A 142,747-nucleotide genomic window follows, 5' to 3' on the forward strand; every position below is an offset into this window, starting at 1 on the left:
CCTCGACGGCACCGCCGGGGCTGAGGGGAGCGGGCAGGAGCTGTAGGCTGGCCCTAGGGAACGGAGCGAAGCAGCTCAGCTAATCAGCCGGTGATATAATCGCTCCGTTTCTGGTCTCTAGAGGTTTCACTTAAGCACTAAATCCTGAGCCCTCCATGTGCGATTGTATTCCAGTCAGGTAACCGCCATCTTCCAGAGCCGGCAGCTGGGTTGGGCTGTCATGCACTGTCCTTAGGCGCTCACAGGGCACCTCACGGCACCTAGGTGAAGGCAGGATGGCAACAAATTAACTGTGGCAAAACTGCAGATACATACATTATTTCCTACCACTCAGGTGGAAAAAAAAAAAAAAAAAAAAAAGTCTGGGTCTGAAAGAAGGGATCAAGGTGTCCTGCTCTGAAGAAAAAAAACTGAGGCCTCAGCCCTCGAGCAGGCTGTGCCGGGATGGGCCCCTGCGCGCACGCAGGCCCGAGCAGCTACTGCTGACTGTAACTGGATCAGTGGAATGAGACTGAGGAAATATTTAGCGCTATGTCTGCTCGCGAATGCTTGTTTGCTTCCAGGATCGAATCCAAAAAACACAAAAGCAGCACTGTCAACATGAATCTTAGTTTAAAATAATAATTAAGAAACTGATAATACTTTCCAACACTTTTACATTCAAAGGCTTTTTCCGCAGATTTTTTTTGCCGTTCATTTGAACAACAGGCAAAGAGTCGGTTTCAGTTTTCACTCTGTTTTTGTGAAGCATTTGGACAATGCTGTTTTTTCACAACACCCCAGGTGAATTCTGAAATCCCCATTACAAAGCATTACGAAATATGAATGTTTGTAAAGATATCATTACCCATCTTGATCAAAATAATCAGAGATGTAAATTCATTTAATTCAGGGATGTACTCATCCCTTTTGTCACCAAAAAAAACCCCAACATCTGAATACAGGACAGTGGCAAGACCCTATATTGATTTTAGAAAGAAGTTTGTCTTTTTAAAAATCTTAGCTTCTGCAAATATTTTTCATGTAACATTATCAAATTATTTAATTTTAGTGAACCAAAAGTGGATAAATTAATAGTCGAAAAGCAGCTCATTTTGAAAACAAATACTGTCAAACTTGGAGACTCCATTCCATTATCCAGGCCCTCTCCATAAGTTGTGTATGTGCGAGTGCAACTGTGATCAAGGTTTCTGAATTTTAACAATCATAGCAGAAATGCCAGGAGGGATAAACAGATAAATATTTTTATGCAAGTGATTAGTGCACATGAATGGAGCCAGACTGAAAGAAATGGGATTTGAATCTCTATAGATAAGACAAAAATGCAGATACCATATTTTCGTACAGCTGCATGTTAGTCTGGAAAGACAGCTCCTGGATAGGAACAGATTTGCTAAGGACTGAATGGAAACTAAACTATTGGTAGAAGATGCCAGCTAATATTGCTAAGGTCCCCGCACCGAGAACTTGATGAGGCCACCTATGCATTTCTCTCACATCAACCAGATGAGATCAGAGACTGACTTCTGACTCCAGCTGACCTCAGCCAATTCGAACTGGCAACTTAGAGGCCCTGCGTCCTACAGCGTCCTTAAGTCAGACTATAAGAAATGCTAAACAATTGGAAGTTCATACCCTCACCATATTTTTTTTTTTTTAATTCCAGACTGCTAGATACCTAAAAGCCACTTCTCTCACATCCAAACATAGCATTTAAAGGTCAAGATGAAACACTCTTGTTTCCCATTTCAGAGGCTGACCTTTCCAAGGGCAGCAGCAGGAAAGGTTCACATACTCTCCTTCTTCCTCTGTTGAGGATTTTGGCTTTTGGAGCCTGCTCCTGCTGGACACCACAAGAGCTGAAGTCTAGCAGTTTTCTGGGCACAATGCAAGACACTTACTTAGTTTCATGAGACTTTTTTTATTCCTGAAAATAACAGACACCATGGTTGCTAATGTGCATGACTGCAGCTAGAGTGAGTGCTTCTTCACTGCTCCTCCATACAATTTGTGTTTGCAGCGCTGGCTACCTGGCAGCTATAGCGGCAGACATTTGTTACATCTATAAAGTTCAAACTTTTCTTGGTTTTTAATTGAAATTACACTCATCTACATTTCTTCAACTGCAACAGTTAAAGAAATTGTCTCTATGGGGAAATTAATCAGAACAGCTACTGCAGATTAAGCTCTCCTATAACTAAATATTTTGAAATAGCTCCTGTGTAGATGCTCGATCCCACAGTAAAAAGGAACATTATTCTGGAAGAATAATTTCAGTCAATTTCTGACCAAACAGATCAGTGGTATTTTTCCCTGTTGTGCTGATAAGTTATTATTTTTCTGTTCCTCATCCTAACACAGCTTAACAGCTAAGCTGTTGCCTCTAACAGGATTTTAGCCCTAACAATCTTCCTTTCTTCTTAACGCTTTTATATTGCTTCATCCGTTACTTTTTTCTCACCTAGCTGCTTTCTGACCTGAGCAAGTAATATACCTGTGAGACTCTAGCCATGCTCCTTTAGGCACTGAAGGAGGTCAGCTTTGGCACCGATTAGCCATCTGAATTTGGGGCACACTTGATACCTTAGTCAGAAATTATCTACTTAAAATCTGAATCAACAGCTAAACCCTTCAAACCTCCCTCTGCTTCTGTGGCTCCCTGTCTTGGTCTTGTAATACAGCTGCCCTGATGACTTTCCTGCTTGATTTAAGAGGCTTCAAGCCAGAGCAGATATGGTCACTGCTAAATCACTATAAAAATACTGATTAATCCATCCTGTGAGTTGGGAGGTATTATCCCTTTCGTACAAAAATAAAAGGGGCTGCCACCAGAGCTAAGGCACTTGCTTGGCACCACACAAGATGCACTTTTCAGTACCACAGTGAGAATTCAGAAGTTTTTAGCTCTTAGCCAGCCACAGATCTATACTGGCCCTTTCAGAAAGATGAAATCCCCTATTTACATAAAGAGTTTGTGTACAGCTGAACTCCAGTATGAAAGGTAAAAAATTGTGCTAAATAATAACTTCTCCTTCACAGCTCCAGTAACCATGGCAGAGTGAGAATACAGAGAATTATATTCAAGATGGCAGAAGCTGAGCAAATTCAAGTCCTTTGATATTGTGTGCTGTATCAGGCTAAATATTCTCACCCGTCAGCAGTTAGCTGCTCTTAGGCCAGACACTAGAAAAGGCCAGGCTGCTTCTGCCAGTGTGTCACACAGCCCCTTCTGAAAAAAAAGCAAAACAGTATTTTCCAGGATATTGCTCAGCAGCACCTTTTTTTTTTTTCTTTTTTGCTATTTTGTAACTACACTACAAACTTCTACAAAATTGTAACTCACCCCTTAAAGATTTCTGCCCCTTTCACTTGCTCCATCTCCTTTATGCAATCATTCCACTAAAGACAAGCAAGAGTTTGGGAGTCTAATCCAAAACTTGCCTTTCAGGAGTCTGGGTTTGCAGACTGGAGGACAGTAACAGAAGCTGACGTGCAAATCCCGCATTACTGTGGGCCATCAGACTTTGCGTACGTCTACCATGGAGATGTTCACCTGAATTTCTTTTCACCGGCTTCAGCGAATTCAAGAATTCCATTTTCAGCTAAAGTATAAGGAACAGACTACAGATACATGCCCTGACTGCAGCACATTTTCTGCTGATTTATTGACTGTGCATAAATACTACACTATAACTGTCATATTTCACCACAAAAAGAGAAAGCTGTATGCTCAGGAAAATAATTCAAGGCAACTCCAAGATTTTTCATCTGTTTTCCATGCACTTCAGAAAAAGAGGCCTATTAGCAAAGGGGCAGAGTCCAGCCAGCCTGATTTTCTCCCCCTCTCCCCAACACATGGGTTAACCCTTTGCTGTGCATGGTACAGAGTACCTTTCCTCTTTCTGCAAGGTTTTTATGTAAGCACAGCTAATACTGCCCATGGTCCAAAGGTGAAAGCCCGATCACTGCAACCTGCATAACAGCAGACAGTTTAATTTCTATTTTGCTTTAAAGATCATGAAAAGGGGATGAGGAAGTGATTGGTTGCCTAAGATGGTGGATCATTTTGCAATAATGGTAGATAAGCAAAATTCTGACAAAATGTCTCTGAGGAGACATAAAATGAATCCATGAAGCAGCACTTTGAACAGCAAAACAAGCTGGAAGAAATTTCCAGACAGGCAAGGCTTTCCATATGAGAGCTGGTTTCAAAGTCCAAGAGTCTCTCCAAAGAAGAAACAACATTCAGAATAAAAGTTTGAAAAACATTCTGGCTACTGAAAAAGAAACTGAAACCCTCTTGGTAAATTTAGCAAACTGGAGAATTGAGTTACTCTAAACGTAAAGACGAGAAAAAGACATTAAGATCATGCACATACCTATGCATATGCAGGGAGATACAAAACTGAAAGCGCGTGCTTCGGCTTAGTGCATCTTTGTGATCAAATGGCAAATAACGTCAGATTATTGGGGTAGGTCCCCCAGCCCCAAGACCCTATACGTCCCACCAAGTTCTCTCCACATAAAGATTTATCATCTCTCTCTTATAAATGCTGGGAGACAGCAGAGCTTGTTCTGGGGAGGAGGAGAAAGGAAAGGGAGAGGGATTTCTGTCTGAGACAGGAGAGACTTGCACCAGGCGGTCACAGCCACAGCAAGCGGGGGCTCACGGGCCGGGGATGCTCCAACCTGTAGGTGCGTTTGAATTGACAGCCAGCCAAGAACTGCGTGAAATTCCTTCTTACTTCCTTTTACTGGTCTTATGCTAAGTGTTGCTAAGCTGTACCTGGGAATCGGGCCAAATCAGCTTGGGATCTTTGGATGAAAGGCATTATAAAAAAAAAAATAAATCCAGAGTATTACCCATGTGGAAAGCAACAATATGAATTAAATGAACATGCAAAGTAGCAGGATTTGGATTTTATTACATTCTGCAAGGTAAAGTATAAAGACAGACTAAAAAATTGCCTCTTCTGAGGAAAACTACATCCTTCTGCCTGGGTTTCTGTGAGGAAGAGTCATAAACGCAGTGTATAGTTACCAGAACTGACACCTGAAAACACACATTTTTAAATAGACTGGAGCCAACAGGGACTGGTTAGGAAAATAATTTTCCTAGGCTAAGGTACACAGATTTGTGCCACTGAGTGAGAAGTTAACATTGCTTCATCTATTACCTATCAGCATTTATTTTATGACAAAGAATACTCTTGTAGGCTGGGGACCTGCTCTGAACTGACAGGATTCATCGTAAAGGGAAAGCCACGCTTGGCTGTTTCATTTCTGGGCACAGTTATGATTTTTTACTATATACGTGGCTTGCCTGCAAGAGAAATTCTCCCTTACAGAGTTAAGCTTTCTCTGTGGGAGATACTTTGATCTAACCTGACCGTGCACTCTACATCCTACTTGTGCCTGATCCAAAGCAGACCAGACCCTGATGCGAGTCTCAGGGAGCCTCAGCCCTCCAATTGCGGTTCTACAAGTCACTTTTCAGCCCTCGGCATCGTTTCACTCCACTTGGAACACCCACTGTCCTCTGATGGCATGGCACCTTGTGTCTCAAAAAAAAAAAAAAAAAAAAGCAAGTTAGGGACAGTCTCCAAAATATCGAGGGACACCAGTCCGTGGGAAGTTAACTCTGTGCTGAGAGCACCTAAAATCAAGCTACTGGTCCCAAACTGGAAATCTGATTATTATTTAGGGATGAATATTAACATTTCCGACATCACCTTAACAGATCATCATCACCTTACTGAAACTGAGCTCTTTCATGGCATCAGTACATTTATTTTATCATCATTTAGTTGCCAAAAAAACCCCAAAGCTACTACAGAAAACACTGTGCAATAAAAGTGTTGCATTTTACCGTAAGCATCCTTCACCAAATAATTTTTTTCCCCCCAAAGGAATCCAATACTTCATTCTAATGACTGTTCGTCATTGAAGACAGTTACAGAAGTGGACAGAATTATCTATCTGGAGCACAAGCTTTGGTGCCACGAGAGCTCTCGCTGGCTCTGCTACAGACCTTCACCAGCATCTTCCATAGGTACCCGGCCTTCCTTGGTTTCCCCAGCTGCACAAGGGCTTATTTTGTTGTTTTTACTATTTTTTCAAAACCACTCAAAACTGTGCCAAACCCTCACTAAGAGGCGAGAGAAATCAACCCTGCCCTGTAGTTCTCGCAAGCTAATTTCAGACATGATCTAATGAGTGGGTGGTAACAAGACAGCAAGGCGGGACAGGAGAGAAAGGCCCAAGCAGCACTGTTGAGCTTAGAAGGAAACTCAGCAAAAAGAAAGTGCATGGGAGAATAAATAAAAGATCCTTTCATTCTTCAATAATTTTTTTTTTCAGATAAATAATGAGGAAGAGGAAGCGAAGGCTTATCTCCCGAGATATCTAGTAGGTGTTTGGAAGAAACAAGTTTCCAGGAAGAGCTTAGGCAGGGACACAACCTCGTCTTGCGACACCAGCTCCCTGCGTAGTGGCATGAAAAAAGGAGATGGCAGGAGCAGACAGCGCAGTGCAGCAGCGTTGCCAGCAGCACAGACCAGATGGGAAATCCAAAGAACTGAGACACAGCAGCAAGCAAGAAATAGGTGTGCAGAGTCTTGAAGAGTCAGCTCAAATGCAACAGGGTAGGAAAAAAGGGCACAAGGTGGAAGAGCTATGTGACTTTGCCAGACTGAAAGGGCAGCAAGGTGTTCCCCGCAGATGCTTGCGCCTGGATCTGAAGACATTTGCATTTGCCTCTCAAATGGGGTATTTATGCCAGATAGGAACATAGAAATTTAAAATAAAAATGTGCTATCTCTTTTACTCCTCTGTCTCTTAAGATTTACACACGATAGAAGATATTGTGCTTATTCTGGACTAAGTAGAAAAAAAAAAATACTCCACTCTCTCTGGAGTTGCTATCTTTGTTCCTGTTTAGCGCTGCTGACCTTGCTCAGTACAGACTGAATTACTGAACTTCCTGATCTCTCAGGTCCCGATTTTGTCACTTCCTTGCACTCACTCGATTTTTGTGTATTAAGTTTGAAGGTTTGTTGGCAGCAAAGGAGAACTTCAAATCCAGACATTTCTCCTGTTTATTTGCTGTGTGCTCTTACCTAGTTTTGGATATGAATGCAACCTCAAACTGGAGAAGGTTACAACACCAAAGTTTTCTCTTCCTTTCAGAAGCTTTTGGCAATTTCCAAGAGCTGAAAGCTAATTATTTTGGCACAAAGAGGCACCAAAGAATCTTTTAACTATGGCATTCCTGTATAAGGTTTCCTTGACACTTTTGTCTGAGAAGAAAAAGAAAGAGAGGAGTAATAAAAAGCCCACATTTATCTTTTTTGAGATACAGAACAGCTTCACTACTAGAAGAAATTAAATAGACAAGAGCTCTTCAGGTTGGAAAAAAAGATAACTGCAGAGGGAAATGATAGCAGTCTATAAAATGCTGAATGGAGAAGGTAAATGCAGAATAATTGTTCACTTTCTCTTGCAGTACAAAAGCTGAGGGGGCATCCAACAAAGTCATTAAGCAGCAGGTTTAAAACAAACACACCCAAAAGGAAGTACTCTTTCATACCATCCATAATTGCATTGTGGCAGTCAGTGCCTCAGGAGGTTGTGGAGACTGAAAATGGATTTTAAAAGGCATTAAACAAATTCATGGGGGACAGTGTGATCAACGGCAAATAAACACTGTAGCTTAGGTGAAACTTCTGGGTTTTCAAACCCTTACCCAGCTGATTTCCCAAAGCTGGGAGGAGACACCAAGTCAAGATGATTTGGTATGTCGGTATGTGGCCTTTTTCTTCATCACTAAGCATCTGCCGCTGGCTGTTCCTGGAAACAGCGTGGCAGTTCCTGTTGTTCAGTGCTGAGCTACGAGACTGACTGTTGCACATCAGTAATGAGCAGTAAACGGTTCTCTGCATTCTTCTGCTCGGCTCTTCTCCATCTTCCAGCAGGCTTCCTCAAGGGCATGAGATGCTTCTGGCAGAGCTTCGCGATCCAACCCTCCTCTCCATTTTCCCTAGAGCAACCACACTTATAATTGTGCAGAGAGAGCATATTGCATTAGCTAGTGAAGTGCAAATCTCGGGTTAAAACAAGGAAAATTTTAATCTTATATTCCAGTATTGTAGCCTCTGTATCTCATATTCAAAGGGTTGAAAATGCAGCTGCCCTCCATTCTTGGTCAAAAAGCTCCCCAGTCCCCAATAATAATTTGGTATCTACAAAAAAGGAAGGACAAGGCAACCAAACAACTGCTCTCCATAGCCAAGTGAAAGTAACAATTTACCTCAGACAGCAAGGAAAAACAAACAAACAAAAAGAAAAACCAGAAACTCCACCCTGAAGTCACTCAGTTTCTTTTTAAAAGAATAGTAACTGCAATAAAAGATTTTATATGCAACATTTATAAAAGACAAGAATTTCCAATTATGATTATGCCCAGCCTTTTAAAAAAAAAAAAAAAAAAGGCTGTAATAACACCAATTCTCTTCCAAACAATTTCAGAACAGACTCAGAAACATTTTCAAACTTCAATTATTCCCTATTCAGCTAAACTCATTGTGTTTGCAAGGAAACACAGTTCAGTTTCCAACTGAACTGGGAGGTTGTGCCAGCTATTTCCCATGTCACAACACGCTCATTCGTCACCCCAACACTTCTCCAGCCTTGCGCAACGCACACTCTACAGCGTCCCCGAGCCAAGGACGGGCAGCTTGTCCCTCACCCTCCAGCAGCCCTACCCTCTCCTGCCGTCCCCTTCCATCTCCCTGCTGCAATCTCCCCTTTCCTCCCAAAACACACACGCACACACCTCCTGCTCCCTCATTTTACCATCCAGCAGCAAGGCAGAAAAAGAAAGAGCGGAGAACGCAGCAGAGAAGGCAGGAGGGAAAAAAGACACGGTGGGTGATCAGTGCTGGGCACAGACTCTACATATATAAAAGAAATGAAATAGGATTAAAAATTGAAGGGGGGAGACCACAAAAGCCTAGTGACGGTCTAGCACAGTGGAAATCTGTGATGAGCTACTGATGACTCAAGGCTTCCATAGCACTTGTACTCTCAGCTTTGGAGCACACTAAACAAAAAATATAAGGCAAGTGGTATATTTGTACTAAGGCAGGGGTGTGCCAAGTTGTTCAGCACCCCTGCTGATGTGGTTCTCCTGGGAAGAGAGTCACTGATACTGGCCTGTGCCCTTCACGGGTTAGTGTCTCAGTACCAGTGCTTTGGAGTTCCCTACTAAGAGCTCACAGCCCCTTTGCCCTTCTCCAGATGCTCAGCTCTCCTCAGTGCTCACACATGTTAAGGAACGCAGACAGGAGAGAAATGAAAACGGCGGGAGAATGGATGTATGGAAGTAAAATAAGGAAAAAACACTTTGAAAAGTAGTTGGGGAAAAAAAGTGTAGATCAGAAGGAAAACAAGCACAAAGAGAAGCATAGTTCTAACGAGGTTCCTGCTGTTCTTTAGGAAGAGCCACGATTACACAAAATGCATAACTTAATAAACTGAAACCATAAATTACCCTTTGATACACATAACAGGAGCTTACCTGCATCATGTCCCAGGCTACCACAGTCACCTGATAAAGCTAAAATCATCATAAAAATAGAAGTCAACTTTTTTGATTTAGAAATTAGTACCAAAGAAGGTATTTAACCATCAGACTACTTAAAAAAAAAAAAATCATAATAGTACATTACATCTCAGTGCATCAAGGCACAACACTTCAGAATGGTGGCAACAAAGGAAAAATTAGACTTAGCCTTCCAAAAAGAATTTCAGTGAAACACAGACATTTCAGTTAATGAGCTTTGACTGTGGGTATTTTAGCTCTAGGCAGCCTAGCCTGGTGCACTTTCAGCTTCATTCTCAGAGGTATCAATCACTTGAAACTCCAGATGAACTCAATAAGATCAGCAGCTGATGCTAGTCAGAGTCAGGCCCAGCGGTCCTGAAACGGTTAATCAAACAGAGGCATTAAAACATGTGAATCCACCAAGGTTTTCACAACCAGGGATTCATCTGTAATAAGACCAAGAGGGCAGCAGGACCCTAGATCCAAGGATACTCCCTGCCTGACTGGCAGAGCAATAAACAGAAAATAGAACAACTTTTGTTCTGATAGTGATATCCAAACATATTCTTTTCCATATGCAGCACTAGCTGCAACGTGCAGCACTGCTGCATGAAGAAGGGCCGTCCCTGGGCCTGGAGAGAGAGCAGGACAGCACCTGTAGCTGTGTGGGTTGCGGCTCCTGCAGAGAACGCAGCTATGGCCGGTGCATTCCTTGCTAATTAAATACAGTCCCCAGGCTGCCAGCCAATTACCCCTGCAACCCTCCCATGGCCACGTTTGCAAACCTCTGGTCAAATAAGGGATATGTGGCGAGCTTGGAAGGCAAGTAAACTCAAATTTAAAGCCTTGCTGCATACCAGATACAACCATAATATTTTTCTTACTCGTTTACTATTTTCAAGCAAAAGCAGCAAAGGATATCTGTCATCAAGCTGGGCTCTTACTTCCCATCTTGTGGAGCTGCAGCTCGCTTGCAGAGACTCAGAAAGCTGTCCGGTGGACGCTTCGCCTCTGGGCTCCAGGACCAGCACCTCCACAGCATGCCTGGCTACCGGGAGCTGGTGATGTGGCAAACAGGGAGGGCAATAAAATAAGGTAGGGCAGTGCCACAGCAATGCCACGGAAAACTGCTGTGCTCGCTGCAAGTATAACATGGAGACTCTTGCAGTCAATGCAACTCTTTGTAAAAGTACAAAATGAGAATGTTATCTTTTTCAAAGCTTTTCTTGAAACACTATACAGAGCTGCCTGTGTGCAAGCATTATACTCAGCTGCTCCTTTTCCCAGTAGATAGGCAAAAGAGTGCTATCTAATTTCATAGACCAGGTCTACACTATGCCTTCTGTCTCAAAATGGAGCTTTTCCCTAACACCACTAAAATAAAGCAAGCCCATCTAAGAAATGGGACTCTTTACGGACAATGGACTTTAGGGGTTTGCTAACTGTTCTTTCCTACTGAGGTTTATTTTCTCATCATAGCCTAATCGTTAGTTTTACAGAGGTACAGAACATACACATAACTCAGCAAGGCAGCTGGCAGTGGCCACATCCTGCCGCCTGCCAAAATCCACTTATGAGGATCTAAACAAGCTCGGTAAAAATCCTCATTTTGTGATTGCTCTCCAACCAAGAAAGCAGCTGGGAATGATTCTGTCACAACCAGGTCTTCCCACACACCCTGCTTTCATCTTACTTTTTATTCACAGGAACATGCAAATTTCCTGCGACATGGGCTGGAAATTGCTTCTGTTGCATTTCCAAAAGACATCGGAGGATTTCAGCATCAGTCACTGTGTCATGCAGGCCATAAAACAAATTTTAACAGACAATAGTGGAAAAAATCCTGAACCAATAACTAGCACGACAAACATACAGAGAAACTCAGTCCTCCCTCTGAAAACACTATTGTTTATTGCTGCCAAGGTCAATGAAACTATAAGCAAACTACTTTAGCAAACCCCACAGATTTCCGTATGCTGATACTTTGCATTGTTAGTTCTGAAGATATTTGAAGAACAGTTGAAATCAGAAGTAGGCAGGCCTCAAATAGAGCCGCTGAACAAAAACTCAGTGGGCTTGAGTGGCATCAAGGCCAACCTGCTGCTTCTCCAACAGATTCCCTTTCCTTTTGAATCCTGGGAGGGAGGGACAAACATGTCAATTTTCAGAGAACTCAGTGAAGAAAGTACGAATTTCTGGCCTCAAAGGCTCAGGACTACTTGCTACTCCCTCAAGGGGACCCAAACTTTATCCAGTGGCTTAAGCCATCCCAGATGTCCACCTCAAAATCCTGCAGAGCAAGGGAAGAAAGTCCAGTTAAACCCAAGTATTGCCAGACTGGAAGAAGCTCTCTGGACGAGTCCAGATCTGGTGTAGGATCATAACAAGTAAAACCCTTCTACCCAACCATAGTTATGGGCATGTCATACAGCTCTAGTAATAACTAAATTATTAGTTTGTGTGAAAGTCAAGCCTTTTGTATCTCAGCAAAAACTAAAGAGGGGAGCATAAACAACCAGCAAGACTGAGAAACAGTGATGCTTTCCTATTACTTGCATACTTGCCAATATTTTGGTTTAGTGACAAATATTAATCCCAACTGTTAAATAGTCATATAAACTAACTCACATCCAACATGCTTCACATGGTGTAAGTGTTTTATTCTCATCCACCGAGGGAGAAATCAAAGTCTAATCAGTAGGAGCCAAAGGCACTTTTGTCACTGAAAATCACCTTGACTGCTGTGTGCCTCCTTTTCTTCACCAGGAGGCATAATTTTGACTATGGATTACAAGTTTGATTTTTTGGGAAAAATTTTACACTTTCTGCCTTCTTAATTTAAATTAGGTGACATTTGCAGTCTGGTCTTAAATGACTTACACAGGGCAATACAGGGAACATAAGGCAGAAATGAGAGCAGAACTTCTATTTCCTTACTTACAGTCATGAGCTTTAACCACTCCTCAGTGCTGCCTCCCTTACTGAAATAGTAAAGTATAAATGCAGGCAGTTCCAGTTTTCAGATTATATGATCCCAGCCTTCCTCTTTTGTTGTTGCTCATTCATCCTTTTTATGTAACTGTTGCCTTAGCTGTGAAAACCATAAAGGTCAACTTGACACTAAACTCTATCATTGAGAAGAGTTATCAAAATTGTGGGCAAACCATAAAAGGTTGCCACCCATTTTCTTGATTTTTGGGAGAAAGCATGTTGGTAGTGTTATTCTAAACACAACTGCTCCAGTGGACTGCACTCCAAATACTTCTGCAATTGAATTTACTGCCTAAGATTGTGTGTGCAATAGGGGGAAGCTGTCAATAAATGGCACAGTCTTGCTAATGCCTGTATATAGGGCAGAAGTAAGGTCAGATAGCGGTGCTGTTGTTTTCAATAAATTCAGTGGATTTGATTTTTATCTCACATATTGCTATAATTTCAGTGGTATTACTTTATCGCCTTTTATCCTAATATAATCCAAAGTATCCCGATTGTACACTGTTTCTCTTAGTCAAAAATTTCTTGTGAGTGTAATAAGACTCCAGTGAATTTATCAGTATTACTAAAAAAAGTACAAAGAAACTAAAAGGAAGAATACACCAAGCGCAATATCTATGTTGTCTACACCAAACTGTGCTGTTAGCATTGTATTGGGGAAAGGAGCAACCCAAAGGCTGCATTAGGCCAGAAGTTTTATGAGGATCTGCGCTTCACTTATGCTGGAAAATCCTTTCCCATCAAAAGCCCACTTTTACTGTAATTAAATGCTTCAAGCAATCAATAATTTCGTCAAAATTTCATTTTAGGGGAAAAGCAAAAATTCTGAGAGCATCTGGTGTCTTGTTTCAAATATTTTCCCTTCAAAATAATTTTACTGTGACATGTAGCATAGTGCCTATAAATATGGTGTGTACCATACTGTAGTGCAATAGATTCTCAGTTAAAACAGACATTTCAATCTATCCATCGTGCCTTTATTTTCTGAACGCTGCACTCTTACCCCAAATAACAAACTAAACTTGACAAAACCAGCGAAAGAGATCTCTCCCTCCAGCGTTCATCGTGGAATTTCCTGGTTTTCTCCATTTCTCTCTGGAGCAAGGTGGGTGCAGTCCTGCAAGGACAACATGGCAGGAAGGCTGCTTTTGGGGCTCGCTCTCCATGAAGAGATTTGCAGCTCAGGCTCGCGTCACCTCGCTTTCCCCACGCTCGCTCCTGAGCTGGCACGCCGGCATCTTGCTGGGCTGCGCTCATCGGGCAGAGCTGAGGAGGAGGTGAAAAGCAGCATGTGGAAATGCAGTGGGAAGTCGAAGCGGGCCGTGCCGATTGCAGCGGGAGAGCTTGCGACGGCCGCGGCGTTGCGATGGCACAGCGGGCAGTTCCCACAGCAACCCGCCGCTCCCCGGCTCCTCTGCACAGGCAGCCCTGAGCTGGCAGAGCCTTGCTCTGAGCACGTCAGAAAATTTTGAGAGAAAGGTTACAAACTTCAAACAGAGATTATGCTCCAGCAGGGTTGCAGCTAAGCGTAAGTTAGCCAGCCTCCGCCTCCCCCCCCAAAAAACCCACCACCACTGAGCTGAGCCATCCCTTCCGCTGCACTCAGACTGCGTAGGCGGTGCAGGTCTGCGACTAAACCCCAGGGTACGCAGCAATTCTCCTGCCAGTCCCAGCAGACGCATGGGAGCTTCATCGCTCTCCTTGTCCCCACTGACGTTTTCACAAGTTTCAAAAGGGTGGTTATATCCGAGAGCTGGTCATCACACCAAAAAAAAGGAAATTAATTTTAAATAAATTTTGTTACGTTTGCTTTTCAGAATAAATGTAAATTTGCACCAGAACAACAAGCGATGTGGAAGGAGACTTACAAATGTGTTGGTACAAGCTTGCACATGAGGCAGTCACAGATGATTGATACGATGACTGATACTGTAATTTAGCTTTTTATGCAGTTTAAATGAGCACTCAATTCTGTACCCTTTAATCACAAAGTGGCATTTCATCTCATGAGTAGTCAGCTGTAGTTCAATAAAAGAAAGACTGCCCAACAGGAATAGGCAAAGTAGGCTGAGGCCTCCAAAAAAGCCCAGATCAAAAACATTATTTGAAAAATGAAATATTAATATGGGCAAGGCTTCCAACTAAATGTTTCCTTTGGTATTTGCTCAAGTGAATGTTATACCTCTAGTGGCAGTAGAAGTGAATTACTTAGCATAATGACTATGGAAAATTCAGACTACAGTTAAGTAGTTTCTACATCTTGGATATAGGTCTGTACTTACAAAAATGTGCATAATTTTTGAAAAATGAAATCTTAAATCCCCATGTCGGTAACTCACACTGCTCAAAGCCTGAAAGTCGAGCAAGACACAGGAGCAGGCCTTTCCAAGTTAAATACTGTAATTTGTCCAAATAAAATGACAGAAGGCAGGCTCACACCCAGTATTCGGATGCGCCCATGGCTTCTGCTGAAGTTACCAGGTATGTCCATTACCTCCCCTCAAAGGAAAGCTCGTTATAAAAATGCTAACGTACAGCTCGCCCCCGCAGGCACACAGGAAGGCAAACTGCATGCTCCAGCTGTGCGAGGAGACGCGCTGCTCTGGAGAGGGAGGCACACGGCAAGACTGGTTTCGGCTGCGACAGTGCCGGGAGTCTGTCTGTGGACACGTATCTCCTCCCAAATCCAGCTGTGTTGACAGCAGAGTCCTCCCCCAGCCTGCCCAGAGGCTGGCGAGCATTGCCCTGCAATAGGTTACCACCCCTCTGATCTGGATATACTTGTTTGAACACTCCCTAACCTCTTTCAGTGAAAATCAGCTGGGCCAGCAAACTCTTAGTACTTAAAATGTTAGGCCATGGTTGCACAGACATTTTTTCTTCCCTGCAAAGCAAGCTCCAGCTATTTCTACTCCCCAAATCTTCGGCTACGCTTTGTCTCTGCATCCCCCACCCCATGGGTCTATGCACTATTTTGTCTATTTTTATAAACCTAAGTCGTTGGAGGTTTTTTTTTAAGTTGGATTCCCCCCATGCCCCTGATTCACTTAACTAAATGTTACGGTCTGTGCCATCACAACAGAGGAGATGCCATGGGGTTGTCAAAAATGGCCAGGAGGTCCCTACATCAAATTTGTCTTCAGGATAAACGTCTTCAGGAAACCATGGTCTGATACTCCCTAATCCCCCTCTGAATTTGGCCTTTGGTAAACTACGTGACTTGAGTTATTTTACAGTCATCTCATCAGTGATCTCAATCTCTTGTTAGTGTCAACACTCTCCAAAATCCACCAAACTCAGTAGGATTTCCACAATCAAAGTTTTTTGGGGGCTGGGCCTTCATGTAAGTAATTTGGGATGTGGCTGTTGCTGAGTTGTGCCCTCCCATACACAGTTCAGAATATGCCCGGGTCACCATAATACCAGATGGAGAAATAAACTCTAACCACTGTGTGTGCAAATCGAGTACAGGTAGGATCTGTGCAGATGGTGTCCTCTTCAAGTCAGTGCACGTAGATTATCCGCACTGTAAACTTCGCAATCGTTGGTGGCAGCAAAGCCCAAATCCAGCAGCTTTTTGAATTTCCAGGTCAGAGATCAACTCCGGCCCAGCCGCCTCCCAGATCTCTCTTTTCTGCAGCGTGTTTGCAACATACCAAAGGCTGCACACACTAAGCACGAGACCATCTGCTTAGCAGCAACAACAGTTTCTTGTTCTCAACTTCTAGCCTTTTTGAATCCCTTGTCTTTGTCCTGCTGACCATAATAAGGAACGAGTTCAGCAGGAAGGACGAGTGGTTTCCAGAGTAATTCCCAGCAGAACTCCATGAGGGAGCCTGGAGCACGCCTTGGCGCCATGCTCAAGAAACAGAGCGTGCAATGTGGAGAGCCCTTCAGAGAGGGGCCAGGATCAGAAAGAGAAGGACAAACGGTACTTGCGGTCAGCTTTTAAAGACAAATCTAAATGTCAGGGTAGGCATTTGCTAACACGACAGCGAAGCCGTCAGTGAGGCTGCCCTGCCTCCCCGCTGTACAGCTCCACAAAGACTTAATAAGTTGCACACGTAGAACGCTTGAGCAGCAGAGGTGCAAAATGGATTGTATTAAGTGAAGCTTTTAATAAGATTTTGATAACAATGATTTTTATGTTAATCTCTAAAGAGTTTGCTTTTGTAACATTTAACTGATAAGCATATAATCTAGTTTTAATTTAATCTCTGCAGGTGTTTCCCAATGGTAAATGTTAAATTTTTATTGCTTCCTTAGGCAGTAATAATGGGACAAACGTCTGTAAGGCTCCTACTGTCCATTTGTATGCAGATAGCATCATATTTTATAATAGCTGTAAATCTGACAGGATAGCCTCTTACTTTTGAGATGACATTATAAATATGTGTCAACACTGAAGTAAACATCTTTGGAAGGAAAATGAAATAGAGATGTTATTAGAGGTCTAATGAAACAACCATAACTGCTTATTTATAAGAGATGTATGCACACATCCTTGAAAGAAGCAGAGCCCATGCTGGGTTTGCAGCTTTCTGATGAGCAGGACAATGGAGATTCTCAGCAGGGTCCTACAGACGACGCAGAAATAGATCCTACACTTCATAAAGATGATGACTGTCTATAAAACTCTAAATGTTTGCTCTCTCTGAGGTTTCTAAATGATTATAAATACCATGGTGTTTAAGACTCAATTATGGCTTCTTTCATACAGCTTCATGGAGCAAGGCATACGTCAGGAGCTCCCACATGAAGAACCGTAAGACACCAAGTACAAGGAAGTGAACCCTGATACCTGTCTGAAGTGTAATGCAAGTATACTTTGGGCAAAAGTCACTCAGTACAAGACCTGAGAGGGACTTGAATGATCGCTTAGATCTTACACTGGCCTTGTTCTCATGAAAGAGCATGCATGAAACCTGCCCTTGTTTACATTTATTATTTTAAAGACAGCTACGCTTTAGGCTATATTTTCCCCAAATCATTCTATCTTCTGCAGCAAATACGGCGCTCTGGCATGCTGTGCTCACCATGTCCACAGGCACATCTCAGGGACCCATTAGCACGGGCAGAGAGCTGAGCTAAAGGACTTCTAAGGTGGAACTGGCTTGCCTCCAGCCAGCGTGGAGCATGGGCAGAGAGCGCTCCAAGCTGTCTTTACTCTCCTGTATAGACATGCCCTGAAAGGGATTACACTTTAACAGAGGTGTAGATATTTCCTCAACGGTACTTAGATATGTGGCTCCCAAGGTCCACATTATTAGTCATAAAAACAAACAGTCTAATCTCTGACACAAAAAAATACATGCTAGTATGTTTAAGTCCCTAGGGACACGAAATGGGAATACAGCATGCTGCCACTGGGGGGTGGAAATTTGAAAAGCTGCCACATAAGCAACTCAAAAAAACCCTTTTACTGGTAAATTAAAGTTACAAGAACAGCTTGGACAGTTTAGGTTGAGCAATTCTTGCTTCTCTTATAAGTCAGAACATGTATGCTGCTTTAAGGTGGTAGTTTGAATGCAGTATTTTGTTTCTTTTGACAGCCCTTTAAAATGAAGAAAAGATCTTTTATGAAGATTTTTTTATAAATTGGTATTAATTAGAAAGAAAACTCAAATCATTTTCCACAGAAAGACAAAATGAAAACAACACAACATGGGTGTGAATGGAAATGCAGATACGTCACTTCATTTCCTGAGTTACTTTAAGTCAAAGAGGATCTCCTATGTTGTGCCATGGAGAAGGCAACTGTCAAGAAAAACAAAGTATCACATTAAGAATATTCACTATTAAAAATGAAATGCATTAAGAGCTATAGGTAAGACTCAGATACATAAAATGTTTAGCTCTCTCCTGTCTGTATGCTAGTTCTTTTCCTATCAGACTTTGTAAAAATACAATTTGTGTAACTGCTTCAGACTGAGGATTCATTAAAGGAGGCCCCCTCACAAAGTGTTTGCAGTCAGCCTCTCCAACTGCACCACGAGAACGTATGGGCCAATGTTACAGGCATACTGGGCTAGCAGTGGACGCAGAACCCAAGTGCCATACCCTCTGTATCTAAATACCACACAATGTCCTTATGTCATGGTAGATAAAGTGGAATTTTTTGCTAATCAAGTGTGAAAATTACAGGAATCAGGCATAATGCTGTGTTTCTCACAACTTCAGAAAATTTTCTCCATGATAAACGAGTTGAGAATCTCCCATATAAAGTATTTAAACAGATGGATAATCACCACAGCAACCAAAACCACGACAGAGTCATTCAGGAGCATTCCATATCTGCAGACTCCAGTCTCAGGTTTCGTGCTGCAAGGAGGCAATATTTTATGTAACAGAAGATTAGCCAATGCTTTTAGGTAACTTGCAGTGGTTTCTAAGGTAGGTAAAAAATCAGAGGACCAAATATTAGCTACAGGAACAGAATCTGTTTACACTTCAGGTCACACTTAAAGTGACCTGACAGACTTGTTGCAAATTCTGTACGGCATCTTATCTCTCTGCTCCTTTGCATCTGTACTTCTGGCTTCTTCTTCATCCACATTTTTCCCTCTCATCTTTTCCCTGCTCTACCAGCATCATAACAAGGACTGCAATCTTAATCTGCCTCTGATCCCAGAAATAATTAATTATTCAGGCAAAATAAAGTAGCCCAAGAAGGAGAAAGCAAAAGAAACAATAACCTAATGATAAAGGAGAGAACTTCCCACAGATCTGAGATAATTCTAGTCACTGCCACACATGACAGTAGTCTCCATCTCCCACATCGCAGATGAGCAGTCTACCCACAGTACACGGCACGTGGGCACACTCATATACATCCTCTCAATAATTTTTTCATCCACTTAAAAGCACCGAGCCTTGCTGGCAAGGCAGTGAGAAGAGCAGTAGGACTGTGCCAAGCCAGGCTTTGTGCATGCCCCGAACGAAAAAGCTCGGCACCAGTGAGTTTATCAAGCAGCTCTGTAATATTTTTGCATATGTCAGTGCCGGTTAAATAGTGATGGCACATATGTACCTTTAATAATGTCTGGGATGGGGCATAATCTCTCTCAAGGGCACATTATTGCACAATTGTCGGCGATGTGGGGCTTGTGCTCTCTGAAGCATCAGGCACTAGCAACAAGGACAGAGCACTGACTCCTACTTCTAAGCATACAAGTTTTCACAGTTAATTGGAGTTAACACAGGGCTTTTAAAAATAACAGAATAACCTAGAAACAAGCTGCAGTGATAGATGGGTGGAAGAGGAAGGAGACCAGCATGATTTCTGATTTTCAACAGGTGGCCAGTGGATGCAAACGTTATTAAATGTGTGATAGAAAAACCAAAGTTGAATCCTGGGAAACTTATAAAGGGAGACCTAAAACCTGCTTTTAGAGATTCTGAACTGTCTTTGTAAATGAGCTGGATGAACTGGAAAATATCAACTTGGCTAATTAATGTGCTTCTAAGTCTAGCCATTTTAAAGTATGTTTTCTCTAATTTGATCATTCTGTTTATTATTAATTTGACTATCTATGAAGCACGTCTATGTCTGCTGCTTCTCCTGAGACAGGTTTCCAAAATCAGGAACACCCTGCATTGGATTAATACTCAGTAAAAACAGTAATTTTCTGAATGTATCCTGAAGGCTGAAGTCTGATAGTCTGTTTAAAAACAAGAATTCCAGTTTATTTTTAAACATGTTAAACTCTATGAGCTGATTGACACTTGTCAAGAAAGAAAAAAAATACTTTACCAGTTTTCACTGCATACATTTTCAGAAATTCTGAAGATTCTAATTTCTATATAGAATTTAACTGTAATATTATGTAATTTGTGGCTGTAAGACTGAAACTGTTAATGAACTACTAGCAACTATTAGACCTGCAGAAGGTAGTATTTGGAAAAAGGTGAGGGCTAATACACACATCTTGGCTAAGTCACAAAATGGATTTTTTTTTTTAACGTCTTCCATGATTTTAAATAGACAAAATATGTTACTTCCTGTCCTGGATTGTTTCATGATGTTACTGTGAAATACTAATGGCTGCTGTGTTTATTTCACCATACAAGTGTGCTCGTTTCACTGGTGGGTAAAGCCTGGTAATGGGTAAAAGATTTTGCACTCCTGCTGACTCGATGGCTTAATATAAATCTTAATTATTCACCTGACTTGCAACAAAAATATTTTGCTGCATTAATAATCTTAAAGTTGGGGATGATCTTAGGTGGTGATTATGCTGCTGCATTTTTTTTTAATTATACAGGGCTTAAAAGCCCGAGTCAGGAAAAAAGCATGATAGTGGATACTGCATAAAATGAGCTGAAGTCCACAAATAGTTTAATTTAATAAAAACACATGAAGTAAATAAGAGGAATATAGAACGACGGTAACAGCAAGGGAGACAGTTTTCAGAGACCACATGCCCCATTTAAGCTGTACTGCTGTATGATTAAGAGGATCATGAATGTACATTCCACTCGTTACCAGTTTTATTCTGCAGTCAGACCAGGCGAGACACGCTGACCCTTCCTGCCGGAGGATTTTTAAGTGATCGGCAAGACCGCGGCGAGTTGGAGCTCCAGAGCCACATCTTAAGCAAACCTGAAGCCGGGTTTGGGAACCCGCATGCCAGGAAATTGAGCAGCCCCAAGGTCAACGGCAATGAGAGCCATGAGAGGAGCCCGGAACCCTTTCGGGAAGGGGTTACGCCTCAGAAACCATTAGATGAGGTAAATTATTCTTAAAAAACAACTTCCCGTACGAGAGGAAAGCCGGGCCGGTTGCAAAATCCCCCGCTTCCCGCCAGCGGGCCTCCCCTCGTTTTGCTGTCCAGGGAGCGCAGGCCGGCAGTGCTCCCCGCGCCCTCCCCACGGCGCCGGGATTCCCCAGAAGGGCGGCCCGGCCCGGCCCGGAGCTGGGCTGCCGGCTGGGGGAAGGCCCCTGCCACCTCCCCGCAGGGAGCGGGGAAGCGACCGAGGACCAAGGCCCTGAAGCCGAGGGCAGCCCGGACGCCTCACCGCTACCCGCCCGCCCGAGCCGACATGGCGGCGGGGAGGGAGGGGTTTGGTGGCGGGCGAGGGGCGGGGCCCCGTGACGTCTCGCGATGGCTGGCTGGCTGGCTGGCTGGCTGGCTGGCCGGCCGGCCGGCGGCGGGAGGGAGTCCGCCGCGATCCCGGCAGCCATAGCGACGACGCTACCTGCAGTGACGGGAGCAGGCGGGGGGGGGGGGGCGCGGACAAAGGGGGCGCCGCGCGAGCCCGCACCCAGCGGCCCCGGAGGGGGTGAGTTCGGGGCGGGGGGCGCCGCGCGACGCCCCCGGGCCAGGGCGCGGGCGGGAGGGGCGACACCCCCGCCCCGGGTTGTCAGGCGGCCCCGGGGCCGGGCAGCGAGGGGCCCTGGCAGGCCGGGCCTCCCCTCCCCTCCGGCGGGGAGCACGGGGCTTTTCCCCGGCGCCGGCAGCTCTCGCCGTGCCGGCTCGGGCGGGGGCGCTGGCGGAGCCCGGTGCCCGCGGTCCTTCCCCTCGGCGGGGCCGTGAGGAGGAGCGGGGCGGCAGCCGCGCTGCGAGGCCCCGGCGGCGCGGCGCCGCCTGCCCGGCCTGGCCTCTCGCACCCCGCGGGGCTCCTCGGCGGGGAGCGGGGCAGCCGGAGGCGGGCTGTCCCGCGGGGGCCGGGGCCGGGGGGTGAGTGCGGGCGGGCCGGCCGTCGGTGGGGACGGGGCTCGCTTGAACTTGCGGCGAGCTGTCGCTGGGGAAGCAGTGCGGGACGGTGCCGGTGCGAAGGTGCTGGCTGCGTTATCGTCACGGGCAAGGCAGGGCAGGGCGCAGGCTGTGGAGAGAGGCCGTTAGAGCGCAGATGCCTCAGCCTTTATCTCTGCTGCTCGTTGTCGGAGAACAAAGAGGATCAATTAAGTGTGTGCAGTTATTGCTGTTTCTCTGCCTTCAGTAGGTGCGCTTTGAGAGTCAAATTGGAATGCCTTTCTTCCCGTCATTCTCTGAGAGGAGTGTTTTTCTCAGTTAATTTGTGGCATCTTGGCATTTGAGCTGAGTATTTGAACCTGGTCTGAGACATGGAAAAAGGCCACGTAGCGCTAATGAGCACAATACACGTTTAAAAACCAGCCAGTTTAGTGCATTAAAACAACCTGAAAGTGACAAAATAGAGACTAAAGCAGATGTGCCCTTGAAAGTCTTCCATAGGATTCTTCTGAGCCGTATAGTGGAATGGATCAGAAGCAATGCACAGCTGTTATTTCATTTTTCCCTGCTTTTGCATGTCTCTTAGTTGCATTTGAATTTTTTTTTTGTTACTGTCACTTTTTCAGCATTTGAAAAAATAAAGGAAAAAAATAATGTGGTCCCAATAAATTTTGCCATCAGTATCAGCATGATATATGCCTGTTGTAGTCATCCATGCTAATAGGTAACGCTCTGAGACTATTTCATTTTACAGCATCCTGGAGACAGTTACTAATTACATTTCTCATCACCTCTGTAAAGAGGTAAACAGTAGCATATTTCGGCCCAGGCTTTGCAAAGTATCAGAGTAGTTCTGCCAGTTTAAATGTGACTATCCGCCTACTTAAATACTTTGCAGGATATGTGCCTTCATAGATTAGCAAATTGAGGTGAGGTTAACCAACTTGCTCAAGGTCATGGAGTGTCAGTGACAGAGTTAGCAATAATGGAATCCAGCCATCCTGGCTTCTGGGTCTGTGCTCTAATCATTGGATGACTCTCCCAAATAATTGCAGGTAGTTTAAACATTGGGTTGCGTAAGTGCACATTAAGGCCTTCAAAAACTTTGGGAGAAACAAAATGTTAATAGATCTGCTTCAGATCGTAGGCTGTATTTACATGTAGCTTAAAGTAATTGCTCAGCTTGACATAGGAGGGAATTTTGAAGAAGACTTTGTGGCTTGTTTTGTAAGTATGTGCTCAAAAGGCATCAGTTTTATTTTGTATATAGTGTAGAAAGGCTTATTGTGTAGATTTAGAGGGTAGATAATGAGATATAACAAAAATAGGTTACACTGTAATGAGACAGTTTTTAAAAGGAGAATGTGGACACTATGACTGTAAAGAGGTTATCTTCTGAATAAAGTGTTTACCAGATGACATTCTGTAGAGTTATTTGCAGGTGTTAGGAAAGAACCCAAACAAATGCATTTGGAAGCCATGGTGGTGAGGCTGTTGAGGGTTAAAATGGGAACAAAAAACTTCCTCACTTGATTGATTTTTTCAGCAGATACTTGTTAAGTAAAAACAAATCACAATCGGTGTTATTTCTGAGCCTAGAGAGAAGTTACGTTTCACTTTGTGTGTTTCTCTGTCGAGTTAAATTTATGAAGAAAGAGATTTCAAAGGAAACGCTGGCAGATCTGTGCTATTGTGACACCAGCAGTATATATTTAGTAACTTCAGGGAGGAAAGATCCTTATTGTGCTAAAAAAATATCAATGACAATTGTTTGTCTGGACTTCAAAGGGTGTTGGAAAGCAAGCTGGCATTGTTCAGGTGTTACGCTTTGGCCCGTGTCCTGTAATGAGCATTCTATTTGACAGATTCCTGCACCTGCGAGGAGTCTCATTGGCAGTACTAGGAGAAGCCCATCTGGGCAGTGTAGGTCACAGAATTGAGACCACAGATCTCGGTTTTGTACAGATTTGTTTGTGCTTATCTTTATGTTCTGCAAGTAATCATGGTGACTGTTGACTACAAAATGTAGTGATTGTGGTGAGAATCTGCTGCGCTGCAGTGCACAGTGTAGAGGAGCAGCAGCCAAGTTTCTTTTAAATGAACTGGCTGGGGTGTCGAAGGCAGCCAACTGCGTAGCCTTATTCTGAACATGAGTGCTGCTTTAGGGTTAATCTGTGCAGAGAAGTTGTAATGATACAGACTTTCTCTGTAAAATCTTTGCAGTTTCTGGCTGGCGAGTGCTGTATGAAAGGTGTGCTGTTACTAATACTAAACCATCAAATCTCCCCAGCATATGTATAGTTTATAATGCAGTCTTTGGGAAAAGTGCTTTTACTGATGTCACTTGGTGAGATATCCCAGCAAGGTGACTTCTAAGCCAAAATTATTGTCTCAAAAAGGATGCTGGTTGCTTGCGTAGAAATCCAGAAATTTATATCCTGAATGACACTGCTGTGTCAGCAAACGTGTCTACTATAGGCCTGGGTTTGCCAGATTTTACTTTTGCCAGTTTGGGCAGTAACTTCCTGCCTAGCCAAGTTAAATAAGAAAAGGAAGCAATAACGGGATATACTTTTTTAAGATTGGTGGCTTTCCACCTGCAAGTTGTGGAATCCTGGGAGGTTTGCACACTGTGTTTTCAATGGATGCGCAAGAAAAATGAGCCTGTTAATAGGCTTAGTGATCCATACCTCCACTAATGTTGTGATGAGTGGGTTTTTGGACACCTAAACGCTTGCCGCTGGCTGAGCTGAAGAAACTGGAGTTGTGGTATGACGCCAGGAATCAGAATGAAACAGTGCAGTGTTTAAATAAAAAACTGAAGCATCAAAATAATATTAATAATTGTAATAATATTTTAAATTTTTTATTAAATATGGTAACTTAAAAATATCTCACAGTAGTTTGCTATTGGTTGTATGGTAGTTTAAAACATTTATTAGGGAAAAAAAGCTTAAAGATTGCCTGTATTTCTGTTACGCATAATGTATGCAGTATACATATGTATGAGAACCAAAGATTCTCAGATATGGTTGCTGCATACTGCATCGAGCTAACTTTTGTAAAAAAAACAAACAAAAAAAACCCTTAATCTTCCACCTATGAGAAGTTTCAAAAGAAGTTATTTTGTATTTCTACAAGCTTGCAGTTTTTCCACATTAGCTCTTGATATATCTTAATATATTTGAATGGAACAATGAATGTCACTTTGCAGTAGTACATAAAGTTTTTGAAGAAATAATGCTTACACTTGCTGCACAAAGTGATTCCAGAGTTTAATTCTTCTGAAACAAAAGGGATTCACCAAAATTCTAAGAAGCACTTGGAACCCAAATTGCCACTTACAGAGCTATTTCTTTTTCTGGACTCTTCTTAATAAGGTAGCAGAACATCAACTTGGAACACTATCATTGGGGATTTGTTTTCAGAATATTATTAGTAGCATTTCAGTGAAGTGGAAACAAACCTGTGCTCTGAAAAGAAACTGGATCTTGGGGAAAGACATTCCAGTGAGAGCCATGAATATAAATTCTATAGGGATGATTTGCTATTTTAAAAAATAAATAAGTTTAAAAGCTTAGTTTGTGAATAAGAATCAGAACCTGTAAATCTGAAGATGACAGATATACTCTAGTAAACACCTAAACGTGTGTCATGTTGCAAGTATGAAACATGTATCTGGTGCTTGGACATGTGAACATCATGATGTTTAGAGAGCAAAAATAAGCATTTGGTTTTGATTGTTTGTAATGCTAGGGCTATTCGCTGCTAGAAGGTTCAGAAACTAGATTTCTTAAGGCAGAACCAAATCAGTTTATTAGACTGGAGAACAGCTGAAATGGACCTTGTTTTATAAAGCTTCGTTGGAAGTGGAAATGACAGCTAATGAGTCAGTAGGAACTTTTTGTTCTTTTAATATTTTCTACTATAGAATAAAGCTAAACCTCAAAGGACACCTTCAGTTTGATAATTAACCTATAGGAGCTGCAGTAAAATATGATGTTCTTGGGGGGAAAAATAAATGTAGCTGTTTCACTTTATTCTGTCTGTAGTGTGTAAAGTCAATGGTATGTGTGCTGAGGAGTCTGGCCTTATTTATTTTATGAATTATGTTTGGGATTGTTGCTTGGTCGGGTCATGGGTTCTGGTTTTAGTTCTGGAATGTCACTCAAAATAAAACAAAACTGTGGGGGTGGCAGAGGGAGAATTACAATGGTTATACTTTGGTTAGAGACAGTGGTGGTGGAAAACCTGTCTTATTTTTTAATGAAATAGTAAATCCCAAATCTATTTGGTATTATTCATCCCAGTTATTTTTCAATTCGTTGCCTGTAACTACCATGCAATTGTAACAAGAGTTTAGTTTAAACAAGGTGTGAAGGTGTTCCCCATTCTTTTGTTCTGAATCTCTGGGATTTGACATACCTCAGTGCCTGTGTGAGCAGATACCCAAGTTATTATACCTCATCCGGGAAGGTCACCACTGCAGAGAGATTCCTGCCTAAATGGTGACTACTGCTGCCTTACGTCTTTGTGCTTCCTCATTTCTGCTCTGTTTTTTCTCAAGTGTTAAGTGTCCTGAGGCAAGGATGGGATATCTTTTTGTTGTTGCTGTTTGGTTTGTATTGCAAAGACCCAGCATAAGCAACCCTAGTCATGGACTGGGACCCCAAAAGGCTGCCGTGATACACTGAAGAAGTGCTTATCCATTTATTTTATAGCAGTTTGTTAAATAGATGGAAACCCGATGCAAATATTTTTTCTATTTCCGTATTTTTGAAGGAAATTAAGTAAAGGTAGATTCATAACCAAGTATCACGTTTTATATTTTTACACGTTTGTTAACTGCCTCAGTTTAGTATAGACTTATGGAAATAATCTTCTTGCCTTTTCTCTTTTTTTTCCCCCTTTTTTCTTTTAGAATTGCCAAAATGCTTTGGAATTCTTAAACGATTCAAAAACTGAAGTCTCTGAGGATACAAAATCATAAGAACGCAAGAAGCAGCAAGGAGGATTCAGTGCCAATGCAGCAACAAAAAAGACAGCCAGAGTTAGTGGAAGGAAATCTTCCTGTTTTTGTTTTTCCTACAGAACTTATATTTTATGCAGATGACCAGTCAACACACAAGCAGGTGTTGACTCTATATAACCCCTATGAGTTTGCCTTAAAATTCAAAGGTGGGTTTCTTAGGTTAAGTTCTATTTAAGGGTTAGTTGGTGATCTTGAACAGTCCAATTATAATTCATGTAACAAATCATATTTGTGACAAAACCAAACTTGTGTCTTTACGTACATCTGTTGATGAAGTTGGTGAGATGTTAATTCATGATTTGTTACCACTACTGTCCTTTTCGTTGCAGTTCTTTGTACAACTCCAAATAAATATGCGGTGGTTGATGCTACTGGTGCGGTGAAGCCTCAGTGCTGTGTTGATATGTAAGTAAAAGTTGGTTGGTTGTTTTTTTTTTCTTATGTACAATATTTGATTATCTTAATTTCTTTTCTTATTTAAGAGGTAGTAAATGACAGCATGCATAGTATAAACTAAGTTAGATAAAGATATAATATTTTTCTAATCTCCTATATTCTTGTGGCTGTCTGGTCTTTGCTATTCTTTCACTCTAGGGCAGAGTTATTACAATATAGGAGATATTTCCTTCTTTAATTTTGTCTTTAGGCATAAATAAAATGCTAGTAAATGCATCCTGTAGTATAGTTTGTAAACCAGCAGTGAGAGTAATATGAGCCTCCTCTGAGTACTTTTGTATTAGAAATAACAAGAAAAGCAAGACACCCAGGGTTGGGATGTCTTTGTGAGAAATATTTGTTTGCAGATTGGCAAAATGAAAATGTATGCAGTTCTACTGAGCACACTTTCCTGGGCCATGTTTAATAAAGGTACTTTTGCCTGCCTTTCGCCCTGACTGCCTCTCTCGTTCTCAGATCTTCTCCTGTCAGGTCCCAACCCAGTGACAGAGAAAATAAGAAGGCCGGTTAAGTGACCACAATAATGTATAGGGTCTGTAGGCTGCTATAATTCAAAGTAGAGTAGCTGTATAAGCTAAAATAGACTGCCTTTTTTCATCTTCCATTTGCCACTGTGCTGATGTACAGATACAGCTGAAGAAAGTATGAAGTACCTAAAAGAGCAGACTGAGCTTTCTGAATAGAAATTTGCAAACTGGAAAACACCTTCTGGAATCTCTGGCTAACACATGGCCATATACAAAAAAACTCCGCTATTGAATGATCCATCTTTTGTCAGATAAATAATACTGTGCTTGGGGAATGGCTCTTTCCTGTAGACTGTTTTCCTTAGGTGTGATTTGGAAAATTCCAAGGACTCACCAAATAGAAAGGAAGTTTAAAACATGGAACTAAAAAGTTTCAGTGGGCAGTGGCAACAATCCTAAAAATGGAACAAAACAGGTCAGAATATACCAGTGTATCAGTGAGCTATTCCAGTCTTTAGTAGACATTTACACAAGCTTGATTACATTTGCTTAATCTTAAACAAATGTCTTCTATTAAATAAAGGAAAATAAGACATATGCATGTTTCCAAAGGAATTTTTTGTGCAGCAAAACCCCCATCCCATTCCAATGGTTGCTGTCTAAGGGCAGTGTTTACTGCTAGGATATGAGCAGTACTATGCAAGTATGGCCATTTGCCAGATAAACAGATATTCTACAGAGCTTCCAATTATGCAATGGTCTCTAAAAAGAAACAGGAGAATGTATCTGTTTATAAGGGTCTGCAGAAAAGATCTCTTTTCTTGGCAGCAGATGCATGTTCTCATAGCACAGTGTTATGTAAAGGTTCTGTTTAGGTTGGTAGTTAGTACCATGGTACTAAGAGTAGAAACAAAAATTTAAAAGGAAGTGTTAAAGGAAGAAATAAGAGTTGGCTCTGCTGTTCTGATATGCTGAGAGTTTTATGAATTAGGATTGGGGGGGGGGAGGGGGAAGCCTTTTGTTTTAGTGAAGGCAGTTGCCCAGCCAACACTCAGCTTGCTGAAAGCCTGTCATAAGCACACTCTTTTGCCTCTAAAGTGATGTAAAACTATGTACGTTCCTGCAGCCTTCTCCCGTGGGGGATGACTTAGTCTCTGTTTCCTTGTTGAACAGTCTGTTCAAACCAGATACCAGTTATAAGCACTGGCTGTGTGTTAATGATTTTAGAGATCTTGATGTGATATAGTTCCTTTAAATGAAGACTGAAACACAAAAATCTGTTTCTTGCAGCATTTTAATGTATATATTATCACGAAGATAGTTTTCTTGAAGCAATTTTAAGACTATTATCCTGTATTACTAAGGGTAGAATAATTTTTTTCCCCCTCAGGAGATGGCAACCTTCTTGAAGCCAAATCACTTATATGTAGGTATTTTTTCAGATTAGCTATAGTTATCTTAAAAATTTAGAATAGCCTTTCACAAAAAAAGTTTTCCACTTTGGAAAAATAATTAAAATCCGTATTAACCCTAAGAGCTGATATGACTTCAAAACCTAAATGTTATAGCTTTTTAATGCTAGGTATGTATTTTCATAATGAATCATAAATGCAGAGAGGAGGCAGTTGAGCAGAGCACTGCTCAGAGGTCTGTATTGCCTTTGATCAGTGTTATTTTAAAACTGTGCCTTTTGTAGGTCCCACATACAATTTTTCCCATGAAATGCCATAAAACTAGAAGGAATGCAACAACTATCACCCTGTCTTACTGTTGAAGCCATCTTGGTCAATGTATTCAAAACAGTAGAGCAACAGAGTGGTTACTGGACAGTGAGAAGGTTTACCAAGAAAATAACTGACTCTCTAGCTGTAACTCAGAGGATATGTCTACACTGCAGTCTGAGTTGTGATTGCAGCTTGTGTAGCTACACCCGGCATAGCTCTTGGTAGCTAGTGAAGTATCTGCAGCGTCATGCATTTCAATGCAGGCTATGAAACGTGCTGAAAGTAGCTAGACTGATGAGCAAAGCTCTGACAGCACAGAGCTCTGCTATTGATACCCAGATTTACTCACTGCAAGACAGGTGAGAAATGTTTATGTAGATACATAGCTGTCATTTTTACTGCACCGTTACAGGCTTGTAATGGTGGGCTTCTGATTTTGAAAATCCCTTTACATCTAGCTGACTCTTGTCCATAGAGGGAATGAGTTTTGCTTCTGAGAAAGTATAATTATAAAGTTTTGAGCCTGGTTTCCTCAAAAAGCTAGACTTTTGCCATCACCTGTCCAAGTATTTGGCAGTCCTACTTTTCTTTTTTCCTTCCCTGTCCACTCCAGTCCCCCTATGCCTTTTAAAATCATTGGCCAGCATCAAACTACTTTGATAAAGGAGGAGTCATCTTTCAGATAATTGACGTTTCATGAAAATTGGCAGCTAGGCCTCAGATTGAGGCAAAGGTGCGCCTGAGATAAAGAATTAACTGTTCTTTTTGGCCAGCCAATTGGAGCGTATATATTTGGGAACCAGAGCGAACATAAGGAGGGGAGAGAGAAGGCAAGATCAAATCTTCAAGAACATTGAGTGATGGAGGAGGTAATGGGGATCTGGACTATTGCAATGTGTAGGGGGAAAGAGGGAAAACGTTGGGATGTAGGATGTAATTCCACAGGAGACATGCTTCTTATTAGTTCCTCTGTTTGAAAATGTTGTTTTCCTCTGCAGTGTGATTCGTCACAGAGATGTTCGGGCTTCTTACTATGGTGTGATAGATAAATTCCGTCTACAAGTGTCTGAGCAGAGCCAGAGGAAAGCATTAGGGAAAAAGGAGATTATTGCTACTCTACTTCCATCTGCAAAGGAACAGCAACAACAAAAGGAAGAGGAGGAAAAACGAATAAAAGAACACCTGGCTGAAAGTGTCTTTTTTGAGCAGACTTTGTGTCAACCAGGTAGCTGAAATCTTTTACCCCTCCTGTCTTCTGAATCAGTTACAAGTAGCTCAAGTGACTAGAAAGACTAGACTAAAATAAATTTTAAAATAATTCTTTTTACTTACCTGTAAGACTGCTGTCTTTATCACTGAGGGGTGATAGTGTCCAAGAACCCAAACTATGGCTCTTCTGCTTATGGTGTCTTGATTAATCAAGACCCTTTGCTGCCCCACATTTGCATGTCATACCTTGGAGAGTACATCCTCTGTTCCTCTGGTGCAGAAGTTCTGTTACAGCCAATGGGAATTTATCTGCAAAAGGGTGGTAGCTGTTTTTTCCCTTGGGCTCTTTCAGAACATATGCCCCTTCTGAGTTTGTTCCAAACCCTTAATCCTCCATTTTCTGATGAGCAGGAAATATTGCCAAAACATCCTCTAAAGTGCTCCTTGTTCTGCGCCATCTCCTTTGTCTGTCTCACAAGTACAGCAAAGCACAGTTGCTAGCTGAAAACTCTTTGCACGTTTCATATGTGAGGAAGGGAATCAACAGTCTTGGGCAAAACCTGGACAGAACAGTTAAATTGTAGTGGTAGGGGGAGATATAAAAAGTATCAAGTTTTACGGGAACTGATTCTAAACTGATTCTTGACTTGACAGTCTACCTTCTTGTTACTTTTACTGATTTGTACTGTAATATTCTCGTCACTGTTTTATTTTTCATGAGGAGAACAAAAATCAATTCCAGAAAATAGATGAACCTGCTTGAGAGTGTTCCTCTTGTTAAAACCAAACCGTCTCACTATTTATACATAGTTTGTTGGCTGGTGAAACACCTTGTACTAAAAAAAACCCTCAAGATGGGTATTAGTAGGATACACGGTTAAAGCAAACCCACAAAGATCTCTGGGCTCACAGAACAAAATGTTACTATGACAGTTGTTCCGGTACAGAGGGTTTGAACCATCCTGAACCATCTGATACTGGTCTTAATCCAAATGCTGTTTCTCTGCTTAAAAACCTTGTTGACTACATTATATTGCTGGCTTACAGAAAAACAGTAAACAAAGCAACTACAGTCTTTGCATATAACCTGCAACCTAGAAATAACAGATCTATGGAATTAAAATAGGGCACATATTGCTAGTCACTGAGGATAGAAAAACTTAATAAAAAACATTGGCTAATTTCCAATGGGTCTTAAGAATTTGGTTAGAGGTATTCAACTAACATGTTAACAGCTCTTTTCAAAGATTACACAGTGTGCCTTTGAGTAGGTTCCAGCTGTTAAACTGCAGCGCAATAAAGAGTATGAAGGACAGTTCATCTATAGTTTGCGTTTCCTTGTTCTGGTGATATTGGACTGTCAGAGTGGTTCACTCTCATAGTTTTTAAAGTAAGATTCAAGTATTACTAATTTGTGGCATATAAACTGGTTCTGGCAGGTGCAGCCCTTGAATCCTCTCAAGAAAGAAGGGGAACTCCTCTGGCCCAAGAACCTGTGCTCTTGCTGTAGCCAAGTTTTGTTCTGGAGGTGTAAGCAGTTATCTGCCTGTGCAGCTCTTTTAGGTGTTCTTTCCGAATTGGTTACTAATCACTGCAGGAACATATCAAGGAATGGAGTCAGGATGCATTGAGGTGAAACCTCAAGCGTTGCTGAAACATCCAGCTGTCATGAGTGTGTATATATATAGCTACTGGGCCTGGCAGGCTCTGTTCCTCCAGAAGGGAGGGGTTTGGGAAGTCATGTGAAAACAAGTTCCAGCATCAGAACAGGCAGCAGCCTTCTCCACTGCAAAATGCAGAAGGTTTAGAAGGGTGGGTTTAAGAGTTGATTTCCACCCCCTCCAAACTCCAAAGGGAAAAGAAAATCTCAGGATATTGCAGCTCCAATGTACCACAAACATTTTTGCAGAATAGTTAACATTTATATTGGTTAGATGTTCCTTATAATTGGTACTATCTTGTTTTTCAGAAAACAGAACTGCCTCGTCGGGACCTAGTTTACTAACAGTCTTCCTAGGAATAGTGTGTATTGCAGCACTAATGCTACCTACATTGGGGGAAATGGAATCCCTGGTGCCTCTCTACCTCCATTTAAGTGTGAATCAAAAGTTAGTAGCTGCTTATGTTTTAGGTAAGTATTTTGGATTTTGTAAATGTTTTCTTGCAAATTCTGTGATTTGGGAAACTTCTCCTGTGTTTGCCAGTGGCTTCAGGAAACTTGATGGAGACAAAGCACCACAGTACATTTTGTTTTGCATCTCCATTCGCATTTTAACTCGCAGCCATAGTGATATCAGGGTAAATTAGTTATTGTAAGTATTTTAGACCAGATTTTAGTTGATACTTATTATATACAGGCCCCTGAATATTAATTTCACCTTCATTTGATGACTGGCCAACTGTAGTCGTCTGCCAACAAAACTGAATGGAATGTGCTGTTTCTTATTCTTACATTGAAATGGAGAGTTACTCTATTGCAGAACCAAGATCTCTCCTGTTGTTTTGTTTCTCTCTCCAACCCAGACGAGCTGGTCTGAAAGGCTCCATTCACTGCCTTCTCGATAAGCAGTTGAAATGTGTAGAAATACGTTGTTGTAAACCCTTCCTAACAGACCACTACCATGCACAGTTCTTCCTGATTTGTAACTTGCTCCTGAATTAGCAAGCATAGATAAAAGTTGTACATTTAATTTCTTATGACTATTTTTCTATAACTATTTCAGATTTGAAGAACAGTCACACTAAACTCAATTCTCCTGTCCCACTACCTGGCAGAAATGAGGATTTAAAGGAAACGAGCTAGGCAGCTTCAAACTGATAGCTAGAGGTGAGGTAGTGATGGGAAAAGATGCAAGTTCTTGATGGTTAATGCGCACCTCAGTTGACTGACTGACTCGTGCAAGTCAGTCTGCTGACATGGTTTGAAAACTCACTTGTCGCTCTTTGCCTGAGCCGATGGTGATGTATTTTCAGATCAGGACCTTGCAGTAATCCTTGCTTTGTTTTTATCCCTAGTGTTGAAAATTACTCCAGTTTCTGCTGGTGCCAACTATAGTACTAAACCATTTGACTTTATACATTTGCAACAACTTAACCTGTTTCTAGATTCACTATGAAGTTCTTACAGGTTTTGATTCCTTTGGTAGCAGCGGTTTTAGCGTTCATGAAAAGACTCTTCTGTGTGCAGCTCTTGCTCATGTAGAAGGTTGATTGCTCTTGAGAAGATGAAACCACTTTCTTCCACAATGCAGTACAACTGGATTGTGTAGCGTTGAGTTGAAAAGGGAGGTTGATGCCACACCAACTGGGCTATACGACATTTGAGAAGTATTTGCTTTACAGAAATGCGTTAAACCCTTTATTGCCGGAAGGTCCCGTAGAAGTGGTATAGGCTGTCCTGTGGCACCTTCCAGAAGCCTCTGTTATTACTCTGCGATGATTTAGATAATCCAAGCCAAGGCCCACAGCAGTTGGGGTAGTACTGATTATCTAAGCTAATACAGACCTTAAGAAATAGCTGAACTGTAATTCCTCTTTAATGGATAAATTGCTTATCTAATGGAAGGCAGCGTTACAACTCTGTTCTGTCACGCTTCTATCTTCAAAATCTTTATAAAGTAAATAAGTTAAATCAGTACGTAGTGGCAGGATAGTAAAATAGTCTCAAATTTCTTTATCTATGGTGAGATCTGTAGGCTTCAGCTAAGCTCTCTGCAGTGAAAGGCTGTTACATTAACATCATCTGAGCCTGCAAGAAAGTAAGATTGCCTAAGAACTGATAAATTACTATTTTGATGTTACGGAAGGCTGGAATTCAAGGAGCCCTAATGTTTTTCCGTATGCCTCTTCGCCTTGTGCAATATAACTCACAGCTAAGAACTGGCAGATTTGTACTTTTTCCTGTATCAGCACATAATTAAAGTGAACTTTTCAGTGTGTCACGAGTAGGTTTATTAGCCCCACACTTCCTGCTTTCATCTGTTTTTGATTGTTTTTAACCTCTATCAGAGCAGGGTTTTTTTTTTTCCCCTCTTTAAAGGTTACAACAAAGAGTCTGTAGAAAGCTCCCTATGCAGACTGACAAGGAAGCTTAACATCTTTGTCTAAAACTAGTCTTTGATCAGTTACTCTGCACAGAGCAGAAACAAAAATGTCTTGGGGCCTTCAGCTAATCTGCCTTACTGATGATTCAGCATTTGAATTACACTGCCCATAACTAGCCCCCATGAAAACTGGTGGCTTGTGTGCTACTGTTACGCTTACCCAAGTCAAAATCTCAATGTTAAGATTTTCCAGTAGTGAGATCAATAATTGTTTGGAGTATTTATAACTTCTTTGACATTTAGTTACTAGATATACTGCACTTCAGTGACTTTTTTTTTTTTTTTACACAGTTTTTGACTACATCAAAATTTGGAGCAATACTTCCAATATTTAAGTGAAGTGTATATATAAATTCATTCTGCATGTATTTATGCGCTTTTACCTTATTTTCTGGCCTGTGACAGGGTAAACTGTCTTTATTTTAAATGTTTTATTCGGTGAAATTAAAGCATTTAGTTCTTAATTCTTGTCTTTCAGGTCTCATCACCATGGTTATTTTGAGAACATGAACAATGAGTTAATAGGATGTCAAACACCTTACTGTATATTCACATCATGAATGTGGACTGCCTTTTACTCCCGTTTGGCTCATTAAGACGCTAGCAAAACTGTTCAGTGATTTAAGATACCTTCAGAAGTGTAATATATTTTAACTATGTATAATAAATGAAAGACTCAAAGCACTTTTCGGTGCTTCTGTAACAGACAGCTATGAAATGTTCGGTGATACCTGTGAAAATAATTTGAAAAACTTTTATATCTACGCCTACTGTAAAAAATCCTTATTAAAGCAACTTTTGTTATTTTTAGTCTATGTTCACATCAGTGCGTGATCACTATAAAAGCAAACTGTCTTATGTAAAATGTTCGTTTGGTTCGTGGTTGTACATGCTGAGGCTGGTGCATAACACTTCTGTATACATACCAGAAGGATGAGAGTCATGACTAATCACTGAAGCAAATGAAAAATTCCATCAGTGAAACTCTCAAATAAACCATGAATTTTAGGTGAAGAAGTAATCCTCAAATTCCTTACTTCATCATTACCAAGATATCGTTGAGTGCTCGTTTGCTTACCTGGGGAAATAATTTCTGCAACAGCCATTTTGTATCACAATTGTAGACAATAAAAACAAGTTCTGTAATCAGATCCTTTCATTTCTTAGGGATGCATGCAATATGTGAACTCAGTGGCATTAACAGAAGTTGAACTCACACTAATATAAAATTCACCATTTTTTCTATTTTAGAGACCAAAGTAAGTATAGCAACAAACACATTCCTCTACACCATCCCTTCCCACCCTCCCCAGCTCAGATAGGGGAATTCTTCTGTATCAGAAACTCCTGCTCAAATTCCAGTTTTATATTCTAGGTGGACATTTATCTTGTTTCATATAACGAGTATTTCCCTTCATTTGACATTTCATTGTTGAGGTGTTAAGTTTAAAAATATTTCTACTGAAGGGCCGCTATTACTGCACTTGATTCATACACACAAATCTTTGTTTTTAAAAAGTCTATACAATATGCTCTGATCTGTATAAAAAAACATTCTGGAAATTAAACCTTCTTTCCCCCTGCATGTTATGGGTCACTTTTCTGCTTATGCATGGAAATACAAAGAAACCATGCAGATAATTGTTGCTTAGAAAAAAAAAAAAAAGAGGGAGAAAGGTTAAATTCAAGTTGTTAATCACTGTACATTTTTTCTTATATATAATACAAGTAAGTCTTTAAAGGGCAATAAAGTGTTACTTTAGTTTGATTCTCAGAAGAACTGAGATTGTGTCATCTATCAGCGTCAGATGATAAAAGTCAAACATTAACATTCGTTAAAAAAAATAAATGTTACTAACTGGTTTGAGAACGCTGTGTTCCGGAGCCCGTGCTGCAGACACAGTGCTTGCCTCCAAACACGGAGATCGTGTTTGGGTCGCGGTGTTTTTCCTGCCACTGTAGAGCTGTATTCTTGTAGCTTCAGTGTTATTTTTAAGTACCTACACTGTTAATTCTGATTTTCATGAGGTGGTTTAACCTGCTTCTTGTTGAGGAAGGGCGAAGGAATCGAAGAGAAGTTAGATAAACCTGCCATGTGGTTTATTAGCCTGGCTGTTATGTATTAAGATATACATTTTATTGTGCCCAAGCTGATTAAGAAAAAAAACCAAACACAAAACCACCTTTTCCCCCCCATATCCTGGAGTTCCAGTCACGGGCCAGCATCGTGTTTTGCCAGGCACTTGCAGAAGTACAGAAGAGCGAGAATCCCACACGTAGGAACTCAGAGTCACTATAACCAAGTCTTAACACCTGCAGACGCCTTAGTCCGGCAGGACAGTGCACGCACGAGGCTTGGGAAGTGAGATTACAGGAAACAGAGACGCAGATCGCCAGCGTTCATTTTCAAGGAATTTAAAGAGAAGCGATTGGTTTAGAAAAACACCTTGACCAAAGAAATCAGTAACAAAAAGTTATCAGCAACTAAAAAGACTAAAACATTGGGCCATTTCTTTTTCAAGGGCGAGGAGCAATACACAGATAAAAAAAGATTAAATGCAGAGTGTAACTCAGCAGATGCAGATAAAACTGGTGCTTGGGCAAAACAAGTATGACAAATGTGAATTTTGACTTCTTTCTACTTCAGGGAGATTACAGCACGCTGTATAATCACAGTGTTGGGAAGACAAGACCCAAGGACAGTTTCAGTTCAGCCCTGTGAGGGGGAACATATCAAATCATGTTACAGCATGGTCACAGGGAGACACTAGTAAAATTTTACCGGGTGGATACGCAAGATTTGTAAGATATTTTCTGATGTGCATGTATATATGTATATATGCATGCACACACCTCAAGTACTTACTTGATAGGGTTACAGAAACACCGAATGCCTTGGGAAATAAGACCTGAGACAGTGAATATGCCTCCTCTTAAAAGACCAGGAAAAACAGTTAAGTGTTCACGTCATTTCCCATTCCTGACTCTTAACACAAACAAAACAGTCATTTCCTTGAAATGGAAAAGTATTTTCAGCAGACAGTTAGGAGGGTTTTAAAGATCATCCAGCAGAAACAATCATCTTGTTTACCCAGCACTTGCTATGGCACCGGTATCTCGAACAAGCAATGCTGGCAGGCAGGAAATGGGAGTGCTGCTGAGATCACTCTCATGAGCGTCACTCCTAGTAGCTATAGGCTTGGTCATGATCTGCTCTAGGTGTTTGCACTTGTCTGGATCAGAAAATGCTTAGACATCCCTATTTTCTCTAAAGGAGTGAATCACAGAATGCTTAAAACTACAACAGACCCAATATAACTGTTTCAGAGCTCCAGGGGCAGACGGGGCTTTCAGATAATCAGTTCATTTCACCAGGGATCGCAGCTGATGGAGGCCCCCGAGACCAGAGAGTGGGTCGAGCAGCCTCACGTGGAGATCACCTGGAAACAGATCCAGTCCCTGCAAAGGGAAACGCTGCTGCTGACATTTCTGAAAGCATGCCCCAGGAAGAAAACCAAGCGTGCTGTCAGATGGTAACAGTCACTGCTTTTATTTCAACAGCTTAACAGTGGCATTTGCAGCAGCTCCAAGAGAAGCCCATGCACAGAACTGTGCTTCAACAACGAAGCAGAGAAATCCTTCCTGGAATCAACTAGCTAAGAATTGTCAAAGTCAATTGTATGTTATTTCATTTTATGTTCACAAGTATCTGATAACCAACAAGCCTAAACCGGAAGAGGCTGCCGAATAGGTTTGGCAATAAGTCACCATATTTTAGTCCTCATTTGTATATTTAAGATACCTCGCTTTCCTTGTAACAGCTTTCCTTCTAAATGCCAAGTTCCATCACCCCTTTCCTTTGTCAGGAGTATGAATCTCGTACTTAAGACTTACATGCATTGGCAATCCATCCCATTGGTAGGGCAAGACTACAGAAGGGAACTTGCCCGAGCCTGTAAACCAGATCCAAGAATACTTTGTTTACAGGAAAGGAAGTTCTCAGGTGCCGAGTGATCTGCGTTTCATAGCACCTGTGGTGATCCAGGGCAACCTCAAAATTCAGGGACCAAACTGTATAGGAGGTCTTAAAAAACCCCAAAACCTTAAATCATCCTCACTGCCAGGAGGGAGGTTGAGTTCTCGGGTCAGAGCAGTTCAGGTACTTTGCCCTCTGACCTTGTACGAGACCCTCCTGGCCAAAAAAAGTAGTAGTAAGGGAACAGACGGCAATACAAAGCCTGCAGGGCTGAGTAATCCTGGTATTTGATCCTTCTGCCTCGCTGCGTGCTGAGATAGGGGCTGAGTGGCCATAGAAGAACAGGTTCTGTCCTATGTCCCTGTGAAAGAGGGCACTCGCCTCCTCACAGTAGTGCTAGAGAAGGCACCATCTCTCATTAGAGCTGGAGGAGAAACATCCGAAGTTAATGGTGCTGGCAATGGAGTCTATCTTCCCTGTAGGCATAGCTTGCTGCCTGAGGAAATTAAATTAAGACTGAAACTGTTGAAGGAGAGTGAAGTATGCTGTTGCCAGCAGCGTATCACTTGCTTAGTACTGCTGCACATAAACTAGTGAAGATTGGGAAACCATTGCTACACAGCCTAGCAAGAGCCATTTAAAGATAACGAATGTAGGAATGAAAGGAGTCTAGAGAACCTGCGTATCCTCAAAAAATGAGCACTGGAGGAATGAACGCAGGCAGGCGACACAGTGCGACAACTAAAGCCAAGTAAGGGGATACACTCACTTTTTGCTCTATTTTTGTCTTCTATAGAAGCTCTCTGCTGTATGCTGACTAGCTGTTTACTTTGGATAATGAACTGTAGCTAATGCCTGTCAGCTCTTGAAAATTTGCAAAGCTCTATAACCACGCTGACAATATAATGTGGAATTACATGCAGGCAAAGTAACGCACGCTGGTCTTTGAAACAGCAGAGACTCTGCAAAGGAGTATTTAAGCAAGAGCACAACCATGATTACAGCAGCACAATCAAAGCAATGGATGATCTCCTCACTATGAGGAAAAAGGCTAGTAAGAAGGCCCACCTGAGTAACTGGCTCCCTGTAATACCTCTGTTGTGGAGTATCAAGTCAGACACACGTAACTGCAGTCATCCTGATCCTAGCAGAACAAGAGATACTAAGAAGGAACAAAGATGACTGATAAAATGCATATCAAAGACATGGAATAAAAGAACCAAGAGTCTGTAATGGAACTTAAATCCATGTTTACAGTTTAAAAAAAAGAGGAATTAACAATACAATTTACAATAACAAAATACAATTTACAATAACAACATGAGAGCATTCTTCTCTAGGAAACTGCAGATACTCTAGGTGGCTTGAGGTATGAACATCAAGGGATTAGATGAGCATATGCTTTGACAAACAAGAAACCACCATCAGGAGACAAATAAAACTTTGCAGTGAGGCTCTGGAATCCCGTGTTCCATCAACATCACCAAACCCATTAGCGCCTTTCCCTCGGGAATCTGCCAGGAGTCTCCAAAAATCAAAACCTACTGCTGAAGTGAATGCACTTAAAATGAAAGGATCTTGATTTATTTTTAGCAGGAAGTTTCTCGCAGCGATTTCAGTGCCACACAGCCTGATTCAAGCTGGCTTGAAAGGCAACAGAATACATTATTTGCCACAAAAAAACAATACATAATACGCACATCATGGTTTTGATTTTTCTCCACACAAGGGGAAAAAGTAATAATGAGAACCACATAATCACGAGAACCAAAGATTAGTACCTTTGGCAAAAACTTCTCCCACTTGAGCAGCTCTTCCTACCTAAGCTGACATCCAGCAAAATATAAACATTTACATGCCATTATTAATCACAGAAGGAAATCTTAAATAACGAGCATTTTACAAGGCTCTTACGAAGCAAGTAAAAGAAGAGGAAACTAAAGTATTAGAAGAATTTTGACTCTGATAAATGCCAGACTTGTCTGAGGGATCTTCATGGGAACAGGGAAGTCTCACCAGTTCCTGGAGAGACACAGGGGAACCAGCATGAAGAGGCCATGTTTGGTTTTGGTTTAAATGCACTCAACTCCTCCTCCCTCTGAAATTTCTGTTCCTGAGCCAGCTGCTGGAAATCAAACGAGGTTGTTCTCCTTCAGTTGTGTATTTTGTTTTCCTCTCCTCTCTCATGCTGCTGCCACAAAACCCCAACAAGGGAAGGAATCTCTCCCTTCCAGCACGTACGCGGGGTCTGGGTCTTTTAGAGGTAGGGTAGCTGTCTGCTTGGAGCCCACTGTGACCGAGGAAAGGCATCTCCTGACCAAGACCTAGGCTGGCTCTCAACCGGGCTTGAGTTCATCATGCAGATGCCGAGATCAAACAAGGATGCTCAGTTTCAAAACCCTCATACCAAATACAGAGAAATGGGAAGACTCTACTGTTACAGGTAAAATCATGCAAGACATACCCTTACAAAACGGACACCAAATAAAAAACATGAGGTGACAATTTTTGCATCCAGTTATTGAAAAGGACTCTTGCAAGCCAAGCGCTCCTCTTTGGATCAGTAAGGTTTTAATTATTGTACTGTAGCTGTAAACATTCAATTACATTTACAAATATTTTAACTTGGTGCTTCCGGGAGAAGAGGGATCAACTTAAACTCCATCTGCCAGTTGGTGATGAGAAAGGTTGCTTAAAACAGGATATGAAGAGCTCACACATTTTAATTATGACTCCTGAAGCTCTCTATTTTAAGTAAATGAGTTACGACTCCAACATATGCAAGAACACAACAGCATAAAGTGAACATTTCTCAAATGACTACTGCTAAGAAACGCACAAGCTGTTCTCAAGCTGGAAGCTAGCTGATGGAGCTCCAGAGGTCACTCCCGCCTTTAGTCACTTCACTAGCAAATCATCTCACAATAGCAGGGCTGGACTCACAAATACAGCACTAATATTAGAACCACAATACACATTTATAAATCAAAATATCTCAGTCTCACCAGTACAAGACTTTGGAGACCTGTTTTGTTTGTACGAGCTGGCGATCATTTACACTCATTTTCTGAAGAAAGGTGGAAAGAACGAATTTCAGATGAAGTTCTCATACCAAGCTCAGGAGGACCGTGGGCAGCTGTTCAGCTGAGTATTCAGATCAACTGGCTTGCTGACAACACACAGAAGACCCTAGCAAGTTAATCCGGCTGATGCACAGGCTCATTTTTCCTGGCATTTGTACCTCTCTTCCAGCGTGAAGTATCTATTCCTCTGCTAAATGCAGTAACCACCGAAGCGCTCATTCCAAAAATACAGTCCCCCTGAGCACTGGCACGGTTATCAATGTTCCCTCAGCAACTATTTCATTCTGGAGAAGGTGGAAGGAAGAAAAACACCTACCAGTTGCAAGGAAGACGCACTGGCCCAAGACCCGATTTAACTGCCAACAAATCCTACCGGATAGTTTTCAACCAGACCCATCAAGTGCCGATCACAAGCATTGACTTTGGAAGGGTGCTATTCGGGAGTGGCAGAATCCCAGAGAGAAACAGCTGTATGCCCCAAAAGAGTTCCAGAATAAAAGAAGTTTATATATAATAATAGATACTTATATACTTTTTTAAATATATATATATGATCATAGTACTTCCAATATGGCCTGAGACAAGAAAGCTGCCCATTTCTTCTCGGAGGAAGACAAAGGCATAGACACTTGTAATATAAACTCAGATCAGTTACGGAACATTATATGCAATAGTCCCGCAACCGTGACACTTAATCAAGCAAAACTTCAATATTCGTTGTACATCAGTAAATGGGGAATTAGCAAAATAGAGGTAATACTAACAGCGTGAGTTACTATGCAAGTGCAGGGCTGATTATGTGCATTGTATAACACCCTAATTCCCTGAATTCAGACACACATTTTGCAGGATAATTTGGTTCCAAAATTTAGTATTTCATTTAAGTGGAAAAAAAACTATAGATGTCTCCTGACTCCAGGTGCAAACCTGCAGCTTCTTGATGGCATGGACGGACGAGAAATTGAGATGCCTTTTCCACAAGTTCAAAGTGATTTCTGTTTTGCAAAAGCAGGGAAAGGAACAACTGCAGATATGTAACTATTTCTCTCTCCTCCACCAGCATGAGTTGCCCTATTAAGGCAAACCACAAAGACTCCCCGCTTCCTCCCAAGAGGTAAGAGCCCCAGTGCTGTCCAACCAGCCAGCTGTAGCTTCTGTCTTCCAAACTATTTGACCACGACTTCCTCTAGGTATAAACTAGGGACACGTTTAGCTATCAAAGTCTTTTGAAAATGTTTGGGTTTATTCTTCGGTTTTCCTAGAGTTGTCACAGAACTTTAAGATAGCATTGCACTAGGAAAACAGAAAAGTCTGCTGCAGATTCTAAGGCCAACTTCAATGTAAACTAGACTGGGTGGAAGTGGGTTACAATAGACATTCTGATTTAAAAAGAAAAACGTTTAGTCACAGATGAAAACAAGAATATGGTTACCTCTCTAACAAAGTGCAGAAACAGCAAAACACATTTATTTTTCCATTTATTGGCACTTATTTGAAAAATAGCATAAATATTCCACAGAAAAGAGACAAGTTGACCCACACGCAACTATTAAACCCCTCTGCTGATGCATCTTTTAAAAAAGACTGAAAGAGACACCAGGAGGTTCATTCTTAATAAGCAAGATTTAAAAAAAAAAAAAAACAAAAACAAAAAAGGCTCGCCCTCACCGCAAAAGAGTGAACGCACAGCAACTCTTTGGCACATACCTGAAACTGCAAAAAGAAACTATGCCACATGAGACAGAGAGCAAACAGACATTAAACACAAGCTTGTCCATCTGCCACAGGGATGAAGGGCAGCCTGAATTTAAAAAGGAACTGCAATCAGTAAGTTGACTATTACAATAATTTAAGAGGAATGAAATCAGAAGTAAACCATGTCACCTCTTACTTGAACCGAGTAAAACTATTAAATACATTCTATTTTCTTTCTACAGTAAGGACATACGGAAACTGGTCATTGGTCCTCAGGTCACCAGGTCTTTGCACCCCAAGTTGTCCATTTCTAATTTTGATGGCTGCTGTCAATCAAAGCTTCATGCATGTGGATCTTTCACAGCAGAGTTCACAGTGGGCTTTTCTCCTACTTGAGGAAGTTTCCATACTTTTCTCACTTTATTACACATTACAAAGATTTAGTGTTTAAAAATAAAACATTTTGCTTCATTATTAACCTCTCTGGAGAGAAGGCATGAAACCACATAGTACAGACGGCTACACATGTACAAATGGGGACCCAGCTGGGGAAGTTCAGTTGCGTAACAGGAGTCAACAACCAAAATGAGGTTGCCACTGGAAAATCTGAAACAGCTGTCTATGGTGGGGTTTGCAGATTTTTCCTCTTGTTTGGGGAATTTCAGAGTTGAGATCAGGATGCCTCAACCCACTGACTTTTCAAATATAGTACAAGAATCCTGAAACATCTCAGATTACCAAATTCTAGGCTTCCAATCAGCATCTGAAGTTTTCAGCAGCAGAAATAACTCGATGCCATTGTTTAAGGAAGTGACATCAGGAGATTAAACACAGATTAAACATGTTTGATCGCCTCAGCCTGTAAAAAGGCATTCAAGATTCCTCACTGTATTTGTCCAAAAGTTATATATGACGATGAATACTGTCTGTTAAAATAATGCACTTCTGAAGTACTAAATACTAAAACCTCAGGATTTAATGTTTTGTTCCAAACATTATTACTATTTTTCCCTATTAGAAGACCTTTAACAGAGCATCTACCACTCTAATACATCATCTAAACGGGGAAGAAAAAAACCAAAACCACAATACAAAAACCCCAGAAGAATGTTCCACACCTAACTTGGATTTAGTCACAACAGCAGTCATGATCATGAGTAAAACCCAACATATAAATTTAAGTTGACAATTCACCAACTTGTTCTTTTGACATCTATTAGAACACAGAACTGATTAACAGCCAATCATAATAGAACACAAGAATCAATTCCCCCCCTAATATTCCCATTTTCATATGAACAACAAAAAATATAAATATCTGGCACTCGGGGAATAAAAACAAATTAGTAAGCTGCTTCATTGGTTTCAGACTGAGGACAAATGTGAAAGGTATCTGTTACTACATAAGCACCACTTTACATTAGTGAGGACACTGCCTGTTGGCTGATGGAAAGCAAAGTCTTCCACAAGCGGAATGTACATACAGTATTTGTTACTTATGCCAACAAGACAATATCCGTTGTAAATCCACAGCTTGCTTACTGATGTTAGCATCAAATATGTTTGCAATTCAAATGCTTACTGTATTTTAGTAAATGTCATACAAATCACTAGAAACGTGAATTCCTCCTCAAGGAACTATTCTGGAAGTTTTCTAGAAATAATGACATTTCTGGAAGTTCCTATGAGGAACAGAATCAGTTACACACAACAGAAAGTCTTATTGATATCCAGCCTGTTTCTTGGTGTCCATTAGCAGACTTCTGCTTCTCAATTAATAGGTAACTTAGCTGTAAGATCTACTGGTAAAAAAGGAGATCTGGAGTCAGAAAGTGAGACTGGAGAGTCTGTGTTGGTGCCGACTTCAGCTGGTGAGTCACAGGAAGAGCCTGCGCTGCTTCTGTTGTCATCAAGAGCATGTGACGACAGACTGAAAACAGAGTAACATCAGGATATGACAAATGAGGTACTCTTTCTGATAAGTTTCAAATACTAGCTTCCATTCATTATAAAGCCATTTTAAAAACAAATGTACATCTTTGAAGGAACAGTAAGCCTTACGATTTGAAATAAATCTGCAACTACGCACCTTGCAGTCACTTCCAAACAGACAGATAACATTCTGGCAATTCCCTCCTTCAGCTCACCCAGAAATGAGGTACCGATTAGAAGCATCGGGCTGAGCAATTCATTGCCAGCTTTACCCCATCTCCTACAAGGTCCTGGGCTAGCATATATCCAGAGGCCTCTTTTGTCAGGGGTCCTGGGCTAGCATATATCCAGAGGCCTCTCTTGTCAGGAGAGCCAATGATAAACTGTACATACTTCAGTTGTACCATTCGCTACATATTTCACAGGACACAAAATTATAACTATAGGTGATCTACCATCAGTGATAGCATCAAAGTGTTTTTAAAAAGGTAATTTTTAAGTCTCCTAAACCAAGATGCGGCAACTAAACCTGCACTGCTATGTCTACTATGAATAGGGTGTGCAAAAGGGTATGTTTTTAAAGTACCTTTAAAACATTTATTTTATTATTGCCACTGCAATGGGCTCAAAGCTTGTGCACAGCTATGTACATTGGCTGAGAGGCAAAAAGGACAAACGTACTGTGAACAATCCTGTCTTGACAGTTGTGTGGGCACACCCTACGTATTATTAACCTCTTGACTAAAATACTAAATCAAAATCCCTTGCTATTTCAAGTTGTTATGATTTTTTACGTAGTACTTTTTATCTCCTCCCAGCAGGGAGGGTCAGAGACTAATTTTCCTGTATGACTAAGAGCAAGGGGAAAAAAAAAAAAAAAAAAAAAAAGACAAAAACCCCCCAATCTGCCCACAAGCATTAGCATTCATATTTGATTGCAACTTGAAACTAGAGTCCAAAAATTGCCAGCCATGAGGTATCTTTTCCTAAACATGCTCAACTCCCATATACGTGAAGCATGTGAACAGTCAGTCCTAGAAATTGTAAAACTGTAGTGAATATTACCGTCTGTTTATTGTGATAACTTCAGTGCTTCAAAATTATGGGATGTCTGCATTAATAATAATAAAACCCCCCAACTTCAAGCATGATCATTGCTAGATGAAAAAAGACTTGTAGTGCTTCTGATGAAATCGATACAATAAATAGCACAGCATTTACCATCCCCCAAGGTCCGCCTGATGTGAAACTTCAGGGGTAAGCATGTTGGTGGATCCTTGGAATAATCTTTTTGGATGATCTTCTATCTCTGTTACACCTTTGATGAGAGAGAAGGAGTGATAAAAATTACTACTCATTTAAACTAAAATCTACTTTCAATGTACTTCTACAGAGCAAACAGAATAGAGGTTCAAACTTGTTACAATAGATTGTTATTTTATATGTAAAACATAGAAGTTTGACGCTGAAATTTTAAAGACATTTTAAATGAATTAGAATTTTAAAGAAATTTTGAAATTTCTTGGAAACATTTTAGTCCAAGCTTCAGAGAAATTTAGTGAGTTATGAACTGAGGTTTAGACACCAGATATTTATTCTTCAGTAGCGAAGAATAATCTTTTTGGTTCAGTTTATTCAGCAACCAGTTCACTGAGTAGCTCCACCAAAGCAGAGAAGCTGAGAATAAGGAAAGCTTGTTTTCCTCTTGCAATCAATAAAAACAAGGTCCAGGATTATTACTAAGCTTATATATTGGCTTTGATTTCCAAGTACACTAGAAGAAGAGAGGATAGATATATGCTTAAATAGGCTATGACAGAACTCAGATAAAAGTATTTTAAAAGCTGTCTCAAAGCCAGAAGTGTTCTGTTACAAAGGCGAAGCATGAAGATATAAAAACAGATGCAAAAAAATAACCAGGAGCTAAACTTGAAGAAAAATGTAGGAAGATAGAGAAACATTTTCCAATAAAGCTGTAAGGTGCCTGCCAGGTCTCTGCATCAGTTTTTGGTTTTGAAGGGTGATTTTAAACCTGCAGCACCTGTGCGCTTCAGTTAGCCAGGACTTTCAAAATTTTCTATTTGTGAAATACACCAATAGTTCTATTTCTTGTTTTGTTACGCAGGTTACATTAGTTTCTTATCAGATCTATATGATTACAGCAATGGAGAGGCATTAGAACAGAACAACTATTAGTTTTACGGAATAGTAAAAGCTAATTTATCTATTTGTCTGTTTTATCCCTACAAACAGTTCCATTTATTTGTAATGGTCATCTGTAATACCGTCTATTTCTAGTCACTCTTTGAAGTATCAGCCAATTGAACAGAATTATGAGGAAAGCTATATGACTTACCATAAAATTAACACATTAGCATATTAGCCAAAACCAAATACTGTACCTTTTCTTTTTATTGACCCAAGAACACTTGGTCGAATGCAGTTAATTGGACTCTGGCTTCTCCTGCTAAAAGAAGGCATATGCGATACTGATATCACCATTAATAAAGGAAGCCTGAAAACATGTAAAGAATCAAAAGATGTTCAGATAACAAACTACTAAGTGGAAAACACTAAGAAAAGAAGCATTAGAACAGCTTATCCAAAGTAAGTCCTTTTTGTTTTCCTGAAGACAGACCTTAACGGAAAAACTTTAAATCACATTATTTCACAGCTGGGGCAGTCTAAAAGCTCACATCTAGGCACTGACTAGATCTCAGTTGACAGGCAGTACCTTGCTGAACTGCTAGGGCCTAATAAAATTTAACTGTATGTCCACATCACTCGAACCAACATCCAATGCAGCTAAAACCAGAATCAGTAACAAACCCTAAATCTGTTTGTTTGGGTTTTTCTCCCCTTAGAATTCAATTCAATTACTTGAGATGTGATTAAGGGCAATATAGAGACTACACCGAGAAGACAGATGCCACAATGCAGCCTACTTTCCCCATGTTACGAGACAAAGATTTTAACAAATATTTTAGAGCACTGTAAAACCTAAAGTTTACATGAATATATAAAGTTGTATTTGTGATCAGAAATCAATTATCTATATAACAAATTCTGGTATTTCAAAAGCCTACTGTGAACAAGCTATGCCAATTTTCTATTATTGATATGATCTGGTACTTACCTTGAAAATCGCCTTGTTGGACTCGGGCTAGGACTTGGAGGTAATCCACTGCTACTCACCAAACTTTGCAAAGATGGTGAGAAACATTGCTGAGAGTAAAACAGTTTGCGTTATTTATGTATAAACACTGTATCACATCCATATGGTAACAACTGATCTTTATCACAGGTAAATAAGCAACCCACTATCAATTTAAGCAACCAGTCAATATGGCTGGGTATACTGAGATACCACTTTTTGTTACTGAGAAAAAAAATTTTAAAAAATTGGACAGATTCCATTTTCATGCAGAATACATGCAAGTTGACAAGGATTTATTTGACCATAATCCAGTTAAACAGACTACAGTTCATAAAATAAGAATGTACGCCCCTTCCTCTTATTCCAAGAGGAAGGCAAATAAAGAATAAGGTTTATTAGCCACAGATTAACAGTTGAACACTCCACAGAAATGCACATCCACAAGATGTGCAACTGCTAGCTGGTATTTTCTGGTTTGGGGTTTTAGAGTTTTTTTTCTTTACTCTCTAGTTTCTTGTTTGCAGCTGGGGTAGAAAGGAGCAGGTGGCTTAATCTTTTGCTACTAATTTGGTTGAATTTATTTAGCACTACTGAAGATAAAACCATTATTACCACATTTTGCTCACCTTCCCTATTCCTCTGGTAGGTGAAGGAGCTGGAGAAACTGGGACAAAGTCTACTTGCTTTGGTGATGATGATTTTTCAAAATCATTGTCGCTCTGTAAATAGTACATATAATTAATCTTATGAGCAAGTACCTTAACATGAAAAGGACTGATTGGTGTGGAATTGAGTAAGATTCCAAAGTTATCCGCCATCATATTAATAATTTTTAGGTACCCATTTATGAGCTTACGCTCAACAACAGCAACAAAAAAAGCCTTAAACATTACTTGGTGAGTATCAGAACATGGAAGAAAATTTGAACAGGCAGACATCCATGCAATTTTCTTTTGACGTACTAGCCCAAGGAACCCACATGTATCCTCGAACAACTGATAATTCTATGCCTTGTTAGTGTGAAAAATTGCTGATCAAAAGCAGTGATATACTAACACCTTAATTGTAGGTCAAACTATAAAAGAAAATGTTGACATGAGAGAGTCTCTAGTGTCCTGATACTGATAACAGAAACACAAATTAAAGCATGAATGCATTACCAGGCTCAAGCTCTCCTCCCATGAGTGGCTCATCTGCATTGCTACTTGCACTTCTCTATAAAGAAGAAAAGAAATGTATTGTCCCGAGCCCACAGAAGACTGCATTAAGTATTCTAGTTTGCCTTAATGCTTACCTTTCACGTACTGTTTCTCTGTTCATCAAATTCATTCCTTCTTCCTAAAAGATTAGCAGATGAAAAAATAAGACCAAAAAAAAAAAAAAAGCTTTGCTACAGCAAACCAGAAAAGCTCATTTCATTTCACTTTGGTATGTGGAAAATTTAATTCAACTCATTAAGCAACAATAACCTTAAGCTCTCACTACCTGAAAAGGAGTGAGGGGGAGAGGATGGGAAAGAGATGTAGCAAGACACACCATCACATAAGAAGTGCTTATGGGAGTTGGTTGTTTCTCAAGCAGCTTTTTTATTTTCATTACTTTCGAAGAGGTAGTTACAAAGCTGAACAATGATATTCTGCACATGCTAGAGTATCTTTAATCCTCAAAAGCACAGCTGGATTCTTACCTTATTCTATGGATTAGTAACTAACTAGACACTTGTCAGCATTTCATTTGCAATACAGTGCACTGTACACAATGAATTTGGGATTTAGTGGTTTTTTTTCTAAAACATCCATAAAATATTACTAAAATGGATCAAAGATGCAAAATTTAACTTGGTGTTAACGTTTAGTTGAAGTACAAACTTGACTGAATCTCCTTTTAGGTAGACACCATTCCTTAAAACTCACTGAATGCTATCCAGTCTGTTGAGTGAATGAGTAGATTCCCTAATTCAGTCCAGTTCAAGAATAAAAGTTCAACTAAATATCTTCACAATCTTCATCATATGCAGAAAGAGTCTTACTAACATAGTTCAACGGTGTGATTATTTGCTAAGATTTGAAAGAGATCAGAAATAAATCACACAGGTTCCCATCTGTGCCAGTAAGTATACAGGACATGGAATTTCAACTTGTGAATTTAATGATCAAACACAAATTAGGAAATGTCATTGTTCACTTTAATAAATGTATGGAACAATTATGAATACAGAGGTATTTTAAAAAAAAAAAAAGAATCATCAAACGTTACTTCATGTAATATAGCAACAGAGCCACAGTAGTTCATCCCCTTGCTCTCATCACATTTACATATTAATCCTAAGCTTTTTTTATATTGATAAAAACAGATCTACAACTGACTTGAATGCTTCAGGGTCTCTTTAAGCCAGTAAATTATTTACATAATGAAAGCAAGCAGTTATTTTCTTCAGGATTACTATGCATGCACCTGAAATATCTGAGGTGGGAAGCAGAAGTGCCTCCCATCACTCCAGACATCATACCCTGAAAATGCTGTCTGAAGCATTAAATTGTTTTCTTACTTTTCACCGTGTAAAAATCAAGCCTATCCATTGAAAACTAGCAAGCTAAAAAAATTATATATAAAAAAAAAATCAAGCCTTTTCAAGCCAATTTTATAAACATTCTACTGTCAAAAAGTCAACATTTAAAATGGCGGAGCCACAAGAGTTTGAGCTTGTTGATTTTAAAACTTGAGTCTTTAGACTGCGGTCTGTTGTCTGGTAGCAGTGCTATTTAAACCTACTCAGATATTTGCCACCCCCCCCCCCTTCCTAAGTGTTTGCTCTGGTGCCCTTCCCCCTCCGCTCATGCTGTGACAGCACAAGTACAGTGATCTGGATAAGAAAATTATACAGATGAAAAATAGCCTAGCCAGAAGAGTCAAAACTATTTTTTAGCCAGAGTGCTTCCTTATCCAGTTCATTTTCTGGCTGCACAAAAGTCTTGTGCCAACACAAGTTAAGGAACACTTTGTTATTGGCCCTGAATATTTATCCTGGCACTGCTGCCAAAAACTTGGTGAAACTTTACCCTAAGGGTTTACATTAAAGGTTTCCTTTATAAAAATATCCATTTGCAGATTTCTCTCTCTGCTCAAATCATCTTCTCACTATAAGATGCCTTCTACTTTATGAAATTTAGAACTCTGCAGACAAGAGACAGCCTTTACTTTTGAAAACACCTTGAAGCAATAGACTGCAGGAGAGTCTGTACTACAGTTTCAAAGTAAAATCTATAGCCATTTGAAGGACATTACACATTAACTGCAAAAAACCCAACCACCTATAAAAATTTTAAAATTTAAAAAAATTTAGAATCTATGCTTACCTGTTTGATTTGATGAAGACGGCTGCTAGGAATACGGATAGGAGATGATGGCACAAACTGCAAAACAAAGCCACATACAATTGAAACACACTTAGAAACTACAGGAGAAGGAAGGGAAAGATGCAGGAATGTTAGTAATCACTCTATAGTGCTATCCCAAACTAAAAAAAAAAAAAAGTACTTTAAAAAACCCAAACCATTTATAACATTCTCAGTATATATAAACTACATTAATTACTTGCAAGAACATGATAATGTGTATTTCCATATTATACTGCTTTGTATGCTCACAGATGCTAATTGATATTAGCATGGCTTTCACTTCACTTCCAGGCAACTAGAACTCACAGCCTTCTCTACAGAATGAAGCTGCTTTTAACTAGCACACTGCCACCCTTAATATATATGGCTGCATAAATATTTTCATTTAAGTGATCCAGAATATTTTCATTTAAGTGATCCAGAAGGCTCCCCATTAGATCCTTTAAAAATACAAAGCCAAAACAACACATTGTGCAAAAAGGTTTCTGGATTGTTGCTTGCCTATAAACAAGTATTTTGGCAGGTGAAAAAAAAAATCAGCTATTAGAAGGCTAACAAAGAGTTAAATACCTTCCTTATGGTTTCTCAAGAGGTTCACCAATTCGGGTGAAATCGGAGAGGATGTCACTAAAAATGGTCTTCTGTTAATTTTGTCAGTTTTGCATCAAGATCTCACTGGAATACTATGATCTAAAACTGCATACTCAAAATCAAGTAATTAAAAGTGATTATTTTCTCAAAATATAATTTCCTTTCATGTATTTACCATCCCTCAAATGTTTGACCCTCAGTTGACTTTTGTCATAACCCATTCAAGGATCAAAAATTCAAAGCTAAAGCTTTGAATAGAGGTTTAACTTCTCTGTAAGCTCACAAGCCCTCCAAAAAAGAAGGTGTCTTTTTAAAATGGATGTGTTCAACAATTAAGGTTTGTATTATTACTAAGTGTTTATATACTTTATGCAGTATGAGGCTTCATCCGCTTCAGAAAACATTACTAGAGCTCTTCAGTATGCTAAAGTTGGAGAACTAACAAACATTCAGTTAACCATTTATGGCACCATCTTCTAATCAGTGCCATGGAGAATGCAAAGATTTTGCTGCCTTACACAAAAGGTTATGGTAAGTTATCACAGACTATTAATGCTTCATATATCCAGAATCCTCCCTCTAAAAAACCAAACATCAAGACATCACGCCCTTCTTCTCACAAAAGATATTAGCCTATCAGACTCATACAGAGGATGTCTAACGTTTGTGGCAAAATTTAGTCATCATAATATATACTACTAAAGTCTAACGGCTATAATGTCTTGATTTGCTACTTCTTAAGTCCAGTTTAGGTCAGCTTTACTATTATACCAGGCTCCCAGAAATCCTGTGCACCTAATAAAAATTCCTCCAAGCTGTACCAGCCAATGCGGACGCTGATTCTCACACAGAGAAAAGGATTTGGACAATAGTATATTCCTGCCTATTCACTCTGTCACTCCACAGTAGAAACGCATTTGTTCCACTCATATTCTAATTTTATGACTGTGATCCACATACTTTAATGTTTGACATTAACAGAATATATACGAAACCAGTGGCTCGCAGGGTAAAATAAAAATTACATAAACGACAGTTAAGTGTTCCTCTGCAGGATCTAACGCACTAACTAAACCCACTAACTCTGAGGATCCTACATCTCGTCTCCAACAAGTCATGATCCTTGCTTTGTCAATGCTTAAAACTCACTTTTTCCCTGTTCGTAGTCCTTTGATTTAATTCTTGTGAAAAGAAGCCTCGGTCACTTTTAAAGGATACTTGCTAAAGCAGACGGAACCCATTTGTTAAAATTATGCTACTCGAATCCCCAATGTTTTAAGAGAGCACAAAGCTTAATAAGAAACATTACAAACTATTAGACTATCACATGGAGGAGAAACACCTTCCCCTTCCCCAGTATGTTAGATAATCTTTTTCACTGAAGGTGAAGTTTCAGAAGTGCTAGTCTAGCAGGCAGCACAGCCAAAGCAAGCAGTCGCCTGCCCCTGGGCCTCTGCCCTTCCATTGCCGTCCCTGCAGTGCCCCCTGCCTTCTGCCAGCACAAGCCTTTGTGGGGCCACACAGTGAACCGTAACAGGGAACTCAGCTGGCTTTAAAAAAGAAAGAAAAAATTAAAAATCAACTTTTGCTGAAATAGTACCTAAACATCTAACCACAGACTAAAATGCTTTGCTGAAACAACAAAACAAAACCCCCAACCACGCAAACAAAACAAAAAACACCAAAACATTTACTCAGTAGATGCCACTGATATCTTCTGGAAGGAAATAAACAGCGGATACTGAGCCTAGTTGACCCTTCCTTGTCAATTACATATAGTGTCAGAAAACTGCAGATTAAGAGCCAGCCAAAATGGCATAGCTGCCCCTGTAGTCATCATTATAAAAGAGCTGGAGTCTGAGACTTGGAGAAGCTACTCAAAAAAAGAAAAGATTTTAGAATTCAGCTGAGCAACTGGGACAACCACAACAGCCCTGAAGATGGAGCTAGATGGAGTGTGACCTTCAGTTATCAGAGCATTTTTAGCAACTCCCATTGTTCCCATGACAGTGACCACAACACAGATTAGACAAATACTAATCAATTTTTTCCCCACAAAGTTTAACAAAACATAAAATTTTAGCTGTATTTATAATAGTAAATTAACAACGTTTCAGTCACTTACTGAATCTTTTCACCCTCTTTATTAGAGCTGACACTGCAATAAAACTTGATTAGTTCTCCTAAATACAAAAAAGTGGTTTTTGAAGTACACTTTATCACCTACTTATTGTAAAATTTAATTGACCAAAACAAAGTAGATGTTACCTAGCTCCTTAGAATATCTCTAACATCATAAAATTACACTTAATTCTTTGCTATAGCAAGAATACCACGTGAGGTTGCTTAGGGTCCTTAATGCTGAAAGTTTAATTATTTTCACAAAATCATTTATCTATGGATGATCCTGGTTTAAGACCACAGAAGGATGAGATAATCTCTAAGCTCCTTTCCAATTCCATCCTCCCTGCCATCTTCAACAGAACCATAAACCAGACCATAATTCAAAGAAGTATTTCAAAGTGGACAAGGCACTGATCTAGCAGTCAATGGGCACTTGATTTTTAGCATAAGTAAAATTTCAACTGTATTTTGTCAGCACCTGGTCAGCCAGGAGTGAAGAAGAAAGTTAACTTTCAGGATGCTTTTTAATAACCTTAAAGTGAGGTGAAGGGTTAAGAACATCATCCCATAAAGATGGGAACACGGGTTCAGTCCAGAAGACTGCAACATCTGTTAGGGGCAGCCAGAAGAGCTAGCCCATCAGTGAACTAGCTCCTGCTTACCAGCAAGTTCTGGGCAATGCACCCTAAATTAGCATCTTTTTTGCCCAATGATTGAGGATCTTCAAGAAGTAAACACAATAAGCTGAGCTTTCACCTTTGTTTGTTTCTCCTTTCATCTGACCACAAGCGTAAACAAATTTACCCTAAGTTGCCACCCTAAAAACATATATGAAGAAAGAGACTGTTGTTTAAAGAAATGTTTACTGGGATATGTTCTATCAGGTTTTATATCCTAGCAGGAGAAAGGCTTTTCCACCAATCTTCCTAGACTTTTACATAAGTATCCCAGTTCTGTTACAGATGCAAACCTTTGCTGAAGTAGTTGTCTATCTTGATTTCAAAACAGTATTTTAGCTAAGGGGCATCAGTCAAGAAAACAGGAGAGCAGTATTCTTCAACCATTAACATTGGGCTAACAAATTCTTTCTAAAGCATCTTCAAATGGTAACTAAGAAAAACAGTATAACTGCTATTAGCATTACAGGGACTTTGTTTCCCATATTTCAAAGAAAATTGATACTGCTCCCCTCCCACCCCAACATAGCTTAATTTTTCCAAAACATTAATAATCAACTGAATGCAGCTGGATGTTATCCTGTGTCTACCTGTTTCTTAAGGCTGTCTTAGGGGAAAAGTTACGTTTCTGGTTATACATGAAAGTCTGACCAAAAGTCCTTTCGGTTAGAGGAAATAACTACCCCATGTACCCTAACCCTTTAAGCAAACCATGCTGTCTATGTGATCCTGTGCAGGTGTTCTAAATCAGTCAAAGTCACAGCCTTCTACCATAATTTGTAAGATATTAAAACACAAGATGTGCAGTATTTTCTCTGGGTTGAAGCACCACGGGTTTAGATTAATATTTTAAAAATTCAGATTTGGGGAGCTGTAATAACAGAAGTCTGACAAAAGTTGAAATTGCAAATGAGCATCTCTAAGAGATACGGAATCATTCATTCTGGAAGTCTCAAGATTCATGTTCTATCAGCCAGTTCTATCTTGTTATATCAGTTGTTGATTACAACAGTCTATTCTGTCATTACTATATAAAAGACAATATCAGAGCATCACTGCCCCCCCCTTTTTTTTAAACATCCGAAATGATTAACACATTGATTACTGAACAATACATCTCCGTAATTAGTTTTCTTTGCTAACTACGTTTCTTACTCTTAGAACATCTGCTTGCATTTTATAAACAAAGTTATGATCACAATGAAATATAAGTACCCTCCAAGGCCAAACGGTCTATAAATAACATTTCACTATAGCTACAGTGTATTAATGTCATAGTCTAGAGCCTTGTTTCTGAAAACATGTGGTATTAGTTTCACAGGCTACAATCTCATTTTCTTCTTTAATCCTGTTTGCACACTTCTGCTTTGGACCTAATGCAGTTGGTCTAATAGTTTTCTTACCAGACTATGACGATTCATAACTGTGGTACTGTTCCTGCGGGTTCGCAAAACGTTAGCCTGGAACACCTGTGAATTATCGCTGTGAAAAGAAACACTTGTCAAATGCAAAAGCCATTTCCTTCCTATCAAAAAGTACCTCTTAATATAAGCTCAGTTTCAAATGCTATGACAGCTATCATTTCAAGACAAAGCACTCGAGAGACAGGGATGTAAGAACTCTTCTAGCTTGTTGGCAGAGGGGAAACGAAATTTCTTTTCCCCCAAGTCCCAGCTACTTCAAGTAATGATTTTAATTAACCATATTGAGTCTTCAGAATAACTGAAAAATTGTTAAGGCTGATCATTTCTGTGGGAATTTATTATGTTTGGAATGGCTGCAGCTTGCATATTGCTTCAAACGTCATTCGACAGAACAAATTTGTAAATGGCATATAACCAGTAACTGAAACCAGCTTCAATGCCATAGATAACATAGAACAAAAAAAATACAGTATCTTGATAAATCTTATCACTACGAACATTTAATAAGTTCTGAACTTTTTTCCAGGAGAGATTAAATTAAACATACAGTAAAACCAGTTTTTAAAGCCTTAAGACTTTTGACCACAGTCACGCTTCTAACCAGGAAGCATCCATTTAAATAACACAGGATCAGTTATTTGATATAAAATGAGCTCCTTTCTCAAGGCAACTTTAGTTCTATTGATTCCTAAAGCAAATTTCACTGGTCATCACTAGTGTTATCAACAGCCATTGATCAGCACTTAATGAATGCAACTGCAGAAATCAAGTAGGTTTTATGGTCACTAGAATAAAAGTTTTGAGCTACAATCCTACAATCCCCATGCCTAAAAATCACCAAGCAACTGCACAGGCAAACAGATCCAAATGTAAAATTGTAATTAGATCCAAATTACAAGAAGTCACTGGGTTGTACCTTTTTGTTTCAGCTGCTAACTTGGGATGAACAAAAGCACTACACAAATACAATTTCTTAGAACTAATCTGACCAATAGTAATACCTTGTTCTAAAGACTGATAATCATAATGCACTTTCAAGACACATCACTATCAGAATCCTCCGGTTTAAAATACCCAGTTAGACACGCAAGTTTTAGATAGCTTTTATCTAGCTGTAAATAAAAAATAAAGAAAGCTTACACTGTGAAATAAAAGCCAATAGCAATTGGCATAAGAACTGTGCTTTTTGCCAAGAAGAATGCATTGACTCTTTCTCTAAAACGTCAAGTACAAATGACCAGACATCATTTACAGTTTTCAAAGAAGTTTCACTCAGTTTACACCTACAAGAGATCAAACAGTTGCCATTTGATAGGAGGTGGAACAGGAGAAATTTAAGGGATCCATGATGTGATGTTTAGAGATGAGATTTACTGGCTGAGGCCAACAGCTACAACTTCTTTTTAGTGTAAGTGTACTGGTTGGTATGCAAACACATCACAAACAGTACATCCTGAACGCCAGGGTTTGACTGGAGAAAACAGATTGGAATGATTCTGTAACACACTACCATCGGCTGAGTCCAATATTCAGGGCTAACTAGAAGAGAAGAGAGGGAGAGAAAATAAACCCTACAATATCCTTACATTTAATCTCCCTTGCAAAAAACACCAGAGCTGGTCAGATCTCAGACCTAGCTTTCACAGAAAATTCTCACAGTTCCCATTAAAAATCAATTTTAATTGGCATGAAAACAAGAATCAAAAGTTCTGTGAAAGGTAACTTCTGTGATCCAAAATATTCCACTTAAAAACGTTCTCTGGCTCTACGGTGACTCATTCTCCAAGCTCCTTACTAAATCTGTTAATGAAGAAGTCAAAACAGGAGGCAGAATAGAAAAAGCAAGCTGTTCAAGAGCAAGAGCTTTTGTTTCGGTTTACCCAACAAACCCATTCTGGGAAAAACTGAAGTTTCTTGCCAAGAGCTGCAATCTTCCAAAAACAGTATTCTGCTGGAAAATACCTAACTAACAGGCAAACCACTGCAACCACCTCAAATTATTTCAATGCCATTTCAGTTTCATTTGTATAAACACCTAATGTATAGTGTATGTACAGTTTCAAGGCAAGAGCTCAGGCTTACCATTCTACCTGCCCAAACCCTGAACTAAATAATTTGTTTACAGCATGGTTCTGGGATGCTTTTTTTTTTTTTTTTTTAAAAAGAGTCAAGGGTCTCACAGTTTGTAAGACAACTTATAAAAGGCTGAGAATATAAAAACTTCTCATCTCAGTTACATAATCAGTTTACCTGCTCAGAAATCTCCCAGAGGAACAACTGCCATTCACAACACTTCTATACTGCATGGAAGTGTAACCTGATAGTTGTTTCATTATGATTATGTAAAAGAATCACAATTATGTTTACTTAACATTAAATCGTGACTGAACAGGCAAAAATTAGTATTTCCTTTGAACTGTAATGTACTGTTAAGCATCTCATAAGATTTATGAGATTTGTTCGTCACTTGATATCTAGTACCTGACAGAAACATGAAGTTTAAGAAAACAAAACAGAAAGTACTTATCATGTATTATACTATGTATTATACTGTTATACATATATACTATATAGTAGTATAGGTATATATACTATATGTATTATACTATGTTTTATGAAGTTTATTGTCAATATGCTCTCCCAAATGGCAGACATACTACTAGTAGCAGCACATGGACCACCTTGAAGTTAGATAGTAGCCACACTACGTAGCAGGATTGGGGCATCTCCCAACTTCACGACAGCCCAGAGTAGGCAAGAAATAGCACTTTGAGTTACAAACTTACCCAAACACAAAACTATACAAGAGACCAGGCATATCTGAGAGCTTTCTCCCTTGCCCTTGCCTGGGACTGCCACTGTCTCTGCCCTGTCAGCTGAAGAGAGCTAGACCTGGAACACATGGCAAACATCCAACCTCCCTTGCAAAACCCCCTGCCACAGGCTGATAGCAATATCCAAGCAAAACTGTCTACACAACTCCTTGTGTTTCTCCCCGTATTACACACTAACAAAATTAGTATCATCCAGAAAAACTCCATGGCAACTGACACATTGTTTCACACTAACAGTAAAACTTATGTATCTTTCAAGGTCCCATGAAATGATCTTCTTCACCGAATTCACCCGATTGTTCTGAAAGCATTTACTGCTGTAAGCATACACAGCGCAGTGATTTTTTTTTTTTTTGGTCAAATTTGAACCATTACAGAAATCACAGAGATCGCTACTTTATCTATAATAACGGCTGCAACCTTGACGCTGTGTACTGTATGTTTCTCAGCTACACAACACACAGCAGACCTAGACGAAAACGCACAAAGCGTTTTAATAAAGCTACAGCCCGTCTACCTAGGCTTCCTTGCAACCCTCCGCACTTAGAGGGATATCTTGCCTAAATCCCTCCCGGCTTGGGACACCGGTCAGGAACCCACGCTTCCCCATACGCCCAAGGCGCCCCAAAACATCACCATCGCTTTGCGCTGCAGGACGGGCGGTGAGGAGCGCACCTCCCAGGCCGGCCTGGATAAACACGGAGCAGCCCCGGGGGCTACAACCAGGGCGGCCACGGACCCCGCTCCCGACACAGCGGCGGCCAAACCCCCACGTCCCGGCAGCCTGACCCGGGGCGGGCCCCGCTGCTGCCGGGGCTCCGGGGCCCGCCGCTGCCGCCGCGGGCCGGGCGGCCGGGCCGGGCCGCGCTCACCTGAGCCCGTGGATGAGGGGGGCGCTGTTCGATCTCCTCAGGCCGCCGCCGTCGCTCGGGGCCGCGGCGCTCCCCGGCGGCAGCTCCAGGTCCAGCTCCATTTTCTCCTGGGCCATCGCGGCAGCGGCGCCTCCGGCTCCTCCCGCTCCGCCGCGACGCCCATTCACTGCCGGCGGCCGCAGCGGCTCCTCATGCCGCCGCCCCCGGCCAGCCGCGGCGCGGCCGCCCCTACAGGCCCCGCGGGCGGCGCCGCAGGCAGAGTCCGGGGGCGCGCCGGGCCCGGCGAGGGGGGCGGCCCCAGCAGCGCCCCATGCCGGGGGCAGCCCGGGGGGCGGCCCCTTCCCCCACCCGCTCTCGCCGACGGACGAGCGCCCCGCGCGCGGCCCCGCTGCCCGCGCCGCTGCCGCCGCCGCCGCCGCCTCCGCAGGGGAGCGAGCGCCTCGGGCCGGACACCCCCCCGCGCCCGCCGCCGCCGCACAGCGCGCATGCGCCACAGAGAGCCCCCGCACGGCGGGCCCAAGTCGGTGGGCCCGCGGCGGCGAGGCGCATGCGCAGAGCGTTCCCGCGGCGGTCGGGAGTGAGGGTAGCGGCGGGGCTCTTTGCCGCCGGGCTTGCGGCCAGCCGGGCGTGTGGAGGGGAGCGGTCTCGGTGCTGCTGTTTCCGCCGAGCCCCTCAGGCGAGGACAACGAAAAGTCATTGGGAAGACATGAGGTGGGATGGAAAGGCACAGCCTCCGCCGCTGAGGTGAGGTGACCGAGGGGCCGGCGCGGCCTGCCCGCGGGACTGCCCGCCGGGGGCGGGGTGCTGTCAGGGGCCGGGGCTCCCTTGTGCCTGGAGATGTACAGCCGCAGCTCCAGGCGGTGAGAAAGCTCAAAAAGGCGCGTGCCCCCTCCCCGGGGTTGCCTGGCCCGGCTGCTGCCTGTGGGAGAGCCCAGGCCGGCGGCCTGGCCCGGAGCCCCCCCGCTAAGGGTACAGGCGTGGAGCTCGGCTCTGAGGCACAGGTACTCAGTGCTGTAGAAGACATCTGTACCCTTATTTTTCTATGCCGTAGCAGTGTCTGTCAAGCCCAGTCTAAACATTTGTGTAGAGAGCAATTTTGCCCCCATGCACTTACTGTCTTATGTGTCAATGTCAATACTCACCTGTCGCTGTGTACCCATCCATCTAACTGTAGTTAAATCATTTTATCTAACTGTAGCTAGATGTTTACAACTCAGATGTAAATATTTTAGGTGTCTAAAGTATGTTCATTAGTACTCTCTTGCTAAGTGCTACAATGCTCACCTTTAAATATTGAAAACTAAGCATCTGAGTTAATACCTAACCATTGTCACTTCTCAGAAATACAGTTGATGGTTCTTTGCAGGCCCAGACATCTCTTCATCAGCTTATATTCCAGGTGAGATTTTCAGGCAGTCTTTAAGAACAAAAATAACCAGATAATAGATAGCTAAAACATTTTTTTGACAGGTCACATGCTTATTAATTTATCTAAGGCTGATGGCATTTTGTAGCTTTGAGTGGCTGTGTTTATTTCACCCATGGGGATATTTCCCTGATACTATTAAATATCTCCCACATCATCACCCACACCATAACTTTATGCCCACCAGTCCCTATGTATCACTGTACCCACCTATCTCATTCTCCCAGTCTCTGTTTCCCCGCTTTGAATCTCCATCCTTCACCTGTATGCTCCCAAGGCTCTGTTTAACATATTCTCTCCTTTCTTAATCCCTGTTGCCATGGTCATTTGCGCTGTTTCTCCAACTCAGCTCTCTGTCGTTTCCTCATTTCCATCTTTCACCTCATTCTATTCCATAGCACAACTCTCCCACAGCCCCATCCCCTTTTCTCTGCCTCACTACCCTCCTCGGGCCTTTGAGGGTCACCCTGACAGTCTTCACTTTCTCTTGTATATATGGTCCCATTAAGGTTCTCTTGACTATAGTAAACCCTGGGTGGGCAGTAGGTTGATGTGTCGGTTCCTGGCACTGAAAACTTTGAGTACATGGAGCAGATGTTTTTGAGCTCTCAGCCACATTTTGGATATCGTTGACTTTAACGGTATCCTGGTACAGCATTTGGAGCTTTTTGCTGTCCGTAGTGGCAAGGACATAATATAATAACTCCACAATAATAATAAATAGTAAAATCCACATAGTTTGGTGATGTAGTCAGATTTTGCAAGTGGCTTTTGTATTAGCAGAGCCAGCATACAGGTGAGTAGATTTCCCTTCAGGGCTAGGAGTTTCGCTAGATACTGTCACTTGAATTGCCTTTTGGGCACTCTCCAGCTGTCATATGAAGTGCTTGTGCTGAAGTGCTAGACAAGGAGAATGGTGCAGGTTCTGTATTAAAGCTCAAAAGTGTGGTGTTGCTTTTAGTGAATGGTGGCAGTGAGAGGTGATTAACAGCCTTTTCCTTTTGCAGCAACAGATCTTAATTTTCCAGTAACTGATCATAATGATTAGAAATCAAGCAAAAGACAGTTTTAGGTTATTTACCTTGTTTATCTTCGGAGGAGATGGCAATTCTGTATCATCTCACAGAAAGGTGTCATTACTGGCTGTGATACATCATAGTGTAAGCACTGGCACGGGACTGTGAATTGTTTTCCTTCTGCAGTAATACAAGACAAGGAATTTTGTCTCCAGGTTTTTCAATATAAATACATACTGAAAAATCCTGAAATTATTTAAAATGTAATCTTGTGGGGCTGTTAACTCCTCTCAGGTACCTAATAGGCACAAAGTTCTTCGTTAATGGTGTCAGTATAATGTGAGGAATGTGAGCGTCAACAAAAACAGTTGATGAGACATACACACTGTCTCTGAAGGTAGAAAAATGGAATACACTTGAGTCAGTCTTGATTAACAAAAAATGCAAGGAGGTTCCATAATAAATAGCCAGCTATATAAGCAATAGTTCTACTCAGTTATCTAGGAACATCTCCCTTCAATCGTTTTGAAGTAAAAGAATAATTCATGTAGCCATGTTCCCACTTAAGAAACTTGAAATGATGAAAAATCCTAACTTTTCTATCTTAACTGTTTCTGTACCTAGCGCTCTGGAAAAAGAATTGCTGTTTCCCAGGAGAAAATGAAAACCCTTTTAAATTTGGTGCTGGTAAAGACCCTGAAGACCCCCTGCATGTAAGAGACAAACGTGTATGTTGCAATTGTTATTATAGAAAAATATTAGAAAATAAAAATCAGTAAGCACAAACTTAGACACTTTGATCACTTGGAATGGAGTTGTAAAGGTCAGTCCAAAACCTAAATACAGCCAAGAACTAGAATCACATGTCTCATAATGAACTTTTATGCCAGATTTCTGAAAACGGCGCAGAGGCTCGCATTCTCGTTACTCATTAAAAACGCAGTACGTTCTTCAGCAGCAAAACAAAGCTGGGAAAACCACTGGAAAAGGCTGCGTGATGTCAGTCGAAGGGAGAGAACCTAACCCTGAACAGGGCTGCAAAGCCTTTTCACCGCTCACGCTGCCTCCGGCCCGGGACTGACCCGGTTCAGAACACGTCGAGGCTCTTCGCGGCCGCCGCCGGACTCGAACCCGCCTACCCCGCCAGGCCACGCCCCCGCCTCACGCGACGCGGCGTCTCGGCGCCCATTGTGCCGTTTCAAACACACGCCCTGCCGCGTCAGCCAGTGGGCGCCCGCTGCCCCTCTGGAGGCTCGCGGGAGTCCCTGCGCAGCCGAAGCCGGGACGCGGACCTGATGCCGGTCTCGCGGGCATGCGCAGTGGCGGGATGCGGTTGCAGGACGCATGCGTTGTTGAAGGCGGGTAGCTTTGCCTCCGCCCAGCTTCCCGCGCATGCGCGCTGTGCGGCGGCGGCGGGCGCGGGGGGGTGTCCGGCCCGAGGCGCTCGCTCCCCTGCGGAGGCGGCGGCGGCGGCGGCAGCGGCGCGGGCAGCGGGGCCGCGCGCGGGGCGCTCGTCCGTCGGCGAGAGCGGGTGGGGGAAGGGGCCGCCCCCCGGGCTGCCCCCGGCATGGGGCGCTGCTGGGGCCGCCCCCCTCGCCGGGCCCGGCGCGCCCCCGGACTCTGCCTGCGGCGCCGCCCGCGGGGCCTGTAGGGGCGGCCGCGCCGCGGCTGGCCGGGGGCGGCGGCATGAGGAGCCGCTGCGGCCGCCGGCAGTGAATGGGCGTCGCGGCGGAGCGGGAGGAGCCGGAGGCGCCGCTGCCGCGATGGCCCAGGAGAAAATGGAGCTGGACCTGGAGCTGCCGCCGGGGAGCGCCGCGGCCCCGAGCGACGGGGGCGGCCTGAGGAGATCGAACAGCGCCCCCCTCATCCACGGGCTCAGGTGAGCGCGGCCGGCCCGGCCCGGCCCGCGGCGGCAGCGGCGGGCCCCGGAGCCCCGGCGGCAGCGGGGCCCGCCCCGGGAGCGCCCTGCCCGGCGGGGCTCGGCTGCTGGAGCAGCATGGGCCGCCGCCGCAGGCGGCCGGGCCCCCTGCGCTCTCGGAGCGTGCCCAGCCCCGCTGCTGGCCGCGCTTAGTGCAGGCCCCCAGCTCGCCCTGCGCCGTGGCTGGTGCGTGGTGTAGGCCTCTGAAACGTGTCACTTGCTTCTCGGAATGCTCGAGTCAAGGCGGCGAGTTACTTCTTGCAGCTGCGGAACCGCAGTGTGTGGATCTCCACGGGCTGGCAGGAGGAAAGCGCTTGCTGGGCTCCTTCCGTGAAAGTAGTGCTTCTGTTGAAATAAAACGGGTGTTTTCAGTGCACTGGAGACTGGAGCGTGTGTCGTAGCATTGTGTAGTTTTAAGTAAAGCACGCCTTAGAAAGTTGTTCACAAAACTTTTTTTTCCCTCCAGTGACAACTCGCAGGTTTTTCAGCCTTATGTCTTGCGAACTCGCAGGAACAGTACAACAGTTATGAGCCGTCACAGTATGGTAAGGAATCTTAAGCATGTTTTGTTTACACCCAACGAGAAATAATTGGGCTGGAGAAATGAAGTTAGACTTGATTTGTATTTGCACTAAGCATCCTAGCAAGCTTCCAGGCTGCAGAGTATGCATTTTTTTTGCCTGTAACTGCAACCTACAATGAAATAATACTGATGTATTAACTGTATGTCCCCAAGAAGACAGCAGTAGCTGAAGCTATGTGTGTGTCCTGGTTTCGGCTAGGACAGAGTTAATTTTCTTCCTAGTAGCTGGTATAGTGCTGTGTTTTGGATTTAGTAGGAAAAGAATGTTGATAACACACCGATGTTTTTAGTTGTTGCTAAGTAGTGTTTATACTAAGTCAAGGATTTTTCAGCTTCTCGTGCCCAGGCAGCAAGAAGGCTGGAGGGCACAAGAAGCTGGGAGGGACACCATCAGGACAGCTGACCAAATTGGCCAAAGAGCTATTCCATACCATATGACATCATGCCCAGTATATAAACTGGGGGGAGTTAACTGGGAGGGGGATCGCGGCTCGGGAACTAACTGGCACGTCAACGAGTGGTGAGCAATTGCATTGTGCACCACTTACTTTGTATAGTTTAATTCTTTTAGTATTGCTATTGTCATATTATTATTATTATCATTATCATTGTTTTTCATTCCTTTCTGTCCTATTAAACTGTCTTTATCTCAACTCACGAGTTTTTTTCCTGATTCTCTCCCCATCCAGGGGTGGGGGGCAGTGAGCAAGCGGCTGCGTGGTGCTTAGCTGCCGGCTGGGGTTAAACCACGACAGTGTGATTCCCAGTATTAAGTACAGTCTTGAAGTTGATTTGGGCCTGACCAGGGGTTGGAAGAGAAAACTGCTGTCACAATTGAAAGTCTTGAATGGGTGTTTTAATTTGTTGTAAAAATGGAAGAGAGTGTCACAAATCTTCATTGACCTCTTTGTTTGACATGGCCACTCTTTTCTTGCAAAGGCTGAACACTAGACATCAGAAAATCATTTAAAGAAAAGTAATTTATTTGCTGCGTAATATTCTACCCTCTATTATATAAGTCTGGTAGTATACAGTACTGCAGTTTTTTAACTTTTCAAAGGTGTTGCATTTCTTTTTTTTCACCCTTTCCTTGTCAACTCAGGGATCTATATGCTCTTTTCCACTAAAGTTTTTCTTTCTCATCTGAGGGTAGTGAAGATTAAGTATTGCTTTTCTCAAAATCTCTAGAACTTCAAGTCCTGGATTAGGTTTCTTCTGTGTCTTCTATTCTGTTCAGAAAAAGCGAGATGGAATTTTAGTTCAAAGTCTTCTGTTATGAGATTTCTTAAAAATAAGAATCCAACATTTTTGGACTCAAATCAGTAGACACATGTGTATCCTGAGTGGGAACTGTTGACCCATTTGTATGTGATGGTAGCCAAAGTTCCAGAGGAATTAGATGCATAAAATTGTATGCAATTGAAAAACTGCTAAAGTAAAGTTTTAGGGAGTGTTGTTCAAGACTGAGCTGAAACATTGAGGTTTGTCCTTTATAATAGCCAGCTGGCTGAGTAAGTTAGTACAGGAGTTTGTCGCCTTACTGTAGGTAGCAGGGAGTTGTATAATGTTCGTAGTTTCCTTTATAATATCTCACTTGTCTAAAGGGCATATATAGCTATTTGTGTATTTGAGACACTAAGCAGTATCTTGCAAGCCTGAGATCTGTGCCACTTGCTGAGTGATAGAACGAATTTGTAAGTGGTAAAACAAGTCTTTTCTCTTGAAGGTCAGTGTTTTCTTTTTGCAACATTATTTGAGTCATCCACTTGTAGTTGTACAGCTCATTTTTAATTCACTAAGAATGTAGGTGATGGTAAATAGGATGTATGCAAGCGATTGATGTGTGATTTAATCATTGTGGCTGTCACTTTTTTCAGTTGTTGTCATCATCTCCTATTCGTATTCCTAGTAGCCGACTTCATCAGATCAGAAGGGTAAGTGTGGTTTTTATCTGTATATTTAGTAACAGAATGAAAAGTGTTATATAGTATTGAAGTACTTAGATAGTGGGCGTTTCTTTCCTATTGAGTTTTTCAAGTACTAGAGGAGACGGAGTCTTTTTTAAGACTTAATTTCAACCAGGAAGTGTCCTTGCAAGGCTTATTGTTGTCATGTTTAAACTACCTTGCATTTTTGAAGTGTTGTTTCATTCAAGAGAAACAGTGAGTGGGCTGGTAGCAGTCTTTTCTTTCTGGAGTCTTTTCTTACTGTTCGTATTTCAATTCTAATGGCAAATTGTTGAATCATGAGTGTTGTTGCAAGTACCTGTGATGAATCAAATGTTATGGGAAAACTTATGACGTTTATCTCCTACAGGAGGAAGGAGTGGATTTAATGAACAGAGAAACAGCACATGAAAGGTGAGTGTTATTGAAACAAGATGATAAAATAGCCAGAGTTATCCTCTTTGTAGCTACTGATGGGATTTTTTGTATTCTAGGGAAGTGCAAACAGCAATGCAGATAAGCCAGTCATGGGAGGAAAGCTTGAGCCTGGTAATCTCTTTATAGATGTTTCCTATTTAACTCTACTTCTACACTCAACTGACGAATTTAAGGGAAAGAGAGGAATTAACTGTGAAAATAATTTAAGAAGAACTTAAGTTCATCTGCTTTAGCTATTTTGTGCATTTGGCCCAATGACTTTCCATTAGAAGGTTGTGCCTTGGATTCTAAGGTAATGTCCTGTGCCAGTGTTAAGTCTGAAACCTTGTATTTACAGAGCGACAATGACTTGGACAAGTCTGAGAAATCTTCCTCTCCAAAGAGGATAGACTTCATTCCAGTTTCGCCTGCACCTTCACCTACAAGAGGAATAGGAAAGGTAGGATGAGTGAAATACCAAACTGAGAGAACATTTTAGAATTTTAGACCAAGGTGAACTGTGAAGACGTGTAACTTCACAAATTGTTTGATAGTTTTAAAAAAACAACAACAAAACCCCAACCCAAACCCACGTTTTATTGGTTTCTAAGAATCAGATGCTTACCATCTTAGAGCCTGCAGAGTTTAAGCAGTGTGCCAGTTCTGTCACACTGAATATTTTCAGTTGCTGCTATTTGTGCAGCATTTGGACAGGTTCTGGTTCTAGGGAAGCTGGAAGAGGTCGTTAATCAGATTTGGACGTGATCTTCAGCTGCATAAGTGGGGGGATGCTGGGGAAGAAGCACCAAAATTGGAATGTATCGTATGTGTAGAGTAAGAGTGTAGGCAAAGACCAGAAGCTGCAAATCTATGTGGTGAGAAGGATGAAAATATGTCCATCAGTTACGGAAAGGAAGGCATAAACTCACTGTGAAGAAGGACTCGGATGTGCTGAACTTGCACCGAAGACTGACAGCAGATGCTGGAGAAGGGGAAGAGGTGGATCTTAGATAAACTACTTTTTCCAGTGAGGACTGGAAAACTGAAGTGTAGCACAGAGAAACTGGCAACTGTGTTTAAAGATGGGCTGCTTGACCTTGTTTTCACCCTCTTTTGCGGTTCTGCTTTTGTACTGCTGCTATTTCATTGCATGCCTCTACCAGTATCGATGCACGGAGCAGCCACGTACTAGTGCTGGGTAAATGCGTTCCTAGTATAACACTGATGCTGACAGCTGGTCCTGTACCTTTGGAATCACAACTGTAAAGCAGTAGTAGATAACTTGACAGAAACATTTTTGTGCTTCGCTATGGGCATTCGTGGGCTAAGCTTAGATTAGCTGCAGAACCACAGAGCGAAACACTCTGTTCTACTCTGGAATACTGTGTTAAATTTTCAGGTCAGATGTATTTTGAGTAAACTCAACTTGTTTGTTTAACAAGCCCCTTGAAAGAAGTAAGTCCTGAGTATTGTACTGCTGCTTCTAAATGTAACAGGAAGAACAGAAACAACCATCTTGTTTAGAAAACAATGTCTATTTCAATTTCGGATTTCTTGTGGGTTTGAATTTTAGGTTAATCTGAGCAGTATTGCATTAGCCAGTGTATTTTTGCAAGTTAAGTTTTAATGCTTCTAAGATTGCGTTTGATCATCGCTGCCTTATTCTGTTACTAGCTTTTCTTTAACTGGGGATGTTTTGTTTGGACAGTGGGGTGAAGCACCTGAGTATTTAAAATGAAATTCTGAAGCGTCTTAATGTGACTTTTTCTGCAGCAATGTTTTTCACCATCATTGCAAATGTTTGTGAGCAGTAATGGATTACCTCCAAGTCCTATTCCTAGTCCAACAAGGCGATTCTCCAAGTAAGTAACATCTGCAAGTAACAGGTGTACATTGGCTTAATTTCCAAGGCTAGCACAAAGATTAGTTAAAGCTGATGTTAAGGCATTAAAAGAGACTTTAGTTTTACAATAGCTGAAGTATTGCCACATAAAAATGCTCTGAAAGTTCAGCCTTTACCAGTGGTAGCTTTATGTGGGTGCTCTTATAGGAGCCTGTGTCAGCTTTGAACTCGACTTGGTAACTTGTGGGGAAATTCCTAGGTACTTCAAATGAACTTTATTAACTTTGTCAGCATATCAATTTTATATAAATATTACACACAATTTAGAAATTGATTGAAATGAGGATGTGATGCACTAAGAGAAGGAGAAAACCCTAGAAAATCTGCTACAACTTTGTGTGGCAGATAATCTGCTCTAATAGGCAGCACTTCTTTGTTATCTATGTATTTAGATTCCCTAAGCATTCCAGTTGTGCAGGAATGTTTTAAAGGACGTTTCATATGATGTGGTTGTGTTGATTTGATGCTAGGTACGGTGATGTTCAGACTTGGAACCTTTACAGGCCTGACTGAGTATCAGTATTCTCTCTCTCTAGCAGGAGGAGTCAAAGTCCAATCAACTGTATCAGGCCCAGTGTTCTTGGCCCCATTAAAAGAAAAGGTATGTGTATTTACATTATCAGATGTTTTAATACGGATGTAGTTTTGCAGCTGGATACACTTCTCTCTCTTCCATATTTCTTTTTGTTGTTCTTTAAATATAATGCACTTGTATCCATGGTGAACTGGAATTTGCCAGTTGTAACTTAAAAATACAATGTGAGGTAGCTAGTCTAAAACACAAGAATGAAAAACTTTAAAAGCAGCTGCTGCTTGAAAGAGGCAAACTTTATTACACGTCAAATTAAATGTTATGAATATTCGTAAGCCCTGACCTTCGTAAGAGTACCACTGTACAGTGCACACCCTTCAGATCATCTTAGGAATGTTGCTTATCATGCAGTATCTTCTAAACTTAGTACTGGATGTTTGTTTTTACTCTGAAAGTTCAGAAGGTGAGTGTTTAGAGAAATGGAATAGATCAGTGCTCTTTCCTCCTGAAGGGGGAAAACTGCATTCTTTCCTGGAAGTATTCCATGTTAAGGATATTCAAATTACATCCCAGAACAAGTCTCCATAGCAGAACTGTAAGACTGAGATATTTACAAGTGTGCCTCTAGCTATGCTTATCCTTTCAGCATTTTTTTTTAACTTAGGCATTCTTAACTGCACCAAAAGCATGTCCTTTTATTTTACAAGACTCATATTTAGCCTTTGAGAAAAGTTACTGGACTGCTTGTCCTATCAGATAAAGAATGTTGTCTAATTTGTATTGAATTGATAGGAGAGAGAAAGTTTTCTCATAGATGCCAACTCTATCTTGGCTGTTATTTTCTATGAATTTTAGGGGCATTAAAAATTGAACAAAAGTTTATCAAGCTCAATGATAAGTAGGGAATAGGTGTTCATACTGCGTTGTTTTACTTTAAACGTTTTACAATAGACTTTACACAGATTGTATTAAAACAGTGCAGGTAAAGGGCAGGCTTTCCTCACCCTATCCAAGTGCTCTTGTGGAGCATCTTTTACAAAGTGGAGATGTGAGTTTGCCTTTTTTACTCAATGTCAAGGAATTTTCAAAATGTTACTTAATTTTAAAACATCTAATCCATTTAAAGGAACCTAATTTCTTTTCCTAAATACATAATCCTGTTATTTTCTGAATTTTAGCAGTAGTTTTACAGTTCATATTCTACAGACATGACGTGGTAACAAATTGGTACCATGATATGTGGGGCGGAGGGAGAAAGCAATGTATTGAAGAACATTTCACTGCTATAGGGAATTAATACTGGGAGACTGCGCAATGTGTTGTAGCAGTGCAGATTTGTCTCTGTGAAATTTCGAGTGGCAAAAGAGTTACCTAAGTTAATGGTTTGGGTTTTCTTCATTTTTGTATAAGACCAAGTATTTCATAAATGTTTTTTGCCCATTCTGCTTGATAGAAGCTGTTATTCCTTCCCTTCAAAGAAGGGAATGTATCCCCGTGGACTAAAGGAAATAGGAAATTTGGGGGTGGTATCAGTCTTTTATAAAATGAGTGGTAGTGTAATTCTTTTGCATAACATATATTAATATATACTGGTTTGCTGTAATGCTTAACCTCTGTCAGCTTTTCAAACTGACACCGCAACTACTGTGAAGTGTAGGTAAAAAGGCAGAAAATTTATTTCAATTTCATATGTTTTTGTTGCCAAACTAAAAATTAAAATATACTGTAGCTGAGAGGGTTTTCTTTTTTAAAGCTTGTTATTGGCAAGTTCATGATATTTCCAAATGCGTCTATTGTACAGAAGCTATTAATGAGCTAGCTCGCTCTCAGGGCAGATTATACTAAACAGATTATATGAATTCTCCCCGTCATGTTTAATCTTTTAATGTCAGTAGATGATTACAAGTACAAAGATAGTCTGATCCGTGATGAGTAAGTGGAAATGCATACACATGCCAAATTTTTTCTATTCAGCTTTTCTGTAAAAGTATACATATGCATCAGAATTTGTTGTACACAGGAGGGTGAAACTGTGAACCAAGCTGGCATTCCTATTTTCATAATCACTAAGAATTTTAATCTCCACATTTTGGCTTATGTCAGTTGCCTCGTCTCAACTGCTTAAAATTAAGTCACAGTAATTAGTTTGCTTTAGATTATTTTGTCTGACTGTAGTCCAAGTAGCAAGTGCCTAGTTTTATGTCTTTGAGATTGTTGTAGCCCCTCAGATACTGCTGAAGCATTAGTTAAATTAAGCAGGGACTGGATGGTTAAACAACAGCTAGCATCAAATTAATGTCTTACCCAAGTGCATGGTTGGCTGAATTAGAGGACTTATGTTACAAATGCAACCTTGCTCTATTGTGGGACAAACCTCTCTTTTACAACAGACAAATGTTAAATCGACGTTCCAGAGACTCAAGTGAGTTTGATTATTTGCACTATTTTCCTTAGGTGAAATGGAAACTGAAAGTCAGCCAAAGAGACTTTTTCAAGGAACAACCAACATGCTTTCTCCAGATGTTACACATCTGACAGATCTCAGTTCATGGTAAAATATTTCATGTGCCCTGAAATGCCAAAACAGGGAATGTGCATTTATCACAAGCTTTCTTGTTTTGTGGGTTTTTTTCCAGAAAAAAATACTTTGTGTGTAGCTTGCATATGCATATTACTGGGAACTATTCCTGTGGTAGTGTAGTGTGACAATGTTCCTGCTCCTTGGATCAATTCTTCCTGAGCAGACTCCAGCCTTGTTTTTGTGTGTCAGAACTTTTATACTGAATATAAATGTTACAAATCCGTGTTGGTTCATAAGCAAAGTTACTTCACCTCAAAGATGCTTCATCATTTCAGTATGTTGTAGGTAGTGGTCATATAGTATCTGTGATACTTATCTGAATACTTAGAAAATGTGTGTGTGAATAGTTACTACAGTTACCTAGTTCATGTTGATACATTCATGATTTTTAGTGTTACAGTCTGTTTCCTTTCTGTATTTACGATCATAAAAAGCTGAGTTCTTTTTTGTGTCAAGAGTCAGATACTAAGTATTCTAAAATATCAACTGCATATTACTATAATTTCAGTTTACCTACAGACTTGAAACTGCCTAGAAATATTTTTTGCGTGTTGCTTCCAGCTAAATTGCAAAAGCATCAATTTATGTGCCCTCTGGAATCTTGTATCAAGACTTCAAAATCCAAACACAGGAATTCCTTACTTACAGGGGAAAAATAGGTTTCAAAATCTTGCTTTGAGTAGTGCAACATTAAAGAACATACTAGTTAATTAATGACATCTTTGCTGCATTGCTGATTAGATTCTTATTATTCCTTTCCTATAACCTTTTAAGGTTTTATTCTCATTAGTTGTCACCTCCTCTCTGTGACTGATTAAAATCAGAGTCATAATTTATTCTGCATGTTAAAAAAAAAAATAATAATTCTGCTCCTCATTCCCGTAAGGAGCATGAATATATATATAACATGCTACAGAAAACAAGGAGTCTTCAGGGCTGCCAGTCTTGCAGTAAAGACTGAGTGGTAGTATAGGTCTCCTACATCTTCTCTACAAAGGCGAAAGTACGTTAGCTTTGTACACAGTCATCACGCCTGTGTTACTAAACAACCTTTTTCTTTTTCCCCAGCCTGTCTTCAGATATTCTTGATGGGAGTAGCAGCAGTGTTGGCTCTTCCTCTGATTCACTGACTAAAGGCAGCATAACCACAGAGTCTCCAGTAACGTGCTCAAACTCATGCTCATCATTCATTTTGATGGATGATCTCTCACCTAAGTGACTTAAGTTCCGAGTCAGTGTCCGGCTGTGCTGTTCCCTTACTGTACACTTGTACAGAGAAACGAACTCTGATCCTTGAACCATTAACGTGAGGATTATTAAAAGGAAAAATTATTGTAACTGTAATCCTTGGCAACTTTCCAGTGATTTTGATTTATCCATTTAATGGACATTGTAGACCATATTAATGTCTGGTTTTGCGAATTTATTTTTTAAACAAGATGTCTGCTCAGATTATACTAACTTTTTGCTTTCAGGAACTTGCATACACTTTTTGATTCCAAGAATAGGTATCTACCTATTAGTGTTGCAATTTTTAGGAAAATACTTCTATCAGTATCGTGGTCACTATGTCTAGGGAAATAATTTGGTTCGGAAGGATTTGAAAATACTAATTTATTCTCTGGCACTTCTACCATTGAGTAAAACTATTCTCCTTGCTTTTTTTTCAGTCACTAGCCTCAAATTCTCTTATGGAAGGGAGAAAAAAAATCTTTTCTTTTCTTAGTGCTGCTAGTCGTTTTTATTACAGAAGACCACAGTGGGTGTGGAAATCTCACTCTATTACATTTAAAAAAAAAACCAAACCCACAACAAAATAACTGATGACTGGCACTTTTGCCATCAGTGAAGAAATAACAATACTCTACGAACATGATTAAAATAGCTGCATAGTTCTCTCCCCAGATCCTTTATCCTACAGATTGTATGAAATAAGGTCAATATTCAGCAAGGTTTGGCCAAGGAAGATTAATCCACGCCTCGATCTAAGACATACAGTGCAGATAACCAAGTTATTTAAACTACTGTGTAGGAGAACCATGTATGGCACCATCGATGTCTCCTGTGGCATTGAGGTCATAGGTATTTTTGTGCCTTAGGGGACATTGTTACAAAATTATGGAATGTAAACCAGAGGGGTGGGTGGGAAAAGTCCTTTGTGTACAGCTTGTTTATAGAGTGCTTACCGGAATCTGTCGTCGATGCTGCTTTCCTTAGTGTTCCTTTCCGAGGTGTGTGCTCCGTTGCAAGGTGCTGTGGGCAGTCCCAACTCTGCTGTGAGATGGCAGCCAAAGTAATACCCTTTGCAGCTGCTGTGTACGGCGTTTGTACCTTTGTTGGTCATGAGCAGGGCAAACAGCTAAGCGAACATTCAGTTTCTAAGGAAAGACTTAAAAGTTTGGATAGAATACGAGCTCTGCAAATGGTTTGGCTAAGGACTTATATTTGAGCTATGAGTAGTCTTGATACAGTACCTTGGTCAGTCTGAGGTAAGACAATAGATATTTTACTTTTTAAAGACTTTAACGGGGCAAAATAAATCCGTTTGTAATCTACTGTGTTATGCTATTTATTATTTATAACTATGTAAAAAGTCTGTGGTGATGAATTATAGTATTTTTTTATGATTGAATAAGTTTTTTATGTTCGGTAATTGCTGGCTGGTTTGTATTTAATACGCAACATTGTCTGCCAGAATCATAAGCTTCCATTTTTGAATGTTTGTAACATAAATGCTTTTGTTACCTAAAAGTACAACTTCTGATCTTTCTGAAAGAAAATAGCACTGAATTTAAAGTAAGATTATGTGCTTTAAAAGTGAGCACAATCTCTGGCAATACTGTCTGGCTAAAAAGGGGAGGGGGAGAACCATAGTTTTTTCTGTTCTGAAGAAGCCGTTGAGTTTCCAGAAGATGTGTACATACCAGATTATTTTTAAAAGTGTTTCCATTAAAATGTAAGAAGTACCATAACGGGCCAACAGTGGCACCATTATTTGTATTATCGTTTTCACCTGTGGAGCATTAGTTTCCCACCTCAAATAAATGTGCATATTGTAAAATATTGTCCATTGGTGCCATTTTTAAATGAGCTCTACGGAACTGAATGTTAATTTTATTTGTATATGCACAGTGCTATTTCTTGAATTTTTGATGTCTTAAATCGCTTAATTATTTTTTTATTCATGCTTGTATCTTCTCTGCCTTCTTGATGCTAAAAGAAGGCTGCTTTTACATTTGCAGAATATTGATAAACAGTCTGTGATAAAATTCAACCTGTTACCTGTGCCCCAGTTTCATTATACCGTGCTCTTACTGGTACTGTGATTTAGAAATCTGAACAAGGGGTGGCAGAAGGGGGAAACCTATTGCATGCTTCCTTAAACCTGAGAAGAGCATAGCTATTGCTTAGTTTTGGCTGACTTACCTGTACAATTGATGTATTCCAGATTTGTTTGTTAGTGGAGAGTCTTATATAAGTGCTGGCCTTTGTAAACATTAGAATGTAAGCTTCATAAAGCAAACGCACAAATATTCACTCTTGTTACAGCATTTTTTTTTTTTTTAGTGTTCTGGCTATTCTCCACTCTTCAGAAGACATTGCTCTTTTATAAAATATATACGTAATGCACACACTGTGTCTTGTTTGAGAACAAATGTCATTGTGTGATGTAATAGGTCCCATCTAGGACCACGTTCTGTTTCACACATGTAGCTGTAAGACCACGTGTTCGTTTTAAAACTAAGTTTTCTAATACTCTGATAGCTGATATTTGCCCTTAACTGCATGTGAGTTGCTGCTGCTTACAGAATCCATCTTTATTGCAGTGTAAAGGCTAGTACAGCATACTCTGACTAAAACTGACTAAAAGTTGGATTTCTGGATTTGTTAACTGTCTTGTCTGTAATGAATTAGATACCAGTTTGGGGAAGAAGGCCAGCTGGTGCTGGTAGTCAGCTTTAATGTGTAACTATTGACACACTTAACAACTTTTTTTTATGACTTCACCAGACTTACTTGTGCTGAATTGCCATGATGAGTGTCTGAGAATTCCTGTCTTTCCTCCCCCTCCTTTTTTTTTTTTTTTTTTAAATAAGGAACCATTAATGCATATCTATTGCTGAGAATCACCAGTGATGACTTACCTTTAATGTTGTAACTGTTGAGAAGAAAGTTAGAATACCAGCAAATACCAGTGTAATTCAAGCAGCATTTTAGATGGACTATTTTTAATACGTTAATTAGCACAGCATTACGATGTTGATCTTTGTACGGCTCATTGACTAGCACTGCCTTTAGATCATATCCGAAGCACGCTGAATCCTCAATTTGTGGGCTTAAAATACTGGAAGGATTTTACCAATGGTTTAGAAAAATGTGTGTGTCAGCTGTGGAACTCTGTATGTTTTGATAATATCAAGTGTTCTGAATCAGGAAATGGATCACAGTATGCATGTTTCATTCTCCTTCATTGAATTTCAAATTGGGGATCACGGGCCCAAAAGCCTGTATTTAAGGGGCTGTTTTTCTGACTGTATGTGATTAAATACTTTCTCCTACAATGAAAGTAATTAAACTGTCAGTGGGTGAGGATGTAAATCTGAGTCCTGCAGACTTTATTGGAAAACTCATTCTTGAAATGCACGAGGAAAGCTATACTGTATAAAAACAGTAAAGTGGATTTTTTTTTTTTAAAGTCATGATAAAAATAGAGTACTCATTTTAACAACTCAAAATGCTAAAAACATTTTTAAATGTAAAGCTTCAGCTTGGCACATTTCTCTAAACAGAACCACACTGGGGGCTGTATGCAGAGGTTAACTTGAGCAGGCTTAGGCGGATTTGGAACTCTCATATTCTGGTGCACAACCACAATAGACTAGTCTTGGGAAATTATTTTTTTGCAAATATTCACATTCTTATCTGTAGACCCTGCTAATATGTTGTGTGACAACAAAGATGAGAACTTGTTTTTCCTGGAGGAATTTCATCTGCATATAATCTTCCCGGTAACTTCATAATAAAAAAGCTTTGCATTAATATGGGTTCAAATATTTCATGAAGTCATAGGACTGTTTCATTTGCTTTTTTGGAGTAAAGGCCAAGAAATATTTTTGGAGCTATTATATTCCAAGGCTATTATATAAATGGCAACTGTCCATAGTAAGTGGAAAGAGACTTTGCCTACCATTCAATATTAAAGTCTCTCTTGAGATCTGTTAAATAATCCTTAGCAAATTCGGTGACTGATGTAAGATGGGTCACTGAAGGTACCAGATGACCCAGTGAGAAGGATGTAGTAACTAGCTCCTTTGACTATAAATTAGAGTTTTAGCCCTGAATGTAGACCTAGCTTACCCAACTAATTTGCAAATGAAAAATGCATTTTTCAAGCAACTGAGACTTTCGTGAGGGTCTGTGCTCTTCAAACTTAGAGGAAAAGACTCCTTGTTGGCAAGTCTAGGACTGTTTTGCTCAATCCACCCCCAAAAGAGCGAGCTATGCTTGCCAGTCACAACTAGAGTAGCAGTTGTCTCAGTTTTAGCTGTCTTTGGAGAGGGCAGGGAGTTGGTGGTTGGGTTTCCTTAAGGGCTGGTTATCTAATTCACGGCTAGGACCTTTGTCATCAGGCTGAAATCAAAAGTAGATGTTGTTTTAGGGCAAGTCTGTTTTCTGAGGGAGTAAACAGGCTGCAGAGCTGGTTTAAGCATGATAGCCTGGGTTTGCTTCCTGCTGCGGATGAAGAGTCTTCACGTAGGCGGGTTATAGTGACTGGGCTGCTGGCTTGGCGCTGCCATTCCCGTAAATACAAATGCACACAACTTCCACTTTTAACTTGTACGTGTACCTCAAGGCTATCCTTTTTATTAGTGTACTGGGCACTTAACGGAAGTCTCTTGTTTCAATCCAAACCGTTTTGCATTAAAGCTGCTTTTTATTACTTGCTTTTAGATCTTAAAGCCTTTTGATATGGGGCCTATTGGGCCTTGGGTTTGAGTCTTGCCTCTGATTAGCATGCCAGGGCCAACATTTTCTTTTTAAACCTGGAGCAATTTGTTTTGTTCTTCTTGCGTTATAAAGTTTGGAAACACAAAGTAGGTAGGTTCTTGCTGTTAACGAAGAATGCATGTTAGCTTTGGTGATCACAAAAGATTGTGGGGTTTTAGAAGGAATAAGACCTGAAAACACGGAACAAAGAAATACCTGTTTTCAGTGAACCAATTCAGCTGGTTTGATACCAGGCTCTTTTTTTAAATGCAGGCAATAGTCTTTTGAACATATCATTAGTAACAGCAACAAAATCCAATGTGCTGTCACCCCCAAACACTTCTTCTTACTGTAAAGTAATAACTTATTGCTGAAAGACCACAAGTTTTGTTCATCTCTAACAAACAGAGGGCATGGCCTCTCTCAGTCTCTGAATAACAGTTTGCAGTGACAGTCCCCTGTGATTCAACAGGCCCGTTAGTGACACCAGGCTGTCTAGCAGTTCCTTTCTGTCCGAAAAGCATCATCTTAACACTGTACAATAATTCTAACACCTTTAGTCTCCCTTAGCTTATTTCTGAGGGCCAAGAGATTTTTACCTTTTATACAAACACAATTATTATTTGCTGTTAATTACTGTGGCTTGACTGTCTTCCTAAATAGCTGTGGTAAAATTCCTGGTAGACTTCATGGACTTTTGCATGTCTCATTTTGGGATATAACAGAGTTTGGGATTTTTGATTATTTTTTCAGATAATGCAATGTGTGTTTTCTGGAAGAATTATCCATTGTGTTTTAATTCTGCAAGGCATTTGGATATAGTTTATGCAGAAGTAACTCCTATTTAACAACATGAGTCAAATGAATCTTGGAGACAATGACATGCATTTGGTTTTTTTAGAAGTTGACTGGTTTAACCCTTGCATCACCTGAGGAAACCTCCTGTATTCTGCTGCAGTCCCCACCACTTTTGAACTTTCACCAAAGTTAAGTAAGTTGGCAGAAGCACCAGGCTATTATTTGTATTGGGGTAGTTTATAAAGTAGATTATGAAAACCCTATTGTGCTAGAACAAAAAGATTTTCCTTGCTCCAAATAATTTGCAATTTAAATTTGTCGTGAGAACTGTAATGGTTTATCAGTGCAATGCATGGTCAACAATTTTGTCAGTATGGAAAAGTTAGGATCTGTCATACGCAGTAGGAAGCAGGTGGTATCAAAAACTATGGGCCAAAGTAGAATAAAGAATGTAACTAAAGTTAACTAGTCCAGAATCTAAATCTAAATGTTGGATCTGGCCTCTGACAAAGCAAACCCTTTGCTCTACAAGCCCTTAAAATTTTGGAAAAATTATGCTACTGCCATGAACTTAGCAGCTCAGTCTCAACCCTAGTTAAGTGTCAACACTTCTCTACTTATGACCAGAACCTCCAAGAATTTGGAAGAAAAATAAATGTGAAAGGGGGAGCTAGAATAAAAATGCCTCTGTGCCTATGATGTATGAGTATTAGTTTGAAAAATGATACAGAGAACAAAGTACAGTGAGTTGGGACAAATGTGCTTTAAATAAGAGTTGAGGATGTGCTACATCTAGTACGTGTAACATCTTGCTTGTGTGCAAGAACAGACTGTGAAAGAAACAGCTTTGTGTGGGAGAAGCGACATCAAAGAGCCTGAAAGAACTAGCACTGTAATAGGAAACATTTGCCTCAGAGGACTGTTATTGCTGCTGGTCACTTCTTTTTTTTTTTTTTTCTTTATTTTTTTCCCCTCCTGTATTAAAACCCAGCAGCGCAAGCAATGTGAGGCAGCATGAGTAGGGTGGGCCAGATGAGCAACAAGGAGTGGTACGGAGGGCTGGCTGACTGTGTGGACTTTCGCAGCTTCACTCATGCTCCCTTTACACTGAGTTTGCATCAGCCTTGAAGGTTATCGTTGCATTTATCGGCCAACCAAAGCAAGGCTGGATGCTCAACTTCTTGTCTTTAGCAGCATAGTTACTGAACAGGATTGCCAGCTTCCGTCAAATATGTCCTAGACATTAGTGGGCAAAACTTTTCATGGGGGGAGAGGGGAAATGAGAGGGGAATTGAGGATGTAGGAGTGGGACAAAGATGCCCAAAAAGCTGTGGGCGCAGCGGGAGAGCATGGGGGACCTGGTGGGACAAGGCACTGTAGAGAGAGCACCATAGCGGAGCGGGAGGAGGAATATCACCCATCAGGAAGGAGATGGCGTGGCGTGGCATGGGCATGGCATGGCAGGAGGCTGGTACGCATGCTTGGTGTGGAGAAAGCAATGGTTTTCCTGTGAAGTTTGATGGTTATCCTTGTTGCCAACAGAAGGCTCATGCTGAGGAAGAAGGGTTGTGGTATAGCTGTATGCAGACAGCAAGCCAGCCACGCCACAGCCACATCTTACCGCTTGCACTTATTGGGGTTTATCAGGTATTTTTTGGAGAGTATCTGAAGTTTTTCAGCCTTGCTTTGCATCAGCAACGAGGAACATAGTGCATATAGTACTTACGATGAGCATAAGAGCCTGCATGCACGCCGCATATCTAGCTGCGTTGGGTGCTTTGGACCAGATGTGAGAAGTTACTGGTGATCTGGATGACCACAGGATGGCGTATCGTGGCTTGCAAAGCACAGAACGATATTTGATGAGCAGTGGTAATACTGGCTGAAGTGCATCGGAACTGCATTCATCCTGCACCTTCTATTGCTAGAAATTTGTTTTCTAAAATAGTGTTTTCTTTCTTTTCACTCGCAATGTAACCTCTTCCTTTCAGAGTAAATGCTAACTTTGCAAGAGTGAGGTTTGGACTTCATCGTACTAATAACCTTAAAACCGATTTAAAAAAGGCAGATGCTCTTTGGTTATAAGAATAACACAGTCCCATGCTGGAGGAGACTTTGATCAAATTTACTGACAACTTGAAATGAATGAAAAGGCCCTACTCGCAGCAAGAGAGCTTTTCTAGGAGTATATTGCATATTGGCTGTTTTCCCACTCCGTGAAGTCTTTTAGAAGCATGCTGTGGCATATTTCAATTGGTTTTAGTGAATTGCAGTGTACAAGCTGGGTTTTTTTCCTGAAGCGCTGATGCTACAGTGTTCCCATCAGACCGCACGCAGGAAGAGTCTTTCTGTTGTTTCTCTGTGCGCGCACACGCAGACCTGGATCTTGGAGAATTTACAGTGGCTTCGGCTTTGTAACCTGCAGCGCAAGGGGAGCATCTGCCTGCACGGAACGAGCGTCCAACCTCATAGCTGTGCTCCGGTGCCGTGTCCAGGTGAGTGCTTGGGTAAGGCTGGCTAGAACATGTCTTGGTGTCTGCTGCTGCTTTTGACATAGATTGGATTATTTACTGAAAACCAAGATGTAAAAATAAGCAAGCACCAACCTTGGCTGCGTGCTGGAGAGCTGCCTGCAGGGTTACGGCGTGGGTCTGGGAAGGTCTGACTGCTGCCCTTCCAGCTCTGCGGTCTAACCCAGTCTAGCAAGGAGGTGGGGGAAGATGGGTGAGCCTGATTTTCTTCACAGAGTGCTTTGAGATCTCTCCATGGCAAGTGCTGTGCAAGGGCTGAGTACTATCAGCGCTGCTGTTGCTGGGAATTCTGGTTTGGCCCCCGGATCAGCGACTGGCCCTGTTATGCCTGTGCTGCGCGTAGTTTTGACTTGAGTTGGGAGCGGTTTCTCTGCTCTTTCATAGTTTGCCTTCTCCTTCGCACGTCTCCAACAGGAAGTGCAGATTCAGCAGGCATTGTATGCTTCAGCAGCCTGCCAGCTGCCTTGCTGAAGCTAATTCACAATTCAAGTCACTCCTGATAAGTTTGCAAACAATGTGCAGTGATTTCTGAGCTAGATAGCAGCTGAGCTGAACTCCTCCGTTTCCAGCCTGTCAGTTGAATGAAGCTGTGCATTTACTTTGCAAAGCTCATGGGTCAAACCTGGTCTTAACATTTGGTGCTGCTGTGATGTCTCATAATTTCTTATTTGTTTAGGAATAACTTTAAGTGAGTGTCATCGTTATTACTGAAACTCTCAAATGAGTGTGTGGAGGCACAAAGAGGGCATATGGCTAGTGTTGGTTTAGTATGAGCTAGGAATTGAACCCAGGACTTCTGACTTGCAGTTTAGTTCTTTGGATAATTCTGCTACCCCCTTTATAACACACTGAAATAGCCTGGGAATAACTCCAGTGAAAACAAGCAACATTTTTTCTTAGGCTAACTTCATGTGGCAGTCACTGAAAGCGTGCGCTGAGGAACTGGCCCAGAGGAAGCGACTCCGCACTCGTGGCTCATCAGCCCCGGCAGGAAACAGCAGGTCAAAGTTAGAAGGAACTTACTTAAAAGCTAATGAGTGAGTGGTGCAGCAAACATTGAGAGAAAGCATGGTTCAATAGCCAGCAGAGGAGCTTGGGGTTCTCTGTCTCGGTCCTTATTCCACTTGCTCTCTGCTGGTTCACAACTGTTTAACCGGAGAGATGCATGCCAAGGTGATGATCTATCAGATAAGGATTTGTAGGTGAGACTGTGCCCTCTCCTGATCTGCGCACAGCTCTCCCTGGAAAATGGGGTCAGTACAGAACACACACTATTTAATCTTACTCAGTATGTTTTTATGAAATGAAATCCTCATGACTTCATATCTCAGCTTGGCAGATACTAGTTTTTTCAGACGTGTGTAAGGTCAGTAGTCACAAGTGTAGCAGCCTAGAACTGCAGGATGGATTTGACCATTCTGCGCAAAAATTGGTACAATACAGTGACAAAAGTAGGAATATATATTGCTTCTGCCAGATGACAGCAGGGTTTTGTTTATAGGTAAGCTTGGGGAAGCTCACCTTGGTGCACTTTCCAAAGGGCATGAGGTCACAACACAGGCAGACTTACGTTTTGAAGTGTATTTGTCACTGTGCCGTATGTTGGGGTTTTTTTTACTCCTCCTTTAGTATTGGAATTGGAAATTCAAGTTGGAGAAATGTGAAAGCAATTGGGCCTAAACCATTCCTGTTGTTACTCCTTTTGTTTTCACTGGAGTTACTCCAAGGCTGAATTCAGCATATGATGAACAACTTGTTCTCCAAAGTTGGAACTTAGGGGAGAAGGTTTTAGGGATGAACACACAACTCTGAGGCTCCTTCTCAAACAGATGAAGCTCCCACAAGAGGGACAGTATATGGTGAGTTCGGGTTATTGAGATTAGTACAACATTCTAGTAATAAGCCCTCTAGTCATAATAAGACATTATTATCCATTAGAACAATTACTTGAATGAAACCCAACTGCTAGCTCACTTAGATGGGATGGAAAAATCCTAGCTGTTGATCTCAATTGCCAGTTAGCTGAACAGATACTAACCATGAGCAAACAACAAATTATTCTGAGCCTGGTAATCCTCTTCCTGCTTCCCTTTCCTCTCACCTTTTCTGGAACCAGCTCCTCCAGGGTTGCCACTTGTGAAATGTTGCCTGCTCTTCATGCATTGACCATCTCACCTGCAGCCCAGGAAAGTCTCCGAAGAGGTTACAAGCCCTAGGTCTGTTTTGGTTAGATGGAAGAAGGAGCTATAAGCTATGGAGAAGCTGCACATTACCAGCTGAGGACTAGGTGGTGTTTGTTTGGGTTTGGTTTTTTGGCAGGAGGGGAGATACTTCTGTTAAGAACTAAGATGAAACTCTTCACAGATCTGCAAGAATGAACCAGTCCTCGCTGCTGGTTAATTCCTCCTGTGTTCCTGTGAGCCCTTGGAGGGGTCATGGCAGACACAAGATCCCCATGGTAAAATTAAGCTTTTCTTTCTTGGAGAAATAACCATTACTGTCTCTCTGGCTCACTCCATTTCATTTACTTTCTAAACAACTTAGATCACAAAGGGCTCCAGGAGGGGTGCAGCGCTTGCAAAGAAAAGGCCTGCATGATTTTCTTCATTTAAGAGAGTCTTGTGAAAGTTGTGCTTCCTGCTCTTGCCCAGAGAAGAGGATTTATAACAGATGCTCCTGCAGTCTTCACTGTGTGTGATTTGGAGGGTGGAGGATCCACCAAGCTTGCTATGCCTGGGAGGCCAGAGTAGCTTTCTGCTGAACAACGTGAGTCCTGTCTGACTAATGGAAAATCTCTCTGTCCCAGAGCCCAGCTGACACTGAGACAGGAGATCCCCTTCTTGTATCAGCTCTGCCATGTTGGGACATATCTCCTCTGCAGCTCTGCTCAGGCAGTTTTCAGTGCCACAACCATGGTACATTCTTGGTCTTGCTGAGGTTGAGCACTTCTCTGTTACCCTTTGGATATCATCTTCCTCCTCCTCTACTTTGCTTCTGACCCAGGGAGTGAATGCTGGCTGCTCTCCCTACTGCTGCTCCTTCCAGACCCTCTCTTTTTGCAGTGATCCAAGCTGCAGTTAGTACCACCGCAGCCGACTGCCCTGACTACCAAGGATGGTACAGAGCATGCTAAGAATAGAAACAGCATTACAGGAAGGGGCATTTACAGTGTTTATTACAGCTAACTGGAAATAGAGGAAGCGCTTCCCTAACACCTTAGCTGATGCACAAGGTAAAATATTTTCTTCAACAGTTATACACTTAGTAAGCAGGGAGGAAGAACCCTTCGCTTTTAAAACCAAAATAAAGCAACTTCCAGTCTTACTTGCCTTGACTTGTTTCTCTCCACAACAGAAAAAGCACCACTAATAAGCGGGTCAGTGTAATGGTCAATGAGATGCTGCTTTGCTTAGATCTGAGGAGGTTTCAGGGAGAAGGCAGAAAATCCGATGTATTCCACACAGTTACTGACCTCAAGGCTCAGTAGAGCAAACACCAGATAGCCAAGGAAAACAGAAAGAATAGTTAAAATCTTACAAACCACAGCGTGGAGGAATTATCACACCAAACTTTGGTTAAAGTTCACATAGCAAAGAGGATCTCTGTCTTTCTAGCAACTACAGCTCCTACTGTTTGTCAGACATGCTGGTCCAAGACCTAATCACTTCCCCAACTTTACTTGGTCATCAGGAGTGCTGTAATTTGGACCAAGACTTTTGGAAGACTTCAACACTAAACCAAGAATCTTATTGCCTAGCTTAAGCACAGGGGAGGAGGGGGTATATTTTCCCTTCTGTGGCTGTATTTCTGCAAGGCGCCCAAACTCGATATAAATGTCTGGATTTATACAACACAGGTTTGACAGAATTCAAAGGTGGGACCTGCTCAGCCTCCTGGTCTGCAAGCCTTGCCTTCTCTGAGGGCCCAGCACCAGGTAAGACTGTAGGCTTGTGCCTCCAGCCCTGCTGCACTCTTATTTTGTCTCCTATTTGGGTTTTTGCTTCACTTCCCTTTGAGCATTTGGCTCTAGGAGTTGGGGCATCTCATCTTTCACTTTGAAACTCTCTGTTCCTTCTAGCTATTGAGCCACCTGGGAATTGCAGATCCTAAGAGTTCGGAAACTAGAAGATTAAAAAAAAAAAAAAAAAGAGCCATCAAAAACTGTATTGTCTTAATTCCTGGAGGAGGCGGATTGTAACTCGTGTTCTTGAATACTGTGGTTAGGTGTTCAGCCCATTTCTCCTGTAAGCTAATTTTTTTTTCATTTGTTTTGCCCTATGAAGTATTTGCCTAAGGACTTTCTTCTATTCCCAGGTTAGTAGTAACGCCTGTGGAGAAAGACTAACTGCTTCTTAAAAAACTGAATCCGATCTGGGTGGAGGACACAGATAAGCAGCCTGGCGTGGAGAGTTGGTCAGGGTGTTTTGGATGACTTATTCCTCCTCAAGTGACATGGTCCCACACTGTACTCGTTTGATTCATGCACGAACTTTCCCGAAACAGGGAAGTTTGGGTTCTGGGTTCAGCTGAGAGCGCTGAATATCGCTTTCCAGATGGGCGTCCGTGCCCCTCCTCGAACAAAACCACAGCTCAGTCTTGGCCATCAAGGCACCAGATTTCTTCCTTGATGCTCTCCTTGAGCCCCACGAATGCTCCCTGTCCCAGAGGGGCTGTGACCAGCTGGTTTGGGGGCTGTTTGTCAGACCTGTCTGCAGAGGCCGCTGGAAAAGAAAGCATCGCGAGGTGCACCTCTGGGCCAGGCCCTGGCAAGTGCTGTGGATTTTTTTTTTTTTTTTTTCCCCTTGAACTTAGCTGAAATGCACAGCCATGCCTCAGGACCTTCAAGGGCTGCTTCTCTAATCTCCCCAGAAGGATTACTGCTGCTGGAAATCATGAGGGCTTGGACTAGCTATCAACTTTATCAGGAAAGCTTCTTTCCGGCCAAGCTAGTAAGAGCTTTGCTAGGCAGGAATCTTGGGTTGAAGCTGCTCTTCTCATATTTCACAGATGGCCTCAATGAATGATTTACTAGCAGAGTAAAAGATTAGCCAGATTCCTCCAACTGCATCTCGAGTCGTATAAAGCACTGGATTTTATTGGGGCCTAGGCAATTCCTAATTCTTTAGCCTTGTTAGACTGTTTTACAGTGACTAATTGCCCTGCGCTCCCTTCCCTGCGAATCAGGTGTCTCCTGGTGAGGAACCCAGGCTCCTCACATGAGCCTCACCCGCGGCTTTGAAACAGTCATGCCAGTGAAGGCTTCTCCATACGGTCATACCCAAAGACCACAAGACGTTATGTCTCTAGCTGTATTTATTGGAGGAGTTAGTATGCTTCTGGGAGGGAGATTGTAAAGGGAATACTTAAAATATGCAATGAGGTGTTTCCATAAAATTATCAAAAGCTTTGCAGAATCTTCCTATGGAGAAGAGCCATCGCTGGAGAGTTCATGTGAACAGTGGTTTGGGTAGGGCAAAACCTCTAGCTTTAATGTTTTAGCTAGTCTCCAGGGCTTGGATGAGCTCTTCTGGGGGAAGGGAGATTACCCCATGTTTGCCTGTTATGGAGTTTCTCACATTTTTCTCTTTTACACTTGGCAGCCAGAACTCTGTCTGACTCTCTATGGCAATTCCTACAGAGTTTGGCTGTTTTAAAGGACTGCAGTACTGATTTAGATGTCCAAATCGGAAAAGCAGGGTTTAAAGTGGACCTACCTTTTCCTTTAGAGTGCGTCTTGTTAAAGATCTTTGTTAAATTATTTACCAGTGGTCTCACAAGATCAACCGATCTTTGCATTTAATCATTTGCATGACTTCCATCATGATTTTCTCCCCTGTCCTCTAAATAAAACAACAATCATAAGATCACTAAAGGGCTTGCAGGGATGGGTTACCCGTTGCTATCGATATCTGAAGTGCACGCACTGTGAAGTGTAAAGCAATATCAGCATGTGCTGATCTCATGTAAACAGTCTTTGGTTTATAGCAATCAGAGATGAGAGCTCTGAGACTCGCTGGAGGAATCAACCCCTAGCAGAAATGTTTAAAATATTTGGGTTTTAGCCAAGAGGCTAAGAAAAGAGGTTTTTGTATCTTCCTTTTTCTTTGCTGTGATCTCCCCACATACAGCACTAAAAGAAACAGGGATGAGAAGAAACAGCCCTGACAGTCTTGTCCCCAAGGCAGCAAAAGAGGTCGAAGATGCTCAGTCTGCCCCAGAGGCACAGAGATAATAAAATTTGCTACTTTTCTGATTTTTGCGTCACCATTTATACGTATAAATTGGGGCTGAACCTACTCCCCTGCGGTCCCTTTTGGTTGAACCTATGGCATAAAGGAGACCGAAGCAGCCCCTGGAGTCCCCTTGATAAAAGCTCCCCCACCACAGTTCTTCAGGGCTAAAGTTTTGCCACAAGCTATAGCAGGGTGAGGAAAGAGTTATAAAAAGTACAGGAATGCAAAATTCTGTCCTCTTCTCAGTGAAGGTAGAAATAAAACGTGTGCGCCCGTTTCCAGGATAGAACATAATCTACCATCAGTTGTGTCTAGTATAAAGGAATTGTGCATTGGCATCTGTTGTATGTACAATTTTTCAGGCATATTAGTTCGCAGAACAGATCCTGCATCGTTTATTTTGAGACGACTGTCTTCCCCACAATGCAACTGACCTGTAGGAACAGGATATTACGACTAAACATCACTTTAAAAGCAAATGTGATCCTTTGATGTTTAAAAAAAAAAAAAGACAGTATTTGTCAAGCCTGTGTTTATGAGGGCAACACCAAATCTCGGAGGATTACTCACCATGGCAATTTTTGAGGATATTAAGTCACTCACCCAGATTTTATCCGTAGACTGCCAGAGCACGGGGATCCCTGGGGTTGCCTGAGTGTGATCTCCTGTCAGTGACCATCGAAGGTCTCAGAGCCCTGCAAGACCTCATCAAAGACTGTGCCTCCGCTTCTCACTGCCAAGCAGATGGGGCCATTGATAAGGGTTTGAAAAGGCACAGTCAAAAGATGGAGCAATTAACAGGAAGAATTCAGAGTCATGAGAAGAGGCATAAAAGTGAATTTCCTTGATTTTCGAATATCACTCTCATTATTTTTAGATGTACGATCTTTTTGCCAGATGCACCGAATGGACGCCTTGGATCCTGAGGTCCTACTCTGAACAGGCGTCAGGCCGTGATTCCAGCCTTTTGCTGTGCATCCCACCATGTTTGCGAGTTTGGAAGTCTGTGTTGGCAATGGTGGGACAGCTGTGCAATACACTGCTATAAAACATTTCTCTTGCAATGTTGTCTTGCTTTTTATTCTATTCTTCCTGGAAACTGTTATTGCCAATGCAACGGCGGATCTGCTCCTACAGAAAGGGCTGTTTTCTGCATGCCTGCCCTCATCCATGCACAGAGACTGAAGATACTCCTTTCCAAAACCAAACAGAAACCGAAAAAAGTAATGAGCTAAAAAGGAAATTAAATTGCTAATGAATTTGTGAGATTAATTAAAATGCTTATTTCTCACCAGTTTTTATTGCACTTGGTCAGCATCCCATCTGAGCATGGCCGGGAGCGCGGCAGCCCCGGCTCGCTCACCAGGATGAGGACGATTGCTCAGCGGCAGAGACAGGCAAGGGTAAGAAAGGAAACAGCTGTGATCCCTTTTTGGAGCATTTGCTCTTATTCATCCCCTTAGATGTATCTCAATGTAAATAACCTTTCATATCACTTTACAAAGTAATTGCTAAGTGGGACGGAGGAGAAGGTATTCTGTAATGTAATAATTTCTGTCTTTTCTCTTTATTTCCCTGCTTGGTCATAGAAAGGAAATCTGGCTGGTTGTTAATTTGAAAGCATTTGTAGCGGTGATGGCATAATAGATATGAAAGTTCACAGGACTCTGGCAACTACTAATGCATCGAGGCTTTCAGATGAAAAAAGGAAAGCTGCCTGTAAAGGATTCCCATTTGTCATGAAAACCCCGCAATACCATGGGACAGCTGTTTGCCTGGGATCTGTGTATCAGATGTAAGGAACCAGAACAGATATGTGCTCTGTTGTACAAAGACCATAACCCCAGAGACAGGTAAATCATTCTTTATAAGGAAAAGACATCATACAGAATTAACGTTTTCTATAAAAGATGCTTTTCAGGTTTTGATTGCTATTCGACATAATCAAAAACATGGCTTAAAATGCATAAATTATGGTCTTTTATATTCTAGTGCTCTAGTAACTTCCTCTGGAGATGGATTTGACGCTGCTGCAAGCGTGGCTGGATAGCCAGCGGGGTCTGTTTTGGGAAGGAGCTCTCCTGTTGTCGTACAAGAGCACAAAGGTGAAGCAGGTGGCAAAAGTTTCCTGGGAGATGTTGGGTCCAGAGTCGTTACTCCCCTCAAGCCACTCTGTGCTTTGCCTCATTCCCCATATCAAATAATTTGGTGAGTTTTCATTTGAAAATCAGAATGAAATAAAAGTCTAGGGCTGAAGCTTCACCAAGCAGCTGGCAATTAGGAAAAGCCAAGCTGTGATGCAAAGGTAACACAAATTTCATGCAAAGGGCGAGCTCGTGGAAAATCTCCCCCTGGTTGTCTTGGTGTGCTTTTATTTTTGACATGGTATCTTTGCCATGGCTTCAAACACAGCATTGGGCTTAAGTGTGACCAGGTTGCTTGGGAGGCTGTCAAGCAAAGGTCTTCTAACAAAACACAGGTATTGCTATGAAGTTCAGGGAGGAGAAATAATTCCCCCCTGAGCTCCCCGTGAGCCTCCCTGTTGGTATATTTTTAGCAATGACTCTTTTTAGTTCATTCTGCGTCAGGAAATTCTGCACTGAGCTTCCTGCTGTGCCACGCTGTGCCGGTACGTCACAAGGGCAAAGCACATCTGCGTGGAAGATTTTACCTAATATGAATTTCCCTAACTTTGGCAGCTCCAAAGATTTCCTCCCATCCTTCCTTCTTCTCTCCACTTTTTGGTTATTGCTTCAAATGAATAAGACGGCAAACCTTGTAAATAAGGGATGACAAAAATACGCAAATAAAATGGCAAGATTAACCCAACTGTGGGCTCAGTGTGTGCAGGCATAGGAAAGTGAAAGAATATTGAACGAAGCTTTCAGAACTTTTGTTTCTTTGCCAGAGCTCAATCTCCAGACACTAATTTAGCTGTACTAGTAATGCATTTAAGTGTGTTCCTCTGTTAAGCAATATATTCCCTGCAGAGCAGCTCTGGAGCAGCTGTTAGCTACAGGCTTTCTGCAGGCTGAGGTCTCTGGGTCAGAAACACTCTATCTTCCAGCAGCACATCCCCCTGAACTGCTCCACACATCGGTGATCTGTCTTCAGGCAAGGTGAGTTCCAGGTTTCAAAGTGCTTTAGCTCAGTTGGCGACGCAGAGGCTGAGGTCAACTCAACCGCTTGCTGCTGCTGCCGGAGAGAGCCATCGTGTCTGGAGACTCAGCACTGTCCCTTGTCGCATCTCAGCTGAAAATAATGCCGACTTTGCTGCGAGGAGCTATACTTGGCTGCTGCATGCTCGCTGCAAGTTGCGTAAGCCGCTGCTTCCATGCACTCAAACACAGACACCTTATTTTCTTTAAGGTGGTGCAAGGTCTTCCTTTTCCAACGTCTTCAGGCATGAATTCATGTAAGTGCACCCCATGGCTTGCAGAGTGCCCATGGCAGGCTGAGACACCAGGGCTGAAGGAGGACAATCTTGACTTTGTTGCTGCCAAAGACAGAGATTATTTTTAATGTAAAAGTTATTGTCTCGGGTAGCCTTCATCTCACCAGTGCAGAATTTCAGAATGCTTTAAATTAAGTCTGGAGGCTAAAAGTGTGTTAGTCATTGCCCATACATCTTAGGGGAAGCAGGGCGCTCTAAAGTTATTGTTAGCATTAGGCATCTGGTTTGTGTTTATAATGATTTATTCAATGATGGGAGACAGGTAAGGAACCATCATGGAAGACAAGCTAGAAAAGATTGGGGTTTTCAAAGCTCCGAAGCCATTGTTAAATCAAAGTTGTCTGACTTCAAAAGGAATATATAACTTGATTAGGTTCTTTAAACAATGTACAATGCTCACAAAGTTGGCAGATATTATTAGAGGCAGAGTTGGTAGCACAGCCTGCTCTGGAGGTTGCTTGTCCCTTCTAAGTGCAAGATCCTGTTCTTATGTCATGACTCCGGCTTTTTCTTTTTTTTTTTTTTAGAAAATTTCAGCCAAGTACTTCAACTGCCTGCGAGAGCCAGGGCAGAGAAGAATACATTGTTTTTTCAGTGTTAGAATAATTCAGGAAATCCTTTCTTTGGAAAGATCTAATGCTTCCATACTTTGAAACAGGGACTTGAAATCCAATGGGGGAAGATAGGCTTTGTGCTAAAGACGGGCGCGTTGCCATTGCCATAAGGATCTGACCATGGTTGTTTCAGTTTTATGAGCCTCTGAAAAAGTCTAGTTTGTGTATGTGCAGTAGGGCTTTGCAAGAGCTTAGCTAAGATTAGAGAAGAGTCTCTGCTCGTGTCTCCCAGTGCCTGGCCCTCCCTGGCCTGCGCAAGTGGTGAAATTGGTCTTTCCTGGTAAGGAATACCTCTCGCTAAGAGCAGGACTTTGGGAGGGAGAAGAGAAAGCCCATCCACTGCGGCTCCTGGCATGCTGGAGCAGAGATGGGGACCGTGCCTGGAAGCAGGAGCTGGTGGGACAGGGCAGATTGGGAAGGGTAGGCTGAGGGGTGATGGATCTGTGCCCGTTTGATCCCCTCTCCCCAGCCTGATGGGGTATTGCCTTCCTCTCCTGCCAGAAAACATCGGTGACACTCACAATCCTCATTTCCTCCAGGCCCGGATGCAGGCAGAGGGTAACACACCACTGCTGCAGCCACCCCAGGTCGTGGAGTACCCGCCCCAAGGGGGAGCAGGGCAGCCCCAGGCACTCAGCGGGACATGGGCAAAAGCTCCATCTGGAGATCCTCAACTCTTCCTCCAGCTGAACACACGTTTGTTCATCTCACCCACTTTTCTGGATAAAAGACGCTGTCCTGGGTTGCAGCTGATGCGCTCAGCAGGTTCAATTCTCCACAGTGGAAATCCCAAGCTGTTGGGCAGGGGCTTCTTGATTTTCTTTCTGCAGCACAGAGTGGATAAATCATTGTTATTGCTCTACCCTCTGCCTTGTTTCAGAGCAACCCGCCTTCCTGCTGCAGAGACACGGTGAAGGGACGCGTGGGGCTGGGCAGCCAGAGGTGCCAGCTGCCAGAGCAGGCTGGAGATTTCCAGTGCCTGCACCTTTCCTGCAGGATGAAAAACAGGTCTACACAACTAGAACTGCACGCAGGCATATATTTACTTCTCTTTTTTTTCCTTTTTCCAAAACACACTTTAACCCAAGGGATGACCCCGCTGGCATTTACCAGCCTGCCAAGGAAGGAGTTCAATGAAATGTTGTGGATTTTGGGGCAAAACACTGCTCATGGAGAACTTTCCAGGGCTCTGCTATAAACTCAGCACGCCTGTCCCACCAGGTTCAGCCAGCCCTGGGTAGTGTCACCTCCTGCCATGCTGCTGAGGACGCTGCAGCGATGTGCCCTCCCCATGGGGACAGGTTGTTGGGGGTGACCAACATCTGTCAGACCTGCAGCCACCCCAAAATGGCAATAAATAACCCACATTTTGCACTGGTGCCTTTCACCTGGGGCGAACCCTACATGCACCGACCGGCCTGTTGCTCTTTGCCCTGGCCAAAGCACCATCTGACGGACATTCCTGGGTTGGGGAAGAGCACAGGGCTGGGCACGGCACACCCTGAATGGCTCTGAGTGACGTGCACGCAGTGTCACACGTACGGCGCGAGGACCAAACCGACACTCGGCGTGGGAAGTTTGTGGAGCTGCTGGAAGAAAGCCAGCAGCTCGCGTCTGCTCAAGTTAGAAAAACGTCCCAGCGCTGGATCCACCCAACTCAACTAGAGCAGGGCTGCTTGGCCAGACGACAGGCCTGGCTCTCTCTCCAAAGTGGACGAGCGCCAAAGGGGATTTTTAATTTCCAGATGCTTTTAAAATAAAAATAAAGACTCTGCTGTAAACTGGCTTTGAATGGACGCCTCTCCTTCAGCCAAATAGTTGACTGATATGGGCTAGATGACTGGGCAATAAAACCTTTCATTGCAATCTGGTGCATCGTGAGTGCTGGCGAGCGCCGTGCCGAGCCAGGCAGCCCGGCCGTGGCTCCCTGCGTAGCCTGTCCTCCCCGCCGCGAGGCGGGCGGCCGCTCTCCAAGGGCCCTCTGTCTCCAGATAAAAATCTTTACGCGCTTTTTGGTTTCTTTTTTGTTCTTTTGGAGGGAGGGGGAAATGCTCTGGCAGAAGACAGTTGGCAATAGCGGAACGGGAATTAAAAGGTTTGGGGGGAATATTGTCCTGAACATGCTGTAAAGTGCCGCCGGGAGCCGGGCAGGGCTGGTGACAGGGTGACATTGCAGGACCCCTCGCTGTGCACCTTGCTTCGGATCTGGCCACAGACACATTTCTAAGTCAGTCCTGAGTGAATCCCTCTGCAAGCAACTTAAATCTGGCAGCTGCCAATCAGCATAATGAGACTGGTGAATTAATTTCCAGTGTCTGTAGGGGTGTAGCTCCCAGAGAAGCCACCCAGCTCTCCTCTGGGGCCCTGGGAGCTGGGGCAATTCCTCTGCAGCCCCCCGTAACCCACATTTTACCTGCACGCCAGGCATTCGGGCATCTCAAGCCTGCAGAGACGGCTGTTTCACATAATCTCGTACCTACAGTGCAGCTGGAGGGTGCTTTGTGAACGCAGCCTGAGACGTATGGTACGGCTATAGGAACGCGAGGGAGACGGCTCCTATGTCCATGCCGATGCCGGTCAGGAAGGGCCGTGGCAGGGAGGGGACGCCCAAGGCTGGCTCTGCAGGCAGAGGACCCGGCAGCCTGCTGCCCACTCGCTCACCTCCTGCTGCCAGTCATCGCCTCCCCGAACCGAAGCTCACCCCCTCCCTGGCGGCGCTGCCAGTTGCTTTATCAGCACAGATCTTGATTAATTCCTTACCGCTGCAGGCATGATTGCCTTTTCTGGCCGGCTGGGTTTCTCTGCACCATGTTTTATCCCATTCCCGGCACCGAGCCGGCACGCGCGGGAGCCAGGCGAGACTGGGGCAGCGGAGCCAGAGATGCCAGCGTGGAGGGAGCACGGGGTGATGCGGGGTGATGTAGGGTGACGTGGGGACAACGAGGGACTGGAGCCTGCTCCAGGAGCTGCTCCCCAGTAGGTGCTCTTGGAAAAAAAGCCCGTTTGGGCTGTTTCCATGCCCCATGTCTGGCCGCAGCAGGCAGGGAGCGAGGACAGGCTCGTTGCAGGTAACACCGGGCTGTTTCGGCAGTGCCAGGGCTGGCTGGGCTTGCTGGTGGCCATAAGAAAACAGAGCAAGCCTGAACCTGTTCCACTGTCCTGGAGCTCACTGTTCCCAGCAGAAATGCCCACGATGGACAGCTTCACTTGCCCATCTCACTGACCCAGAGGAGGAAACACGGCTATTGCTGATGGCCTTCGGGGGACAGAGCCAGCCCCGTAACCCAGCAGGACCACCAAGGACCAGTCCCTCCTTCCGTCCTTCTTGTAGCTATTTTTTTTCTTGTTAAACTACTTGCATAGAGGCAGCTTTCGCAACCCGTTCTCTGTCTAACTCCTTTTATTCTGCATTTCCTATAGTGATTTTGATCCGGAGCCAAGGGAAGCTGCTCTGCTTGGTGCCTGGGAGGGGGTCTGTCCACACCTGGATGGGGCCACAGCAGAGAAGCACGTCACCTTGCTTCTCACCATCACCATCTGCGATGGTGACCTGCGGTGACACCACAGCCCCGGGCAGGGACCAGCCACATTTTTCCCCCAGAGAGCAGGGAGATGTAAGGAGTCACTGCAGATATTTTCTTCAGCAGCAGCACCAGCACCAGCATTTTTGGTGTCTCTGCGGCATCTCTATTTGACATTACCTTTCTGAGGGCCAAGGTGTTTGCATGGTCCTGGTGTGACCCAGGACACGTGTCCACAGCCATGCAGCCCTGCGTGGAGCAGACACCCAGCCAGGAGCCATCCCTGGACATCCTCTCACCTGGCAAAAGGGGTTTTTGCCCCTCTCCCGTGGGCTGGGGCCGCTGACTGGGCAAATACGTGCAGCTTTGCTGGGAAGCCACGTGTTTCAGAGACATCTTTTCATGTGTGGGGGAAGGCAGGGGTTGAAGGTAGCACACCTGGGGTGCAAGGTCCCTGCACTCCCCTCCTGCAGCAAAGGTGATGCTGGGGTGTGCGTCATCTCTCCCTTGCAGCATCCTCCGCAGATCCTCTGCCCAGACATTCTGCAGCTGACACGGGGGGTTTCTAATCCTCGGTCCTGTTTCGAATGTCATTTGATTCCTCGTGGCATCTCACAAAAGACTGAATGGGCAGCAAGCATAAAGGCAAAATAATCCTTACGCTGGGAATGTCTTTGAACAGCCCTGACCTGCCTCTGCAGGCATCTGCCAGCGCGGGGGATGCCACGCAGCTCTCATGTGCGTCTAAAGTTTTGAAGATGGGAGACAGGATCCTGCCTAAAATATTTGCATCCGGATTAGACTTTCAAATGCCAGAATGTGCATCTGTGTTTGTCCACATTACTCATTTCTTCCTGACTTGACATGCTGGTCATTGAGTAAAAACCACAACAAATTTGCTTTTTTTCCCTCTCTTGTTTGGCTTATTAATTGCACCTCCTGTTACACTACACTCTGGCCTCAACAGATTAATTTGTGATTCTCCTGAGATATGCATACTGTAGCAGCAGATAGTAGCATATAATCATTTAACATATGAATGCTGTCAAACAGTTTAATCAAATCAGAAATTGCCTGCCTTTGTGCCCTGCGCTAACTCGTTGTGACTGCAGAAAGTGAGCCCAGCTCCCCTAGACAAAGAGCAATTGCAGCCCGGCTCTTTGTCTACTCTCTTTGCATAATTTCCTGAACCCTGCCCTGTTCCACCTCCTCACTAACGTTAAGCTTATTTATGGATAATTTATATGCAGCCCACTCTGCAAATGCACCCTGGCAAGGATTTTTTTGGAGGAGCTATGGGAACAAGCCTCTCGCCACGCATGTTCCCCTCCTGTTTTTAAGACCCAAAGTCCGAATGCTTCATCAGCACTTCTGAGCCTTCCCTGAAACACCAACATGCAAAAGCACAAGTGCTCTAGTCCTCACGCCGGCACCCCCGCCCCGGGCTGCTGGAAATTCAAACGCTCTTTTGGGGGGATGGAGGATAAGTCGCAAATATTTTTTTTTGTTATTTTTTTAACAAAGACGTCGGCAGGGCGGCTCAGTGGGATGCTCACCGCTCCAGCTCAAGCCACGTCGAGCGCAGGGGGTTTCTGCAGCGCTCGTAACCCTGACCTTGGGGCTCTCAGAGGAAGCACGCGGTTCCTGGAAAGCATTGTTCCTGCGTTTGTTTGTTCCGCGTCCTCCCAGCAGCCGCTGAGAAGAAGCAGAATAAAGGGCAGTGTACGGGAGCCGGCTCCTGCAGAGGAGACTCGGGCAGGCAAACAGGACTGCATGCCCTGGCTGAGCCCCCGTGAACTTTCCTGGGCACAGCCTGCACGAGCACCCCTGCCTGCGTGGCAGAGCCAGCACATCTTGCTGCTGGTCCACGCGTGAGCAGATGCCTGGATGCATGGCGGTGTCCATCGGCCCCAAAGGCTCGCCTGCAAGGGGAACAGGCAGAGCGTTGCTGCCGGAGGGTCTCAGATATGAGCCTAGTGCAGCTGCAAAGCCGAAGGGATGCTACCACATTCGGAGGAGCGCTGTTTCTCTCCCAAATTGCCTCTCCAGGTGTGCCTGGTTTGCTCCATCACACTTTGAAACGTGAATGTAACCTCAGGCCAGCCGGGCTGACGCTGGTTGTGTTGCAGGAAAGCCTCTCCCCCTGCTCTCCCCTTGCACTAATTCTTCAAGGCGCCTGTCGCCCTTCTGGGACGCCGTGGAGGAGGCTCCCAGCGGCTGCCTATTTGGCCCATGCCCGGGGGCTGCGGGGGCAGCCGCCCCCCGTTCGCCTGGAGCAGAGCGAGCCCTCGCAGCCGCCCCGCGGGGAGCAGCTATTTCAGGCCAGCGGTAATCAGAAGCAGGACTGCCGAGCCGGAGGCAAAGGGGTGTCTCCCAGCTCCCCCGCTGCGCTGCAGGGATGGCTAGAAATAACGTGTGCGGTCTCTTGCCAGGGCCCAAGCTGCCTGTGCCAGGGCTGCCGGTGAGGCCCAGGTCACCCAGCCACACTCCAGCCCGTAGGCAGCAGGACCGTCCCCTGGCCAGAAGGAGCTGGCCACCCTCAGAGGAACCGTGCCAGTGTGGGTCAGCCCCGAGGTGGCGGTTGCAGCCGGATGTGCTCGTTAGCAACTGTCTTTGCAATTAGCCCACTGGTTCCATCAGCATCTCTGGGAACAAGGCTTGCCCCGGGATGGCTGCAGCAGAGGTGGGGGGCAGCGCGGAGGGGGATGCTTGCTCAGCAGCCACCGTGGGACACCGCCTGCTAGGGCTGATGCTGGGGCACTGCAAAGCTCTTTTCCACACCAAAATCTCTGAACCTGACTCAAGCAAACAGCTCAAGCAGGTGCAGCCGGTGCTGCCAGGTGGAGCATTTCAGACGCAGTGGGGTTTTCCTACAAGGCAGAGCCCAACAGAGGCCCCTTCACCCACTGAGCGGTATTTCCCACCAGTTCCCCAGGTTTGCTGTTGAAGAACCATTTGGTGTTTTTCAAGGGTCTCTTCAGCCATCCCCTCAAAAGCTGGCTCGGTAACGCACCCCGTACCTTGAATGCCAATTACTTTTGCTCACAACATTTTACAGCCCAGCGAGGAGCCCTGCAAGCAGCAGCATTGGTCCCTGCCAGAGGCCGGACACCCTCCTGCGCTCCCCAGCCCTCCAGGCACCCCTCTTTGACCAGGGGCTGCAGGGCGAGAGCGGGCAGCCGGTACACAACCCTGGCGGGGCCGTGCCGGTGCCTGCCCAAGCTGGGGAGTATCAGCACATCTTGGCACGCGGAGCGATGTATTGTACCAAAAATAGGGCTCCCCCATTGTATTGTTACGCAAACATGTTCTGGGAGTAAATATCAAACTCCCTGGGATTTTCCAAGCCGACTGCCTGGGATTTCTCGGGGTCATTTCACCCCGGCTGCTGAGCACACCGAGACCCCAAAGCACAAAGCAGCCCTGGGAAAGGGTGGCCCAGAGGGGGTCTCCCCACTTGCTGGCCTGCCCCAGTGGGCAGAGGCAATGCTGTGGGTCCCATCGACCTGCCACCGAGGAAATTTCTGTTTCTGCCACCAGCATGAGCAGGGCTGCTGGCTGCCCCTGGCACACGCATCTTCTCCCAGTCCCCCGGGCATCCCCGCAACCACCCCTGGGGCTTCAACATGGCCCCATGCAGGCTCTGCCAATGCTGCACCTCCTGGGACGCTCGCTCCAGGCAGGCAGAGCCAAAAGAAAAAAACCCAGCCTGTCTGCTGAGCAAAAGGTCCAGGAGGAGGAAAAATAAACACAGGAAAAGCCACAACGTTCAAGAACGTCGCTGGATACTTAAATGATGCCAAGGTCCTTAAAAGCTGCTTGTGTTTGCAGAAATGCTTCAGAAATGGCATAAATTTTTCATGAAATAAAGTATTAGCAAGCAAGATAGCGTCACAGATAGTATCTGTCTCTAGCACTCATAACAGCACTGCTGATGCGGTCACCTCCAGCCACAAAGCTCCCAGGTTCTCAAACAGCACAGTCATACCCACCGAGAGATGGGAAAACCAAGGCATGAGTGTATGCTGCAGCTTTTCGCGCCAAGCTGGCAGCAGGAGGGAACTGCCCCTGGATGCTGGCCTGGCACTCCATCCTGCCCCCTCCTACCCCATCCCCATCCCCATCCCAACACACTCCATCCCATCCCATCCCAACTCAAACCATCCCATTCCATCCCATCTCATCCCATCTTATCCCACCCCATACCAACCCATTCCATCCCATCCCGCACCATCCCACTCAATCCCATCTCATCTCATCTCATCTCATCTCATCTCATCTCATCTCACCCCATCCCACCCCATCCCAACCCATCCCAACCCATCCTATGGCTTTCCATCTCCTGGCCACATTGGACAACCCTCCATGCTGGGGACTCTCAGGGACGTCCTGCTCCCACTCCAGATGCTGCACCAGCACCAAGGGAAGGACCCAGAGCAGCTTTTGTGGGCTGGGGAGCTCTGCAGGGAAAGCCTGGACTTGACCCAACGCGGCACAGCTCCTGTTGAGTGTGCACCAAAAACTTCTGTTTTCCAGTGAAAAAAGAACTTATTCATGGTCTTTTTTTTGTGTAGGGCATGAATGGGAGTATGGGGGAACTGGGAAGGACTCTTGTTCCCAGTAGTTGCTGGCCTGACGCGGACAAACGACTCCTTAAAATATTGCAAAGACTATTAAAAGTATTACTGATAAAAGGCAAGAAGCTGGGAAAACAGACTAGACTGGGCTATTTTTAGAAGCAGTGGCATCTGGACAGCATGAGAATTGCTTCGTACAAATTTAGTACAGCTGATGTTTCAACAAAAAGTTTGCTGGCTAAGCTGAAATCACCCAGCGCAGCCACCTAGAGAAACAGTGACCGGCCCAAACCACCGACTCCAACACAGGCAAGAAAAACCCACGGCCAAGCGTTGCTCAGGGCCACCTAAAACAGTGACAGGAGGCTCCTACCCGGCAGCCAGTGCTCGGGGAGGCTCTGGCTGAGGTTTTGCCGTGATGCTGCTCACTGTGGCGGGTGGGGATGGCTCCCGTGGCCCTTGGCAGACATGTCGTGCCACGGTGCCACTGCAGCAGTGCCTGTGCCAGCGGCCAGCTGCTCTGCTTCAGGTGGATTGGGAGGGGGAGGCTGTGCAAAGCTTGTGGCCTAACAAACAAACACTGTCAGCATTTAAAATAGCCAAACTATTTAAAAACTAAGTGCTGGTGACTCCTGACCCCAGACATTTTTGCCTGCCTGCATTTCTGCAGCAGCTGGGCTTGGAAGAGGGAGAAGTCCTGCAAGTGCAGTGCCGTGCTCCCCGGTAAGGGGATGTATTCGTCTCATATCCAGAGAGCCATTTAAATTGCTGAAGGAAACCAGACATTGCCTGGGATGTATTTTCTCTCCACCCATGCAAGGAATGAATCTCTCTCATGTGTCGCTGATACATCCCTCTTGTTTTTATCCAGCAACTATTTGGATTTGAAATCAGCCTCCGACTGACTCCAGGTGTGACTGAGGGGACGTTGGCCTGAACCAGTGATGTCTGAAGAACAAGTGACACACCTCCCCGCTGCAGACTTGTCCCTGGGCAAAGCCCAGGGCAAGGGATGAGGAATGTGGGAAGACCCAGCTGGGCACAGCTGCTGGGTGGGCAGCTCCAGGGGCTGCAGCCCCCCTGGTTTGCAGGGCAGCAGGCAGCAGGATGGCCAGCGCAATTATCCCCTGCAGTGTGTGGGACTGGGCGCTGCAGGTGCTACATGAGGCCCAAGACCCTTTAGCTGCCCACCCTAAACCCAAATGCCAGCCTGGATGCCTGTGCGCCCCAAGAAGTGGGGTGGTCCTTGTGCGATACGGCAGCAAAGTCTTTCAATAAACCTGCGTAGTCAGGGCGGATGCCAGGGGCCTGGTGAACAGCAGATTTGCTACTGTGATCGGTTCACAGGTGCTGGGCCCTGGCCCGATGCGTCCCCATCCCCACCAGCTCCATCACCTCCCTGCCTCCCTCCCTGCCTGGCCCATCTCCTTCCCTATCCCTGTGGGACATGGCTCTCAGACAGGGCTCTTACCCTGCAGATCGGACCCCCTCCCCTCCCTTCCTCTCTGAACACAGCAGCCCCTGCACTACTACTCCCAGTATGGCTATGTATACAGAGATTGGTCCCAGTCCTGGCAGGGAAGGTGCAGGGGCTGCCTGCAGACCCCAGCCAGGGCACGGCATGCCACCGAGCCGGAGGTGAGACGGAGCCCAGCCCTCCAGTCACAGCGAAGGCAGCAGAGACGCTCCCGATGGCTGTGTCACGACAGCAGTAATGAAAAAGCGCTTGAGTTAAACTCCTGCCATTTGTCTTTGTTTTGCTAACCCACTTCTCCGGTTGGAGCTGGCAGCTCGAGACTCGGCTAGCTATGGACCTTTTCCAAAGGTTGTTGAAGGCAGTATGAACCATCTTGCCATGGCCGAGGGCTCCCAAGGCAATTTCTTAATGGAAAAAGCTCTGGTTGAGTCCTAGACACAGCACTTGGACATGGACTGGGTAGTTGTGTGCGGCCGGGAGCCCTTCGGAGCCAGCGCACCCTGGTTTGCAGCTCACCAGCAGCAGAAGGGGCAGGCGTGGGGAGAGGGAACCGGGAGCTGGGGAGGGGGTCTGGGCGTAAAACATCCTTTGCATGGCCCAGACACACTATGATCGCAGCATTCCTGAGAGACCTGACAAGTCCCTGTCCCCTTGCTTGGTGACAGAAATGGGGACAGAGCAAAGCCGGGACTCCCCTTCCCCAAGCTGCGTTTTCTGTGGTTCCTGTTATTCATTGTTTGTATTTGGACAACCTCTGGGTATTGGTAAAAGCACTCGGAGCCGAGACTCACAGAGTCTCATATGTTTCAACACCAATGATTATTCATCCAGAAAACTCAGACCGCAGTGTGGTATTCATTATTTGCTACCCTTCAGTCTCCTGTTTAAAATGTTCCCAGTCCAGGCACAGGAACAACCGCCCTGTGCCCAGACAGCCAGGCACACAAGCACCCGCGGCAGAGCTCACTGGCAGCGCCCTGGCAGAAAGTACTGTCCAGACCTCTCAGTGAGCCCCCGGCACGCGAAGACAACCCAGCTCTGCTCAGAAACCCTTTTCTTCCCCCAAAGGAGACTCTGTTTGCTACGATTATTACCTCTGTCTCCACTGACAATCATTATAATAGAATATTTATTCTCTATCTTCTTCTGTTCACCCTGGAGGACATGATTGCATCCCAGGGTCAGCAGTCCAATAATTCCTGTCCCTGCACACTGGCACCCCACAAGCAGGAGTGATGTTGTCCCAAGGAGATGGCTCCAGCCGACGGAGAGAGCCCCTGAGGAGAGGCTGGATCCTGCAGCCAGGCGAGGGAGACTGGGCTGGCTGGGATGAGAATGTGGAGCTAGTTTTGGGGTCAGGGCTGCTCTGCTGAGCAGGAGGTCAAAACATTTTCCTGTGCTTCCCTGCCTGCACGTGGGGGAAGAGCATGAAAAGAGTTGATGCAGAGCGATGGTGTGTCGCTTTTTAGACCCCTGTTTTTCCCTATATACCCTTTGCAACAGCAGAGCTGCCACAATGCAGGTGTGACACGAGCTGACAGCACGAGGAGATGCATCTGAGGGCAACCAACTTCCATGTCGTTCACAGGCCTCCGCATCCCTGCACACAGCTTGCTCCTCACGCCTGTCCAGCTTTGCAGGTCCAGTATAAGGGACTTGCAGCTCAGGAGCTGCACGCAGCGCTGGTAGCTCCACGGAGCCTGAACAACGAAGGGCAGCAGATGCCTGTTCTGGTGTCTTAATTTTCAGCCCAGACCCCACCGGAGGATGCCCTGAAGAGCCCTTTGTAGGTAAGGCTGTCAGATCTGCCGCCTGCCCTGATTTCGCATCCTTACAGATGCCCGGCGTGCGGGGAAGAGCCATGTCACCCGCCTGCCTCGGGCCACTCGTGATGGCAATGCTTAGTCAGTTCCTGAGAGCACATTTGGGCTCTGAGCAGAGGGAACAGCAACCCAGCCGAAATGTTATGCTAAAAATAGCCCAGTGTCTGGGTGGAAGCATGCTGTGGTTAGCCGGAGGTTTCGCATCCCTGAGAAAGCTTGCGCCGAGCAGGGTCCCTTCGCTCTCGTTATTGTCCACTTTCCCCCTCTCCCTCTGGAGACACCCTGGGGATTAACCAGCAAATAAATGGCTTTACACAGGACAACAATGGCTTCTGTGATCAATCTTCATGAAATGTGGTTTGGTAGCTCTGCAAGAATCAAGCCAGCTGCCAATACGGCCCAGAATAAGTAAGAGGCTGCGATGGGGCTGTAGGGATGGAGAGGTGAAACGCCGGGGCCAAGGAGCACAGCCCGGGCCACCTTGGGGACACCACAGAAACGGATCTGCCCAGGAGGGAGCCAGGGACGGGTGACCGTGGGGAGCTGCAGTGTTGCTCGGCTCTGCGGATGCTGCAGAGGGAAGAAAATCAAGAAAAGACAAGTTTAGAAAAGTGCTGATGAGAGGAGCTCATCTCAGGGCACTTAATTTTAGCAAAGAGTCAGGCTACCAAGTTTGTGGGTGCTTGTTCAGGAGCATCTATAACTTACCCTGATTTGACTTGGTTGGTTTGGGTTTTCATGAAACTCCTTCCAGAGCCACAAAAGCTAAACTCCAGATTAACCAGAGTTTGCTGCTGCCAGTTGCTTATGTCAAGTTACAGCACTCGGGCTTACGGCTGAAGTCTGCACCGGACCTCACCCACCTGGATTCTCCATACAGAACCCCCTGGCCTTCCACTGTCCAAAGGGAAAATAAAGATCAAGGTGGACGCAAAGTAACACAGACTGTTTGCCTAATTTCCCATCTGGACAGCCTCGGTCTCTGCTGGTACCTGTTAGCCTCCACCTGGGACCCCTCCCGCCCCATCGGTGCCTGGTGTTGAACCGGCCCCGGCGGTCTGTCTCTCCCGACACTCCAAGCAGCATCCCTGGAGCTGCCTGCAAAGCCTTCATTACCGAGGCTCATGCAATGAAACATGAAGGAGGTGGAGTAAGATTTCATAAGCAGCAGTTCAGGTGTTTCCTACCTTTCCAGCACCTGTCCTGGAAATCTTACTCGATGCAAAGGAGGGCTTTCTGCACACCGCCGAAGGTCGGGCACTCGCCCAGGGGCGCGCCTGCGGTTTAGGCATCCATTGTATCAGAGACTACTGTTTCCTAGGGATGGTGCCTCGCTGTCACAAAATATTATTGCTGGTGGAAAAAGAAGTTTGTTGCTCGCTCAAGAAAAATAAATCCTTGACCCTTTACAAGACCTGTGCAGTAGTGGCGCCGTTGACTCCTTGTGAAAGTGTGTGGGTGGGAAAATCGTCTACGCTGACTTTTCTGCTAGCTATGTGAGCTGTGCGAGACATACAGCCTTTCAATAGATGGCTGATAACGCTCAGCTACTCCTCTACTCACAGCCTGCAAGCCCCTAAAGAACCACTGACTGCAAGCCTGGAATTAGAGTCTCCCACTCATTATTTGAGAAGGATGTGCCTTTCACAGCCAAGTGGCCTCTCTTTGCTTGGGGGGAAACATGTGCTTATCTCTTATTTATGTGATTTATTTCTTGAGATTAATGCATCAAATTGGCTTGCTCCCAAGCTCTCAGTAAAGTCTCGGTTTTCATGGGACTGTCCCAAACCACGCAAAGTTTCGCTGCTTGTTTTCTGAAACTGAGAGGAGGATTTTTATCTCAATCGTAAAGCAGAATTTGGGGGTTTTGCAGATGTAAGGCAGCCAGCATTGTTTTGATCTGCAAGCAAATGATAGCCTTCTCCGAGTTCAAGGAGGGCTATTAAATCAGCCCTGTGGAGATAGAGCAAACAGAAACAGACGGAGCAAAGGAGTCGAGGGGGAATGTTCCTATTCATATAAGAAGGCATGAAAGCAAAGCAGGGGAGGCGAGTTAATGATCAACTCATCCAGGGTGTTTACTTTTACATGCCACTGGGGTAAACAGAGCCATGTCATCCCTCCAGCCTGCTCTTGTTTATAAATATACAGTAACATTTACAGCTGAGCCGGCTGGACTCCCCTGGGTCTGGGCTGGAGAAGGCGGAGGGGTCTCGTCTCCCACTCCTGTGTGGGACAAGCCCTACTTCTAGGGCTCTACTGCTGCAAATCTACCTTCCAGCTCTGCATTTGCCTGTGCCAGGAAGGCACGAGCCCGTCTCCCCGTGCAGCCCCTTGGAGATGCCCCATTGGAGATGCCCCATTGGAGATGACCCGTTGGAGATGCTCCGGCAATGTCTTTCCCACCCGGTTCATGTGGATACTTGGAGCCATCCCTTTGCGTTGCTGGGTTGAGAGCAGCAGCAGGTCCCAGAGCCCTCATGGTGCTTTACAACAGCCTGAGTACATACAGAGACCAACAGGCTCATCTTCGTGTCAGCCAACCTACCACAATGACAGTCAGAGCAAGGATTTGAAGTCATTGGTGTTATTGACTGCAATTCATAGTTATCCTTCAAAGAAATCACATTTCACCTAAAAAATAAAGTTCCTATAGATGCTATATACATATATAAAGTTCCTATAAATGCTGTAAAGTTCCTGCGAATGCTACTATTCAGTGAGACCCAATGGAGGAAGCAGAACAGCAAACAAATACTGAGTGATTAATCCACTGCAGCTGACGACTTAGCGCAACTTTTTTGTCCTGGATTCATTGATCACCACAAACAAATCTTAATGATCTCCCATTTTTTCAAGCTTCTGCCCTAGCTCTTGGTGCTGACCTGGTTTGTAGTCAGCACAAAAGGTACAGCGTGCTGTGAGTTTGAAATGCGACCCTCCACAAGGACACGCCACGCAGGGTTTGTCTGCACGCAAATTTGCATCGGCTTAAAGACACTGATGCAACTTCCTGCACAGACATGATCGTGGTGGTTTAAAGCAGACATTTTTTGTGGCTTACTTAAAACCCACTCCAAAACAATTTAAATCGGACGTATTCTAGCTTAGAGTAAGACGTACTGGTGCTCATACAGGTTTTTTCCCCCCTTAAATGTTGCATCTGTAGTTTAATCAGTGCAATTCCATGTGTGTCCTTAGATCCATATTGCGTGCAAAAAGATGCATTGAATCTAAATTACATTTCTATGAATAGTCACTGATTTTTATTATTGTTTTGTTAAATAATTCTGTTGACATATTTTTGCTAGAAATTGCATAGAATGCAACAAGTTCTGGTTCTGTAAATGGTCAGTGTAAATACCAAGGACTATTCATCCTCATTTTCATTACTAAAACCATAATCCCATAACGATGGAAAGGAACACTGCGGGAATAAATTGGTTTACACGGGAGTATGTGTTTGCAGAAAATTTTTGTTCACAGTGTGCACAGGCCTAACAAACACATCTCCCCATTTGCATCTGTCCCCCGAGGGGGACTTGCAGAGCCCTTAATAAAATTAAAAATAGTCAAATGGGCATCAGTGAGTTGCATGTTTCTGAGAGGGAAGCAATTCTGGGTTGCTTGATGTTCCTGGCCTATAGAAAGCAAATAATGCCCCAGCTGGCATGGATGCTAGCTCTTGTCATCACACTGCTGCATTTCAGGCTCATATCAAGATTAGCACAGGATAAATACTGGAAAAATGTAATCACTAATTATTATGCAATGAAAAAGAAAATGCCAAACTTTGCACAGAACCTTATTCACAACAAATTATACAACCAGCTGTAATCAAGGTCATTTCAATCTGAAAGCATTTTCTATTGAAATCCACAACAATATTCAGGCCCCGTTCATTGCCCAACAGCGAGAAAGCCACAATTGCTCTTGTGTGTCTGGATGCCCCAGGGTGGCGGGGCTGGGCCCCGCAAGGATGCACCCACCAGAGCCCTCTCGCCCGCCGAGGAGCTGCCGAGGAAACCAGCACAGCCTGCACATCTCAGCCTTTTTATCTTGAATGTCAGACCCAAGCATGACTCACACATTTCCAAAACTGTCATTCCCTCCCGCCAGCATTAGCTCAGTCCCTTTCCTCCGTACCAGCTTCGAGCGGATGCACGCTTTGCTCTGCAGCTTGTGTTTTAAGCCGAGGAGGTCCTTGGGTCCTCAGGTCACTCTTACTTCATGGACCTCATGCATAGCGTCACCTGCACCCACACCGCAGGGACCAGCCCCTGGGGTTCGGAGCTGAGCTTCGGTGCTGGGGCAAGCCGGACCCTGCCTGGCTCTGCACTGCTGGAGCTCAGCTGGTCTCTGGGAAATTTGGCTGGGGCTCAAGCTTTTCCAATGGAGGTTTATCCATGCTGTTGCCTAAGCTGGAGAGAGTGGCAGGGTTTCCAGAGGGACACCCACAGCAAGTGCAGGAAAGCTGCTGGCAAAGGGTCACAAGCAGGGAGGGGGATGCTCTGAAACCTATTGCTTGGCCCATGGAGGACTGCAAGAGATGGTTTTGTAGTTAAGGCTCGGGCCGAGGCCCCCAGAGACTCGAGCTCAGCCACCGCGAGCCTCTGAGCAGAGCTCTGCATCTCCGCGCTTGCACTTCCCATCTGCAGAATGGGACAATAACTGTCCCTCGGCGCCCAGCCGCCAGTGGGACAGTCCCCCACAGCAGCTGTGACACGGACCCACTGCCCTGCTACGAAAAGCAGCCAAAAATGTAAAAAATGCTGGCTATGCTTTCCTAAATAAATCCTGAAGCTTTGCTAGACAAGACCTAGCAGTTCTCCCAGCGACGGCACCAGAAGTAACTGTGCAAACTCCCCAGCGCGATTTAATTCCTTTTCTGGAGTGACTAACACCCCTATTATTCCCATCTGACCTCTGCAGACATCCTGCCACGCAATTGTGTTAAACTCCGTGGTGAGAAAGATAACCAGGCCTAAAATTAAACCATCCAGCACGTTTTTAATATTAGCACAGGCAAGGAGTGAATTCCTCCCGGGTGGAATTCACCTCTTCTTGAGCAAGCAAGCAAAGCCAGCCCTTGGAACCATACCACCAGCAGTGACGCGCTGGAAATTATTTATCTTTTTACTTTGTGAGCCCCTGTGATAGCCTGTTTTGATTGCCTGGCCCAGGTAGAGCCTGTTTGGTGCAGGGACCTGCCCTGCTGCAGCTGCTGGGCACAGGGTGCTGAAGGAGGTCCCAGCATGGGCATCACATTGCAAATGCAGCTGGAGACTTATTTGATGCAGACAGGCAGGCTGCGGACACTAAATGTGAGAGCAGATACCCCCCGTGTGAATAACCTGGTGTAAAGTGGAGCCTCATGGTATCTTTGACTCTGGAAGAGAAAGCGTTGCAGCAAGAAAGGCAGTGCCAAGCCGCAGCAGAGATATCACCAGGTCCTTTGGCTCCAATTAGATGACTGCTCTGTTTTCATTCAAATATAGTTTTCCATCAAAAATAACCCCCCGGCCTTTGCCACAGTGTCTTTTTCACAGTGAACTCCAAGTTGGGCTCAGAGATTGCTGAAACCCTTGCACGGCCCGGAGGGCAGCCTGGCACTTTGGGCTGCACCACGTACCCACTGCCTTGGGTACCCAACCCCCGGCCCCAGCAGCAGGCACGGGTTGGGGCAGGAGGGGTTTGCTCACTCCGCAGCATTCGGAGGAGAAGGACTCCGTTTTGGGGGACAGAAAATCTGAACTGAAATCCAACCTGATGAGCCTGCAACGCCGCTGCAGAGCTCCGGCTGTGCCGTGCCTTCCAGAGAGCTGCAGAGTGCCTGTGCAGGCCGCGTCCCCAGCACGGAGCCTGTTATCTCCGCTGTCTCCCACCAGATAATGTGGCTCGGGGAGGCTGCTGACGGAGAGCCCGAGTGATGGAGGCTGCCCGGGCACCGCTCAGTGCTTTCCCTGTAGATGCCACCAGCGCTCGCTGACCCTGGGGAGCCCCGTGGCTCTGGGATGGGGTGGCGGGTCTCTCACCCACAGGGCAGAGCAGCCGTGGGGCCCACACTGGACCAGCGCACACCAGCGCACACCAGTGCAGCCGAAGCCCTCGTCCCCTCAGCTCCCAGGTGGGATTTTTGCACTCTTGTGCTCCCTCTGCTGGTCCTCAGCCCGGCATGGCCAGCACCGCTCCAGCACCGCTCCGGCACCGCTCCGGCACCGCTCCGGCATCGCCAAGCCCCTGGGCCACCCCTGCTCTCCAGGGCCAGCAACACCCCAAAACATGTCTCCGAGCCAGCCTGCAGTGAAGGAGAGGTGCCCGGTGCCAGCTGGGCAGAGGGGTGCTGCTGGAATCGCACCAAGCAGGGCATCGCAGGATCCAGACGGGATCCACGCATCCTCAGAAAGAGCACAAAAACCTTCCCCAAAATAAAAGCTTTAAAAAGCACTATTGGGAGTGATACTGCAACACACGGCTGTGATGAAGATTAGACAAACTGGACCGGTACTGCAGGCATCACTTTATTAAATTGTCACACACAGGCACAGACAGGACACTGTGGATTTGTCAACCCATTTTTTACAAACACACTGTGCAGCTTCTTGCACCAACGCTTCCACAGCTCGCGCTGTTTGTGCAACCTGTGCAACACGCCACCACTGTCAGAGGGGACCTGCCTCGCTCTTACAGCGCACAGGTACAGCTGGCCACCAATGTGCCACCAGCGGAGAACGAGGACAGCAGCACGGAGCAAAGGCTCGGCTCAGTGGCCACCAGCCCACCGTCCTGCCGAAGGGGACAGGGAAGCACCAAATGGGGCTAGGACATTGCAGTGCAAGGTCTGGTTTGCAGGCTGTGCTCCATGATTTCATGTGGTTCTCCTGTGTTTTCTGCCTTGGCAATACTTGCCAGCTTTATTAGAAAGCTGGTTGTTGTTTCAAGGCTGCTTTCTAGCGGTTATTGCCAACTAGGGACAGAGGTGGGGGAGCTGCACTCTGCACGGCATAAATGACAGCTGCCAAGACACCTTCTCCAAGGCCCCATAAAAGCCCAGTTATGGCTCAGGCCGCCTCGTCTCAGCCAGACATCTCGGAGGGTGAGCCGGCGCAGGAGGCTGCTGCGCAGCCAGCCCTCCTGGCTCAAAGCCCCGTGTCCCCATCCCCTTCCCTGTCGATACAGCAATGTCCGGCCGCCTCACTCACTGCCATGGTTCAGTCGCGCTCCTGATATTCCTGGGACTTGGAGAGGAGCTGCTGCTTAGCGAAGGAAGTGAAATACCTGCCCCAGGCGAGCTGAAACCCTCGCTGTGCCCCAGGAGCAGCCCACCACGATGGGGAGCTTCAAGGCAGGGGAGAAGGAAGAGGATGTAAATTGAACAACAACAAAAAAAGAATGCTGTTACTCTTTCCACACAGCCTCCTCCTCCTACCCAGCACTGCCACTGCACCCCGGGAAGCCACAGTGACCCACCGTGCATTGCCGACTGTGGAGGCTGTGCCAGGCACACGCTGCACCCCGGCCTCTGCCACCACCACCCCAAAATCTGGGTGGCTCCACGCAGGGTCCAAGTCCAGCCTTCGCTGGGGGCAACGAGCAGCCCCGCAGCTCCTGACGACGCACGCTGGCGTTTGGGGTGTGCAGACTCGGCATTTCAGAGCTGCTTTCCAGAGCGAACAATAAATCATTAAAACAAGTGTGGGGTTCTCTGAAAGTCGCTGAATTCAATGGCTGAGCCCGGCAACAAAGCCTCTTCCTGAGTGCGGTGGCTCCCTGCCCGCCACCCTCCCCAGGGGGACGGCAGAGGCGGCAGAGAGGAGGTGAGCGCTGGCTCAAGTTTGTAAACTGCGACTGCTGGAGAAAACAAAACCTGTCCAGAAGTTTCAGCAGGCGCCGATGCCTTCCACTGACGTGGCTGGTCCCCAGAGGTGACCGGCACCATGAGCTGGCTTTTCCCCAGCCCCAAGGCACCCGCCTCTCTATGGGGCACCCTATTGAACCCTCCTTGGGGGGAGCTGCCAGCGCTTCTGCCAACACCAGCTGCAAGTGCTGGGTGATGCCCCACAGAGGTTTCTTCTCGTGCAGAGCTCACAGTTGGTTTCTGTGCATCACGGGGATATTCCCATCTAACCACCACCCCACACTCCAAGTCCTTCTTAGGTGTCCTGCTCTGCGTTGGCAGCGCTGGCAGGGGACAGCCACCCATCAGTGCGGGCACCCACCCGTGATCCCTGAGCAGTGCCACTAAAAGGAACCAGCTGCTTCAGCATTTTGCAGATTGGTCCTTGCCTGCGAGGAGGTGAAACTCCACATCCGACCGACCGCTGCAGAGCCATAGCAGGCTGGACGGGCGCAGCTGGTGACCCACACCATGGGGCATTCTCCAGGTGAAGCATCATCATCAACCCTTTCGCTTTGCACAACTCATTAGGCAAAATATTTTCCAGAGAGCAATGCCTCATCTTTCAAAACTGATCCCTCTGCTTTCTGGGAGCATTTTTGTGGATGCAAATGAACAGTTAAACACATGTAGTTGTCTCCCGTGTTAACTTCCCTTGGTATCACCGACAGCTGATAGCCTTTCAGTGCATGAAACCACAAAGCTGAAGTAAGTGAAAGCGTAGAAGAACCAGGGCTCGAATGGTGAAACCTTCCCAACAAGAGGCTGATAAAATGAAACAGTAAAATTTTTTCCATGGTTGAGAATAGCCCTGTTATCTCTCAGGGAGGCAGCAAACCTTCCTCTCCGAGGAGTAGGTGAGTCAGTAGTGCCAGGCCAGGCAGCCCCGGCACGCACGCGCTTGAGGAGAAACGCTACAATATATTGCCATATACTGAGAGATGCAAATAAACTCCATTACTGTAGTTAATTCTGCAGCGAAATTATTTTTCCAAATCTTCCCCAAACCATATGTGGAAATATTTAGCTACCTCTGCACTCCTCCAGCCCCGAGCCTGAACAAAGTGTTTCGAAGCAGATGAGAGGCAGGGGGAGGTGGAAACCGTGACTGGTTTCAGCGAAACTCATGGATTTCCCAATTCATGGTATCATTTACTGACATCATGAAACTAATTTGGGCTTTTTCTTCTGTCTCTTTACAGTTAGGTATTTTCCCCAAGAGGCTGAAAATTCTCCTTCTTTCAAACAAAATTGGATTTCTTTCCTGTAAGGAGTACAGAAACGTAGATCCTGTTCCCAGAAGCAAGATTCAGAAATCATTATTTTTTTTATTAAAATATTTTATTAGATGTAGTCAGTGCAAAAGACTAAACTAGAAGGCAGCGGCTCCAATAGACCATCTCATCACCATCTCTCCCAAATCACATACCAGACTGGAAAACAAAAAGGAGGTCGCCTTGCTTCCCTCCTCGGCTTCGCCCCGTGGGTTACACAGCCCTGCTTCTCCGCGGGTTTCCATGTCTCCCGCCTCCTTGGCACGCTCCCGTGAAGCCGGGATGCTCAGGACCATGCGATGCACATGTCTGCCCAGGCGACGGGCTTGCCGGGAAGGGCTGAGCAGGGCTGAGCTAACCCTGGGTAAGGAGCCGGCCGCCCTGGGGACGCGTGATTTGCAGAGGGTATGAAGCTATTGGGGAAGCAAATAGCCAAGGTGGCCATGCAAGGTGGTCACAGGTTGGGTGACACGATGGTAGGTGAAATTCAGTGTGGGCGAGAGGGAGCCACGCTCGCAGGAGGAGCAGCCCCTGCAGATTTGCCCCTGCCTGGGGCCAGGCGTTTGTGCTGCAGGAGGGCGTGAGGAGCACTCGCCTCCGCGGCAAAGCTGCACGTTGTGGGCTGCTCCGGGCATCCCCCATGGGCAGGGTCCGGCTGGGGCAGCGTGCCAAGCTGCATCATTCCCGACCATGCAGGCGGGGAAGGTGCGTCAGCAGCCGCCTCCCTGGAAGCCGATGCCTGCCATGCAGCCATGGCTCTCCCACCACCCTCCTGCGCTGCAACCAGGGCGCAGCAGCGGGAGCCAACCCACAAGACACCCACCTTCGTGCCTTGCCCGCTGGCCACCCGGCTGACAAACCAGCCTCTAAGCACAGAGATCTCCCTTCTGCAAACCATTGCGGCAGCAATCCCACAGCCGAGGAGAGCATGGCCTCGTTTTTGAAGAGCTTGATTTTCCTTCTCCAAGCAGAGATCTCCCTGCCCCCTCCATTAAAAGACACTAATTATTTCTCACGGTTTTCAGCATCCACTGAAATAAATAATGTTGAGCAAACTCAGACACTGTACGCACTTTTTAAATTGTGCAGCTCACAAGGTGGATGGGGACTCTGCTGTACGCAGAGCTTAGACGTACGTTTGCATTTCTGCAGGCAGCTCTGCTCCATCCCGTCACACCCGGTTGCGTCCCCCCCACCGGCACCATTCAAAAACAGACCCATTTCCAGCAGGACCGGCTTTGGGGCTGGCATGGGGCCCAATCCTGCACCCCATCCTGAGGGCAGCCCAGACTTACTGCCCGCACCCTCTCCTCGCTGCCTGCACGCCCTTCTCCCATTCCCCATGACAGCAATGTGTTATCACACCCATTTGACTTGACATTTCATGAAGGCAAAAATGAATGAAAGATGAGCACTGACAGCAGAGAGAAGCACTAATTTAGGAAAAGTACTAATTAAACATATTCTGGGTGGTCTCATTTTGGCGTTCTGCCTTTTGGGTTAGACTGGTTTTGCTGCCGCTTCCCTCTCTCCCACGTTTTCTCCTCTCTCGCCTTTCCCAGCGCATTCGCACCTACAGCCGTCCCCGCAGGGGATTTCCACGGCGGCTGGCCCTGCTGCCTGGGGGTTGCAAAGCCCCGCTGCCTGCCCCTTGCTCGGGCCCAGGGCAGGAGTTTACCTTCATTTCCCCGGGGCTGCGTTGCATCCTTCCCCTGCATGCAGAGCTCTGGCCGCCTGCAGCCCTGCACACAAGCCAGGGCAGGTCACAGGTACAGAGACACGGAGGCGTCACAAGCCCCAGGAATCACTGCAGCGTTCGAGTGACAGATGTCCAGCGATGATGTTAAGCATATATATATAGTACTTCTTTCTCTACGAATAATGCTACAGTTTGCAGTTTCGGTGGAAAGCATAGAGCTATTATTAGATCTCACTGGAATTGGGCCAGATGTGGCAGGTAAGTGTCTGGTCTTCTGTCCCAAATGGCACTATTTTAACTGCATTTGCAAAGCAGTGTGTAGTGCAATCACTCTCTGCACTGCATGCACATTTTGGCCTCCCACACATGCAACATCTCCTCTTTGCACCTAGGACAACATGAGAAATACAATTTGAAGCCTGTTTTGCCGTTGCTTCTGCACTGTGCATTGCTGAATTAATTCCTGGTGCAAGCCTGCAGTTTTGCACAGAAAGTCAGATCCTGTGCGGCTTTAAATTCCAGATTCACCCCTGAAGCCTCCCTGCAAGTTGGAGGCACCATGAGACAGAAAGCTCTAGAAGAAGGGAAGATTTGAACGAAGTGCCTCCCCATGAGCTCTGCCAGCGCTGACGTTAGGGTATGAATGAGCAACGCTTCTTCATCCTCCTCCTCAGAGTGGAAAACACTCTGTTGTACAGTAGGTTCAACTCAGCGTACTGAGTAATTCAGGGTAAAAAGCATGTTTAAAGGTATATTGTGCCCTGGCCATCCAGAAACCTAATTAATGTTTATCCCCAGGAGCAATGCTCGTCTTCCTGTTAAAACTCTGCTAATAGGACGACTGGCGCACAGTCAACCTGCGCACTCGGTGCCATGATTTCCTCTCCCCCCCGGAACACAGCACAAGCAGCTGGGATCAGGCGCCATGGCACAGAGCGGCTGTCGCTGCTTGAAGCTGCCTTATTAGAAAGCAACACTCCTCTTCGGGAAAACGAGTGTCGCCAACGAAAACCAGGATGGGGATTTTCAAAAGCAATGAAGACCGCTATGGGAGCTGGGTCCCCTGAAAGCCCCTTGAGTTAAACTTCCCCCAGGTGGGGGTCCAAGAGCCACCAAAACAAGTGGTCATGGGCTGGAGGACCACAGATCTGCTGCGTGACCCTTCCCAAAGCCTTTCCACTCCTTCTCAGGGTGGGAAACCAGGTACACGCCAGCAGTCAGAGTGCTTGGGACTGACCCACCAGGCTCTCTCCGGCATGTGGACCCTCGCTTCTGTCCTCCACAAGCCCAGCCTTAATTTTGAAAGCAAACCTCTGCCAGGGACCTCAAGACCTGCTGGAAGGGCAGCGATCACAGTCCAACACCCAGCATGGGAACGAGCTGCCTACAGACAGCAAAGGGCAAGGTGCTTCTCACAAAAATCACAGTGAGAGGCTTAAAACTCAGCTGCGAGCACACGGTGCCAGCATGCGGGCAGGCAGGGGCTGCTCGGGAGCCTCCCCAGCTCCCTCCTGGTGCTCCTGGACTGGCCATGGACCTGGAGCTCCTGCCCAGGAGCAGTCCATGGGGCGACTGGCGGCTGAGAGAAATGTGTTTTCCTGCTAGCTTGTTGGATGTCAGCTTTCAGAGATGCACAGCTTCGCTGCTTGGGTTTTCTTTTCACCAGTCCTAGGAGCTAGCCTTTAGGAATTAACATGTCTTCCAGGTAAAAAGCCAGGAGCCAGACTGTCTTTCCTAGGAGGAGGGCCAAGGCATCTAAAGACAACCACTAACCTACCATTTCACAGACTCCTCACATTTCTAAGGGATGCCTCCTGGGGCTATTGCCTTGAATTGTACAAAATAACTCTTGGACAGTATAATTTAATACTACGTGTCATATGGCAGAGGTCCATGGGATGGTCAAGGAGCACAATAAAAAAAATATTCAGCTGGAAATGTCAGTTTTCCTACTGTATCAGCATAACAAGGGCTTTTGCAAACATCTGATGTCGGGACTGGTTTGTATTGCAAATGTCCCTGTCTAATCTACAGCTCTGTATTAAATAACACATTATCCTATCATGACATTTTGCTTTGCCAGGAGAGCACAATATTTATACGTACATGCCCACAGTACTGCATTTCTGACAGAATACCATATTAATGACAAATTGCAAGTTTGGTAACACAAGTCAGAAAAAGTTTTAAACATGCCGGCTTTGGGGAAGCTCTAAACGAGCTTGTTTAGACATAGAAAAATCGCAACAGCAGACAAAGTCATCATATGCCGTTTGAATAAATATTGGTCTTCAAAATTGTTAACAGCTTTGCACTTAGAAGCTGGAGAGCTGCTATAATAGATAATTTCTCAATGCTATTTCAAATGCATGAGAGTAGCGTTGCTTTCAAGATGCGAGCGGCTCTTCACTCACGGGTCAGCCCATCTTCTGCCGATGGCATTTGCTTAAGGACGAAGCCAGAAGACTTCTCCACGGCCAACATGCTGGAGAGCCATGCTTCTACTTCTCACAGCGAGAGAAAACAAAGTGGAAAGTGCTCCAGCCCTTTTCGGAGTGACCTTGACGCACAACTCCCCTCCCGCCCCTCCGAGCTCTGCTTTTTGTATCCTGCCTCCGTCTCCTCTCACGCTGCATCAAAAAACTTCCGCAGCAGTTTCGGGTCGTGTCTTGTGCAGCAGCATCTTCTCCTCTGCCCTCCTTTCCACGCTTGCTGTATTTGCTGCATCCATGGGGAGAGCTCATGCTCCAGCCAAGCTCTCAGACCCAAAAGGGCTGGAAATATCCAGGGAAATGGGTCTGAGCTGACTCCAGGCTCTGCACAGGCCCAGGTCGCAGCAGCAATGCTAAGGGTTTGCCTAGGACAGGCTGGAGTATCTCACTCTTCCCCGCCCTGAATTTACTTAGAATATTTTACAGGCAATTTTCTATCGAGATGTCAGCCGCACTATCAACCCACCCCCTCCCCTGCACATAATCAAAATATTTTGATAACCGAAAAATGTTAGGCAATACAGCAAATTTTTGCAGTAAATAAATAGACCAAATAACTGCAAAGACAAGGAAGGGAGGAGTGGGGAGCTGGTGCCTCTGCAGAAGGTTTCCATCCACAAACAACAAAAGATCCTTTAAAATTACTGTTTCGACAAAACCAGTTATTTTCTACAAAAATAACCCCCGTCTAGTGGATAAAGGAGGCTGACAGTAAGGAATCTCATGCTGCTGATTCACACCTCTCTGCTTTGGAGGGCCAACACTCCCTCCAAGAGCACGGCACAGCCCCACGGCACAACCACGTGTTGGCCCAGCAAACGCCAAGCTGCTCTTCGCAGCAGACAAGTAGCGATTAGATGAATCGCCTGGCAAACGAGCCCTCAGCGAGATACTAAACACATACCAGATATGTGTGACAAATTGCAATGACAAGGTTGTGCTGGCAGGCTGGATGGCGGGTAATGAAATCCCTGTCCAGACAGTGCTACGCTCCGGGCACCCTTTGAGCCAAGAGAAGGCAAGAGATGCTGCCAAAAACCCGTCGGCGCGACCACCACACCCATTTTCCACACTGCAGCGAGTGGCCGAGGCTGCCACAAACGCTGACAGTGCCCGGAAAGCCGAGGTTGGGACCGCCACGCCACACACAAAGCTGGGGGGGAGTTGCAAAATGCCAGGGCTGGTGCACAAGGTCGGATGAAGGAGACCCACGAAGCACAAAACCAACCCTTCGGTCTGGCTGCAGGGGACCCAAATGCTGGAGGAAGGGTTAGTGCAGAAGCCAGAGCTCGAGATGGGCAGTTTACTGCGCCGTGTGGGGTAATGCAATAAATCAAATGCATGGCTCCCCGTTCCGCACATCGGGAACCACAAGGTGCTGAGGCTGTGCACACCCGCGCTTGCTCCTCACCACCGTCCCCGGCACCCCAGGCTGCCCACCCGTGCTCCCTGTGCCCCACACAGCCCTGCAGACACAGGGACCCCCTTTCCCATGCCAAACACCAGCGTCGGGATGCTGTTTGGGGCTGGCCAGACACTCGCCCAGAAGCAGCCGCAGTTTATTAGCCCAGTAGCTGTGGAAAGTTTCCAGGCTGGGCAGGATGCTCCGGCAGCGAGCCGGGGGGGGTGCGGGGTCCGCACAAGGCTCTCGCTGCAACAGGAAAGCAAGGGCAGCGCGGGCAGCACAGCTCTCAGATCCCAGGGGCTACTTTTGAAGAGACGTCTCTCTTCAGCCATTTGTCACCTCCGATGTCCTCTGTGCCACCAACAGCACTCCTCAAAGGGCACATAACCTCCAAGCTTTTTGCTTTATTCTCCTTCCACTTGCGAACAGCAAAGGTGAGCCCAGCATTTAGGCTGGTGCTGGACAAACAGAATTGGTCGTTTCAAAGAAAGTTTCCTACCTTTGCCAGCAGCCTGCAGCCCAGAAGGAGTGGCCACAGCTCGTCCCCACTGCGAGGAGCAGAAACCTTTCAGCAGGCCACGTTTAATATGTGCGGTGTGGGGACGTTTATTTTTTTAACCGGTTCCGTAGCTGCCACCCCTGCAAAGGCATCACATTTTGACTATTTGACAAGCCTCAACCCGGCCAGGTATCCGTATCCTGCGGGCGACGGAAAGCCAGCGGGCCTCGGCGCCGCTTGCCACTTTCTCTGGAGCGAAACGGCGATGCGCCGAGAGCCGGCGGCTGCCGGGGCGGCAGCACCCAGGCAGGGGCCCCGGCAGGTGTGCTCGTGGGAGGGCAGCATGGGGGAACGCAGCAAACGGCTTCGCTGGGGTATTTTGGGCTCTCTGCTTTCAGCCCGAGTGATCTGGGAGGCGCATCTCTGCTTGAAGAAGGCGGCCGTGAAGCATCCATCTGCAAAAATACCCCAGCAAACACAATCCCTCGCCCTCCCCCCCGGTTTCTGCGAGCAGCATTCATTCCTTGCTCTCGCTGTAGATCCGGCACGCCGAGTCCTTTCTCCCCAAGAGTATTCTCCCTTTACAAAGCAAGATCATAAAGCAGTGACATAATCCAAGCTTGGCAAACACTTTTGCTGATGTTAAGCCAGTGCCTTTCGTGGTTCTCACTGCAGCTTTTGAGTCCACAACATAGATGGTGCAACCGGCTGATTAAATGTGCAGGAGCCTCCCAAGATACCATTTCATTTGAAACGCTGACATTTATATTTGACATTCCAATAAGTGTGGGGCTTTTTTTTTTTTTTTTTTTTTTTAATTAGTTCTCGCAAGGGTGCGGGTCAGACACAGCTACACAATGAAGTTCTCCATAGAATAGGTATGATTCAAACAGATGACTCCTGGCCAGACTTCCTAACCCATCTACCTTGCAGCGGAGCCTCGAAGCCAAATTAATTAGAGGCCACCCACAAGTAGATGTGAGAGGTGTAGGTGAATCTCTTTGCCCATTCATTCCCCGCCACATCTGCTGAGATCTTGATGTACACGCTAAGGGTGAGTGGGAGGGCTCTGATGCTAAATAAATGACTCGATTCCTTTCGTTTTGGCACCAAAACGCAGCCAGTCAGCGAGGCCGAGTAGTAAACAATAGTAGTAATGCGGAAAAAAAAAAAGAAAAAAAGAAAAGCAGCATATAAGATGCCTCAATGAAGAGGTGTGATTGTTGGCAAAACGTGTCCTGTTTGAGTTTATGGGATGTACAGAGTCTTTTTATTAGGGATACTTTTTGCTATTAGCGTAATAAAAAAGGACCAATTGTTTCTGCCATCTGAGAAAACTCTTGGTGGAACAGGCAGAAATCCAGGAATAATTAAGAAAATAATAGTGCACACCCAACAAGAAAAACATTATTTGTTTAAAGATGAAGTCCCTCCAGAATACTTGGTAGTGATTGCGTTTCTTTCAAAAGGGGGGAAAAAACCCTTCTAAATGAAAAGCAGCAGCCATCAGCTAGTTTCTAAGATCTCGAGTGGAAAAAGCGCAGGGCTGTAATACCCTTCAGTGGTAAGACTTTTTCCGTTTTCACTGCTCTTATCAGCCTTTGCAAGTTGCAAAATAATAGTGTTTTGCCCTTACATGTTTCCATCAGAGGATCAGAAGCGCTTCACAAAGCAGAATTAATTGAGCTTCACTGCTCACCTGTGAGAACAGAGCAATTATTTAGCAACAGGGTTTGGGGCTTTTTTGCTGTTTGGGGTGGAGGTGGAAGTAAAAACTGCAACAGGAAGGTTACAAACCCACCAAGCCAACAAGAGACTTCATGGATTTGCCCATTCCCAACAAGGGACGCGACAAACCTGGAAGTTTCTGACCTCCAGATCCGGGCTCTGCCTTTGGAAGGGACCGCTTTGCCCCAGCATCACTTTTCCCCAGGCCTCAGCTTGCCAGGCTTCCCACCGGCACAAATCCTCCCAAGCTCTGACTCTTCAGATTAAAAAATCTTCAGAAAACCGTGTCTCCAAACCGCCCGTCCTCCCTACAAGTGTGTCGTGGCACCATCCCGCACCCAAGATGTGGGCTCCAAAATCCTGCTCCCATCGCTCCTGTGTGACTCCGGGCAGGTTATAAAGCTGTGCCAGCCACGCACGGGAACACGGCGGGGAACATCTCCTGAGCCTGTGGGTTGGGGAAAGGAAGGCTGGGGATCAGTGTTTGTGGAGAACTCGAGTATCACAGTAATTGGGGGGAAAACCCCCGATTATAAACGTCACTCTGACATCCTGTGCAGTGCATGGACAGAGCCACACACTGAATACCAAGAAATCAACTTTTACCCAACCAGGACTGAAAAAGCAACCTCCCTCCTCTGGATGGTTTAGAAGAAGCCGTAAACCACGGAGGGAAGAGGCAGTGGAACGAGCCGGTTTGCATGAAGGGCAAAGCGGAGGTTCCCCATCAATCCCGTGCAGCTCTTGCGATTTATAGAATTATTTTTTTTTCCCCATTGAGGGTTTTCTTCCGCACGCAGCTTTTGGCCGCTGCGGAGGCGCAGAAGCCCCCACTCACCGCGCTGCCACGGCAGAGACGGCACCGCCACGGCAGGAGAGCCAGGGGCAGGTGAAGCCACCCCTCCCGGGCGCCTCACAGCCTCCGGCCTCCGCTTCCCCCGGCCTCGGTGCGCGACCCGCGAGGCTGCCCTCCGCCGGCCCGAAAGGCAGCCAGCCTCCACACCCACGCGGGAACATGCCCACGGGGATGCTCACCTCCCGCCCCTGCCGTCTCGCCCCACCGAGGCCGGGACCGGGACGCGCCCGCCCGGCTCCCGGCGGGAGCATCGCCCCGTCCCGTCCCGTCCCGCGCGGAGCCGGCCGCTGCCGCCCCGCCCCGTGCCCGTCCCCGCGGCCGCGGCCGTCCCCGTCCCGCCCCGGCGGGCGGTGCTGCCGCCGCCCCCGCTCCCAGCAGCCCTTGCAACCGCCTACAATGAAATTTGCGAAGTTTTTTCGGTTTCGGCGCCATTTTCGAGTGGACTCGGAGGTGAGGAGGGAGGGCGGGCAGGGCGGCGGGGCCGGGGCGCCGCGGGGGGCCGACCGCCGCCCCCCCCCTTCCCTCTCCCCCCGCGGGCGGGACGGCTCGGCCCGGCCCGGCCCGGCTCGGCACAGCGGGGGGGGGGGGGGGGCGGCACGGGGGGCGGCGGGTCGGGGCGCGCTGCGCTGCCCGCCGGCGGGGGGGGGGGGGGGGCACGGCGCGACCCCCTCCCGCCGTCTCCCCCGCCGCACCGTGGGCGGGGTCGCGCCGCTCCCCGTGGTGGTGGGGGGGGACACGGGCCCGGGAGAAACTTGGGGGGAAAAAAAGGGGGGGGGGGAAAAAAAAAAAACCCAAACTATAAAAAAACTTTTTTTGGCGGGGGTGGATGGGGAGAGCGGCGGCACCAACAGCGCCCCCCGCCCGCCCGCGCGGCGCCGCCCCGCGCCGCACAAAGGCGGCACCGGGGGGGGGGGGTGAGGGGGGGCGGTGGTGCGGCGGCCCGTGACGCAGCGGGCAGTGACAGCGGGAGCGGCCGGGACGAGGGGGGGCGGGCGGGGCGGTGGCCCCCCGCCGCCGCCGCCGCCGCCGCCGCCGGACCGTTAGGGCGGGAGCGGCGCGCGGCGCCTTCCCCCCGCGCAACGGGCGTCCCGCGCGGGGGGACGGTTCCCACGTGGGTGCGGGGCGCCCCGCCGAGCCGCGCCCCCCTCCCCCAACCCACCCCACCCCCCCCCGGGACGCCTTTTCCTCGTGGGCTTTTTATTATTAATTTTTTTATATATATTTTTTTGCGTCGCGGGGAGCCGCGCCCGCCCCCCGCAGGTGTGGCTCGGGGTTGGGGTTGTGGGGTTTGGGTTTTTTTGCCCGTTTCGTTTTTTTTTAAAGAAAACCGGGGAGCCCGGGGGCTGCCGGCCCCCACTTCGTTCTGGCGTCGGGCCTGCGCGCTTCCACGGCCACCCGCCCTCGCCCCCAGCTCCCGCCGCCAAAGCGGGTGCACATGAGAACATAGTTTTATACTTCAAAAAAGATACACTAGTGTAAGCAAAAAATAATTCGGCGCAATAATTGAAAATATTTTTTTTTAAAATTGGCACCCAGCTTTTGCTATTTTTTTTTTTCTTTCCCCCCTTGCTGGTTACTTGCTTTGTACAGGAAATTTGAATATCCTGGCAAAGGCCGACTTCCAAGTGCAGCTTTGCTGCGCTCGGTGAGCTGCGGTGATGGGAGCAACGCGCGCCGCGCTGGGGGTTTTTCCCTTTTTAATTTATCCTGAATACAGTATTTTTCCCACGTGTGCATCAGGTAGATAAAGACAATTTTTTTGCGTTTGGAGAGTGAGTTTTCCAAGGTTAAAACGTGAATTGCACCCCCCAGAAAAAGAAATAAATTGTGCTTGTGTGTTGTATGCGTGTGTACGTGTGTAGGTGAGGGACCATCTGCCAAGTTTCATCATCTTCTGCTCTGAAGAAATCCAAAGAACTCCATTGCTCACCATCAACTGCGAAAGTCTGTATTTAGTTAATCCACTTTGGTGGGAAATACAGTAAAACTGAACTGCTAATGCAATAAACATTTATGAAATATAAGAGGGAAGCTTTAAGTAATGCTTCAGGCGAACTGACCCAAATATATTAAAAAAAAAAAAATTTACTGTGCGGTTGTTATGTTTTGAATTAATGTTCATCTGACAAAAAAAAAAAATTATTTTTTTTTCTGTTCTTAACAAATAAACTTTATAGGAATCGGGCTTCCAGATCTGTCCCTTGTTGTTTAAAACTGGATGAGATGACAATGCAAAAAAATGGAAGTAACAAGAAGCATCATACTTTTCTTCTCCTCAGCAGTGTTGAGAAAAAACTGTGGATCCTGGAATTTTACTGTGGATTTTACTGGTTTTCTGGAGTACTGTAAGTTGAAGTCTTATCCCGCAGGCCTTTGTGAGCATCAGTAGTGCTCTGTCGTATTAACAACCTCCTCTTGATAAATGTAGCTGATCCTGCTAGTAACAATATTGGGGTCGAGTTTCAAATCGAGTAAAGTTAACGAATTAATTTTTTGCGTTATTTGCATTTGCCCTTTGTAGCTGCAGGTTGGTTTCGGGTGTTCTGCCCCACCTAAGAGCACGTTAACATTGTGTGGTTTAACGCGCGAAAGGTACGCCATGCTAAAATTAAAATGTAGCTCTGATATGCTGTTATTTATATGAAATACATGCTGCTTCTCTGACCTTTTTCTGGGTAAATTAGTGAGGAAAAAATTATTTTTAATAAAGTGTATGAGAAATTATCTGCTCTCTTAGCTTTGACATACGAACGGGGAGAAAATATATTTTAGGCATTTATTTTGCACCACCCAGGAAGAAGTCTTAGCTGGCTAAAACGCGCGTAACAGCGATTTTCGCGTGACGTGTGCGCGCCGAGGAGATGCGCTGTAGTTGCCCGTACAAATGAAAGTAACTTGGCTGCGCGCGGTTCCCACGTCTGACTGTTAGTGCTCTTTAGTAGTCGTTTCTCTTCTCGCAGCCCTCGCTCGACTTCAGCAGCCTTGCGAGGCAAGTCGTATCGGAAATGTAATAGCTGGAACCATTTGGTGGTTGTCGATCAAGCATCGGGTCTGATTCCAGCTATTAGCCACATCTGTAAATATTAATATGTGACTTTTGTTTAAATTTCATTGTTCAAAGGGAGGCAGGAATGAAAGTGGTGTGATTTTTCAGACCCAGGCAGATACGAAGTGTTTCGGTGGAGCTACTCGCCCCCTTATTTTCGTTTTGTTACCGTAATTGTGTCTCGCTAATTAATGTCTGGGACCTTCAGCTGTAACGAGGTGATTTATTTTAGTCTTTTTGTAAAATAGTAAATGCCTTTTTTTTTTTTTTTTTTTTTAATTCTTTCAAATGAGAACAATGACTTCAGGATTTGTTTGTGCATGTCTTCTGAAAAACTGTTCGATAGCAGAGTTGGGGTTTTTTTTTCCCCTGTGCTGAGAGAAAGAGAGAGAGAGAGAGGAAATGCTTAATATTTACTTGTCTTGGAGCTTACCTAGCCCTGAAGTGTGCGAGTCAGTGAAGGCTCTATGCAAATCTGTCCTGTCATGGGCTCCTATATTTATTTCCTTTCCTTTCCCATGGCGCTCTTTCTCACTTTTTTTTTTTTTTCTCTTTTTTTTTCTTGTTACAGTGTCAGCGAGGAGGGACTCGGTTGTGTTTTAAGGGAACCCTGTATTTCAGGGTGAATTTGTTTTGGTTTTGTGCGTGTGTATTGGCTTGGGGCAGGGGGGGTGTTTTTTACTTAATTGCCCAATATACTTTGGCAGGCAGAAGTTGCATTGTTTTGTGAACTACATTAATGGATTTCTGCGTGTTCAAATTCCCCAGTTATTTGGGGGATTTAATTAAACCTCCGTAGGTGGCTGGCTTACGTAGATGACAGGTAGAAGTCTCGATTTCTAGAAATAGCTGGTGTACACGCTGCGGGCGTGGAGCTTGTGGCGGCAGAAGAGCTGTTGCGATGCTTTTGCATTGAGGTGGAGCTTTTGGGGCAGTTCTGTTGGTATTTGGGGCTACCAGTACAGCGGGACACCCCTGTTCTGGCCATGGTGGGGTGCTGCTCGAAGGTTGGGGGTGCTCCTGGGATGCTGCCTCCCCCCGGCAGCAAGGGGCTGAGCACCCAACAGTGCCACCACAAAAACCCCAACCCCCAAATAGCCTCTCTGCATCTTACCTGCTTGTCCTAGGGGTGGTTTATCACCTAAATCAGCATAAATAAGATGTTTCCTTTGCTTCTGGTCTGCCGAGACCAATAGGTTGTGCTGCTGCTGTTTTAACCCCTTCAGGGAGGGGAGGTGGGCTTGCTGCCGGCCGTGGTTGTGCCCAGTGGCTTTCCCACTCACCCCTGGAGCTGCTGCTGGTTTTATCTGCAGGAGCTGTGTCGTCCCTCCTTGCTGTACAGCGCCCGCGTTCTGATTCGGGGTTACCAGTGCACCTTGGGTGCCACTGCCCAGAGTCACACTCCTGGCAGCAATGGTGCCAGAAGCCCTGGCTGCAGGAATGGGGAGAATGGGGAGAGGAGGGATGCGGTCACTCTGTAAGTGCTGCTTTGTAGTCTGCCCTATCTGGAGGTGAAAACTTGATTTTTATTTTTTTTTATTTTTTTTCCCCCTAGTTTTAAAATGTTTGCGCCCATCTGAGCCTTTGTGGTCTGTGCATGCCTAGGGAGGTGACCGCTCTGAGGCTGCCCGACAGCCCCCGTCCCCCCTCCCGAAGCACGGCGGTGCCTCTGCGAGCATCTTGTAAACCTTTCTGTGTGTTGCTTTCTAGTTCGCGTTGAACAGCGATTGCCTCGTGTCCAGGGAGAGTCAACGCAGAAGGAGCCGATGCGCCTGCATTCAAAGGTGAGTTGGGAAGGTAAGCTCGCTGTCCGACCTGCTCCGAAATACCTGCAGCATCTGCATCCCTCTGGATAAATGCAGGTTCCTCTGAAGCACGTATCCCTTCTTGGGCACTGCACATAACACCTCGGAGAGGTCGAGATAAACTCAAATCGTCCTGTTCAGCTGCCATCTTTCTGATTTAGTATTGAGAATCCAAAGCACAAACTAGGTTTGAAAGAAGCTGAAGTGTGAGATGGGATGATTCAAACACAGAGCTTCGTTGCTTAAAATAATTATGCTGTCATGTCATAAACACGCATATTTTCTTAGATACGTATTTCACTGCCTATCCCAAATTTCCACTTGCCCAATACTCAGCATGAATGTTGATTTTTCTCTCTGTGCTAGAGAATAGGCTGGTGGAGGTGTATTGAGCCCTCACTTTGGAAAGTCCTCCCTGCTGAAGAGAGCTCTTGCCCCCTTTGTCGAACTAGGATAAAGACTGGTTTATATAAAAACATTAATTAAAACGTGAACCTCAAACAATCAAAATGGATTCTAGAGCTGAGCTTGTTTGCTGTTGCCTTTTTTTTTTTTGAGTCACTTGAAGAGATGAAAGAAATAAGATTACACAGGTACAGTCAAGTAAAACATTGTTACAGAAATAATTAATGGTAAAATTACGTGGGGGGGGTGTTTTGTTTTAGGTTGTACAGGTTTAACTTTCTCTGGGTACTTGTTGGCATTGCAGTAAGTAGCAGTTGCTCATTAGAGAGTTGGACCTGGTGCTATCGGTATAGAGGACACTGAAGTGGTGAAAAAATACTGCTTTTTTGTTGGCAAATATTTGATTTAAAATCTGCAATAATTTGGCACGGGTCACAAGAGCTTTTGAAATTCCTATTTTTAAGTTTGCTAAACAGGCAGGGACTAGGAGGAGGACAAACTGGAACTCAGCTAAGCAGCGTGTTTAGCGCAAGGGGATGACACAAGCATTTGAACTAATGGCGTCGTTTCTGACATTGTTCAAGTTTTTTTGTGATGCTGCTTTTTAAGAAAATGAATTGAAGGAAGTTGTCACATAACTGGGGAAAAAAAAAAAAAAAACAAAGGGAAACACAAAAAATGTCAGGCTATCTGCACAGCTCCTGTACAGCCCTCGCAGGCTGGTGTGTGAGTGCCTCTGACAGCTCCGTGCTTCAGAGCTGCAGCCTCCTTTCTGCCCTGCGCTGGTATTTTGCTTCTCTGGTACAGGCAGGGGAGGTGGTGAAGTTCCAGCGTTATCTCTGATTTCTGGTTGCATAAGCTTTGTCCATTGAAATAGTAAATAATCATAATCAAGTCTTAAAAAAAAAAAGTGATATTTTAGATTTCTCAAAAGTCAAAACGAGCCAAATAAAAATATTTTAAGGAAAACTTAACAGGTTTGAACTGTTGGAATCTGGATTTAAATGTTAACGTTGCAACTCCCGGAAAGTCCTTGATGTTCAGCAGCCCCTAAGAGGAAAGTACGAGGTAATGTTTCCCCAGCGACTGTTTGGAAGGGCCAGGAAGGTCTGCAGGATCTGCTGCAAAAGCAGCAGGTCTGCTAGATCTGAAAGTGTAGATTTGCTGAGGCCCGAATATTTTTGTGGGTAGGGGGAACAGTTTATTTCTGATTTTGTTTCTGAAACTGGTTTGTTTGCACTGTGTAACTGCTTGTTCTCTTATAGTTACAGACTTTCTGATAGCACCCGTGAAGAAAAAAATATGTCCCATGGTGGTAATGCATGCACGTTAAATGTCTTCATTGTAGAATGTTCTTCAGTACCTTATATCATGGTTTAAAAAATACATATATGTATTCAAAATACCATTTGGAATGTCAACATTCAGTGGGCTTTGAGGAGATGTAGCAGCACATCATGGTTTGTAGGGACAAGGAGATACAGACCATTCTGGGCTGCCTCATTACCTCAAGGATAAGACAAGAAAGTGAGCTTCTGGTTATCATAGATGTGGAAGCTAACACATTCCCATGTATCTCTTTAGTTCAGTTGAACAGGTATGTGTAGATAAGTTCTCTTGGTGCTTATGTCTGTGCACATCCTTTGCAGCTACAAATATATTCCCTAGGAGTTTGTGTGTGTGTATGTCTCAGTGGGGCTGGCCCTGCAGGCAGGAAGGACTGGCAGCTCCTTTTTGTTCTCCAACATGGGCATGGCCGATGTTGGCTTGAGCACTGTGCCTTCAGCTGGCGCCTTACCCCTCGCCTGTTGCTCTTCGGTCCTTTCCCCGGCAAAGGTACTCTGTTGCCCCGTGTTTGGGGGGGAAAGGGGCGGTCTGGAGGCCGTGGAGAGGCACTAGGATGGAGAGCTGTCAGCAGTGCTCTAGCAGCACGTAAATACTGGAGTTTGGGATTGCCTGTTGCTCTCCAGTATTGCATTGCTGCTTTAGTGAGGCTGGAAATCGGTCCCTGCCGCAGGAGCCGGGGCTCTGGCTCTCGGGGTGCCTCCTCGGCACCCCCACGGTGCCTTCCACACTGCTGCTCGGGGGCTCTCATCTCCCACACCAATAAACCACTGCGGAGGCAGCAACGAACGAGGGCTTGGTGTCGTTAATGGGGAGGGGGCGGGGGCAGGGGGCTGCACCCCGACACCCCTGTGCTGGTGGGTACCCGATGCCCCAGCCCAGGGGTGGAGCGGGCAGAGGGCACTGCCGTGGCACAGGGGCCTCGGCTGGGAGACTGTGCCAAGCCCTTCCCCAGCATCTCCTGTGGGGAGGGAGGGCCTGAGGGGGTGCATGGTGGCAGTGGGGGACGAGGGGTAATGGTGGCCCCTGGGTGCTTGCCCCTAGGTGCATCCTGCCTCCAGCAGCTGGGGAGGGGATTTGGGGGACATTGGGGGGGTGTGAGGGCTGGCAGGGAGCAGAGCTTCAACTGAGTGGGAAGAAGGAGGGGCCCCATAGTTGTGCCTGGGGTGCTCCTGGGGAAGCCCTGCTACGGGAGGGATCATCTTCACCCAGACCCATGCAGCTTCCCCTGCCACTATCGGGGTACCGAGGTCAGGCACAGCCAGGGTGGGGGGGCTGCCAGCACCCATGCAGCATCTGGCAGCACTTGAGTTTGGTGGGTCCAGAGGGCCTGGGGTACGTGAGGGTTTGTCTGCAGACCCGTCACTGCAGCAGTGAGCTCCTCCAGAGCGAGCCCAGCTCCAAGGTGAAAGGTTTTTCCTTTCTCTGCCCTTACCATTGCACCACTCGCAGCTTCCCAACCCTGGTGAGAGCACGGGATGGACGCAGGGACCACTGGGGGGTCAGGGGTGCTCCTCCTGGGGAGGGCTGGGATGGTCCCTTTCTGGTCGAGCATCCATCCTCTGTGGTGGGAGTGGGGTCGCCTGTCCTGCCAGTGATGGTGCATCATTACCAGCCCTGATCCTGCAGTCTCCCGTTGAGCGCTGGTGGCTGCGAATCCCAGAACGTGTGTTTTTTCAACTATTTTTAGGAATTAATAAATCACGGTCGATAGTTGCAGGGCAAGGGGGTAGCAGGGGAATAACCTCTTGCTGATTTACAGCTTAATTGCGGCTCCAGGTCTGCGTGATGAGCATCGGTACCACCAGGAGATCGGCACAAGGGACCCCCCAGCACCCAAATGTTTCTAGCACAGGGGAGGTGCAAAAGGTGTGTGCGTGGGTAGGAGCAGCTTTTAAAAGCCTCTACCTGTAAACAGGTCAAAGTCACGATATTTGGACACACAACCAACCCATTTTAAATCAGACATTGGTATTCTTTCACTTGTGTCTGTAAAGCAGTTTATTCCTGCTTTCTACAAGTCAAGCCCTTAATTGCCATATAAAATACTGCTTTCCCTCAGGAAAGCAACTTAATGAATAACTTGGTTTACAGGGAAATTGGTCAGTAAAGTGATAAATTCTGTACTTCTATACTTTTATTAATTTTACATCACATTTTTTTTAGAAAACTTTTAGAAAAGTTTTCTGTTGTTAGCATTTATAGGTGGAGTGTAAGAGTTAAAAATCAGGTTTGTTCCTTCTTTGTAGACCTTTCTGTTGTCATCAGTTTTGATTTTACTCAGCTAGAAAAAGAGATTTCCACCTCATTCACAAACAGAAGACTCCTGCTAAAACTGTGTTTTCAGGCTACAGTCTCCTGCCAGGATCAAACTGAGTTGACAGGAATGGGAGAGTAAAAGCACCGCAGAGTTTTCAGAGCAGCGGGCAAGAATAAAACTTAGAGGCTAAATCAAGCCAATAGGAAAAAACGATCCCAGGGGAGATAGGAAAATGCACACGTGGAGGTGGCTGTGCTGTGGGTAAGCAGCACCAAGCCGAGGGAGCGGTCCCTGTCTGACCCCCGGGGTTCGGGGTGATGGATGTGCCGTAGCCGGGGCGCAGGGATGTTGGGAGCGAGGGCTGAGGGCGCAGCGTGGGGCTTTGCATCTGCCGCAGCAGAGGACCGCGGCGCCTGGCGGGCAGCGTTAGCTCCCCTCTGCTGCTCCCAGTACCTTGTGAGCGTGTCTCTGCTCTGCTCCAAATATTTCAGGATATTGCCAATTATTAATACAGAAAGCCCAGGGGGCAGTCATCCAGCTGTGCTTTTCTGTCTGAGAAGCTGGGGAAGCTCCTGTCATTTTTTTTCCTTAAATGTAAAAGTTTGCCTTCAACGTGTTCGCAGGTTGACTTCACTACCGCATTTGAGCACAAACCACTTGAAAAAAACAGCAACAAACGCCCTTGCAGAGCATCCCTGGTCTGACTTCAGTCACCCGAAGACCCTTATCGCATCGCGCTGCCGCAGGCACTGCGTTGCCCGGGGCAGCTCTGTTAAGCGGTGTGCAGCCGTGCAAAGGGGCAACAGCACATGCAAAGCAGCTTGGGCAAGCTTTTCTGTCTGTATAGGATAAAGCAAGATGTACTTTTTTGTTTAAATGTGAAGTCTGCTGCATCAGGAACATATGCGACCACTGTGGAGGAGAAGTCTTTGAGCTTCCTCAGCAGTTTTTGGTGTGATTTTATAAACAAGCTGGAAGGTGGCTGTTCCCTGTGGTAGGTAAATACATGCAGCACATCATTACACCGCTGTGTGGCTGCTGGGTTTAGTAGATAGACACTAGACAAGCTTATTAATCGCACACTTCTACACCAATCTTTTTTTTTATTTCACCCAGACCGAAACCCTCCCACATACTAAGACTGAGGTTATGTTACGCTCACAGAACCAAGTACCTCCATTAGAGAGGCGGTGGTGTGGGAGCCAGATGAGGTGTTACAGATTCCTGTAAACACTAAAAAAGCAACCCAAAAAGCCGCCTTATCTACCTTCAGTGTTTTCCTGCTCACCTCCTTTGATGCAAAAGGAATTTTTGGCAAAGGTTAGCAGCGCATTGTGGTATCCAGCATTATCTTGCTTTCCTTGCACTTCTTGCCCACCCACCTCATCTGCTTTTCCTCAGCTCGCATCCAGCGCGCTCTGAGCCAGGACTGGCTTCTGTAGGTGTTTGTGCAGTGCCTTGCACAACAGCAACTCCCAGTGCTGGATGTTAATAAGTTCAGGTCTTGCTCTTTGCGCTACAGAGGAGAAAAAACACTTTATATGTCTCGCTCTCTCTTAGCAAGGGTAATTCTGGCTAAGTAAGGTGACTCTAACCAGGTACCCAGTTACGCAGCTGGCTTCAGTGGGAAGCCGCCGGTATCTCTGACGGCTGCACGAAAGACAAAATCTCCTTGGGTTAAATTAAACGTGGCAGGTAGCAGCCACATGGCAAAGCTGAAGCCAGCTCACCCGCTCTACCAGTAAGGGTTTGCTAAAGCGAGAGTGCGATGACCAGAGCAACCGATGGCGCTGGTGCCCTGATGACTCAGTGGTTCTTGGCAACAAACTCACCAAATGGAAGAAAAATACAAGTTCAAGTCTTTTCATTTCTGAAGCAAAGTGTAAGACATTGCTCTCAACAATTTCTCACGTACGTCAATTCTTGTGTGTTGTTCAAGTAACAGAATATTGAAAGTTACTCAAAATACGATTCAAAAGTAGAGCATATATTAATTTATAAACTGTCCAGAGTGAGTCCTCATGCCATACACTCTGCAAAAGAAAATAGCTTTCCCCTTATACTGCAAAGAAATTATTTGAGTGTGCATGACTGCTAGGCAAGGTCTGATGGCAGGACGAGGACTAGGTGGTGTGGAAGATGCAGCTAGACAAGAGGGGGGTTGTGGTTATTCTTTACTAGAAAGCACAAGATGATGGTTTTCTAATTGCAAGCGTAAGGAGTTTACACTGCAAAGGATATTTCTACCTCGTATTTTGTATTCTTTGATTGCTATTGGGTACTTTGCATTTTGTGAATGGAAGAGAAAAAATCGGCAAGAAAGGAAATTGAGGAGAAAAGATCTGATAAAGGCACTGCAACGCACATTTAAAAGTGTGCATGCACACCCCCCCACACACCCCCACCCCCACCCCCTCCTCCTCCCTGCCTTAGGGCTGGCTTTATCACGTCCCAGCTCCTCAGATGGGAAACAGGCAAGTGAAGCATCGGCATCGCTGCTCCGGCGCTTCCCGGGCCCCACTGGTTACGCAGCGGGGAGCGCAGGAAAGGCAGCGCGTTTCATCAATACCCAGAAAGTTCGTTCCCAGGGAAAAGGATTTTAGCCCTCTCCGAACTGAAGGACAGCTAAGCCAACACCTAGTGCTTATGACAAACCCTGCCCCAGCCGCTTCGCAGGCTGCACGCCGGCCGTGCTCGCAGCGGCGCAGCGTGGCAGAGGGCGGCCTTCCCGGCAGACGCTGGCGCTCAAGGAGCAAACCCAGCCCCACGCCAGCATCCGCGGCCGCCGCGCAACGTACAGGGCATCGGCACGCTCCCCCATGCAAAATCGATGGGGAGACATGGTGCTTTCAGCGGCGGGGTTGGAACAGGTGAAATAAACGGGGTTACTTCGCTGCTGTGCGTAGCAAAATACTGTGGGAGAACTGAGTTTTGTCTAAGTCTCTTCCAAAAGCAAGCCTGTAGCATTCCCACCGGTGCTCCCGAGATTTCAGGATTGTAAATTGGGCATGGACGAGCTACCCAGCTGTAAGCAGCCTGCCTAACAGAGCTGGGACTGGAGTTGGAAATAGATGGTTCCTTATTTAATAGCTGGTTCCTTATTTATACGCACACATACACTGTCTATTGGAGTATTATTTTCCTGACTACATTTGTGAAGGGCAGGGGTGGGGAATCACTGCCTGTAGGAGGGCACAGACTGCCTGGGAAAAACCCCCACACCTAATGCCCAAAGTTGTAGCCTACACACACAGCAACTCGCTGTAGGCAACCTGGAGATACGCAGAAGACAGAAGATGGCTGGTTCCCTTTCTGGTTATAGTGGGGGAAAAAATACAGATGCCACCAATAATCACTTGTTAGATAAATACCAGCCTCTTACTGAACAGGTTGATCTACCTGCAGCTTGATTTACTCACCGTCACAGGCGTGCCTCTCCTACCCGGTTCTGTAAGGATTTCCACTTTCTGAGATGTTTCAATTCACCAGTTGGTGTTTTATGGGAGCAGAACAGCCTGGAGGAAAGCCTGTACACATAAGTACGTTTGCAGCCATTCAAACGTATCCCCAACATACACCTTGCACCAGCCTTTTATCACTTGGCAGTTGCTAGCATGATCCCTTTCTCAGCTTTCCTAGGGATGAAAACCCTCACTGCCAGTTCTTAAATCGTGCTGAATCTTTGCTAGCCCTACCCTCTTCACCTTGGTGTCTGCAGTGACTATGACCTTACTGGGTACTGGCATCTTTACAGGGCTAGGAAGCAATTTCCTCATTAGAATAGCCATCAAATGACATCTGCTTGTGAAATTAAATAAATTTAAATAAGTCCTTAAACACTACAAAAAGAAAAAAAAAAAAGAAAAAAAAAGACCACTGTGATGTCTCATTTGCTTATAAAGGTACTTGCATACAGCTGAGATCTGAGTTTGCAAGGTGCAACCTGAATGGGAATTAAAGGCAGGCAGACACGGCAGAAACAGTCCTTTAATGAATTGTGAGTAACCAGCTCCCTGTAAGCAGTGTCAGATCCTCACTGCTGGATTAGTGCATGCTTGACAGGATTTTCAGAGCATAATAGACAATGAAACACCACCACCATTTAATCAGTCAGGATACACAATTACAGGGCAACGTAAAGATCCTCATTTGCCTCCATTTTCAAAACCAGGATTCACCCCCCCCAAGTGAACTGCCAGCTCAGTTCACGTAAAGACTTTTCACCACATCTCCCAGCTCTGTCTAGAGCACTTTAGATTCGGGTCAGTGTGAATTTAAAGCAAGAAGAATAAACACTCCAAACCAGAGCTACACATTTGCGGTACCAAGTCAGGCAGCATCGCTGGCCTGTGGCAGGCGAGAATTATCAAAGTGTACAGAAATGCCAGATATCACAGGGTGAGACAGTATAGTAAAGCCCATAAATATTCAAAATTATTTTTGCAGCATATATTTGTGATTCATAAAATGTGGAACTATAATGAATTTCAAATGCCACATAAATGTTCAAATACAAGATTTTCTCTGTGCTTTCATTAATGCTTTAACAATATATGTCTGGGTGGCATAAAGTTGGCATTTAACTTGCAAAGGTGTGACTAAAACCCCAGCCTTTTAACCAAAATTACTGAATGAAAAGCAACAATTCCATGTTCAACTTCTTTCAATTTATCTTCCTGTAGTGCGTGCACAGGTGCTGTAAAAGGCTGCAGTACGTTAGAACTGTTCTAGCGAGGGCGAGAGAGTGGATAACTTTTTCTCTGAACAATTTTCATGGCGAGTAACAAAAACTTTTGAGCAAGGAATCCCTCTGGGGTGATAAACTTCATCTGACAAGCGCCTACGTGAAGGAAGTGCAAAAAAAGAAGTGCCTGTTCCCCAGCATTTGAAATGTGGGAACATTCAGTAAGGTTTTTTTTTTTTTAATATCAACCTTTTCCATCAGACACAGGCGAGGTTTGTTAGAAGGCAGACCTGGGCTCCTGCAGCATCGCTCCTGGGGTCAGCGTAGCTCAATAATATCTTCCCAAACCTGTGACACCACCACATGCACGTGTCCATGCAGTTCCAACCCCTGCCCCCAACAGACGAGTGATTTCCCCACTCCAGCTACGGTTTGGAAGATAAACCCCTTGTTATGACTAACTCAGCCTCTCCTCCCGTTCCCAAATCACAGCATTTGAATAATCGTCTTAACCAAGACAGGAAAACATTTCAGGATAGACTCATTTAAGGGTTTAGCCCTAAAAGATATCAAACATCATCAATTCTCATTGTTTTCATGTGTAAACAGGTACTTCTAAGCCACCTCTCTAGTGTAATCTCTAAATGCCATGAAATTATTTTAAAACACATTGTGAAGTAGGAACTATGAAGGAGGTTGAAGAAAACACTGCTTTTTAAGATTAGACCTTAAGTTCAACCAGAACTAATGAAAACTTGAGCAGATGTAATAATTCTCGAGTGGGTTTATATTTTTTCTATGTTGCTTTTGTGTTTCCTCTTCTTGGAGATACATCATATATTTCTTGCAACAAGTCGTCCCAGGGACAGTACAGGTTCTTGAAAAGGCATATACACAAACATTATTTAGGGTATCGAGAAATACAATTAGTCTTTGTAGTGCATTTAGAAAAAAAGCTCTTTGGAACATTAACTATAACATTGCAAAAGTATAGTATAATCATGACCGGTGTTCTAATATTTGTTAATGAGAATTTTGATTTACAAATAGATCTCCTACACATTGTGGTCATTTGATCTAAATTACATTGTGTGAATTATTCATATTTTAGGTCTGCTATAACTACTACAGTTGTAACTGGGCACGCCATGGATGGACAACAATGCATAGTACTTGGAAAAGTACAGAAACATGACTCAAACTTCAAAACCACAGAAAAATCTGTCAAAACAGGCTGGCAAAAAGTTAATCATGTATTAAGCACTGAGCAGCGTTAAATCCGAGCATACAGTGGAAGAATCCATGCGCAGAAGTACAAGACCCACGTCAGCTAAGGGACCGAAAAGCACGGCACAAGGACGAGGTGGGAGATGGGCTGCCATGTTTAGAATTAAACTTGACACGAACAGAGGTGTTAATGAAACAAACTCAAATGACTACTTACAAAATGGTTGCGGGTTTTTTCCCCACGTGTATGTGTTTAATGAACATATAAACTCCACTCTTCATTTTTGCCAAAACAGAACAAAGGACAGGGCTTAAGCCATTTTCTCTGAAATCTAGTTTGGTTATAGAATATGCAAGTGTTTCAATATTTTCCCTCAGCACTTTATCATCTCTCTCGTAGACAGGATAATGTTGACCAAAAGCTCTACAAAGATAACAAATGCAGAGTCTGCCTTCGCTGTCAGAAACGCTTTTGAAAAATATTACTGAGAAGAAAATTTGAAGAGCATTGTAACATACAGAATGAGTGGCATAGATGTATGGGGCTTATTTTAAAGAGACAGCCTTTATTTAAAGTACTTTGTTTTGTAGATCTTATAAAGTAAACATTACAATACTTTTTCACAAATATATTAAAATTGTTTAAATTTAAAAGGCAATTCCACTGACTGATGGATATTTTTAAAGGAAAAAAAAATCTAACAGAAACAGGCAGCTCAACTAAAACTAGATTTTAAACATTCTGTTTTGTCATTCCATCTCCTTTTAAAAAATAAAAATTAAAAAAAAAAAAAGACATTTTTCACCCAGACTTCCTTTACAGCAAAAAGGCAACTCCAGGAGATTTGAATCACCTCCTTGGAGATTACAGATACTGTAACTGGCTGCTCCTCATGCTTTATAACACCCAAAGGTGCAACTATCCATTAATCACAATCACATCTGTGCATTAAAATATAAAACTTAAATTACAGATTTTAAAAATATTACTAATAGACTTCCCTATCATAATATGTTTTACATTTACAGTACTTGAACTATTTCAGTTCTGGGTTGATGAGGTTTAAGCAATTTACCACTGCGAGAGTTAGACTCTGGAGCTCACAAACAGCACAACCCAACCAGGGGCAGCAATAGTCGGTAGAGTCATAGTGCAAATCAAAATAAGGAGTGCAGAATTGCACTAGTTGTTTACATTTCTAAAATATAAATGAACAAGACGAGCTCTTATATTGTACATGCAATAAATTATAGTAAGCGTATGACAATGGGGCTGGGGCATTCTACAATTTTAGCTGGTGTACCAGAGTTGAAGCCTGTGAAAGATAGGACTCAGTAAACAAAACATTTCAAAGCTCTGTTGTCATAGCACTTGAACTATGCTTTCATGCTTTGTACTTCTGCTTCCCCGTCTCGCTGATCACACAGATATGCTGCAACAAAATAAAATAAAAAGCTCCTGTTAGAAAAGTAATGTAAGAGACCAATGGGTTACATCCATATTCAATAATGTGCTTCTGGAAAAAAACACAAGCATGCTGTACACGTTTCCGTACGAAAGAATCTTGTGATACTCTTTATGCAGAACAACTTCAGCCTTTTTTTGCCCCAAAATCTCAACATTGCCTTCTTTCTCCTCCCCCTAATTGTCCCACCCAATGTCTGCTGGGTCTGGTGAGACCCAGATGAAGAATTAATGACTCAGAATAAAAAGTGAACCCCTCTTAACTTCCAAGGTCTCTCTTCTCTAACTCTTACATATCTAAGCAAATGCACTCATTTGTTGTAGACATCTGGTAAGATAAGAAACTTCTATTTCAAAGTTGACAGGAGATGTGTAGCCTCCATTCTGCATGCAGTAAAATAAATTTTAGTTTTCTAAGAGCTCCAAAACGCTGTCCTGCTGCTCTAGGGTTTGCTCTCATCATTGCATCACCAACAGAACAGATTTGCACACGAGGCATCATTTACAGAGGAGGGAGAGTGATGTGAGGAGACTTCCCTTCCCTCCTCCTCCCTAGTTTTAAATCGACAAAACATACGGGAAAAATTACTTACATTCAAATCTCTAAAGTATTCATTGTAATCTAGGGCGTATCCCACAACAAATTTGTCTGGCACTTCAAATCCAACAACTGAAAAAGACCATAAGTCACCAGTATATTAGAACAGAACTTCCGAGAGTTCACTAGACCTTTTTACAGAGGCAATCTGGAATTTTATAGATACGTAAGCATCCTAACTCATTTTATTTCTTCCATTCAAGTACCCTCAGATTAATACTTGAGCTATTTTAAAATTTTAACTTACTTTGTTGATTTAATTTATCAACTACAGCAAAATTAAATAGATGTATTTATTGGTTCCCACGCAGCAGCATGGTGCTAGAATGCAGTCTGCAAGAAATGAATGGAAGCACTTCAATCTACAGACAGGGTATTATTATCAGAACGTAAAATTCCTTGAAAATTTCCTGCAACTTTGTAAATGCATACAAAAAGAGCCAATACTTCCCAGCACTTCCTAGATGCTTGACGTGCCAGTGCAGACGCAGTCACAGCACACCAGCAGAACTGGTGAGCACAGCACATGTCACCCTCACAGCATCATTCAAAAGGCAACAGCTCTGGGAGCCGGACCTGCGCCTCGGGTAGGGCTGCAGGAAGGGCACCCAAAGGCGTAATGAGCAGGCAGGTTCACTCGTCAGCTCCTTCAAAATTATGGATGTGCAAGTCCAATAGGACTTTCTGTGAAGGGCTGGGAGAGTGAGAACAGAATAACGTGAATATCAGAACCACAGTTATTGCAGGGAAACCAATCCTTCGCCTTTGAGTAACTGCCCAGATGGACTCCATTCTTGCGACTTGTAGACAATGATCTGTTATGTGGGAATATACTATGACTGCTAAAGCATGTCTTAGATGCTGATTCCATGGTATAGAGAATAGTGAAGAGCAAAGAGCACTCTGTTCTTTATGGAGTCACTTGCAGCTTTCAGAAATGGGGGGGTGTGGGGTGTGTGTGGGGTGTTGTTCAGTTTGGTTGTGGTTTTTTCCTCCCAGAGAAGCTGCCTAAAAAGAGGACATCAGCTATTCCACAGATTGTCTGAACAGCTCTAGCAGGACAGTTCATGGGTGGTCAGGCAGTTAGCAGTCCAACCTGTCCACACACACTATAAAATTACCAAAAAAATATTAAATTATATAAAATATAACATTTCCAAACAGCTTTCTCCCCTCATGCTAAAATGAAAGACTCCTGAGCACAGGAAAGCTGCACAGTTTTTCTCTCCCTGGCTACAATGACGGTCTGTAAGGAAAACAGGGAGATAAATTGTACAATTCAAAGAAAAGGCTGTGTGCGCTTTGGAAAAATTACGGCAATGTTTAGCATCTACTTGGCCTCACAATACAGGGATAAAATGGAGGACCAGCCATTACTGCCTTGTTGTCTCTTCTTTCAGAGCTCACGTGTCCTGCACTGAACAGGTTGTCTCTGTGGACAGATGGCAAAACAAGTCATCTGCTGCAAGATGCTCACAAGGCAGACCATTAACCCAGCTAAGCCTGTAATAAGATCTCAGGAATGAGGGGCATCCTTGATTGAGGGGAACACCTCAATTAAGCTTTAAGGCATTGAAAAACTTCAGTTCCAGAATATTGTACAACCTTGGCAAGGAGGAGGAAGAGGATGCAGTTCTGCTGCTAAATCCACTCCACTTCCATAGTGAAAGTACATGGTCCAGATTAACAGGAATTTAGCCTCTGGAACAGGGTTAAAACACATAGCCCTTCCCAAGGCAGGAGGAGCTGTCACTCTGGTACCAATGTCTGCTGTGGATGCTACTCCTTTCTTTACGGTCTTGGGACAGACAGGAGAAGACAAGAAGGCAGTAATTCAGATGCCTAGACATAACCGGTTTTGTGCCAACTTAGGCATCTTATCACCGTAAACTTTTATCAGACCTGCTACCCTGTGTGGTCCTCCTGCATTCCTGGGGACATCCAAATGGCATGAGGTGGCTAGGTTTAGGCACCTGAATCACTCCCAAAAGGGCCAAAGGTGAATCCAGCAGATTCTGCTGACCAAAGCATTTGACTACACGCAAGCCGGGAGAATTTGCACATGAAAAGGGTGTAACCTGGACCAAAATATCAAAGTTTGCTTTTCATATAGTAAAATGTTACAAAAAGTTAAGAAAAAAAAGGATCAGACCAAATCCAGATTAACTCTGTCAAAATACATTCCAAATATTTAAATTCCCTAAATAAGAGCAAAATCCATCAAGAATGATTAGTGAAAACCTATTTGAAACATCCTTGGACTTTGACCAAAGGGTACACGATACATTGACACACTTTTAAAAATTAATAATGGTTGTCAAAAAGTCACTTACAGTCTGGCCGATATCCCACACTTCGAGGAGTTCTTTTTACCAACAAACTGTCAAATAAAACCAATGTAAAACTGAAACATGGAAAAGCACCGGGTACGAATATATGAGACTCTTTTGATGACAGACAAGCTGAATTTGGCCTAAATGTGCATAACTGAAAGCAAAACTACACATATTTTAAACTATTATCTTATTTGCAGGTGCAGCTGATCATAACAAAATCAAAACTTCCTAGAATCATGAATGGTTCACAGCCTAAAGGATAACTAACAGGTCTGCAAGAAAGAGGCTAGGAGATACTGATCTGAATGGATTTTCATTGTGAAAAGTGACTTCATGGGACCTTATGTGTGTTAGGAACTTCAGGCACAATTTAGCTTATAGGTAAAGAGGCAACAACTTGGGATCTGGCCAGACCAACTGAGCTCTTTTCGAAAGCATTAGTATTATGAAGCAAAAGTTCAGCTGCTTAAACGCAACCTCAATTGCACTTGCGCAACGTGTCCTCAACTGTTTTTCACTGGCAGTACTAATTACTCCCATAAAGAAAATGTAATTGGTTCTGATGATCAGGTGATACAAACCAGCTCCACTTTTCCAGAATTAATAGTGAGAGGTGTAAAAAGCATGGAGATACAGAGTTGGGGGTATTGTAGTAGAGAGAAATGCCATGCGAGTTTGATTTGATTTGCTCATTATTCAGTTGAGCACTTCTATCTCTTAGAAAACAACCCCGCAGGCCTGACATTTGCCTGTCTGAGATACAGAGACTTTGGGAGGAAAAGAAAAGGTGGTCGATGGCTGAATGTAAAGACAGAGGTCAGCATAATTCTGTGCATTAAGCACAGACCTCCTTCCCTCCTGGATCACCCCTGAAGGCAGGGCTTCATTTGTCAGAGTTTCAATTTTAGACAGTTTCTGAAATTCCTAGTTGTAAGACTTAGTTTTTGAGAATTGGTATACGATTTGATCAAAGAAACCCCAAAATTGTATTAGCATTAATTCACATCTCCCTGCTACAACTGCTTAACTGTCAGAGAGAAAGAAAATTAAAAGAAACAAAGAAAGAAAGAAAAAAAAAAGAAGAAGAGAAGAAAGAGAAGAGAGGCAAGGGAAGTAACTAAGAACATTACACTTAAGACTACCTAGAATGATCACGTTTACCTGCTCAGGTCTTTGGCAGACCCAAATTACTGCAACAGGTTTAAACAACAGGAAACTGGACTTTGCTCATACTGTATTATATTCATGATGTACACTGCAGTGTTAGGGCACTATTCAGCAACAAATATTTAAAATTTGGCACGCTTAATCTGGCCAGGGAAAAATCCTCAACAACCTCACC

General features: G+C 44.6%; 4 protein-coding genes, 1 long non-coding RNA gene and 1 other non-coding gene across 16 annotated transcripts in view; 4 read left to right on the forward strand and 2 right to left on the reverse strand.

Annotated features, from left to right (window-relative positions):
* The first annotated feature begins 26,637 nt into the window (after positions 1-26,637).
* MOSPD1 (motile sperm domain containing 1) lies at positions 26,638-36,105 on the forward strand. 4 transcript variants are annotated; one of them, XM_050901966.1, is made up of 7 exons: positions 26,638-26,801; positions 27,215-27,471; positions 27,655-27,730; positions 30,971-31,197; positions 33,151-33,312; positions 33,905-34,008; positions 35,763-36,105. In XM_050901966.1, the coding sequence occupies exons 2-6, from the start codon at positions 27,318-27,320 to the stop codon at positions 33,982-33,984; spliced, it is 699 nt and encodes a 232-aa protein (XP_050757923.1). In that variant the 5' UTR covers positions 26,638-26,801; positions 27,215-27,317; the 3' UTR covers positions 33,985-34,008; positions 35,763-36,105. The 4 variants fall into 4 exon arrangements, with proteins under 4 accessions (XP_050757923.1, XP_050757922.1, XP_050757925.1 ...); XM_050901965.1 differs by lacking the exon at positions 26,638-26,801 and having other exon boundaries at positions 27,214-27,471; XM_050901968.1 differs by lacking the exons at positions 26,638-26,801; positions 33,905-34,008 and having other exon boundaries at positions 27,214-27,471.
* A 7,699-nt stretch (positions 36,106-43,804) lies between these two features.
* On the reverse strand, positions 43,805-61,273 carry LOC127019515 (P2R1A-PPP2R2A-interacting phosphatase regulator 1). 2 transcript variants are annotated; one of them, XM_050901584.1, is made up of 10 exons: positions 61,048-61,273; positions 57,321-57,399; positions 52,484-52,540; positions 50,422-50,465; positions 50,288-50,342; positions 49,754-49,846; positions 49,107-49,195; positions 48,373-48,437; positions 47,192-47,288; positions 43,805-45,968 (listed from the first exon to the last, which is right to left on the reverse strand). In XM_050901584.1, exons 1-10 carry the CDS (start codon positions 61,161-61,163, stop codon positions 45,809-45,811), a joined length of 855 nt encoding a protein of 284 aa, XP_050757541.1. In that variant the 5' UTR covers positions 61,164-61,273; the 3' UTR covers positions 43,805-45,808. The 2 variants fall into 2 exon arrangements, with proteins under 2 accessions (XP_050757541.1, XP_050757540.1); XM_050901583.1 differs by having other exon boundaries at positions 48,373-48,434; positions 61,048-61,227.
* Positions 61,274-61,661: 388 nt separating this feature from the next.
* LOC127019770 (uncharacterized) lies at positions 61,662-64,266 on the forward strand. The gene is made up of 3 exons (XR_007766976.1): positions 61,662-61,791; positions 62,389-62,446; positions 64,114-64,266. It is a non-coding gene; the product is annotated as an uncharacterized LOC127019770 (long non-coding RNA).
* Positions 64,267-65,142: 876 nt separating this feature from the next.
* Positions 65,143-76,999, forward strand: LOC127019563 (PABIR family member 2-like). 7 transcript variants are annotated; one of them, XM_050901673.1, is made up of 11 exons: positions 65,189-65,368; positions 65,874-65,952; positions 66,765-66,776; positions 67,868-67,924; positions 68,307-68,350; positions 68,431-68,485; positions 68,712-68,813; positions 70,127-70,215; positions 70,793-70,857; positions 73,243-73,339; positions 74,438-76,999. In XM_050901673.1, the coding sequence occupies exons 1-11, from the start codon at positions 65,253-65,255 to the stop codon at positions 74,586-74,588; spliced, it is 867 nt and encodes a 288-aa protein (XP_050757630.1). In that variant the 5' UTR covers positions 65,189-65,252; the 3' UTR covers positions 74,589-76,999. The 7 variants fall into 7 exon arrangements, with proteins under 7 accessions (XP_050757634.1, XP_050757630.1, XP_050757631.1 ...); XM_050901674.1 differs by having other exon boundaries at positions 70,796-70,857; XM_050901677.1 differs by lacking the exon at positions 66,765-66,776 and having other exon boundaries at positions 65,143-65,368.
* Positions 74,208-74,355, forward strand: LOC127019853 (small nucleolar RNA U109). Its single transcript, XR_007766991.1, has one exon. It is a non-coding gene; the product is annotated as a small nucleolar RNA U109 (small nucleolar RNA).
* Positions 77,000-136,545: 59,546 nt separating the features above from the next.
* Positions 136,546-142,747, reverse strand: part of HPRT1 (hypoxanthine phosphoribosyltransferase 1) — a 20,218-nt gene continuing 14,016 nt past the window's right edge. Inside the window, exons 7-9 of the mRNA XM_050901846.1 lie at positions 141,403-141,449; positions 139,065-139,141; positions 136,546-138,439 (exon numbers count right to left, since the gene is read on the reverse strand). Of these exons, the coding sequence (XP_050757803.1) occupies positions 138,392-138,439; positions 139,065-139,141; positions 141,403-141,449 (172 nt within the window). The 3' untranslated portion in view covers positions 136,546-138,391. The remainder of the gene's footprint in view (positions 138,440-139,064; positions 139,142-141,402; positions 141,450-142,747) is intronic.

The sequence above is a fragment of the Gymnogyps californianus genome, chromosome 9, assembly GCF_018139145.2.
Source record: "Gymnogyps californianus isolate 813 chromosome 9, ASM1813914v2, whole genome shotgun sequence".
NCBI classification, from domain to species: Eukaryota; Metazoa; Chordata; class Aves; order Accipitriformes; family Cathartidae; genus Gymnogyps; species Gymnogyps californianus.

Bases quoted from the DNA above. Each gene is read 5' to 3' on its own strand.
- MOSPD1 (XM_050901966.1), top strand. From the start codon at position 27,318: ATGCAGCAACAAAAAAGACAGCCAGAGTTAGTGGAAGGAAATCTTCCT. The intron at 27,472-27,654 runs GTGGGTTTCTTA...TTTTCGTTGCAG, and splicing joins GTTTGCCTTAAAATTCAAAG to TTCTTTGTACAACTCCAAAT. The intron at 31,198-33,150 runs GTAGCTGAAATC...CTTGTTTTTCAG, and splicing joins GCAGACTTTGTGTCAACCAG to AAAACAGAACTGCCTCGTCG.
- LOC127019515 (XM_050901584.1), bottom strand. From the start codon at position 61,163: ATGGCCCAGGAGAAAATGGAGCTGGACCTGGAGCTGCCGCCGGGGAGC. The intron at 50,466-52,483 runs GTAAGCATAGAT...CTAATCTTTTAG, and splicing joins GTCTTCATCAAATCAAACAG to GAAGAAGGAATGAATTTGAT. The intron at 48,438-49,106 runs GTAAGTACCAGA...GCCTTCTTTTAG, and splicing joins CCAACAAGGCGATTTTCAAG to CAGGAGAAGCCAGAGTCCAA.
- LOC127019563 (XM_050901673.1), top strand. From the start codon at position 65,253: ATGGCCCAGGAGAAAATGGAGCTGGACCTGGAGCTGCCGCCGGGGAGC. The intron at 68,814-70,126 runs GTAGGATGAGTG...CTTTTTCTGCAG, and splicing joins CTACAAGAGGAATAGGAAAG to CAATGTTTTTCACCATCATT. The intron at 70,858-73,242 runs GTATGTGTATTT...TATTTTCCTTAG, and splicing joins TGGCCCCATTAAAAGAAAAG to GTGAAATGGAAACTGAAAGT.